Source organism: Patagioenas fasciata, chromosome 4 (assembly GCF_037038585.1).
Source record: "Patagioenas fasciata isolate bPatFas1 chromosome 4, bPatFas1.hap1, whole genome shotgun sequence".
In the NCBI taxonomy this organism is placed as follows: Eukaryota; Metazoa; Chordata; class Aves; order Columbiformes; family Columbidae; genus Patagioenas; species Patagioenas fasciata.
The window spans coordinates 54,484,732-54,628,910 of record NC_092523.1 but is presented as its reverse complement, the minus strand read 5'-3'; the positions used below and the strand labels follow the sequence as shown (position 1 = coordinate 54,628,910).

Sequence of the window (144,179 nt, the reverse complement as noted above, 5' to 3'; positions counted from 1 at the left end):
GCATATGAGGCCAAGCAACACACTCAAAACTGCAGCTGAAGACTAGTGCAGATGGAACAGCAGTAATAGATGAAAAGGCTGTTGCAATGAGCTGTGGGAAAAGTACAGGCTCAGAGGAGCTCTGGCAAAAATGCAGAAGGCACAAATATGGACAGAAAAAGCAGGTTTGTCTCAGGTTATATTGCTATTATTCTAAAATTGATCTTAAGGTCTAATCCTCTCCTAAAAGAGAGTTCCAGCAGAGAAGGCTACTATGTGTGCTGGAGTAAATAGCTTATTAGCATTTGCTAAGAGCTAGTATTGTCTGACATGGAGCAAGCCTTTTGAAAGTCATCAGGTGGAAAAAGTATGCCACCTACTGTTAATAAAACTCACACAGAGAAGCCGTGTACCTCAATGTTGAGAAAAATGTAATGTTCTTGTGGGCAAAAAAAGGGCTATTATTTCAGGTACTCAGCAACATAATTGTTACAGACTATTCCCATTTAAGGATAAACTATCCCAGAATAAGAAGCTTGGGAGCTGTTTCTCCATACTTTGTTGCACTGGTGAGAGATGCTAAAATATAAGAATGTCTCAGCAATACCTAAAAAAGTCAGTATATCAATTCTTTTTGCTAATTTGACAGGTACTGTGGCAGTCAGGTCATGCCATTACACCAGGATAAGAGTTTGCCTATGCCTGTGTTTTCTTAACTTAAGAACTTTGCAGAAGTGTTTGTTATTTTAAATAGTAATATTCAGCAAGCATCAGACGGTGATATTAGGGACATGACATGTCAATGAAATATAAAAAGATGGTGCATCTGTGCAATTTCCCTTTTCTTATTGGGCCCGAAGGGCCTTCAGCATTCTGCCTTGTGGCCATGGAGGGAGGACTACCACCACCTAGCAGTAGCCTGATGGAGTAAGGCTCCTTTAAGAAATGTCCATTCTTCAGCAGAAAATACCACTTCAGTATGTCACGATTTTACCCATTTTTGTTTCTTAGGGAAACACTTCAACAAAATGTAAATATTGTTACTCTGTCTGAACTACACTGTAGCTAGGAACCACTGATTTCACCTATATTGTTATACATAGGTTTGCAGAGCTGACCATTCACAAACCAGATGGCTCTTACCTGTCCTTTTTCGTGAATATGCATGACACACACAACATACACACATACATACACAGCTAATGTCCCTGCCATCACCACATCTGTTAAAAAAGTGGCCAGTATGGGATTAATGGATGTCTTAAATGAGAGAAGTAGAACAATATATACTGAAAATATCATTCATATCCACAGATCTCTTGCATTCGTTCTGGAAGCAAAAACATTTAACTTCTTGTTTGGCACTGAGCAATACACAAAACACAAGGTATTTGTCAAACAACAAGCAGAAACCACAGTATAGGGAAGCATCTGTTTGTTTTTTTTTTTTTCCTCAGCTGTAAATAGTTGTAGTTTCTTTTACAGCTAAGCTGCCTGAAAGTGAACTTAATTAAAAGCACTGTAGGGAATGATCATGTGTTGTGTAGAGAAGGAAAATTAATTCAATTTGAACTACAAAAATAGCTTATTTAGTTATGAAGGTCTTATAGGAAAAGTCTACTGGGATCCACTCACCCAGATCAGCATGCACCCCTAGTTTTGGTGAGTCAGTCAACTGCTCTATACCATTACTAAAAAAAACCAACCAACCAAAAAAAAGTTTCATAGTTCCATTGTTTCCAAAACTCCTAAATTTCTTCTCCTTCCAGCTGACATTGAATTCAACATAAATTTCTGCACAATTGGTCAGTCTAAAACTATTTTTCATACGATTTATTATTTGAAGAACACTGCTTGCTTTGAATCACTAATTGTACTCTAATAGTTTTATGGGTGCTTGGATTGAAACTCAAAAGTCTTATCTAGAGAAAAATTAAATTCTCAGATCTGCAACTGAAGTTAATACAAGGTGGGTTTTAGACATACATACAGTGTTCCAAAATTAACAAGATAAAATCTGGTCAGAAGTGTTTTACATTGGAGGGGGGGGAAAAAAAAAAAAAGAATGGAATAGCTTTATCTGAATTCTGCCATGTCGTGGATTTCATGTGTAAAATGGAGACAGACTCATCCCTTTATTTACATGAGCTATGTGTGGACCAGAAGTCTAAGTTAAGATAAGATTGACTGCTGAGTGCAAATTACTTGTTGAAACACTAAGATACTACACTGATAAAGTTAAAAACCAAACCAAACCAATCACAAAACCCCCCAGAGAATAATTAATAACATGTAGTAAATAATGCCAAGAATCATATACTGGAGACAGAGGGAAAAAAACCCCAAAATGCTGAACAGATATTTTTTGATAAAGCACAGACTATTCCTTACACTGTGTTGTATGGGGATATAGTGGAAGATTTGACAAGGAGGTTAGTTAAATGTAAATAGGCTCAAGTGACTTGCACCTGTCTGTGGAAAAAGCACACACATCACACTAATTGTCTTACTGACCTTGTGTGCTTGATGATTAGAACCTCTGTGCTAGACAACACAGGCCTGGGAGAAACTCTGGGTACCTTATCACTATGTCTGAGATTCCTGCTTTGCTCTGAGAAAGAGTGGGAGGCTGCGCCTGCCTGAAGCCTTGAAATACAGGCAAGCTCAGCAGGCCCAGTGATCTTCCAGCAGGGCTGAACTGACCAGCGCCTGCGTCCCCGCTGGTGTCACCTCTGCCTGGGAGCTCAGGTGTGGCTTCAGCGATCCCCCAGTAGAGAGATAACTAAAATAAAACTTGCTCTTTGCAAATGCATCCGTGGCCTCTGGCTCTTCTTGTGATGTGCCTGTGTATGTGTACACATTTGGCGTTAGTTGGCAGTCGCTAGAACCAGCAATGCTGTGGTTTGCAAAAAAAACGGGGACAAGGGAGGCCTCGAGGGTGACTCCCCAAATTCCGGGATGGCCCAGTACGGAGCACTGGGCTCCCGTGGCTGCTCTCCTGTCTGAATTTGCTCCGCTGGAGGCATGGCCTCAGATTGATGATAGGGCAGTGGTTACCCCCCAGGTAATTCAAGCAGCTATGCTAAAGTTTCCACGGAGAACGGCATCAACTTCTTCTCGCAAATTAGCAGGAAGATTGGGATGGTTATTTGTTACCGGTCTTAGAGCTCTTTATCATGATGTTGTTGCACTGCAGAGTAAAATAAGAGAATTGGAAAAGGAGGTTGAGATTTTACAGGATGCAAAGGTGATCGCACAAGAAGTAATTACTGTTCAAGCAGAGCGGTGCTATGAGCTGCAAGATAATGTAGACCGGTTGCTAGCATGTATTGCTAAGAAACAAAAGCAAAAATACGCCAAAAGTGAGGTTTTGTGTTCTCAGGTTTGTACTCTTACCACAAAACACTCTTGGAATCCCAAGGAATGGGATGGAAATATTTGGAGTGAATCCTCAGACCCCAATATTGAGTCTGAGTTTGATCCTGACTTAAATGGCAGGGAGGTGGTGGGAGCACAACCTCCCATACAAATGATGCTGCAGCAGGAACAAGCAGATAAGGGGGGACAGATCGCACATACTCACTCTCCAAAGGAGTTAACAGCATTTTCAGAGATCTCTCAGCAGATGAGTGGGGAAGGAATTCCAGCACAGATTTTGCCAGCCTGGGATAGTGGACCTGTGTCTATTCATTTATTAGCAGGTGAAAAAGATTTCTTAAGCCCTATGATGATCAGCTACAACAATAATATGCTCAGCTGCAAACTGTCAGAGGTCTGAACAGGCAAGATATTATTGTACCTATGCTGTATCAATGTTTGTGTTCAGCAGTTTTCACAGCATATGCTGAACCTGTTGAATCTTTGTTGTCCCGTGGAAATTGGTGCACATTGGAGAAAAGTATTGATTTAGTGTGGCAGATAGGGGTGGTGTATGCATTGATTATGGGATCTGATTCAGACTAGGTAGCAGTGACAAATGCTACAGGTAATACAGGCACTCTAGCAAATGCCTTGAGGGGAATTGGGGCTGTAATTTCAGGACCCTCTGTTTGGGTGGTGGATAATGGAAATCTGGCAAAACTGAAAAGAGTTACAGCACAGGTGATGAGAACACTAATGTGGAATGATTTAGTACAAGCTGGTATCCCATGATCAGAAATAAGCGGGATCATGCCACCACAAATTTTTTGCTGCTTGCAAAAGCTAATGCTTATGCAGAAAAGCCAACCAGCCCCAGCCCCCCCGCCAACACTGCACCCACCCTCCACCCCACCTGCCACCTCAATGCAAGACCAGTTTGCCTTTACCTGGCAACAAAAGCAATATACTTGCTGAGTATTTTCTCAGAGATACAAACACATTACCCCCGTTTGCCATCAAATGATAGTAGCTGATATAGCACTATGGTCGGGTACTGTTACTGATTGCCATGATATTGATAATCTGTTGATTATGGCAGTGTCACAATGAGAAACTGAAGCAGCTGCTGAATTTTTGAAGGTGCATTTGCAGGACCAAGGCTGGGCAATTACTCTGATGAAAACACGGGGCCCTTGTGCTCCTGTACTATTTTTAGAAATAGTTTGGCATAGGCAGCTTAGAGAAACACCAGATAAAGTACAGCACACAGTCCAGCAGTTTTCTGTACCAGCTGCAATAAAACAATTACATGCCTTTTTAGGATTTTTAGGGCATTGGAGAATTTCCATCCCTACATGTTCTGTGAAGGAGGATTCCCCTTGTGGAGGGTTAATAGCAGAGCACAATAAAGTTGATTCATTCGTGTCTCAAAACAGTAAGAAAGCAGATAATATGACCTCTGCTGGGCTGCACGCTCAAGCTCTAAATGTGCATATAGATTGTGGACATGTATCAGCTTATGCTACACACACATGGGACATTGGTCACAATCAAACCCCTTTGCTGTTATATACTTGCAAAACATGCTCACATCGTTGTGCTGCTTGTACACAGCTACATTTAAGAGCATGGGGAAAGGTAAAATGGGGTCAGTGGGCCTTGAACACCTGTCAGATTGATTATATTGGCGCCGTACCCCCATCTAGGGGTTGGCAATATGTATATACTTCTGTGCATACAGTGTCAGCACCAACTACAGAGGAAATTAAATTATTCACACCAATGGATTGTGAAGTGGGACTGCAGCCTATTGATCTAGATGTGAAAATTCATACGACTCCAGAGAATGCTGTATGGTTTTGTACCCTGACTTCTCCTCTTACATTACATCCTTTGCTAATATTGGATTCTCGAGTTCTTGTATTTCAGGTATCTTCAGTGAACACCTGTGTTTTATCTAGAGGAGACAGCACTGGAACAATGTTATTGGTGTCACAGACTCAACATCCAACTAAAGTCTGATCTGAAAAAGTGCAGGCCATGACTTTCCAGTCTGTGTAGGCAATTAACCCACAGTGGGTTGTTAAACCCAGAGTGATACCAGCTGAAGGAGCTGGAGCAGCAGCGTATGTATTACTGGAAGGTGACAACCCCCATAGCTGTGTTACAGAATTGTGCTATGCTACGAGATCTTAACACTAATGTTTCTTGTTGTTGTTTCTCTGAGTAGGTAGTAGCTGCAAATGCTGCTTTGATTTTGAAGTCATGTGTTTCTTCAACACAGATGATGAACTAGCCAGCATGGAAGACAACATTTCACATCTTTGGAACTAATGCCTGGCTGAATGACTCGTTTAATCCCCTGACAAGATGAATGGGACACCTGATTATTGTAGAAATATGTTTTTTCCTTTTTCTGCATGTGTTTACTGTGTGCCCCTGTAAATTGCTCTGTGCTACACCTCACAAGCCCAAATGAACAACTCAAGCTTTGTTGGCCCCAGCAGACGCAATTCACATGAGCGAGGGGGTGGAATGTGTGGGGATATAGCTGAAGATTTGGCAAGGAGGTTAGTTAAATGTAAATAGGCTCAAGTGACTTGCACCTGTCTGTAGAAAAAGCACACACATCACACTAATTGTCTTACTGACCTTGTGTGCTTGATGATTAGAACCTCTGTGTTAGATAACTCAGGCCTGGGAGAAACTCTGGGTACCTTATCACTATGTCTGAGATTTCCTGCTTTGCTCTGAGAAAGAGCGGGAGGCTGCACCTGCCTGAAGCCTTGAAATACAGGCAAGCTCAGCAGGCCCAGCGATCTTCCAGCAGGGCTGAACTTCCCTGTGCCAGCATCCCCGCTGGTGTCACCTCTGCCTGGGAGCTCAGGTGCGGCTTCGGAGATCCCCCAGTAGAGAGGTAACTAAAATAAAACTTGCTCTTTGCAAATGCATCCGTGGCCTCTGGCTCTTCTTGCGATGTGCTTGCGTATGTGTACACAGTGTGAAACAGCATTCTGTAGCAAAGCAAAAGACCACAACTAAGACTTCACATGCAATTTATTCTACCATTTCCGGACCACCGATTGTAAACTTCATCTTAATGCAATGTGGTATGCCTCTTTCTTATGTCTCTGGAGTGTATGTATGATTAAAATACATCAAAGATGCTCAACATCCAAAATTCTGTGGCTGAGTTACATTTTTTAATGCAGAGAGAAATCTTCTCTTGTGGAGGATCTCCTGTGGCTTGGTACATAAGCATGTAAATCTCATGTAAGTATTCCTACTTCTTATTTATCTTCTCTCTCTGGAGGTTGCTATTTACATGTTTATGTTCGGTGTCTACGAAGTAGTCATCCAGAATGCTCTGCTTCTTCTCCTCTTCTTAAACATAAAACTTCAATTTTCTCTCAGTCTCAAACTGCATTTTCCCTGATCCAAATATTCAAAGCAAGCTTTTCAAAACCTTGTGATATGCAGCTCAGAGAAAAGTCCTTCTCAAGGTGCAGCATGAAAATAAGAGGTACCATTCTCAGATGAGGAAATAAGAGACATCAATGCAAGGCAGTACTAGCATGGCAAGCAAAAACTTTTACTGCAGGAAGATTACTCTTTATGCTGTTTATTATGCTTAGAAATTCAAGCACAGCCATGTTCTTATGCAAATCAGAGATGATCGCAGGTAGAGATGTAGAGATATACCAAGGTAGTAAGATTTGTGTTTGAGGAGACTAAACCATACCTTTCATAGGGTCAGATTCTAATTTGGGGTACAAGATCTGCAGTGTAAGCTCCTGTTACAAGAGGGTGAAGAAGTCAAGGATTATTATTTAAATCTGAATTGGATTTCTCAGTGTCTTTCTTCCATTCAGAATGTGAGTTGTTTGCTTTTTTTTTTAAGAGCTTCAATTTTGGCTCAGACTGCTTGATCAAGCTGAGAGTTCCCTGAATGCATAGATGTCACAATAATTTCATTGGCAAAGTTGTTTGTAACTAAGTGTCATATTGAATACCTCTAAACTTATATGCTTTATTTGAGACAGCATATAAAACAGTTACCACAAGCACAGTAGTAATTTTTTTTTTATATAAAGTACTCATTCTGAATTCCACAGAATCACAGAATGTCAGGGATTGGACGGGACCTTGAAAGATCATCTAGTTCAATCTCCCTGCCAGAGCAGGAACACCTAGATGAGGTTACACAGGAAGGTGTCCAGGTGGGTTTTGAATGTCTCCAGAGTAGGAGACTCCACAACCCCCCTGGGCAGCCTGTTCCAGTGCTCTGTCACCCTCACTGAGAAGAAGTTTCTTCTCAAATTTACGTGGAACCTCTTGTGTTCCAGTTTGAACCCATTACCCCTTGTCCTGTCATTGGTTGTCACCAAGAAGAGTGTGGCTCCATCCTCGTGACACTCACCCTTTACATATCTATAAACATTAATGAGGTCACCCCTCAGTCTCCTCTTCTCCAAGCTAAAGTGACCCAGCTCCTTCAGCCCTTTCCTCATAAGGGTTGTTGCCCTGTGCTGGACTCTCTCCAGCAGTTCCCTGTCCTTCTTGAACTGAGGGGCACAGAACTGGACACAATATTCCAGATGTGGTCTCACCAGTGCAGAGTAGAGGGGAAGGAGAAGCTCTCTTGACTTACTAACCACCCCCCTTCTAATACACCCCAGGATGCCATTGGCCTTCCTGGCCACAAGGGCACAGTGCTGGCTCATGGTCATCCTGCTGTCCACCAGGAGCCCCAGGTCCCTTTCCCCTACGCTGCTCTCTAATAGGTCATTCCCCAACTTATACCGGAACCTAACACCACAGTTCATTCGTGTATCATCATGTACCTTTTTCACATTATGGATAAAAACTGTATCCTAAAAAGATACATTTCCCTAAATCAGCTCCTTGTAAGGATCTGATCTGTTGCAGTCAAACCTATTCTGGACAGCTAAGCACTGGGTGCAATCTACTGACCACACTTTGACAATACTACTGAATGCAGCCGAGGAAGAACGAGGCCTCTGGGAGGCTGAAACGGACTTTTCTCTCTGTCATTGCTAGAGGCTGCATTGCAGCATGCATTGTTTGGAAGAGGGTCTTCCCTAGCTTGTCAACAGCAAAATTAAGTTGCAACACATATAATGTAAAACCATTGCATAGATTAGCATGAGTATCTCATGCTAAAAAAGTACTATATTTGCAACAGTTACCTGCTAAAAGTGGATGCATATTTTTGGAATCCAAAAATATAATAAAAGCCGGAAGCTAACAGTACACAAATCTGTCTGCAACGCATTGAATTGGCAAATTCACTGACTAACACATGCAGATGTTGACAAGAAATGAGCAGAGCATCAGAAATAATTCAATGACAGATCAAAATTCAGAGTAGAGTAGCCACTAAGTAAGCAATTTCTTATGAATCATCTCTAATGTAATCTGTTTAAAAAAACTCAGGTGTATCCGCTTGGGAATGGCAGTGCACATAGGCAGCTATATAATATTTAGAATATAGAATATTTTAGTGCACAAAAACAGAAACCACATCTAACATTCAAGCGACAGTCTTAGCAAATTGCCATAATGAAGTGTATAACCAAGAGAACAGCTCTCACTGGAGTGTTGATTAATGGTGAATGGAAAACTCATCGATTAATAAGGACGTGCAATTTATTTGGTGCTCTTATTGCAAAGTATTTGTGCAATACTTCAAGAAGCACTCTTACTGGAAAATGTTTTCATTGTTCTTACACAGGTCTTTTTAAATTAAAGAAAGATATTTAAAATATAGAATGTGAAAAGCTCCTTAAGAAACTAGGCAACATGCAATCCAGAAATTATGAACAGCTCTTCTGGCTAGTAATAGTCACTAGCTAACAAAGAGGTGTGCAAGATTTGGAATTAGGGTACTTGAAAGTTATATGTAAGTGCTTTGCAGAATGCAAGTAGGCTCAAGCAGATGTCTTAAATTTCACTGAAGTTAAATGCATTTAAGAGCCTTGCTGAACATGGAGAGAAGCTTGTAAATTTGTGTTCAAACTGACAACTGGAATACAATGTTAAGTACTGAAAACTAATGTCTGGTGTACAATTGAAAACTAGATGTTTTAGGCTGAGCCTATGCATTTAAATTCATGAATGAAAATAAATGATCCAGATATACCTTTCAACACACTCATGAACTCACTTACCAGACTTCTATAGGTAAATGTGAGGGGGACTACGGCAGGTTGGTAGATCCCCTGACTGAGGGTATGGAGACAAAAGCAAAATTAACCAATGATATCTTGTTATAGTAGCCTGTAACCAATAGCAAAAAGACACATGTGCTGATAAAGAGTATATAAGAAAACGTCTGCTGTAATAAAGTTAGACTGCTGTTTGCACATAAGAAGAACTTTGTCTGTGTCATTCGTCCATCTCAACCATGACATTTCGCGACCCCAACGCGATATTGCATGAAAAAGAGGACAGCGAAAAAGAGCCGTGACAGAGTTGAGCTGTGGAGATGGAGCCCAGTGTAGCTGAAGAGCGGTGGGCAGAGCTGCCATTGATCCGGATCATGGAAAAGACACCTGGAAAGGCGAGCCACTGGGAACGTGGGAGGGAACCTCTCTAAAGAAAAGAGTGTTATGTTATTTACATGGAAGTTACTTTTGAAGAAAAGGGGTGTTGGTCTCCCTGGTCCTCCTGGACTAGATTTGGAGGGAAAAGCAAAATTATGTACTGTTCCAAACCCCCCTGTTACTAATGGTTCTCTTGTTGTTACTGTTGTTTCTTTGGGGTATTGTTTGTGTAAGTGCACTGTAAGCCTTCTCCCTCCTTCCCCCACTTGCTCTGCAAGCCGCTCTGTGCTTCCCCCTTCTCCCTTCCTCTTCTCATGGTTTTTATTTACGAGATGGGGTCAGAAATTACTATTTTCAGTCTTATTCCTAAGAAATCGGTATTGGGAGGCATTTTAGAACATAGGAAAGTCCTTGGCAATATGAGGAAAGAGGATCTTGTGAAATATCATAATCAGTGGTGGCTGCTGTGTAAGTTAGATGATTGGGAAAAGTGGCTGGAGAATAGAATCTTGAAGTATAACACTGCGTTGCAATTAATGTTGTTCTTAAAGTGAGAAGAGCAGGATAAAATAAATCTCTACGAGAGATCATTAAATCATTGCAGACAGTTTTACAGGTGGAACAGTTTGAGCTTTAAAAAGCTAAAAGAGAATTAAATGATAACACACAAGTCATAGAAAACTTGCAGAAGTCTGCAAGATGCTTTCCTTATTAACCTGTTTTCTTTGTAGGTATCTGTTTAAGCATATTACAGTTTCAATAAGTCTTTGCCTGTTATGTGGTACAGTAAGTTCACAGACTGTATCACGAGAATCCATGGATCCAAAATGTATATTTTGTGATAATACAGAAGACCATGAATAATTTAGCTCTTTGCTGTGTGAATGTGGTGGTAAGATTTTGTACATGATAGCCGTTACTTTTCTTCCTAGCATGCTAGCTTTATTCCAGCATCCAGACTTGCACAACTCTGTGATAGGCTATGTCTCATCTTGAGAAAGAATCCTGGTTTTGGGATAACAGTTGTAGCACGCCAGATGAGACACTAATAAAAGCCTTGCCCAGTCCAGCTTGCTAGGGCAGCGGAGGGGCAGGTGCCAACTGGGCTCCAGAGTGCACTGACCTATCTTGTCAGAGAGACTCAGCGGTACCTCTACCTGGCTAAGTGATAAGCAGTTCAAAGGTGCAATGCTAAAATTGAGATATTGTCTTGAATGAGTGTAACTGTGATCCATTTGCATATTTGAACTGGGTATTTGGTTTTCATATCTGAGCTTCACTATTTTAGTTTATATATTTATATTTGGTACCAAAATAATTTTGTTTGGGGAGATAATAACAAAATGGGAACCAGTTCTGCTACTAAAATACCACCTTGCTCCCCCTTAGGAAGCATCCTTACACATGTTAATTTGCTCTTATTGTTATCTAATAATTTTGAGACCAGAAAAGAATTTAAGTCATTAAACTCTGATTCACATTGAATTTATGTGCTAGTTGGAGATATGGGAAAGAAAACAAAATGCTATGATGGATGTGAACTTGCGAGAGGTTGTATTTAAAAGTTGCTAGAATGTGAACTGATTTGGATCTAGGAAAATGAAAATAATGTATTGATGGTTAATATGCTGATTATTGATATCTGTAAGAAATTTGGGCTGAGGAATCTAACTATTTCTCAGTTAATTAGAATTGCATATAGTGTATTATGGCTGGAATGAAATGGAAAAATAAAAAAGCAAAATATCCCGGGCGCGTGCTGTGAAACTTGAACATAAATTTCAGGCCTGTGTCAAACTGCAAGATAAACTCAGCTCATTGTAACTGAGGAGTCTGCCAGAGCCTGGCAGCTCCCACTTGGTATCAGCGATTACGCCACCTGCGTGGCCTTGTCTGTATATAAACTACAGCAAGAAGAGAAAAAAACAAACAAACCAAACCAAACCAAACCAAAACAACAACAAAAGAAAAACCTGTCTGCCTGCTGCTAAAGTGGCAAAAGGGGGGCTTTATTCCCTCCCACCCCCCCCCAGAAATGTTGCTGCTGGAGAACTGTAATACTGAATGAAGGAATCTGAGGGTGAAATTTAATAGACTTATTCTGTGGTAACTAGTTGTAAGAGACTTCTTAGTAAATGCACCATGCTAGTTTTTGAGGTCATGAAAGGAGGAGAGGAAGAGAGGAAGAGAGGAAGAGAGGAAGAGAGAAAGAGAGGAAGAGAGAAATAGAGAAATAGAGAAAGAGAGAAAGAGAGAAAGAGGGGAAGAGAGGAAGAGAGAGAGTGAGAAAGAGAGTGAGAAGGAAGGAAGGAAGGAAGGAAGGAAGGAAGGAAGGAAGGAAGGAAGGAAGGAAGGAAGGAAGGAAGGAAGGAAGGAAGGAAGGAAGGAAGGAAGGAAGGAAGGAAGGAAGGAAGGAAGGAAAGCAGGCCATTTTTTGAAACCAATGGAATGCCAAATTTGGAACAAAGTTTTACCAGATGAATTCTTGTATTTGCCAGAAAGCCCTATACCTTGCTTGGGTCAAGATTTGTTAAGCAGATTTAAAGATCAAATAAACTTTTCCGAGAATTCTGTTTAGTTGCATGTCCCACAAGAAGATGCTTGGAAGGTGCAGATCTGCTTGCTGCAAGCAAGAAATCTCCAAGCAAATTTTGGATGCTGTATTTCCACTAGTATGGGCAGCCAAAGTATCAGTAAAGCCAACACTACACTGATAGAATTCAAACAGGACTTTGATCTGGTAAGGAAAAACAATATCCAATAAACATGACAGTCAAATGGGGTTAGAGACTTTGATGAACAGCCCCACAATCTGCCAGCTTGTTGTAAGCACTGCTGTGCAGACTACACGTGAAGCATTCACAGAAGCTATAATACATCATTACATGGATGACATCTTAGTATGTGCTGAACAATCTGATTATATGCAGAGCGTGGTGACACACTTACTTCAAGCTTCGAAACCTTACAGTTTACAAGTTGCACAGGAAAAAGTGCAGACTGTGCCTCCTTGGAAATACTTAGGCTGGATTCTCAAGAACAATTAGACAATGTAACATATACTTTACACCTTTTGAATCATGCTCTGCCTCCCTCCTCTATCACAGCAGTGGAAAAACACTTCTGTGCTCTAGAATCACTCTCTCAGAAATCTAAGGTTTTGTATCAGGATCCCCTGCACAACAGTCACTAGCAAGGGCCTGTAGAGTTAATCACCTGGGGAAGGGTATTCTTGTGTTCTTCTTCCAGCGGGACCAAAGTGGCTTCCTGTGAAATATGTTGAACCTTTCTATGAGTTGGACAAACACAACGCAGGACCTAATGCCAGCAACGAAGAAACAGAAGAGACCAAAGGAAGAGGCCAGTGATGTTACCTGGGGCAGCTAAATAAGTTACAGCAAAACACACGTACTATGATGGCAGCAGCAGGCCACTCACTCCAATTGATACCTTCTTACCGTATTTGGCTATCATCTCCTGCAACAGTGCAGTAACAATGACACACACTGGGTAGGTAGGATACCACCAGAAGGTCAGTTACTGGAAAACGAGGACTGGATTAAATTTAATCAAATGCAACAGTATTTTGTTGAGACCCCTCCTGTATGTATTTCTAAGAAACCAATTAACAACTGTTTGTCAGAGAAGTTTCAGTTGTTTTATCAGTGATGAGGGATGGAGGGGTGGTTCAGAGCAACTTGGATTTTGTTTCCATTCTGGGTCTTAACATGCAAGGTATCTAAAGTAACCACAGAAGATGTTTTGAGTTTATACTGGGCCCCCTGTAAATTAGAGGCACCAGCATATCAGAATGGTACAGATTTACATTATCTGGACTGGGAATTAACTTCCATGCATTTGTTTTCCTTATCAGGATAACTAACCAGCCTTCTCCAATATTTGTTAATAACTGTAACTGTTGTAATTTGTATTACTCTATTCTGTTGTAGGTTGATTTGTAATAATAATGTATAACAAGAAAATGCCATGTAGAGTATGATGATCCACAGTGGGTATTCAAACTCACCAACGGAATGCCCCCTTTTGACTTTGGAGGCAAGAGGTGACCGCACTACCACTCCAAAGTAGCCTGTCAGATAACTGTGGTCACAGGACGGATTGTGTGGCAGCTGCACATTCCCCTGAGATCTGGAGCCTCCAGTGTGGCCATTGATGGCTCTTTAGCACCTTTTGTGCCCCACTGTGCCTGGAGGAATGGGACCCATGGTCAATTGTCAAGGTCCTCAACACAGGAGGTGCCTAGAGTAGATGTGAAGCTTCTGGACTATGTTGTAATGTCCACAGCCACATCTGACCAGACTATAACACAGGGTTTCCACGGAAGACCCGCTTTGAGTCGTCTGCTCGGAGATGAGGGTCTGTGAACTGGAGCCCTTTCTTTAGACTGGGACACTGTCTAAGTAGACTTCCTAGGATTGAGAGCGTCTCACCCTTTCATTTGGGTGAGTGATTATTTACTAGATATATCCTTGAATGAGCCCTCACCTAATCTAGGTGAGTGATTATTTATTGTGAGTACCCTGAAGTGAGAGGCCTCTAGTTTTGCTTCTTGTGAGTGACTACATGCACATTGTGGATCCTCATTATTCTTATGTTGTTGTACCCCAATAACCTCCTTGACTGATATCCAAACCTGTATTTTCTATTGTTGGAGTGCTGAATTATTGTATAAACACTGTTTCTAGTCAGTTTACTGACTACACTTTTCCAGCTAGAATTAAGTCTGTTTTGGAACTTTTTATCCACCTTAAACTGACTTTCAAGTGCCTCTGTGACACAGATAAAGAAGGAGTAAAACTTCTTTCTGTAAAGACAGTTTCTGCTGAGACTGGAGAGCAGTCGTCCAAGGGAAAGAATAAAACTCGACAACTCTTCACACCTCTGCAATAAATATATGTGAAGCAGCCCTGTTTTGAATAGGTGATGGACATAACACTTTGGCTACCAGAATAAAACTGCATGACGATTGGGAATATATTCAAAAGGATTTATGTGTAATGCCATTAAAATGGAATTATAGTGTTTATGAGTGGACTCAAGTGAAACAACATCTCCAGAGAGCATTTTCAGCTAATATGCAAGGCCTGGTTCAGGATTTAGCCAGTGCCCTGCAAAAACACTTGCATGATATGCAGTAATTAACACTGCAAGACACAACGGATGACATTTTCTAATAGCTTAAAGTGGTTAGACCCAAAAACATGGTTTTCAAGCCTCAATCTGCATATATGGATTTTTGTGGGAACTGGATGTGCTTGTGTAATATTTTTTCTTGTAGCCCCCTGAATCATCTGGAGAATGATACAGAATGTAAAGAAGAACAAAGCCAGGGTCCTTGCTGCACTTACTGTGAACCAGATGTTCAAAAACAAAAAAGGGGGAGTTGTGGAATAACTTACAGTCACCTTGAGTTACTTGAATGACCTTGAAAAAAATAGAATGAGATACCAGAATGTTTTTGTGCAAGAAAATATATTTACAATATGTTAGCCATTCTGCCAGAAAAGCATTAAAGCTGTAGTCGATAACGCAAGGCTGCAACCTCAAAAGCTCCCGTACAGTGTATTTTTGATTTGTGGAGATAGGGCCTGGCCAGGAATTCCTTCTAATGCCGTTGGAGGACTGTGCAGTTTAGAATGGTTGACCCTGCTAATTCCAAATACATCTATGATAAAAGATCACAGAAAAGCAAGGCAAGAAAAATGCTTTACACATGGAGTTGCAATGTGATGATATTGTAGAATTTTGAGGGCCAGGGTTGAAAGTCTTAGGATCTCTTATCCCCGGTACTGGCACAGCTAAAGCACTAACTACCTTGGAAAACATAGGATGCTGGCTAGCTAAGCAAACTAACAGAACTTCTAAAGCTTTAAGTGGGCTTTTGTTAGATGTGGATTCTATAAGACACGCTACTTTGCAAAACAGAGCAGCAATAGATATCTTGTTGTTAGTTCAAGGACATGGATGTGAAGATTTTGGTGGCATGTGTTGTATGAATTTATCAGATCACTCCGAGACAATTCATAAACATATACAGTTGCTGAAAGAGGGAGTACAGAAGTTGCAAGTTGATGATGGATGGTGTTGGTTAAATAAACTGTTCAGTGGTTAGGAGCTTTCAGGGTGGTTATTGTCAGTAGTGAAAACAAGACTGATTGTTTTAATGATTGTTGTAGTTGTGTTATTGATGTTGCCACGTATCATTCCTCTGCTGCAAAGGGCCCTGCAGTGGACAATGAAGGCAATTTTTTTAGCACAAATACAAAAAGGGGGAATTGTGGGGGACTATGGCGGGTCCGTAGATCCCCTGACTGAGGGTATGGAGAAAGAAGCAAAATTAACCAATGATATCTTGTTATTGCAGCCTGTAACCAATAGCAAAAAGACACATGTGCTGATAAAGAGTATATAAGAAAATGTCTGCTGTAATAAAGCTAGACTTCTGTTTGCACATAAGAAGAACTTGGTCTGTGTCATTTGTCCATCTCAACCACAACATAAATGTTCATTTTAACTTACTCTGCAGCCTTCAATTACCGTCTAGTGGTATGTCCTCCTTTAGAAGTATACATGAACTCATGTTCATGAATGAGAAAATAAGAGAATGACAGGTGACAAAATGAAAATTCACCTCATCAGCATTTTTCCTCCCATGAACATGAAATGCCTGTTGAAAAAGACTACTTCACGAACACAAAGCTATTCAAGTTAGCACCTAATTTTGTAATTAGCCTTCATTAAGGTCAATGGCATTGTAAATGTGTTTCATGCACTCAAGAAAAAAAAAACCAAACTGTTTAGCTAGCTGGAAAAAAATCAAAACAAAACAAAACAGTTAATACGTACTGTTGAAATTAAAAAAAAAAAATAGGAGATATATATATATTTAAGAATAAAATGCTTTAGTGACTTTTCACTTCCAGAATGCTGGGAAAAAAAAAGAATTTGTCATTCATGGCTTTCAGTTCTGACTAGTTTTAGATGAAGACAGATTGCCAGCTTCTAGCTCCACCTACTGTGTCTAACTGAAGTAACAGAAAGCTTTCTTCGTTTTAAAAAATTATCCTCAAATAGGAGGGGAGATCAGGAATCAGCAATATATAGTTGTTGAAAGCAAAAGAGCTGAAGCAAAGACAAAATGGAAAATAACATGAGCCAATAAGCAGAATAGCACAGAATAGACTAGGTTGAGAAGGTTCTGTTTTGAAAAACAGAGGCTTCACAAGATCCTGGAGAGGGTTGGATAATTTTAGACGATTTAGGGGTTTTAGACAATTTTTCCAGTTATCATTTGAACTCTGCAAATTATATTTTTCTTCCACTTTACATACCCTTTCGAGATATCAAATAATTTTTTCACATTGCCTTTACTGAAGCCAAGGTCTTACAAACTTTTACAGAGATTCTCACCCCTTCTTGTCCAGACATAAACTAGCCTGGTAGTATACATATTTTCTAGGGACACTCCATATGAAGATAAAAAAACAAGTTTGAACCTTGTTGTTCTACATGCCAGCAGAAGGCTGATTGCATTAAGATCTTCTGAGTTGCACAAAGAGAAGCAATATAAAAGACTAATTTGAGAACTAGTCAATTCTTTACTTAAAAAGTGATTACTATAGAAATTATCACTATGGACTGGCAGGAGTCCAGCAAAACATAAAATATAAGACATGTTTAACCTCCTAGCTGATTCTTGTGTAGTCCACAGTTGATGTTAACTTAAACATAGTAATTACAAACAAAAACCACCACCAACAAAACACTACTTCGACAAGTGAAGCTTGATATTCAAGTACAGGTTGTTGTGGCTTTAGAGGTCTTATTCACAGTTCTGGAATACAGATCCATAATATCTAAAACACATAAAAATGTCTCTTGGTTTTATTTTATTTTTATCTTCTACAGCACTAGAATCTCATCCAGATGCTATTTGCCCCAATTTGCCAGGGTATTTTTCAATTTTATACTCACAAAGGGTAAACATTTTGAAAACATGTGAAGCAAATTAGGAACCTGAAACCTACTTTCAAAAATCATTTATCCACGTAAAAATGTAAGTGTCAGGAGTACTAATAAGTTTATGAGTCCATGTACTTAAGCCATTTCTTAAATAAGATACAGACTCCCAAAGTACTAAACATATTACAAAATAAGTGTATTTTTAAAAATGCATGCCTCCAGCCAAACACTCCAGCTAGAACAGCAAGAAGGAAAAAACTGCACCTCAAAGCTGGGAGTGCTTTCCCTCAAAAACACACCAGAAGCAGCAGTTAGTCCCACTAAACGATCTGAATCAACTACAGGCATAGACATGGTCACATTCAGCCTCAAAACAGAACTGTTCCATGCCATTACAAGTCTCCAGCATTCGCACTGGCCTTCCAGCAAATGCTCTGGTACCAAACACCACTGGGGACTTCAATGTCTTGTGGGTGAATGAGTGTGACCAGCAACACTTTTTGAGATCTACTTGATCATTTCTAGTGATGACACCATGAAGCAACAAGGAGAAAGTTAGTCCTTGTTAGCAAAGACTTTTTATTTTTATTTTTTTTTCTAACAGAGGACTTGCATATTTATTCAGCAAATTAATCTCTAAAAGGTTTTGTATTTCAAACTGGCATTGATGTGGATAAGTGTAGCAAATGACACAACAAAGGTAGGCAGACGCCACTCCCAAACGGGCTTCATACTGGGTCTTTCTGAGTGCTAGCATTCATGTAAATGCTTTACCTTCTGCACATATTGCAGTGCTGTCCCTTGAAGAACAGGGCTACTGAAACTCTAAGCAGTTCTTCCAGGCTAGCACGGCTCATTACATTCTGAATTCTGGATTCTCTTTACTTTCTTTATTCACAAGGCCACACCAATTGAGATGCTCACAGGAAACTTGGTGTAATGGAGAAATACAGATATTAAATAAGCTTTAATTTAAAGTAAATGCCATGGCTGCATAAAAACTAGTTTTAATAATTCTTTTCCATGTGTAATTTTCAGTTGTTAAAACTGTTTTAAACAAATTGTAAAATATGTATCACAGAAAACAGTACTCTGAATGAAGAGACATTTGTGTTCATTTCCTTCTTTCTCCCTCTGACTTGACCAGCAATAAGAGCGTAATTGCTGAACAATTTTATTACTTCTATTGAAAATAATTAATGATGGTCTAATTTTAGTTTATCTTGTCTCCCATTTCAGAAGGGTCTTCCACTTTTTTTGAGATAATGCTTATGTATCGAGAGGTTCAGTGAGCCTGTCCTTTTGGTATGTATGTTGAAGGAATACAATAATTTGGGGTTCACAATTCCCAGAATGTTATGAATAAAAACATCACAGTACATAAGAGAATCTGCAACAACCACAAAACTGTATGCATCAAAGATATTAAATGAATTCGCTGATACTATAACTAGTGAGAATGGCATGATTTGGTTTATGGATTAACGTCATAGTTCATTTGGATAACCACTGCCTCTGGAGGTGTATACCTTCTGTGCTCCTCCTACATTCCTCCCACTGTGACAAATATCAAAACTAGATGTATTCGGTCTTGAGATGAAGAAACAAAAACGGGAGTGTGGATTTAGGTTGACAGCATTCACCCCTTTTATGAGGCAGTTCTCTTTACCACTTACAGGAGCTCAACTGAAATGCTTGTATTCACAAAAAGAGAAAAATCAGTACTGAAACTGGCTAAAGGGAGACAACGGGAAAAGGTAGCTTTGTGGCAGCTGTAGCAGTCCTGACTTAGGGTTAAAAATTCAAAACATTTTCACAAAAACAGAGAGAAAATACATTCATTACCTCCAAAAAAGAAAACTATTTCAGCGATTCAGGAGTGCCATTTCAGTGTATTTACAATAAAAGTTACTGAAGTAAAAAGCTAGATTATTTAATCTTTGCATATCAAGAATGAGACATCTTCTTCCACCCTTTTTTCTCTTGAGCCCTCAACTGATAATTTCAGAAGTTCTGATCATTGTTCAGGAGTCCCTAAGGTGAAAAAATACCTAAGAAATAAGAGTTGAGTGTGAACAGAGTGTGTTCTGGGCTGCTGGACGATATGAGATGGAGTACCAGTGGCCTCAGGAAAATTACCAAATATATAAAGAATGACATCAGGTGCTACAGATGACTCAGGGGAACAAAAGCAAAAATGAAACTTATTACCAGTTTGAAGAAGGAGTAAAACTTGGAATCAGAGCATGCAATTTGACACATGCAATTTGATCCTCCAACTTTTAAAATTTATTGGATTTAATTGGGCTGAATTAGCTGATGCATGTAGGAACCAAGAGGGAGAGGGTGCATATGTAAAATCAGGACAGATGGGTAGGTGGAGGCAAAAGTCAGACTTATACGGTGTGAAAATATGCATGGTGTGCATGTCTGTGTATGTGTTCAGGCGGGTTACTAAAACTTGAACCAATAATAACTTTTCTTCATTTCCTGTGTAACTGCAAACAAAATTCAATATCCCTGCTTCCTGATTTTGATGATGATACTGCGTTCAGTAGTTATAAACAAAACTGAAAGCAGAGCCATACAGATACTTAAACCACAGCATAGGTTTAAACATGTGAGTTGTCCTGTAAAACTTCTCAAAGAACCTAGCACACACAGGGCAGTTCTTGAAAGAGTTCACTGAAGTCAAACCTCAGGTTTTCCCACTATTCATACTGACTGTTTGGTGGAGTGATCAGTAACCTCTACTCAAGTAGAAGTCAGAGATCAAAGGGATAACAAAGGACTATTATTTTTCTCAAGATTTCCTGCAGCTTTGTGCTAGCAACAAAACCAAATGTGCGAAGTTAATCAACCTCACAGTTTCACAAAAGGAAACATATTTGTTCGGTATTACTTTCCTGATTAGAGCCTACATGGACATTCCCTTACTATTTAATCCATTACCCAAAAGCCCCATGAACAGGAAACACAGCTTTAGGTCATTCACCCACATGGAAACTGGCATACCAAAAAAAATCATCTTAATTATTTACTCTTTCATTATACGCCTGTCTTGCTGATTATCATGGTATCAACAACGTTTTATTTTGGGTTTCTAAAATACAAAGTGCTGTTACACAATCCAGGGAAGTTTCATGCCTTCCTAAAACATACTTTTCTTCAAACCATCACAAGATTCATAGCTGACTTTCGTTAGCAGCTTTTGCCCATGACAAAACTAAAGCTTACATGCTTGATGAACATAACACTAAGCTTCTCTAAAAACCACAAGTGCTTTTATTACTGTTGCACTCACAGAAGGCTCGAACTAGTAAGTGTGGTAGGGAAAGCAGGAATAAACTGCATATTATAAAAATGGAGGAAAATTATTTGATCTATGCTGCAAGATTAGAAGGAGCAACTCTTTGATCAGAACAGAGGTCACCATCATAAAAGTAACTGAACAAATTGTCTCAGATAGGCCACTCAACCTGTGCCAACTAAAGTGGTGGTTTATAACTACTCCATCTGATTCAGGGCTTGAGAATACAACAGAGTGATAAAATTATACAGTTGCTTTCATTAGCAAGAAACTGGACTGCATGACTCAAAAGACCTTTTCCAAGTCTACCAACTTAAATGGATACTTGAAGTAATTTGTGCTTGTATCTCACTGTAAGTGAGTAAAAATCAATGCATTTGACACAGAGGCCAAACCCATTATTCCCACTGATCTGTTGTCACATTTCGTTTTTGTGATTTTTGTGCAGTCATACCAGGAAGTAGTAGGTAGGTGGCTGGAACATTCAATGTATTCCTCCTGGATCACATCAAACTGTGATCTGCATAGGTATTTATGAATGTTTTGTTCAGTTTAGACCTCATTCCTGAAGATCAGAAGAACTACAGTTATAGCTGTATGACTTAGAAATAATGTAACTTAATAGTAGTGCTGTTACCAATAATGCAGTCTTTTATTAAGAACATACAGACATGCAACAGAAGTAGGTTTGGTGGGATGCAAGGAACATGGAGATTTGGAGAGAAACTGTGCAGACTTGCTTTCATAATGAGTAACAGTTCTTTGAGAAGTTTTTTTAAAAGCATTGTTTCATTTCCAAGGTGCTGTAGACACGACAGGTGTTTTCAGGCTTTACCCAAATAAGACAAAAGACGACACCTAACAAAATCAAGTAATAACAAGCTCTTTGCATCTCTGGAAAATAGAAGTGTAACAGAAAGAAGCACTATTGGCTTGAAACACAAATTCTAAGACAGCCATAGTATACCACTGCGTTAGAGTCATTACCAATCTTTACAGTCACGTTCCTGTGATTAAAAATCTTTTATTTGTTGATTAATCAGGCCTAAAAGGGGAAGAGAGGAAAAAAAAAAGCCCATTCCTTTAATGAGCAAGCATTAACTGCCTATATTTACCTTCCACAAGGCTTTTGCAGGACTCAACCTGCATCAACGGAGGGGATAGTGTTTTTCCAGACAGTTGAGTATTAATGTCAGGGATGAAAGTCTGGGATGGGGTGCCTGAGCTAAGAAACAGATATAGTGACACAATTAAAGGATGTAATTCAAGTGTATGGTCGAAGTGACACAAGCATATTTAAGTTTCCTACTTTTTTAGTGATAATCTACCAGCTTTCTATTAAAGCAGGGCTCAGGAGCTTGCCTTTGAATACAGTGTCCAGCAAGTCCACACTGCACAGAAGAACATCACTTTTAACTGGCAATATATGTATACTGCGGTTTCAGGATGGTGTGGAACTGAGGCCTTAGTAGTTGCGTTGGCGATTTCCTGAGGAGGTTTACTGCCTCTTGCACCCACTCCCGCGCGCAGGCTGTGGGGCTGGACAACGCCAAGTCTTACCACTCTGCCAGCATTTAGGCTGATCATGTTACTCAACAGCCCGCACACATGAGCGGCCTGGCCGCGCCTCTCTCCGACTGAAGCTGCCCCGCCAAACCAGCTTCTCTTCGCCGGGGGCAACCGCGCGGTGCCAGCGCCCACCAGGAAAGCAGGGCGCGGCAACACCCCCGCCCTTTCCCCTTGCTCTTTCCCTCGGCAGCAGCGGCAGCCCCGCGGGAAGCGCAGATCGCCACCGAACTGTTGACTGCCGCTCCGCCAACTGCCGCCGCGCCGCGCGCGCACGTGTCCTCACAGTCGTGCCCCTGACAGAACTGCCGAAACGCGCGCACGCGCGGGGGGGGATGGGGAGAGAGCGCGGCGCGAGACTGTCCGCGCTGGGGGCGGCGCGAAGGTGGTGGCGAGAAAAGAAACGGCCGCACGGTGCCGTTGCGGCGGGTGATGACGTCATTGGCACTTCCGGCGCGGTGACTGAGGCACGCACGGAAGGGGTCGCTGCCAGGAGGGAGCAGCGCTGGAGCGGGCGCGAGTCGGGGAAGGCGGGGTGGGAGACCGAGAGAGCGCTGGGCTGAAGCCGCGCGAGCCGGGTGGCGGCGCGGAGAGGGGCGGGCGCGAGGCAGAGGCGCCCGTTGCAGCACGAGAGGCGCCCGTCGCTGTTGAAGGCGTCGGCGACGACGACAAGTATCGCGAGAGGTGGCGCGGCCCCGGCGCTAGAGGTGACCGAGACAGCGGCGGCGGCCCCGAGTGCCTCATCCTGTTTCCCGACCGGACCGCCGACTCTGAGCGAGGCGGATCGGCGGTCATGGAGAAGGCGGCCGGCGCGGCAGCGGTGGCGGCGGAGGGAGGTGGTGACGGCGGCGACGCTGGGAGTGCCACGGCGGGGCCCGGTCCCCCTGAGGGGCTGAACGGTGGCGCAGGCATCTCGCCGCCGTCGTGCCCGCCTGGGGCGGCGGCGCCTCGGGGGCTAGTGAGGGTGTACGACCTGCTGCTGAGAAAGAAGGTGCCGACGAAGGCGAAGCGGAGTGGGCGGGCGGGCCGGCCGGCCAGCAGCAGCGAGAGCGGCGGCGGCGGCAGCGAGAGCAGCAACAACGGCAGCGAGGAGGAGGAGGAGGAGGAAGACGAGGAGGAAGAAGAAGAAGAGGAGGTCTCTGAGGTACCGCGGGGACGGGCGCCCCCGGGAATGGGGAGAACGGATCTCCCGGGGGCCGTGGGAAGGCTGCGGAGAGGGGGCTGCGCCGCCTGGCTGCTGGGTGGGAGTGTAAGGGCGGAGGGGAGGCCGTGCTGGCGAGGGGTGGCGGGGCGGCCCTGGGGGTTGCCCTACTGATCCGGTTTCATAATTCCTCCGTGCTCCCGCCTCCTCCACCCCCGCCTCCCGCGGGGATCTGCCGCAGAGGCAGGAAGGGGGCAGCACCGCGCCGCCCTGGGGCGGCCTCGTGGCGGGGCGGGACCAGCAAGCAGGCACCCGGGCACGGTGGGGTGCCGCTGCCCAACCGGGCCTGGTGGGAGGCTGTGACCCGCCCCCCGGCTCGGTAAAGGCGGCGGGAGCCGTTGCCAGTGCCCGCCTGCACCGCCTTCACCTTGTGTCCTGGGGGCGGGGGGTGAGCTGTGGAAGGGATTCGGGGTTGCCCCGGGGCTTGGAGGCTCCCTAGGAGCCTCTGTAGGCAATGGCCTTGTCTCTGGTTGTAGTCATGTGTAGTTTTTGCTGGGCTGTGCTGAAGGGTGCCCGTCAAAGTTGTATTTTGTATCTACACGTGCCATATTTTAATTGGGAGCAAAACTGGGAGCAGGAGGGCTTGACCATGGGGAATGAGCCTGGAACACCGGGACTGAGGCTTTGGAGATAGGCCTGAGCTCTGGGTGTGTTGCTAGAAAGCAGTTTGCTCTCTGAATCATGGGAATAGATCATCTTGAATAAAAGCAGGTGAATTTGCAGCTAAAGCCAATGCTGCCTTAGAGTCCTGGGCATTTTGCTGTCACCCAATGCATTCTCTGAACCTGATGGTACTGTTTCATTGCAATGTTGAAGGAAGCATTGTTCACTTGCTCTCATTTAATGTTAGGTTTTTCAGGTAGGGATTGCTGGAAAAGGCCTATAGAGACTTGAACCCTTTTTCTTATTTGCATATATAGTCACACAGTTGCTTTGCTGAAATAGTTTTAATTCTGTAACCTTCTAAGCTGAATATTCTGCCTTTTTTGAATAGTGTCCTTAAAAAAAGTATACTTCAAGCTTGTAAGCTTTTCTTTTAAGTTCATTTCTAAGCAGTTCAGCTTTTAAGTGGTGTATCTACTTTTGTATTAGAAATTAAAAAGAGCAGGAAGAAAGAGAAGGAAGAGTCTGATAGGTTTAGGAAAGGGCTGGGCTATGGTGGTGACAGGTTTTTCCACAGTTAAGAAGCACTCTGCATTTTATTTCTGCTGCAGTTGATGCAAGAAGTGTTTTATCTAACTTTGGTGAGAAGGATTGCACAAAGTGAGCATGTCTCAATTAACAAGTAGTTATGCCTGGTGTTTTGTTTCTGTAGTATTTATTTTTAGGGAAGAGAATACCATCATTTAGGTGGAAGTATTTGAAGTGTAGGACTTGTAAGATGGGCAGCCATGGTCATGTATGTCTTGGACTGTGCCATATAGCAGTCGTGCAGATACTTGAAGAGCTCTGTTACTCTCGAACAGAGTATGTTGAGTTTTGCTGTGGCAGTGTGTTGTGAAGGGATGAAGGCCCTCTTAATGATTTAGCAGATGCGTTAGTTGACAGTTAAGCATTGAGGTGAGTTGTATGTGACAGCAACCTTCAACAGAATTTGTGTAAAGTGCAACTTTTAGACAAAATCTTGTGCAGGTTAATTTTCTTGTCCATATCCACTCTTCCAAATGGTGCCTTATACTGGTAGCTTTCGAATGGTATTGTGTATGGCATGATGAGAAACATGGAGACAGCTGAGGAATGTGTGTAATTGTAGGCAATGTGAGCCTTGGCTTGTGTGCTGTGCCTTATGTAGCCGTAGGTACCTATTTAATATGCTTTAAGAAATCCAGAATGAAAAAAAGTTGATCATTAAAATGTCATGGGGCGGCAGAAGAACACTGAACTTGTTTTTGATGGAATGATGTGTGGTTTAGATACCGATAGTTGGGAAGGCAGTTTTGGCATCTGGAAGCTTCCCTGCAGTTTTTATCTTACTTATAGCAAGTGAATGCTTTCCTAGTCTGGATGGTCTGCAATTACATATTAAGCGGGGTTAACTAGTTGATAAAGAAGTTACTGTTAATTAAGTTCAGGATATGTGAAATGTATGCTATCTGCTTCATTTAATAATAATTCTTTTTCTTGATCATTCAGGTTGCTCATAAAAACTGTTCTAGTCTTCCACTGACTTCAGAATAAATTGATGCAGCTTAGTGGAATAGGCACAGCTGAAATCACAGTTTTCAGGAATGTGAACATGAGGATGGCCTGATTAATGGTGTGGAGGAGCTAACTTCAAAGTAGTTCCCAGTGGGTCCTGGGAAGGAAATGTGTTCTGAGTGTTCTCAGTGAAAGGGAGTTTTCCTTATCTGAAAGCAACCTGATGTTTAGTTTTGGCTTTTAAAAGCTTAAGAAAAAATTAGTTTGTGCTTCTGCTGTGGAATTCTTATTTGTTTGGATTTTTTTTTTTAATTCCAACTTGACATATGCATAGCCTGTGTAGCTTTCAGCAGTTGGATTGTGGTCTTCTGACCACTGGCAAGCTGGAAGGCACACAAAATTAAAAACACACAACATTTTTTTTGTTTTTCTGTAAATGGAAACTATTGTGGAAACACAGCATAAGATGATGTTGCCTCTGTCATGGTAACTAAACCTCAACAGAGCTGCTTGCTGACTCCCCCCCCATTGCAATGAGGGAGAGAATCAGAAGGGTAAAAGTGAAAAAAATTGTGGATTGAGATAAAGACAGTTTAATAGGTAAAACAAAAGCTGTGCATGCAAGCAAAGCAAGGAATTAATTCTCTACTTCACATGGACAGGCAGGTGTTCAGCCATCTACAGGAAAGCAGGGCTCCACAGTGAGTAACAGTCACTTGGTAAGACAGATGCCATAACTTTGAGTATCCTGCCCTTCCTCTTTCTTCCTCCAGCTTTTATTGCTGACCATCATGTCATCTCGTGTGGAATATCCCTTGGATCAGTTGAGGTCAGCTATACTGGTCATGTCCCCTTCCAACTTCTGGTGCACCTCCCGCCTTCTCACTGCTGGGGTGGTGTAAGAAGCAGAAGAGGTCTTGACTGTGTAAGCATTGCTCAGCAATAATAAAAACATCTCTGTATTATCCACAGTGTTTTTGCCCAAATCCAAAACATAGCCCCATAATAGCTACTCTGAAGAAAATTAGCTCTGTGCCAGCCACAATCAGCACGCCTCCCAGTTGCTCAGTTCATTATCTCTGTAAACTTAAGACAGTTTGTCTTAGGCTACTTTTTGCCGTTTATGTGCTTAACACATAAAGAGTTCTTTAGTGTCTCAAGTGAAGTACTTCTAGATTTGACTACTAATGAGACAGCTTTTAAAACTCGAGAGTATAGCAGCAGCAAGTCAAAGGAGTTAAAAACCTGGAAAGACCGTAAATCACAAAAAACCCATAAGTGTGGCTCAGTTGTTGCTGAGCTGATAGAATGGAATAAAAAGTTGTAATCAGATATTTTCATCTTGATCAGTTTCTAAACTCTACTAGGTCTCAGCGTGGAAGCATAAGCACTGAAACTAATTTCAGCTAAACTGAAATTTCATACCAACAACTTAATGAACTCCTGCTACAATATTCTTGACAACCTTCAAGGTTGCTTTTTGAAATTGCAGCAAATTACTGTTCGCCAAAAAACAACGCTCTAGGTAGCACAGTCCAGTATTGTCTGTAAATGGCAAATTGTCTTTTCATTGACTGCCCAATAATAAAAAGGATTGCAACTCTTTTCAGCACACAGGAAGAAGGATCTTAAGGTAAGAGAAAAATTACAGTAGAAGATCTATACCAGTTTGCATGCTTCCTGGCAGAATTCTGGCCTTAGTTTATCAGTGATTGTGTACAACAAGCAAAATTGTTTTGTTTTCCTAGAGGTAGTCTCATAAACTGTTTGAAGAGCTGTATTGTTAAATAGGACTGCACTGCCACTTTGATCAGGTGATAGCTCACAGAGTCTGTGCATTCAGGCAGTGACATCTTAGATGCTTAAGACTGAGATGAAAGTGCACCTCTGTTCTTAATCAGAATTGTGTGAAGAGTGTTGTTGAAGATGACTGTATTTTGGGCCTGTCTTTTCACTGCGTCCCTCATGGGAAGATGCTTTTACTTCTTAGTGAGGCTTTGTACAGTCTACCTTCCACGCCCAATTTATCATAACTATTACTACAAAAATATGTGAAACAAATACAAAGGAAACTGTGCCTTTGGTCAAGTCAAAGGTTGAGACTTCCAGGCCTCTTAAAAGAATGATTTTCAGGAGACAAATCAAAAAACCCACACAAACCCCACCCCAAAAAATTTGGGCTGGGAGGAGCATGTCAGATGAATGAAAGTTGAAATATAATATGGAGCTTGGTAACATTATTATTGTTTGAGAACTTTATTATTTGCTCTCTGTTGTGTGGGATTTTTTTGTTTGTGTTTTGTTGGTGGTGGTGTTTTTTGTTGTTTTGTGGTGGTTTTTGTGAAAACATGGTTTAGCAGTTCCTCTGAACAAGCTCCAATAAAAAACCATGCATATTGCAGGCTTCTTGATAGTGTTCTTGTAGGTACAGATTTTGTTCAACATTTGTATTCAATAAAGATCAAGTGCAAAAAAGAGCAAGCCCTAGTAGCAAGTTGATACTTAAAAATCTGATGTGTAGGGTGCATTAGGACTTCTCTTATTACACGTGGAAAGGTGTAATTGTATAATAATAATCTGTTTACAAGCTTATTTCAAGTAGTTAAATTTACAGAATGTTTGCTGCTGGCAGTGGAGTTTGTAATTGCCTTTCCTAATATATCCGTTTTAATAGTTTGTAGGTTCAGTTTTCTCCTTGAGCAAAGAGTTTTGTGATGATTAGATGTAGAGTAGTCTTGGATTTGTGTGTGTTTCCTTATGTTATTTCTGTCATTTTTTTCTGACTAGTGTATTTTGTTACTGGATTCTCATATGACATGCAAATGAGCTTTCCTAAACATAGTCCTCAATAATGTTAGCCATACCTGAAAGTGCTACCTTATGCAAAAGATGTTTTTGAGACTTCTTGGCTGTTTCTTAAGCCTTCTTGGTTTTACTTGGACCTCGTGGCTGCTGCAAATAAAAGTTCAGGGTTTTTTTCAGCTGCATTTGAAGTAGTAATTAAACTAAATTAGATGAAATGAATAAAACAATATACTACTGGTCCTTGAAAATTTCTTTGTGCAGAAGAAGGTACTCTTAACTATTTTAGCTTCACATATAAGGTGTTAATCTGAAAATATGGGCTTACTGGTGTGATTTCAAGAATGTCACAGGCAAATGGTTATAATACTTAAGCTGTTAAAGTCTTTTACAATTTAAGTGTTAATGTAAGATGTTATTTTATAAGTTGTTGGTTTTTTTAATCCCAACTGTCCTAATTATAATCCTGTAGTAAGACCTTTGGCTTCTGCTAAAGAGCCAGTAAGTTATGCTTGACCACTGTATGATACATGGTCTGTGCTACCATTACTTTTATCTCTTTGTGTCTTCAAATACAAGACAGAACACGCAACTAGTTGGGCTCTGGCCTTTTTAGTGCGTGACATCCTGCTACACACAGTCTCATATTCTGACTCGTTTATGCTGTAATTATTTTATTTTTGTCTGACAGTTTTTTTCCCCGTATCATTTTGTTTCTTCCCTTCAAAAGAAGAAATAATAGTAAAATCCTTTAGGGAAAAAAGCAAGCGTGTGTAAGACCTAAGATGATTTTGGAATTTTCCTCATCAATATAGTTAGTACAATGTTTAACATGGCATAGCAATATTTACCATACATCATTTGAACTGATATGACTGGAAAAACAGATAAGGCACAGCGGGGTTCACCTCTATGTTGTGTACTCCCAACACAAAGCCCACTCTTAGAGAAAATATTTTAACTAAGTAGGTCCTTCAAGTGAGTTTTTTTGTTTTACCTTGTGTGAGGAATATAGTAAGTATTATATAATGTAATATAAATGTTAGGAGTTTAGCTGTATCTGAAGATGAGTAGAATTAGAGATTGCCTGGAAACATGTAAAGGATATTTCTCAGAAATCCCTGACTTAACAGGGCTGAGAAGGCTGTTGGTCGGTGAATCCTGCAACCATATTTCAGAACAGTGAAATCTGCTGTAGCTGACCACAGGAGGCATTAGCTCAAAATATTTAATATCCCTTCCTTCTTTTTCACTAGAGTGAATTCCAGCAAAATCAGCTTGGAATACTGGAATAATGATTTGGCTGGCTTTGCCGTTCCTTGCTAACCATCTTTCAGTCATTATTGGCATCACCCTGTAGATGATATGACCTCTTATCTAAGGATGTACATTAATAGAATTCATATGCTAGTTAGGAGATTGAGTGTACTGTTACTGGCTGAGGTGCTAAACAAGATTTAGTGTCTACATGTGCATGACCAAGAGTCTAGGTATGTAGAGCTAGCGGATGATGTCTGGTTAGACCTAGCATGTTGTAGAATAAAAGTGTGTTTCGTGGTTTTGGGTTTTTTTTGTCTACTCTACTTAATTGAAGTTATTAGTGAATATATGGGTTTAAGAGATCCCCTGCATAAAATGACCATGTCAGAAGGTGGAGTTGGGTGTTGGTGGTACCGTGTGGATTTGTTTACTTCCTCAGATATTTCTTCAGGAAATGTCCGTATAAATCTAACTTCTGTGTGCAGGCAGGAGCCAAACACCCCGTATTCAAAGTTAAAAATTTAATTCTTTAAAGATAATTATATTTCTGGAAAAGATTTAGTGGAGATGAGGGAATTTCTGGAAAAGATTTAGTGGAGATGAGAGAATTTCCTCATCTGTCAGATTTGAAGGCAAATGGGATTGAGCATGTTTGTTTTTTCCTCTATCTGCATTTTAAAAACAAAGCTACTGTGCTTGTTTAGGATATGGCTGATTTGGAAATTGAATTTAAGAATTGAAAAAGTCAATGCTGCATATCCAGGATCAGTAAGAAGGCTTTGTTTTCAAAGTTAAATAAACAAGACCTTTTCACTTTGAGTTAAATAAAAAAAAAAATACAGCAATTTGATTATAGTCTATTAGACCATTTGAGGCAGCATTGGTAGCTGCCTTGGTAGGCTTTGTGATTTTTTTTTTTTTTTTTTTTTTTTTTCCCCTGAGATGATGTGATTGAAGTTTCTTAATGGTATGGCATTTTAGGTGACTAAGTTGAAATAGTGTCATAAACATGTGCTGTAACTGTAGAGCTTCTGTAGCTATGTGGGGTTTTTGTCATGTCAGTGACTTGATTTTTCAAGAAAGAATGCTAAGTGTATGGGTGGGGGAAGGACTTCATGCTAGCAAATAGTTTGGGTAAGGTCATTTGGGGGGGGGGGGGGGGGAAGTCTTCCGTAATATGTGGTTAGCTAATAGTTGTATACCAGGCTGAAAAAAAATCAGCAATGAAACAATGTCTTTAAAAAAACTAAACCAGTATGTCTTTATTATATCTTTCTTTGTGCTTGCAATATTTTCTTTTAGGCTGAATATTGTAATTATGATGATTTTGTTTGTCTTAGTCAAAACAGGTTTTGACAAATTCAAATTACTGGTCTTTGATGTACTGTATTTTAGCTGAATCCTCAAGCCTTAGGAGTATAATGGTGTATTCTAGGAAATAAACAAAACCTTGTTTGTTTGGTTTTTCCCTAGTTTTCCTGCCCTTCCACAATATCTTAGCTTGAATTAGGTCTCTGTGGTGTTAATCATCAAGAATGGATAATGTGTCCAAATATGCAGCTGTTCAGATGATAGAAGTGGAACTAGAAAGAAGTTTGGAGTATTAAGAAGTATAATGAAATGTTGCTATTTAGAGTATCAGTTTGGGGTTTTGGCTTCCATTCTCCTCTAGTTCAACTTGAAATAGTTAAGAAGTTGAACATCTGGATTCATTGTTTTAGGTTAAAATTAAAGGTATCTTTCACAAAGTAATGTGACTTCTTCTCGGTGACAACCAATGATAGGACAAGGGGTAATGGGTTCAAACTGGAGCAGAAGAGGTTCCACTTAAATTTGAGAAGAAACTTTTTCTCAGTGAGGGTGACAGAGCACTGGAACAGGCTGCCCAGGGGGGTTGTAGAGTCTCCTTCTCTGGAGACATTCAAAACCCACCTGGACGCCTTCCTGTGTAACCTCATCTAGGTGTTCCTGCTCTGGCAGGGGGATTGGGCTAGATGATCTTTCAAGGTTCCTTCCAATCCCTGACATTCTGTGATTCTTTCTACTGCTGGGGAGGCTACTTTGTGTTTGGGCTCAGATTTGTTTCCACTTAGTAAAAACACAGTGATTGTTTGTAAGCCTGTATATCTGTCCTTCTTTGCAGGAACTGTTTTGTGGAATATAGCCTCAGCAGGAGAACATCTGAAACCTCTCTTTAGGCAGGGAGTGGTTCAGAGATAAGAGAAGTCATTTTTATCCTCCCAGTTTTTTCCACACACAAGAATAGAACTAAATACTTTTTAAAATGAGAATTTGGAGGTCTTAAGTACATTTGTGTCTGGCAGGTATTGGGTGACTCACATGCTTTCTTGTGTCTGAGCTTTACAGTTTCAAAACTTTAGGTATTCCTCTGTGTTTGTTTCAGTCTTGTCCTGAAATTTTTTGCCAGTGGAATTTTCCTTTTTATGCTGTTCTGCAGGTGTGAATTGTTTTCCTCCACAGAACAGTGAACAATGCTTTAATGAAGTTTAATTTTTAAACTCATTATGTGACTTAGCTTTTTTTTTCCTGAAGTGCTTGTTGTTCAGCCTTTGTATCAGCGTGCATACTAATCTCACTGAAGTCGGAGGAATCATGCTTCTGGGTATGTTGCAGTCAACACACTGCTGCACTGCCCCTCCCTCCCCCCCAAAAAAACCCCACAACAAACAAAAACAAAACAACAACAACGAAAAAAAACCCAACCAACCAACAAAAAAACCCAAAACAACAACAAAAAAAACCCCTTTCATTGCTCCTCCCAGCCACTTGGGAAAAATTCTTGTTGGAAAAAGCTCAGCAACAGAAAAAACATGTTTACACTCAATCAGTTCCTTGATCCAGTTTGTCAGACAGTCACACAAGAGCTTGTGCTGACAGAGGGAAGAGCCAGGAGCTATTCATTTAAATGCTTGTCAAAGAAATACTTGTGTCATCTTTGAGGACCCAAATTTTTACAAATACTACGTATCTGTGAGAATTTTTGTGTGAAAGGGATAGCTGGTCCTCTTGATGGTTCCTTTGGATATTCTGTTTAAAAACACCTCGTACAGTCTTGGAAAGATAAATTGCGTAGAAATTTTTTACATGCAGTTTTAAAATTTGAAAGCTTCTTGACATCAAATCAGCCTTGACTCTTTTTTTTTGTCTCTGGTATTTGTTAAGGTTCTTGAAAGCAGTGTATTGAGGATAGGAGAAAGAGGAACAAAGCAGTATTTTCCTAAAATGTTGCCATACTTTTAAGTATCACCATCACTGCTTTTGTGTCACTTAGTGCAGTGCAGCAAAGGAGTCACATAGTATGCCGTCTAGCATGAAATTGTCACAAAACATGGTTGTCATTGGTATGGTAATTGTAATAGAAATAACCAAGCTAGTTGAAAGAAAAAGAGCTCTTCCCATATTAACAGACCACTAGACAGTTGAACATCTGCCTTCTGCCCATCTCAGTCACTAACAGAAGTGAAAGTTGGCATAACAGCATGCTGGTATTTTTGTGAAGCGTCAGCTTGATGAAGGATCTCCTTGGTGATAAATACAGTGGCAAACTACATGTGCTAAACTTTCAAAAGGGTTTTGCTGAAGCCCATGTGCATGGGAAATATTTGTGCTTCTACAAGAACTTCTGTGTAAAATCATTGTAAATTTATTTGCATCTTTGAATCGAGGTGGGTTTTCAGAGATGTGCTAGTAAGTGCCCTGAAGTTGGATTCTGCAAAGATATTCAGGATACAGGATGGCATAATTAGTTGATCTCTGAACCTAGCTCTGTTAAGAGAGGGGCATCTCTTCCTTTGAGCTATTCCCAGCTGTGCATTTACACTGCTTGTGTTTTGCCAGCTATCTTTGGAGTGGGTCACCGGCCTGTGATCTGTCTGGAAGGTAGGGAAGCGGGTACCAAGGGGTAAAGGAAAAGAGCTGTGTGGAGTTTTTTTGTTTGGTTAGTTTTTCAGTCTGGAACCGAGGTGTTATATCAGGTCAGGACATGCCTTGTTCACTTTTATGGGACAATCTATGGGTTGTCTTCAGCCAAGCATTGATGAAACAACTCTGCCAAGCACAACGTTTGTTATATGTCTTGATATAGATGCTAATTCCTTCTCTGGTTTGAAACTATTGTGTGCTGTTCTCTCCCAGCATTGCTTAGTTATGTCAGTGAATGACCAAAGCCTTGATTAACTTGCAGATTATCTTGATTAATTTCATGTACATTACTGGTATTGAAGAAGCTCTGAAGTAGTACTACCTAGTTATGACTTGCTGGTGTGAAATAGGCTTGAAATAAGCTTAGTAGTAGTTTTCTCAATGGACTTAATGTAAATAGCCCCTATTTTTATGTATTAAAAAATCACCAAAATGTTTTTAAGACAGGCAGATGTCTTTGGTGGTGGCTTTCATTGGTATTCTGAGATGGATATTACAAAGTATGCAGTCTTTCCAACTCATTGGAATACTTATTAATGGGAGTAACTTCAGCAATGTATGTGGTAACAAAATATTGTGTACACAGTCTGGGACATATTAAAATTATTTTTCTTAACTTTTTTTGAACTTCCAAAGCATATTTTTAAGATTTTGTCTTAGTAGAATACTGCCTTTATGCTCTGTGTGTATGCTAAAATTTAAATACAAGCAGTGGAGGAGAGGTTCTGCTATGGGAGGTGGTGTATGTGTGTTGGATTGAAAGGGGAACTCATCCTCAGCAGTCAGGGTGGTGAGTGTTGTCTAGCTGTGCTGCTGAAGACTGCCAAAGACTCTTTGGTTTTGGACTCTTGAAAACCTTTATGGTTAGTTTTCAGCTAAAATCAGGCTCTTACTACAAGTGTATCTTGAATTGAGGAGGGCAGATGTTTGTGATTTCTTAAATATTCTGATAATCTAAGATGAACTGAATCTCTGATTTTATTTCTGAAGACTCAGCAGAGATGGGGAACAGGAGGTATTGAACTCCAATGAACAAGCACTGTTGACCTAGAGGTATTTCAAGCTAGCAGCTGGTTAAGCTATGCTGTGCAGTCCTCTGTGTTTACTGTGTTCAGTAAATGCTGTGTATTCCACTGTGCAGTCTGCCGTCTGTGTTGATCTTCCAAGTAGCTTCAGATGAAACAAGAAGTGAACAATCATATTTAAATAATATAGTGAACACAGAAGTCTCTCATTGTTTTTATTCAGTTGATATATTTCTCCTTCAGACTTTTCTAACAACTGGTTATATTCTAGGTTTGGTATTACTGTCAATTAATGGAGTAGGTATTTTGGTGAATTTAGTCCATGAACTTGAAGATGCCAGCAAAGTAACTGATTATTGGGAGCTTTGTAAAAGAAAACTTGTTTCCATGACGTTAGCATAGTTCTCAATCTGATGTGAACCAAGTCCAAATTCATTATGAACAGCCCACCTGAAAGCAGAGCTGTTAAAACAACTGTCTGTTTTACAGCTGGGAGAATGGAGAGGAGCATCTTGATACAGCAGATTCTGGATTAAAATTTGACATAGAGTTACTTTATAGCAATGTTCTTTTGGTTAGGTTATTATGCATAGAAGAAAATGATGGTTTTAGCCACTTAAAAACGGGGAGGAGACTTTGATCTAGAAAGTGACTTATTCTGGTTCAAGGCTTTGTAACTCCATGTGGGGAATGTAGTTGCACTTGAACTACTCAGGAACTTCCAGTGGCTTACAGCTGTTGACTGTAGAAAGTGCTTAGATTTAAAACATCAGACAAGTTCCAATGTGTTTTCACAATTGAAGAACTGGAAATAAGGAACTGACTGCTTGCATGTTGCATTCAGTCCTTTTTATGGTTATGGAGTCTTACAGTATAATTTGTTCGATGTGTTCTGTGAGTGCCTAGCTAAGATTATAAAAATAGATCATGTTAGAGCAGGTATAAGAGAGAACCTCTATATTTTGGACCTTGCTTACCAATATTAACCAGGTGAAAATAAAGAACAACTTTGCCTGAAGTAGCTGTGTTCTCCTACTTGTATACCAAAGAGTGTCCAGATATATCATGTGTTCAAAGAGGATGGTTTTGACATTGTACACAAATTTTCACATGCTAATGTAAAGATTTCTTGCATTAGTACCTAGCTTAGAATTCAAGAAGTGCTAGTAGGGATGTTGTTGAACTGTACGTGACTGCCACATGTGAGAAATTTTTATTCTGTTTAGAGGCCATACAAATACTGCTTACATTATACATCACATTCCTGTCACCACTATTTCACATGTGAAGTGAGAAAGGAATATATTTTACTTGATTTGAAGAAAGATCCTCCCTGTCCCAAATGGCTGTCTTTGCTGAATGTGTTTGCTGTCTTACATGTGTTTAGCCCAAAGCCAGATTTCTTCAGTGCATTGGAAGTTCTTGGACTAAAGGCTTGGAACATTGTATTACCTACTGAAAAAATGGACTACTTGAAGTGAAGAACTGAAAGGAATTTCTTATAGGAAGCTCCTCTTAGATAAAAAATTGTGCCAATAATTTTACACTTCAAATGGAAAACACTTTTTAAATGCTTAGTTAATGCTGTGTAAGTTTGTCCCACTTCTGTAGCTTTGTGTCAGTTTTATTTGAATTTGCATGGGCAGTTCCCCCTTAAGGAAATTGTAGGGACTTCTCTAATAATTAGATAGAAAATGCACTGGATAAATAAGGAGATGAATCTGCAGGAATATTTCTTGCCCCACTTGTTTTTTAATGATATTCTAGTTTAGTCCATCTTAAGGGCAGTGCTATGTATGTATAAAGATATTTTCTTATCTCCTTCTTCCATGTTTAGGTTTGCCTTAGAGAATTGAAATCCAAAATAATAAGGCTGGGGGGGGAAGGCTCTTAGCTGATTAGAAGGGTTTCTGTTACTCTGCCAGCATGCTGCTTACTAGACTACAAAACTCTGTTTAGGTGTTGGTTTCATTTATGCATAGATGAAGACTCATTTCAGAAATATTTTTATGTTGTGCCATGGCCTTCTGTTTAGAGATGGATGGTGTGAGGACAAGAGGCTGCTAATAGAATTTAAGACTATTAACTTGTGAGTCTTGACTTGAGTGTTGCAATCTCACTTTAGATAAAGCTAGTTTTTGACATCCCTTTTTTGAGAGTTCCTGGAAAAAGTGTTGTAAGCTGAATGCTTTTGCTTTGAGCTTGCAGCTGGTTTTGGTGAATCTGTATAGTTTCCTGATCCTTCCTGGCATTATGTTGCCAACTTTTTTTCAGTTGTGCGAGTGACTGCCTTTTTTTTTACTGACCCTTGAATGAGAAATCTTTGAAATAGTACTGCAGTGTGAATGCCAAAATCGCTCGACTACTACTGGGAGGAGAAAATAGCTATTTGAAAAGGGTTCTCTCTGGATGTGGAGTCATCATCTTCCCTGATAGTACCAGAAACTGATTGTGCGTGCAGGTTGCCAAGTAGATTTCGCTAGAATAGTGCTTCTGTTAAGGAGGAGCAGATCTGAGGAGGAGTGTGTGAAGGAAGTCGGGCAGCTTTATCCCATCAGACAGGTTATGAACATCCAAGTCTGTCAACAGTCAGTCTTAATACCTTATGGTTTTTTTTGTAGTCTTCTAAATTGACGTACAAAGCTCCCGATGTGTTTATCTTGGTACCTTTATAGGCAGTATAGTACAGAGACCTTTCAAAGATACTAGTTTACTTGGGGCTGTGGGAAACCTAGGTCTCAGGAGTACCACATTAAGGCCTCTTGAAGAATACAATTTCATGCTGTCCAGCTCTATATGCTTAGCAAAATGAGTAAAATTTAATGAACAGGAAACAGGAGAGTCTCAAATGCCTTGGTAGGCAAGGTAAAGAATATGCTGGACAGAAATAAAAATATGTCTTGGGAGAAAGCTTATTTTTTCTGTGGGAGCCTTGGACAGTCAAGAAAGTTGTTACATAGTTGTTTCAGAAGAAAAACATCAAATTCTTTATAGAAAGGTTTGCTTATCTGGGAGGAGGCAACAGCTGAAACAAGGGTGATATGATAGTAAGGATAGGCAGAAAGAATAATCTTTTGATTGTAAAACTCAGTGCTTCACTGCAGTTTTTGGCAAAAAAGTTTGAAATGCTCACACACACACCACCCCCCTCACGCCCCCCCCCCCCCAAATTATAAATAAGAGAATAAAGATAAATTAAACTAATAGTGTGTATTAAAACCAGTAGGTTTTATCAGGTTAAATTTACCTCTCACAACAATAAAACATAAAGTAATAGAGTAGATCTCATTAGTTTTAAATTCACTGAAGCAACTACCTGAAGGATGTTGGAAATACAGTCTGCCTGACAACTGTGAAGATGTGATAACTGGAAGAAGTGAGGTAAAGGAAAACAAGATCCTATGTGAAATAGTAAAAGCACATGATGGTCATGACTTCCTGAGGTTCCTGAGGTTTGGCTTGAGACTGACTTGATTTTATGTAATCACTTACGACTGAGGATCAAGAGTAAGGAGTTTGATGAATCTGTCTGGAGAGACAAATGGCAACAATATGTTTAAAGCATTTTTTTAATATTGACATATAAATGAGGAACCTTAGAAAATGCACAAAAATATGACTATAAAATACTACTGAGTAGAGGTCATGCTTTTATAGTTTAAAATATTTTAAATTAAAAGTAAATTGATATCAGAAGTAGCAGAGTGAAGAACATGCTTAGTGTCTTAGTGGTTATCTGAACTAGCTATTAGAGTGGTGAAAGGTGTGTGCACAGACAAGGATATGGTTCCAAATGAAGGTGGATAAATATTAGTGGAATTTTGAGGCATTGAGCTTATCTGGGGGAGTATGTACCCTGTTTGGGGAAATATTCAATTCTGACTTAGCGGGTTTTGAAAAAACTTCTATTTTTACTCTCAGAGCAGATTGGAAGACCTTGGCTACGTCCAGCAAAATGAATGTGGGTAGGAGTCTCATCTCTAAAAAGTGAAGAAATGGACCAAACACAAGTCTTAAGGCTAGTATTAGCAGGAGGAGAAGGAGATCCACCAGTAGGTGGTGTATAATTGTGTGTTATTTTGAGTTGTTTACACGTTAGTTATGTCTCCAGATAAGTTAGGTTTCTTGCCTTTTTTTCCCCTCTTCTTGTGGTATTTTGAAGATGATTACAGTGACTGCATTGTATTATTTAATATAGAAAAGAATCATAGAATCATATCAGTTGGAAGAGACCCTCAGGATCGTTGAGTCCAACTATAACCTAACCTAACTAGCACTAAACCATGTCTCTAAGAACCCTGTCTAAATGCCTTTTAAACACCTCCAGTGATGGTGACTCCACCACTTCCCTGGGCAGCCCGTTCCAATGCCTGGCATGCCTTTCCGTTAAGAATTTTTTCCTATATCCAATCAAAACCTCCCCGGGTGCAACTTGAGGCCATTTCCTCTTCTCCTATCACTTGCTACTTGGGAGAAGAGACCAGCACCCTCCGTGCTACAGCCTCCTTTCAGGTAGTCATCGACAGCAATGAGGTCTCCCCTTTCAGCAGGCACCACTGTGATAGGTTTTTGGGAGGCACATGCTCCTAGATTTTGATAAGGTTGGTTGATCTTACATGCTACTTTGATCTACTTTTGCAGCCTCTAAGACAGAATAAAGTAAGTCCAGGCTACCAAAAAAAAAAAAAAAAATCATCCCTTTGGAGTGCAATGACTTGTGAAGACATTGGGTTCATTTTGTTGGTTACTCTGTAGGTGATTTCTTGTCCTACACAGGTGTTTTTTGCTCTCCCCTTAAGCAGTAATTGAAGTGCTCTTCGGCTACCAGTGATGAAGCTTGGGACAGAAGCTATAAAAGGTTGAGTTCTCTGTATTGTATCGCCATATTTACTGTTTTCCTGCTGTTGACTTGGATGTTCTTCTTGTCCACATAATCCTTCAAACACAAGTTTGAAGCAGCCTTGGAAGAGCTATCCGAATGATAGTTGTGCCATTGAATGCTTCTCTAGCATATAAACAACTGTGTATGTGTCTCACGTATTTTTGTTTTGTGTTAGAAGAGGAAACTCGCTCATTTGAGAAGTTTTAATAATGGGGTTTTCCCTTACGTAGACTGTTTCCTTATGTCATGGGGATTTCTAATCCATGTGAACTAAGTCTTCTTTCTGCAAGTGTATCATGTCATATTCAACATTTTCAAATGTATTTTGTTTGCAATAGGTGCTTCAGTTTACAAGGTATTTCATGTGACAATAGTGGGTTTTTTGCATCTTGGTGCTCTACACTTAGTGGAAAATGGGGATGTCACAAAATTTCTGTTGGAAACCCACCCTGCTTTTTGCTCTGAATGGTCTGGGCAACTTAACTGATTCTATCTGAGGTCATCTTTTTAGGACTGTCTACTTACTGCTGGAAAGAGAAATACTTGGGAAGGTCATGCTGAGGGCCATAACTGAATTATACTTTATACTGTATTTGAGGGCTATTTTAAACTCTGTTGCCTTCTCAAAATGATTTGGGGTTTTTTAGTAATTAATGCACCTCATGGTTCTGCTGAATAAGGTGTTAGCATCTGTGGTGGACACAGTTTAAACAACCCAACCTTGACACTGAGCTCTGTGACTCTGAAAGCACACAAAAAGTGTGTTTATATGCTTTGGGACAGTTGGTGACCAGTACTGCTTGATCAGCTGTAAATAGATAACAATGTGCTTTTGTGATATAAGTGTGGGAATAGTCTGATCAATTGTTTAAATGCTTACATTTCTGAGTGCCAGAATCTCTCTCGGATCAGTTTTCAAAATGCTGGTGATTCAGGGTGATATAATCTGAGTGATGCTATTTCAAGTTTAGTGCTGGCCTGTGAATATACTAGAAGATTGAACTAGGAATTAAAAAAAAGTCTGCTAGGTCTTGAGCATTTATGTACTTTATCCTGCATGAACAATTGTGTTCTAGTGGATGCTTTTATTCTTTGGTCAAATTGTACAGTTTTCACTAAGCTTTAGTTACAAGTGCTGTATCGGGATCATAGCATAGAGTAAACCAAACTTGATTAATACTTGTCCCTGGCTTTGTCTTTCAGTACTATTTCAGGATTCTCTTTGGTCTAACACACTTCAGTGTATTGTGAAATAGGGCTTTCCCCCCCCCCTGTTTTTAAGCAGTACTGTGCTAAGTTTGTCTCTTCAAGCTGTACCTCTCCTGCCTTATGTGTGTGGAACATAAGGGCTTTTCTGTGGTTCAGGCTTGCAGAATGTAAGGGACGATAGTAAAAAAACATGGATGTGCATGCCTTGGACACCTGCTTTGTTTCAAGGTACCACGTGTTCAGAAGAAAAGGCAGCTATTTAGTACTGGATAGTAATAGATGAGAATGCTGACTAGATCATGCCCTTCATAGTAATGCAAAATAAAGGTAATAAGCTTTCAAATAGAAGCTGAGATGTTTCTGCGAATAACTTTTTTTTTCCCTAAAAAAGGCTAATTAAAGCAATTCATAGAGCTGGGCTTGAAAGCAAGTTAAAAAAAAAAGATTTGTGGTCACTTTTTGCAAAACTTGAAAATATACTTACGTATCTGTGTTGAAGACCCAAAATAACACAGTAGAAATACAAGAGAAAGTAATTGTGGACATCTAAATAGGGTTTTTGTTGGTTTTGTGTTTAGTTGAGGGTTTATTGTTCATGTTTTGGGTGTTTGTTTTTCTCCCCCCCTGCTGATACTTTTCTTGCAGGAATGGAAGCCTGCATTAAAGTCTTTGTTTTACTGAACTTGGGAATGGGCTTTTTGGAATTTGGTATTCCATGCTACAAATAGTTTTTAATTACTAAGTGAAGCGGTGGATGCTATGTGGCAAATGAATGGTTCTTCCTTAGCCTGAACCAGGGGGCTGCAGATGAAGGTCAGCCAGGAGAGAGGAGGAGGTGAGGAAACAGGAACACAAACAGGATTTAAGTATCAGGATTTTTAGTGTGACTAAAACACAGATGTTGAGTGTGACTTGCTTTCAGTGGAATATTTAGCTGGTTTAGGTTTGCCCTCATTGCTCACATGTAGAACCTGACTACTTGTGGTGTTTCTGATGGTGTTAACACAACTTGAGAAGCTCTGAACTTTTGGTTATGGTTTTGTAAGTTAATTTATGTTGTTGCAGACAGAACTCTCTGCCATCTTCCAAGTGGAACTGGAAGTGGTTTAGCTTTTGAGGTGAGCTTGTCTCCTCATCTTTCATTTGTTCTGTAAAAATTGAGTTTGCCATGCAAACCTAGTATGCTGTGTTATGCTGTCATTACATTTGAAAATGTTTTCAGTGTTGTTGTATGTAAAGTGTCTTAGTGCTGAGTTATCTGTTTTCTGCATTTTCTGTGATAGAAGGTATTTGTTAATTCTTTCTGATACTTGAAAAACTGACATTTGTGTATAATTGCTAGGCTGTATGTACACAGGATCCATTGCAAGGGGCTGCTAAGGGTGTTACAAATGCTGACCTAAAAGCAGTTATTGAAAGGAACCATGGAATTTTGTCCTGTGATTCCTTGCATGGAAAACAGTTTCCTATGGAAAGTAGACTGTGATATGTAGTTGTATGATTCATTTCCCTCAAGGCAGCTAAGTCTTCTGTGAATCTTCTTGACTTTGTAATGCAAGATTGCTGAGCCTTCACTTTCATAGGTAGATGTGCCCCTTAAAGTTTGATGGGAAGTCAGGAAGGCACTACTGGAAGTGATCCTGCATAAAGTACCATTGTTAAAACAAACCTGAGTGAATTGATGTCTGCTGTAAAGGTTGGCAATTTTCTTCTCCTTGGAGGTAACCTCTGGCAAGGATAAGTCATTAGCTATTTTTGTATGTGTGTGTGTTTGTGTGTTTGTTTAGAATTTTTTTTTTTAAAGCCAACAGCTGGCTGAATAGCAGATAAAATAGTAATGGCTGGATTTATCAGTTAACTTGTCCAGTATAGTTCCTCTGAAAGAAAACCTGACCAGCTGGACAGGCAAAATGCAAGCAAGAGTTCAGTAAGGTATTTGATGAATGGCATAAAAATTATTCTGTGATGTTAATTATGTAGGACATAAGTTCTGAAAACAGGCTCAAGACAAGTTAATGTCAAAAACAAAGAACCCATAGAGGAGATGCTCCTTGAATTAATTCTAGTAAAACAGTGTAAAATCTGAGGTGTTTCCTAAAGTGGCAATGTTCACGGACCATGTGGGCAAGTGTAGATTTTGTGTAAAACTGGGGACTTTTTGGTAAGTGAGTAGGTTGTATTTCCCATTTTTTTAATTTCCTGTTAGAGAACAGAATTTTTTAGCAGTAGGACATAGCTATACCTGAAATCTAGGCTGATAAACTATAAATTCTCTTTGAGATGTTAGTAGTTGATCTGGTCAGCCAACAAAAACCTGCTAAGAACATTCTTGCTGTTGAGAAAGTATTCGTCCAATTAGAACACTTTTTTTTTCAAAAAAAAAAAATGATTAAAATAAAAATTACTACTAGCATTTCTTCAAGTCAAAATGTGAATTTAATTTCCTTGGCCACTAGACCCATTTATGCTCTGCTAAAATGAGCTCATGAGGGAGAAAAATTTTGCAGGGTTGACAAGATTTATTATGCTGTATTTTTTTAACTGAAAATTAAATATTTTGAGAGCTGCAGGTAAGATTGGTCAATGATTTTGACCTGCTATATGCAGAATGGCTATCACTCTCACCTAGTGTTTTAAGGAGCTACCACTTGATGTTTTGAGTGAAGCAGATGAGTGTGGAGATGATGATGGTTCTTGAAACCACCTCATGGAGATGTTATTTCATGTGGTCAATACCTTGGGATTAAAGCTGGTGATGCTTGGGAAGGACCACAGTTGTAGTGAAGCCTGAGGAACAAGGGAGTGGGGATCCTGGCTGACCTGTCTGCTGTCACTTTCCTGTCATACCTTCCATGAGGATGGTCTTTACTAGGGCGCAGGCCTGTTTCTGAAGCCCAGAGATGTCACTGTCTCTGAGGCTCTGCAATGAGGTGAGGCTTGGAGCTGTTGTTTGGAGTGGTGTGTGGGTAACCTTTCTTAACTGACTACCAGTTCACTTGGGTGGAGCTGGCTTGTTAGATCCTAGTAGTCCCCATGATGTAATGTTCATAATGTTACCTGAAAGGGATTCATTTTTCTGTTCAATGGTGACTTGACTGTTTATTATTGGAGTTGCAGGTTGTTTCTAGAATCCTTGGCCACCTTGCATTGCCCTCAAGCGGTAGAGGAGAATAGGATGGGGTGGTTGGAAATGCAGTAAAATAGTTGATAGTGCTGCACTGAGGATGGGTTAGTTGATTTAGGAGGTTTTGCTGTAGTGGTTAGCCAGATCATAGCACAGAAAAAATGTGAGCCATGCCATTGATCAGCTTAATCTAAGAGCTGGTATTCTTGAACAGGTTTGAGGGGTTTGTTTTGTTATCAAGAGTGGTTAGAATAGGATGGCAGTAAATAGACTCAAGGAACACCACCCAAAGTGGATTTGTGAACTTCATTGAGTCAGAATGAATATGTAAAGTGGCTCCAGCAATGCTGATGTGTACCCAAATGGTCTGTCAGACCCTCTCAGCGTAACAAGACTGGCATCAGGCCTGTGTACCAGGAGGAGACATTGTGGAGCTCCAGCTGGGAGATCTACCTCATGGAGGCAGCTGGGTGAGACTGCGCTCTCAGTTTTGGTGGCCACTTGGGTGAGTCGTTTGAGACCTCTGCAACACTTAAAAGCTGTTCCTTCTGTGTGTTTGTGAGTCAAGGGGCTTTGGGCAGGCCCGTTGTGCTGGACCTGTGGGTGGCAGAGGGGGTAGATCAGGAGAAGCATTAATCACTGAATTAATGACTAGGGAAGGGTGGTGAAATGCATTATTAAAAACCTACCGGGAAGCTGGTTTCATTAGGGTTTTTTCCTTATTCGTTCTTTTGGGTTTTATTTTTTTAAATACTCAGGTGCACTTTGGAAGACCCAAGCAGAAGGCGGAGGCGCTCCCTGGGGGCTGCCGGCGGGGCGCTCCCTGGGGCGGGGGGAGCGGAACGGCGCTGTACCGGGGCCGCCGCGGCACCCTCCGCGCTAGAGTGGTAGGTGCCGACTCTGCGCGGGGTGGAACAGTCCATTTCCTGTTCCCGTGCGGGCAGCGGGGGGGAGCGAGCGTGCTGCAGCCGGCAGCCGGTCCGCCCGTCCCAGCTACGGCGGGGGGCGGGAGGGAAGAAGGGGGTCATGGCCGGGCGGTGAGGCACGGCGGAGGTGGCGGCTTCCGCGATGGAGGCGTATGTGTTGGAGGACATCCTGGAGGTAGGGAAGGGCGACGGCTCCAGAACAAAGGGGTGTGCGGGGTCGGCTGGGTGAGGCGGCGGCCGAGCCCCCGGAAAGCACCCGGCCGCAGGGCTCCCGCCGGAGGCGAGGCTGGACCGCGGAGCGGGGGCGCGGGGACCCGGGGAGCCCGGCTGCCCACCCTCTCTCCCGCCGCAGGGCAGACGGGCCCCTGCGGCCCCGCAGCCAGCCGGGAGTTGGCTTTGGATGCAAATGCTCACTCGGGGCCTAGGTTGGAGCATGGTGCCGCCACGACAGCCGCCCACCCCTCGTCTCTCGGGGCTTTTCCCGGCACGGTGTCTGTGGTCGGTTTTTAGCTGGGTGGCTGACGGGGCTGAACACCGGTGCTCCACGTATTCACTGTGTGGGGGTTACATTTACTGGAGTGCCGCTGGGGGAGGAGAGAGGCCTGTGCCTTGTGGAGTGCTGCATGATCAGTGAGTGTTAACTGGAGTCCCTGTGTGTGTTGGAGCTGACATTGGAGTAAGATTGCTACAGCCTTTAGCCTTCTGCAAAACAACTCGTTGTCTCTTTTTTTTTTTTTTTTTTGCCAGTGCTTCTGCTTCTTGCACTGAATATGTGTTAGGACTATATAATTTCAATTACTGTGTTGACAATCTGCTTAAGTACAATCTGCATTTACTTCCTCTGCCGTAGATCCTGCATAATGAAATACATGGCATTTTTCCTTCTTGAAACTGAAATTTGAAAATTTTCAGCCAAATGATGGGAAACCTACCTAGGAATATTGAAGTGAAACTTCTGTTTAAAGTGAAAAAGATCTTGATTCCAGATTGTATTAGCAGGTAGTAGCTGTAATAGTTCAAGGAAGTCTTTGTTGCTGCTGTGTTTTTTCTGGTTTTGCAAGCAAAAACATGTTTTCATTGCCAGGTGACTTTTCAAAATATTTGCATGTAATCTTTATGGTGACAAGAAGCTGCTACCCTACTAGCTGCTGTCAAAATTTAGACAAAACAATGCTTTCAGCAATGCTTATCCTTAGTTTTTTAGTTTCCTTAATGATCATACTTCCATTGCTTTTATGTTGTTCTGAAGTATTAAAGCAGCAGAGGTACTTTAGTGTTAACTTCCTTGTGAACATTGGAACTGTTTAACATAATTACATCCAGAATGTTTATACAACTTCTCAGTTTGTGCTTAAGAAACTGATACAGATGGATGAACAAGACATTTTTACCAGTTTCTACCTGTGTCAATAGGTGTCTGGTGAGTTAGGAAGCCCAAAAACAAACTCGACTTTCTGCCATCAGACCAACATTTTGGTGTTTCACTTGTTGAATGTTGAAAGCTTTTTCTTCTTGCCTGCTTACTTATTCATCCCTCCAACTGTTACTGTCATGTGCAGCTCCATAGTATGTAAAAATAGTAAAATACATGGTGTTTAATGTTCTTGTTTGGAAAGGCAACTCACAATTGTGTCAGTATAGCAGTATTCTGGGTTTGTGTATGTGAACTAAGCAATTCTGTCTTGCTTCTTGAGGTAGGAGACAGTGATTTTGATAATTTCCTTGCACATTCTTTTCATGGTCATAAGACCGGTTGTATCCAGGTAAAACACACTTAAAAAATCAAGTTACCATATGGCTTGTGAACTGACAACACGACCTTTTTTTGTTGGTGTAACTTGTCAGTTTTTGGGTCATATGTGTTAGTGAAGGAGTGATTATATTATGGGAGATCTTAGTGTGGTATTCAAAGAAAGGTATAAACCTAGACTTGTTTTTTTTATTGCTTGAGTTAGTCAACATAAACATTTTCTCAGTTGGGAGAAAAGGAGGTGTGTTTTATCCTTACAGATGAGGATATGGTCTGTATTTTACTGAACTTAGAACTGACAGTGCAGAAAATGGTTTAGGAAACTTATGAATGTAGAGGGCTATATTTATATTCTGTGTGTTGATTTGAGACTTTTGAAGAGAAGCAGCCATGTATTCTGACCTTCAGGTTCTTTGAAAGCTTGTTTGTGCTTAAGAGAAATGGACTCGAATGTAATACAGGCCCCTCACATGTGGGAGTTTATTAATGTCCTTAACATGTGCATTTAAAAAAAATTCTGTTACCTTTCTAGCTCAAGATAAGTATCTTTCATCTATCTAGAACTGAAACTTAGAGTCATTGTGAGCAAACCTGTATTTCTTACTGTGATATTAGGAGTATTTCCTACCTGCAGAAGTGTGTTATTTGTTGTTGTGTTTTGTTGTTGTGTGTGTGTTTGGGTTTTTGTGGTTGGTGGTTGTTTAGTTTTGTTCTAGAGTAATGGGGAAATTTTAATAACCCCTGAGATATTACCTTGGTTGCTTTGTATGTAGCAGCCATTGTCGTCAGTAAGAGGTGAGGTGGTATGAAAGGATCATCTGTTATACTTTCAGTAGTCAAGTTGCAGAGGATCATCACTTATATGGCAGAGTCTACACAAGACTAATGTCTGTAGTGCATAATCAGGGAGACCTCTGCAATGCTGTTTATTTTTTTTTAACAGATCAAGGCTTTTAAATTTTTTTTTATTTTTATTTTATCCATGATGCAGCTTGTCTTATTGAGAAGCTGATACTGGAGCTATGTTCATATAAAAATGGAATAAATATGGTAAAATATCTTCATGGAACAGAAGTGCTGAGAAGCATTAAGGGGAGAGTAGAAATTGAAACTGGAGTAGTGATTTGAAGACACTTGGCACATAATTATTTTTTTTTTTAGTATTTATAAACTTTGCAAAACTCCTGGTCTGAAGATTAAAATCAGGTTTATTCTATAGTATTACTGTTTAAGGCATTAGTAAATTTCCCATGATCCAGCTCTTAAGCAGGCTAATTCTTTCCCTGTTTCTCATAGTTTCTGTTAGTAATCTTGTCTTTCATTTTTAACCTGTTTTCAGGTCTTTAAAGAGTTTGCCTATATGAAGACAGCACTGGCTACTAATGTGCTCTGGCATTTCCTAGTGATTCCTTACAGTTGTTCCCAAGTGGTTTGTCAGAGCAACTTCATGTGTTATTTTCAAGTGAGTTGGAGCACTGCTGTATAATAGCATTCCTTTTATTAAGGTATCATTATTAAGTTGGGTCCCTAGCCAGATGACGAATATTGGAAGCTTATGTTCCTGACTGGGTCCAAAGGAGTAGAATTTCTTAGTTTTGCTCATGTGAAATCTTGAACCAATGCTAAGAAGAGGACCCCCAATTAAATGCTGTGAGGATGCCCATCCCAATGATGCTGAAAAGTTGTATCGGGTGGCAAGGCAGCAAGAATGCAATACAGAGTGCCTTAAGTACATCAAGAGGTGGACTTAATGTGGTGTGGCTGTCAAGTTGTGCTGTTGTCTGAAGTAGAAATGAGCTTTACTGGGATGCGTGTTCAGCAGAAGAGTAGGTATGACCTTATGTTCAGTTAGTCAAATGCATCTGATCAGTGTTGATACACTTGTGTCAGACAATAGCTAGCTGATCACGCCATAGTTGCTGTTTCAAGGTGTGGGACTAAATTGTTCTGAGGTAAACACGTGTTCTAGGAGCTCTCTCTGGGTGAATGAGAACTCAATGTAGCTGAATGTGCTTTGTCTGAAATGTTGTTCGGGAAGGAAGACTGGCAGAAGGACAAGTGAGGTGAATATTGTAACTGAAGAAACTAAAATCCATCAGCTGTCTTGTATTCAGGAGGTGGCACTAATATCCTTAGCGATCTTCAGTGAAGATGAGTAGGAACAGTATTGGTGAGGTTTGTCCCATAAGGAAGATCAGGATGCTAGAACTTGTACGATATCAGTGTTTCACTGGTAGTATCACATAAGGTGTTTATTTTGGTTTTTGTATGTTGGTTTGTTTTCCCTCTTGAATCAGCTGGAGGAAAGAGGAGTCCATTTCTGAAGTCTTTCTGAGCTTACTGGCTGAGATATTTACGTAGCTTACAGATCTATGCAGCTATTTATGTAGCAAGAAACTTTTTGTGCTGCCACTTGCTTCTCCTGGCTGGGTGGAGTTGACAGAATGGTGTCAGTGTGACTGAAAAGTGTGACGGCAGTTACCTAGGCCCTATTAGCTTGCCTGTTTGCAGCTTCATGAAGGTGAGTGCAAAGCAGACTGACGCTTCCTGGCTGATTCTCTAACTGTCTGTATTGCTTTCAGACAAAATGTAAGGCAGTTCCCCTTCTTTTGAAAATGGTCTCCCTATAATGCTGCTTCGGCCCATTTGCCTCTTGTGTGAGGCAAAGAGATCAGAACAAGCGTGTATATTGAATCTTCTAGAAAAGCAAATACTAGCTTTGATTTCTGTTACACTCTCCCTGACAGTTTTTGGTAAGACTGTTCTGCAAGGCAAGGAGCCAAATTTTCAGCTGCTGGATCTGAGTTCTGTTATGCGACAAGCAAGAAGTAAAAGGTCTGCAAAGGTCTCTTCTAACCCAGACTATGCTGTCTTTTAAGCAGCTGGCTTAAATCAGGTACTTCATAAAAAAACTGAGACATGTTTTAGACAGGTTAATTTATTTTAGACTTTTCCCCCATATGTCCCCTCCTTACACTTATGTAGAAATACATAAAAAGGTTCTTTTTGTGGCTGAGGTATTCATACCTTTTTTTCCTACATTTGTATAAAATCTCTTCAAGTCTTTGCCTTGCTGGAATTTGCTGGCTGTGTTGTCTGATAGGAAATCATGCTCTAAAGCTGTAACCGACACTTAGAACAACCTCTTACACTGCCTCAGCATCAAAATAATGCAAGAAGGAAATCTGAATAACCTTATGAGCACCACCTCCTGCGCTGCACAGTTTGTGCATGGTTTCTTCAATTTTCCTGCACTTAAAATGGCAACATCTTTGCTGGTAGGTGATGGTCTTGAATATCTTATGTGGTTTTTTAGGAAGAAGTGTGTTGTTCCTGTCTCTCACTGTGGACAATTGTGTTCTAATAGGAAAAGGAACTTTGTACTAGCACTTTTGTTTGTGGTCTCAGTGTAGCTGAATGTAGTTTGTGCTCGGGGAAGGAAGGAGAGGAGATGATCCTGATACAGCTTGTCTTACTGAGAAGCTGATACTGGAGCTATGTTCATATAAACATGGAATAAATATGGTAAAATATCTTCATGGAACAGAAGTGCTGAGAAGCGTTAAGGGGAGAGTAGAAATTGAAACAGTGATTTGAAGACACTTGGCACATAATTTTTATAGCTAGCATTTGAAGCAAATAGTGAAAAGGAACGACTTCATTTAAAATTGCTTTGTTCTGCCATTAAACCTTGATTTTTATTTTTTTTTTAATAAGACCTCTTTTGATAAGAGGAAAAAAAGATATATTTGAATTTAGTCAAATACCTGTGCATTGCTTTTGCTAGCTTCACAAGTCTGATAATTTGCTGTATTTAAAAACTGCCCAAATCTCTTGGATATGCAGATGCTTTCAGTTGGGTGTGCCAACCAGAGGGGGGAAAAAAGGGGTAATTCATTTATTAAGTATATGTATCAGTAGTTTGTATTGAAGGAAAAACTCAGTGACTTTCAAGTTTTGTCTGAATTTTAACCAAATGATTTGAAATTGTTAGAAATAATTCCCTCTGTGATCAGTTCCCTAGGTGTTAACTATAGGAATTCTAATCAGATACTGAACTAGACTGTCTCCTCCTGTAACTTTATCCTCTCACTTCTCATCAGAAGAGAACGTTGGTAAACTAGACCATACCAGTTCCTTTTTTGAAAAAAATAATTCCGTTGTCAATGCCAAAAAAGGAAAGGAAATGAGTATAACATTTCATATTTTTATTTGGCTCAGTTTTTATGTTCATAAGCATGGCCAGTTGTTTTGGGACAGTTGCATAGCTGTTTCTCCATTTAACTTTATACAATGAGAATAAATACCAATAAACAAAACTGGAATGACGTGAGTAATTTCAAGTATCTTGACCTAACTACTCATATCTTGCCGAACTATTTTTGCTTACCTTCATAGATGTCCCTACGTAATACTTTGAATTGGTTATTCTTCATGATGAGCAACAATGAAGAGTGATTTCAGCAGAACAATTACATGTAGAAAAGCAGATGACCTCTAAGGACCTCTAGATTTTACTTTGCCTTTACTGATGAGTTAAATAGACTGCAGACGGCACAAATTGTGAAGGCAGTGTACGGGACAAGTTCTTCAATGTCATCTATGCAGGAACAAGAAAAAGTATTTCTACAGTTTGTTATGCAATTGAATGGCATATAGCATTTGATATGCTTGGGATGAACCGTTTTCTTGGTTCTGATTTGGACTTAAAGCATTTCCCTTAAGACACCATTATTCTGGCTCTCCTGTGCTCATGGATTTTAAGCAGTAGCAGTGTGTCTGGTCTTTTTACTCTTTTCTAGTTTTGGAAGCTAGGGTAGAAGGGAATGGCAGCAAAACCTGTCTTTACTAAACAATATAGCAATTTTACTTAAACATTGAGGAGGTTGGAAACAAAATGCAAGTGTCTGCTATATCTCAATCTCTTTTTATTAGTAGAGAAATGCTTGAAAACTGTCCTTCTAGTAAGTATATAGTTTTCACTGTATTGTATCCTTTTTCTTGTTTCTAAGGTGCATTAGTGTCATCATGTCTTATCTACTGATCACTTAAGGTAACATGGCTTGACTAAAGGAACTGTCACCTACCATCAAGACAGATTAATTTGGGGATGTGCATAAGAAGGCTTTTTGATTCTTTTAGTCCCTGGAAATGGGATATGGTGTTAATACCATGAAGAGAGGGATGGAGTTGTTATAGAGTTGTATAGTGAACTCTGATCCTCTAATCACTTTGACGATGGAAGGGGAAATCTGTGACTAAGCTAAGCTTCACATTGCATAGCTTGAAGAAAAAAAATTATTGTAGTGTTTCTACATTTTGTTTTACATTCCCTCACACAAGTTGTTATTGTATTGCTGTGAAGAAGCAGATGCATGTGAGTGTTTCATTCATGCTAAAGGGAATTCTGAGTTGGACTGAAACAGAATAACTGTTCTTGCATTCGTCCTGTCCCTCCTCCACATGTTCTTGTTCTCTTCTGCTCCTTCATCCTTCATTGCAGAACACTTGGTTGCTACTGTGAAGAATAGCTGATGAAAACTACTTACAGAAGGGAATGATTTCCTACCAAATTTCTGTGAGAAAACGCATGGGCAGCTTAAAACTATTTCTGTTTCAAAAGCAACCAGTGTTATGCAGTGCAGGTCACTTGCTCACTATATTTTGTGCTTGATAGCCACAGTGAATGACAGAATAAACTTGCATGTCCTTTTGGGGACTGTGGACCTGATGCCTGAAATGCCCATGTTGGAGGATGTGCAAGAATGATCAGAACTGATAGTCTTAGAGGGTTTGTGGTGTTGTTTTTGTTTTTGTTTTTTTTTTTTAGCAGGAGCAATGAGGAATAAATAGACTGTTTTAGTGAACAGGAGTGGTAGTGCTGCTGAGCTTCATTTGTTCATTGAAGGCAGTGGAAATGCTGTTTATCTGAAAGTGTTTGTTAGCTTTGATTTTTTTTCAGTATTTTTTTTCAAGGCTTTTATTCCCTTGTGTTTTCTTAGAAGAGAAAAATAGTTCTGGAGGGGAATATAGATTGTACATAAGGGATAGAACAGGCAGACTGGAGTGGGAGGCAAACAGCTTTTCTTTCTTGCTGTGCTGGCAGATATGAATGTCTGCCATTGTCTGTCTTTTCTCCTAAAGCAGATCTTCATTTTTGTGAGTGCAAGTAAAGAGACAGTCTGTCACCATGGAGGGCACAGATAGGGAGTGCTTAGAGTATATTGTGTGACAGTATCTTGTGTTGTGCACAACAGTGTTTTTTCAGTCCCTGGTGGTATTTTAGTCTCTTGGTTTTGGTGTGTACCCCTTTCTAGCATTGTGGCAGAGAGGGCAAGGAGAGAGCTGGTGGGTCCAGTGAGATACGTACCTTACCTGAGGCTGGGAAGGCCTCTGCCCTGCTTTCATTTCCTATGCTTCATCAACCCACTGTGCTACTGCCACAGAATGCTGATTTACTACCCTGAGGCTGGTATATCATCCTAAAAATGATGAATTTCAAGTTGGCCGTGGTTAGTGAACCTTTATATTAACTTACATATAGAGTTCTGTTGTTATAAAAAAGAGAAAATGGGATGCTTTGAGGAAAGCTTAAGTCATGTACCCTTCACTGCTCAGTATGTTCCACTCAGAAATGTACTTTTTTTGGTAGGCAACATCATTACTGTGTGATTTGGTAAAAAGTTTCTCAAGGTTATATACCGTGGTATCAGTATAACTGCCTCAAGCTTCTTTTATACCTTGCCACAGCTGATGTAATCAAGGTGTGCAGTTCATGATGTGTGTTCAGATAAACCCCAAGCACTCTAAACAGCGTGTTAAAGCAAATAACTGGATTTCTTGCAACACAATGCCACTACTGCTCGTTTGTGAAAAGCATCTCTGAAAAGCTGACCATTCATGTAAACCCTTGGTGCATAGAACTGTTCTGTACCTCTTTTGGACAGGTACTCTTGCTGTACTGCTTCTGGTTCTCCTTGAAGGGAAGTTGTTTTCATGCAGGATGCTATTGAAATACTAAGCTTTTGCTGTGATTTCTTTGGGAAGCAGTTCATGTAGAGGTGTGGTATATATTATTGATCCAGAGCAGGAAAAAAAATGTGGGAGACGAAACTGTGAGAGTCTTTACTTAAGTGATGCTAGCCTTATCTTGTGCTAGGGTTTTAAAAGCTTTGTGGTGCAGCATTTGGGTGACCCCCCTTCCTGCAAGCTGTTCTGACTGAGGAAAACTCACCTGGTGGTTTTTATACATGAGAAGAAGTCTAAGGTGCCACTAAGAAGAAAACTTCAGTTGTTCATGCAACTGGGAAACTGGTTTTCCTAAATTTTGCTAGTAACTGAACAACTTTCTCATGGAGAAAGTGAGGTCTCTTTAGCATTACTTTTGTGTGCACCGTGACCCAAATTCAGTAATAGAATTCTAAAGCAAATTGCTGTGATGTAGAGAGCCTTTTAAATGTGTGTTGGATTTGGCTGGTCAAAACCATAGCATTATGGGTTCCTTCTCTCGTGACAAGAATGTGTAGTGTTCATCATGGCTGTGGAACTGAGGACAGCTGGTCCTCCTGGGTGTGCAGCCATGGGTGCATGTGCATGTGGCCCTTGGTCTGGGTTTCTACCAATGCTGTCAGGGGAGGGCCTCCTTCCAGCAAAACAAAGCTATTACTTGTGATGTTTTGGGGAGGGGGCTAATTTTAGAGACGGGAGACATGGTGTTTGAGTTAGTGAAGTGCATTAGGGGTTCTGAGGTTTAGTCCTGAGGGTAATAGTAACTTGTGGCATAATGCAAGCTATTTAATCCCTTATTTCTGTTTCCATTATTTCTCTTGTCCTGTGATCTGATCAATCTGTATATTTCAGTATCTGTGTTTGGGATTGAAAATACATGGACAAACATGGATCACTTGCCCTCTGATGTTAAGTAAAATTCTGTCCTCTTAATAGCTTGTCCACATGTGAAAAATTTCCGAGAATGGAGGTTTTCCCATGCATGTATATTGCAGCAAGTGCAATGGAGTAGTCTGTCTTCTGTTTGGAGATACTGTGGTATAAATGAACATGTGAGCTGCCCTCTGTTTTGGGTTAAGTTAGGCTTTAAGATCAGAGTTGGGAAATGTGAAGAAATAAGTCCTTTGACAACAGTTAGGGAATAGGAGTAAACTCCTGGTGGGAATTGTAGCTGATTTACCACCACTGTAGTCACTTGCAGATAAAGGGAGGAATGAAACCAAGCTGACTAGGCTAATTGCTGAAAGTCGTAATGACCAAAAAATGATTTCTGGCAGACTTAGCGTAGCAAATTTGAAGCATCTCTTAGTGAAGACTGGCCAGGTCAGTGGTTTTCCTCTTAACCTTACAAATGGAGCATAGTCTGTCAGTGAAAATTTACCATGTGGAAGAATTAATGAAAGCTTTCTTTTTGGAAACTGATTTTGAAAGGATTTAGAATCGTGGTGTTTTTAAATGACAAATATTAAAAGATGAGAGGGTGGTCTTGCCTATGATTGGCCTCTTCCTCTAAGTCTGCATAGTTTGTTATATTCAGCAACTTCCTTGGCATGGACTATAGAGAACCTGCTTTGGGTTATTTGAGGCCTGGCCTCATTGCAAAAAACCAAACATGTTCAAATCCAAGAGAACTCCTCTTGTATTTACAGGTCTAAACTATGCTATTATGAAGTTTGGGTGAAGGCAAGGCCCTGCAGCATCTGTCTTTATTGCTGCTAGCTTTGTCTACATAGAACTATGATGTTGTGTTTCTGTTGTTGAACTGTGCTGATCTACAGTCCTTAGAATAGCAACTTTTTTCAGCTGCAAGTAGGTGGGTGTGCACAGTTCTGAACTGAAGCTTCAAAGAATATTGGGCCAATGAAATGGAAAAGGTGAAAAATACTCCAGGAAAAATGTGCTTGTGGGAAGTCTGGCCACCTTTAGTTGTGCTAAGCTGCTCTAAACTCCCTTCTCAAAGGATTACCGAAGGGTCTTGATCTGTTAGAACAAAGCCTGAGAGAGTGAGAGAAATGACTACTCATTGAGCTGTGAAAAGAAGGCTCAAGATACTTCTCCTTGAAGAATCTGCAGGCAACAAAGAAGCAGACAAGTCCCCTGAAGTTAACCGGTGATAAAGAGAATAAATTACTGTTGGGATTTCAAGCTTGTATCTTACAGAGATAGCAGAATTCAAACAATGCATTTGTGCTTTTGACAGTTCAGGATTTTATTTTTTGTAAGTTTTCACCTTTTACTTAAGTGTAGTTTTAAAGGAGGATACTTCAGGGTTCTACATGAGTTGACATGGATCCATCAGTGTAGCAAGGTGCTTCATTGTGGGCTTGGAAATGCTTGTCTTGAGAATGCATCCATAAAATTTATCCTTGTAGTATATAGTCAAGGCAAAAGGTGAGGCTGGTGGAAAAGTAACATGACCAACTGTTAGAGGAGTTCTTTCTTATGTGCTCACCTTCCTTGAATAAGGCTTAAGAGAATAATTTCTTCCTTGAAAGTAGGCCAGCAAGGAGTAGGATGTAGCAGTGCACAGTAGGTCTGCTTAGGCCTTTCTCAGTAGTGCAGATGATGTTCAAAGATGCAATTGTTATTGTGAATTGAGGTGCTATTCAGGTAGATGTCCAAAAATCTTTTTTTTTTTTTTTTTAAGGGCAGGGTCACACTTAATGTACTTCCTAATTTTTATGGACTCAAAGACAAAACTAAAATAACTTTCATATAGCTAAGCTGTTCTGTATTCCTTATGTTCTCTGTATTTCTTAGTTCTTACTATTAGATCCATCAGAGCTGGCTGTGTCAGTGTGGGTCTGTGGTGATGATGGTCCTCAGGATGTGTGTTAAGTGCAAGTTTACTCAGAGAGACTTGGAGTCCTTGAACTGTCCTTCAGGAGGAGGAGAGGTGGGAAAAGGTTAATACACCATTTATGTAGCCAGAAGGCTTGTCTTAACAGAGCCTGTAATACAGCCTGGTTGGAGAAATGCCTGGGTGGTCAGAGGCAGCATAACCCCTCTGAGTTTTTTACAGCAGCTGTAGAGAGTAGGCTCTGGTTTGTGTGGCCCTGTAAGTAACTTGTTAAGTAGCTTAAGTGATGCTTACCTCAGATACTTGAGAGAGAGTCTTAGGGGCTGCAGTTGTTGGAATGTGACATTAGGGTTTTAGCATGGAGGGTGTTGGTCTCTTCTCACAAGTAGGAAGTGATAGGATGAGACGAAATGGCCTCAAGTTGTGCAAGGGAAGGTTCAGATTGGATATTAGGAAAAACCCGGAAGGGTTTGTGAAGGATTAGGACAGGCTACCTAGGGAGGTGGTGCAGTCACCATCCCCGGTGATGTTTAAAAGATGTGGTGAGGCTCTCAGGGACATGGTTTAGTGCTAGATTTAGGTGATGGTTGGACTTGATGATCTTAAGGGTCTCTTCCAACCAAAATGATTCTATGATTTGGGCAATAAGGGGAGAAGGTGATTCCAGGAAGCTCAGTTGCATCCATTTTTCTCTTCATGGTTGTTACATGCCCCCTTGGCTGTGTGTTTCTGATAAACAAACATTTTATTGTTTGGGAAAATGTGCCAGTTACTTGCTAAGGGCAGCAAAATTTGCCTGTGCAGGGTCAGGCTGTCTGTTTACTATCCTTCAGTTGTCAGGGTTATTTCGCACAATGTGGTTTCCATTTTGATTTTTGTAATGTATGGGAAGAGCCTTTGTTACAGGTGTTATTTGTCAGTGGCTGTGATGGAGACAACCACATCTCAGGTTTGGTCCAGAGACAGCGGCAATCTGAATGAGTTATTCATAGGCTGTCATGAAAGTTTTTCTTGCTTATATGGTCAGTTGTTCCCAAGCGTGCTCCAAAAGAGGTCATTTATATCAGATGTTATTGTTCAGCTTTTCTGTTGGGAGTTGGTGGGGGATGAAAGAAGATGCATACCTGTATTCAAATGGTTGGACTGTCAGTGTGTCAGTTTTCTTACTGTTAATGTGGAAGTGTTGTTTGAAGCTGAATTATCAGAAGCATGATGGCAGGCAGTTTTAGACTGTTTTGCCGAATTTTTTTTTTTTTTTAATCTTGTTATTCATGTCACAGGACAAAATTTGTGGGTGTTTTTTTTCCCCCAGCATACATGTGAAACTGGAACAGGGAACTTGATAAGATAACGAGTTGAGCTGTTGTTATTTTTATGTTGGCATGAAATCTTTCTTGCACAAACAATTGCGGCTGAATACTGGTTAATGCATAAATTTGCTTAAAGTGGAAGTATGCCAAGTGTTTGGAATGAAGATCTGAAATGGAAAAAAAGTCTTTCCTTGTAGTTCCACAACCTTCTTGTAACTATATGTATCAGTCTGCCTGTTTCTCTCCTTTTATGGTTGTTTGTAATGCTGGGGATAGGGAGTACAGAGGAGAGAATTTTCATGTGAATACATCAGCACCTGTCTTGTATCCAGAAACACACTGCAGTTATAATGCAGGTGTCCCTGCAGCAGAAACTGATGGTGCCCGTCATGAGGATGGTGTTATGCCATTTCAGCAACATGGCCTGTTATTCTTCTTGCCGTTCCCTCTCCCTCCCCCTTTTAATTGTTTTTAGCAGCAGCAAGAGAAATGGGGTGTATGGAGTAAAATGAAAGACAACACTGTTGAGATGTTCCAGCTGCTGGACTTCAGGTTTCTGCTGAACAAGGCATTTAGGTTTGGGGAGGGCCATTGCATGTTAGACAGACAGAAAATGTGATTATTTATCCAAAATAACTGGAAGTAATCCTTGCTGTATGGGAAAGGAATGCTGCTGTAAGACCTTGTGTCTGCAGTGACAATGCTGCTGTAGTAGCTGGGTAGGCTAAGGGAGAATCATACAGCTTGTTCCTGGTTCAAGACAGATTTTAAGAAAAAAAAAAAAGCCACAGAATCTGTAAGGCTAAAATTGAATGGGCAAAATAGTCTGTTTCACTTGCTTTGGTGTCTGCTTTCCCTTTCAGTAACCAGGAAGCTGATCTTTAGATAAAGAACATGGTGTCTTGTGTAAAAAAAAATAGCCAGTAAATCATGAGTTCAGAGCTGTGTCATGCAAATTAAGTGGTTGTGCTGTTTGTCATGTTCTGTTTTGTTGTCACGGAAATGACAAGTAATTTCAGAGACTTGTCTGCATTAAAACTTAAAATGGAAATTTTTATTTCATATGTACTAATGCTATGAAGATTGACATCTTAAAGTGGCTTCAGACCTGTGTTAACTAAGTGTCAATTTCACCTGAAAACATGTAGCTGTAGCTGAACCATATACTTGACCTTAAATCCATTTCCAGTGTTTTATTTCAAGATGTGTTTAAGTTGATTACTTTGGCTCAATGTTTCAAATCAGTCTTTTTTCCAGTAAGATGACTTTCAACTGAGATGGGTTCATGTATGTTGAAAGTAGAAGAGGTATGCAGTGAAATCTTTAGTTATTAGTCAGAGTTGGACTTTGTTTTATTTCCTCTTGTGTGTTCCAGTTGCAAAGTAACAATATAAAAGCTGCTGTTCTGTGTAAAGCAGACTTGCAGAGTGTATTAATGAAGCGAGCAGTGGAAATTTTTTTATTTTAAAGAAATACTCATGAAATTTGAATGAAAGACAGTTGTTTTATTGTTTGTTCGGGGTGGTTTTGTTTGTGGTGTTGTTTGTTTGTTTTTTTGGTTTTGTGGTGTGGTGTTTTTTTTTTTTTTGGTCTTCTTTGTTTATTTGTTTTTTGGGGACTGGGTTTCTTTTTTGGTGCAGTGTCATGTAATAACTTGGAACAATTTCACAGTGATCCCCAAGGCTGTAGGAAGTGATCGGCAGATGCTTAGTGGAACTGTTTAGCAGCCAAAAATACTTGGGGACCTTTTTTCATACAAGCTCGGGCAGAAGAAAATCCTGAGGGGTCCTGATCCCAGACTCCGAGGATGTTTATCAGCTTGTCTGTGATCTTCAGGAAAAGGTTTGTGTGCTAATCAAGTGTTCCCTTCTTGCTTGTGCAGTCCTGCACATTCGGTTTGTGAGATGGAAGTACTGTAGATCCAGGTCTCAGTAAGTAAATGATATTGACTGTAAAAACAATCTGTCTTGAAGAGCAGGGACAGAAATAATGAGCTCTGCTGTTGAGGCAAAAACTGTGATTATCCTGGATCTGAGTTGCTAGGGTGCAGGGGGAAGGTAGTATAACTGAGTCAGGCTATGCTGTTGACATGAGGAGTTCCCCATGTATATCAGAATTAAAACTGTTCACTGTATAGGAGTTGTTTTAGCTGAGAAAGTGAAGAATCTGAAGCCTCCTTGTTGTTCAAGCTGGTAACTTGTCGATGTAGCAGGACTGAAGTTTGACTGACTTGGTAATGATTGCCATTTCATTCTGAAGATGGCTTTGTAACAGGTGGCAGGCTTGAAATCCTTTTGAAGTTTCCAGTTGTCTTCAGAAACCTTTTACTACTCTTTAAAAATTTTGTAGCTGGGAACAATCAATTATTACAGTTCTTGCAAATTGACAATAAGTCCTTTTGTATGTAAATAAGAAATACCCGAAAGAGGCTGGTTAAGGTCTGTTTGAGGTGGTCGGGTTTGCTATATGACAGTCACTAGCTGTTGCTCGTATGCCAGGTTCCTCAAAAAAGCTTTGTACCGAGTCTTGGTTCTTATAGGATCTATTTGGCAACCTCTGGGTATCAAATACCGAAGGCCCAACTGCCAAGATAAAAACGTAGGAAATTCTAAAATTATAATTGGTGCCTAATATGATGAGTAATTAATGAGAGTAATCTGGCAGAAGTTGAGAAAGAAATCTTCTGTTGCATCTTAATCCTAGAAGATACGAGGCCACCTCCGGCCTCAAGAAGAAGAAAAAACCTACAGAGAATTTTTTTTTTTTTTTTTCGTGAAAGGCATTTTGGGGCCTTTCAAAGTACTTGCCTTGGGATAGTTCATCCAAATCTGTTTTCAGATGCTGTTGCTTATGAAGCTTAAAAACACTGAAGCTTAAAATGTTCCATCCTATTATGTTAATGAGTACAACTTGCTGTTTCACAGCCTTCAAGATTTGTTGTTTGCAGCCTAACTGCTAGACACTTACACTGGATTTCACTGTTTGTTACTTTAAGAACCATTTACTACTTTTTTTTTTTTTTGAGCATGTCTTCATGTGAAGCTTCAAGGTTGTGAAATAGTATATACAATGAAACACAGATAGGAAGATGTTGTGGATGTTTGTCCAAGGGTGTTTGTCTGAGGATATTTGTCATGTTTTTTTGAGTGAGTGTTGTGGCTGGTTTTATCACACTGTGTGCTGAAACGTACCATAGAATTAAGCAACTGTTTGCTGCTGCCTTCTGTCTCCATACATCTGCTTTCAGATTGTCCATGTCAGAGTAATATGGTGTAAATTTTAATAATTTATATGGAATGTGGGGTTTTTAATGTTTACTCTTTGTTAATTTCTGACTAAATGCTGAAAAGCAGCAGCATATAAGTACTGTGTGGGTGCAGGATGCCCATAAAGAAGACTATGGAATGGAATGGGCAAAATTCACTCTTAGGCTCTTGAAATCAGGTGTGGAACCTGAGGCGAGAAGGAGAAAATGGCTTTTTGCAGCCTTTTGTTAAGGCTTCTGGGTTGTCATTACAACACAGCTGTCGCTGAGGACAAACTGTAAAACTGATAAACAAATGCTAGAGATGCTCTGTAGATTAATGACCAGAGTTATTCATGGCAGTTATATACTGATTAGATGGATAAATAAGTGGCTTTTGTCTTCCTGCATTAAGTTTCAGTAGGTGCTGGATGTTGGAAACATAACTGTTGTCTGTCATTGTTTGTTAAGTGAAGTTTTAAATAGCTGCTTTTATTTTTCTTTACTGTTGATAAAATTTAGCTCATCATAAAGCTCTCTGGTAATGCTTTGTGGGCAACTGTGTTGATACAAAGTGTAAATATTACAAAGTGTTACATGTACATGGGAAGGTGACCTTTTAATGGTACCAAAGCTATTTGTGTAACAAAAGGGCTTAGCTTTGCTCTTGGGTTCTTCTGTTACACTGCAACAAACAATACAGTATCGCTGGAGTTGAATTGTGTAGTGTAGTACTGGTTTTTTATGTTTTAATGTGTATGAAGAGCTTTCATACTAAATCACAATTATGCGGTAGTTAATTCTACTGAGACTAAGATTAGAGTTTGCTGTCCTTTCAGACTTGAGGTGCCCATTTAGGTATTGTGTTCAAATTTTGGTAGTAAAGTAACTTTACTAGTTGATGATGTGGTTCAAGAGGAGTTGTTTTGGTGTTGATTACTGGATTTCTATCTCATAAGTATGGAAGATGTGAAGAGACAGTTGTTTGTAGGTGAAATTGAGTATTTTCTTCTCCCCCCTTTCTGGTTTGATATAAGATTAGGAAGACACTGATCTGTCTGTAACCTTAAGTAGCAAAATGGAAATCTGTAGGTGACTGACTCCGTTTCTTTAAATCCTTAATTTTTTTTTGTGTGTGTGGTGTGTTGGCGTTTTTTTGTGTGTGTTTTGTTTTGTTTTTCCCTGAGGGAAGCTATGTGAGTTTGTTAGACCTTAGTTTGCATCTGTATGAGACCATATGGAGGCATATATATGGATTTAGAAGACACTGGTGTGGGGATATGGGAGGAGCTATGCTGATGGCAAGTATATTTCCATATGGTTTGCTGGTTAAGAGATTAAAATTTGAGTTGGCATCAGGAACTGAATTCTGTCTCCACATGATATAGCATCACACAGTGGCAAGAGGCATGCCAGTTAGAACAAAGTTAATTCTGTTATGTTGTGCTTTTTTTTCTATTTTTTTTTTTCCTGCTCTAACCTGGCATTTATTAAACTGCGTGCTTGGTATCTACTGTTTGGCAGTCAAAATGGAAAAAAAAAAAAAAAAACAAAAACCACAACACAGATCTTGCAGGACTGTCTTCAGGGTGCATAGACATGGGTTTTGGGGAATCAGCTTTTACCTGGTTGAGGTGTCCGTACCTCCACTTATAATATCAGATGGCAGAACAATACTAAAAAGACGAAAGTACCATTCTTTACAAAAGAAAAGATCCATCCCTGCTGATAAAATAGTTTGTGTAGTAAGTTATACCCCTGATTCTGGTGTGGTGAAGAAGAAATGCCTTTATGTTGTTTCCTAGTTGATGGAGCAAAGAAGAGAAGCAAGTAGCTTACCCCGAAGCTGGAAGGAGAAACAATGGGTGGAGTTTTGGGTCTGTACTACAGAAAACAGAGAAAACAAAACATATAGATTTGTGGGATGGCATGTACGCAAAAGTGAACCCTGTGGAAGCTTGAGAGCATGCATGGGGAAAATGACAACAGAGGCACTGGGGAACAGGACAAGTCTGCAGTACCCAATTTGATGTTGTTGCAAAGCTCTGCTAAGTAGGGAAGAACTCTTTCTAATAAGAAGTGATAACAACATATGATGTTAAAAATGTTAAGTGTAGTCTACTATCATAGTACTTGGAAAATTCAGAACAATATTTAGCCCAAAAAAGCAGTACTTGGAAGGTAGTTAAAGGTGCTTGTGGCAGGAAATTTCTGTGTGCTTTGGATTTACATACCTGTTAACACATTTCTTTTAAGCCCTCTTTAAATTTCTCTCCATGTTCTTATTCAATGTTCTCCATATTCTTATTGAAAACTGTAGGCTGTCATCTTTGAGAGCAGTCAGAACTTGATAGTTTTGTTCTCCTAGCTTTTTTGATTGGTAGAAGCCCCACATAAACTAGAAATGATTATGGGCAAAGTAAACTTAGGCAAGTACAGGACATTAGACTTTTATTGCAGAATGACAGCCCTTCTGTTGGGGACTCTTTAAACAATTGGATTATGTCAGAGTATTGTTTGGTGGGAGAAATACTGACTGAGAACCCAGATTAAATATTCTGATATGTAAGGTGGAGGGTTTGTGAACTATTCTACGTTGTTGTTGTGGTGGGGTTTGTTTTGTTTCGGGTTGTTTTTTGTGTGTGTGTGTTTTGTTTTGGGTTTTAGTTAGGGGAAATACATCTGAAGACTGTTAAAGGAAATGTCTGTTTACTTGGCCTGGTAAATGGAAATGCTTTGTCTTTCATTTGTAGTTTCTATAGAGAAGGGAGTATTTTCTGAGAAATGAAAATGGAATTTTCATTTCTACCAAAATACAACTGTATTCACCACTGTTAGGGTGATAGTATGACAGTCTGTTGTGTGTCACGTTGAACCAGCTGAAGAAGAGACTGTAGATGTAGTGAAACCCTTAAGGTAAAAGGCAGTTATTGGAGTATGGAGCAGTATAACTGGAGGCTTGATCAAAGGTTCTGCAAGCCACAATCTGAAGGTGGATTTCTTCTGTAATAGCTTAGGAAAGGAATACAGCGATGTTTAAGGTCATAAAATAGTCTACATTTGTTATTTAATAAGTTGATTTATTGAGACATTGCTCTGAAATGGTTTAAATGACAGAAGATGGAAATGCTTTTCAAAACTTTATTGCAAGAGAAGCTTTCTCCTGATAATTTGTAGTTGTCCTGGTTCTGTATTGTTCGTTGGTAGATTGCTTTTAATCTCAGATTTCCTTGGTTATAATTTTTTTTTTGTTTAATCTCACTGTGCTAGAAGGAAAAATACAAGGATTTTTCCATTGGAAACCTAGACTGCCTCAAAGACCTAATTTGAAGGGAGAGGATGCGAGTGGGGGAGAGATGTTTTCATATTTTGACTTTTTTCTTAACAAATGTTTCATAGTGTTAGGATGAACTGTAACCAGCTGTTAAAAATTTCACTCAGATGAGTGGTTTTTTGTTTTTTTGTTTTTTTTTTTTTTTTTAGTTAGTCTAAGTAGTAGGGATTTTGGTGAGTTGAGTGAGCCAAGAAGATACTTCCAACTACTCAATAGCTTGCATTTCCAGTGGTGAAATCTGTCGCTTGGCTCCTGAACAGCAGAGTGGTTCCTTTCTCTTGCTGCAGCAGGCTTAGGCCTTTGGAGGAAGACAAATGGCAAGTCCTCAGATGACCTTAATGTGGTGTCGTAAATGCCTGGCACAGAGCTGGCAGCAACCAGCCAAAGTCTGTGACAAGGCAGGAGTGAATTGTTCCTTAGGACTGGGGAGGAAACTAGGAGTTGCCTTCACCAGTTTGCTAAACTGGAAAACTCTGGCCTATATGAGCATCACTTGGAAAAAGTAGTGCTGAAGAGGAGTATCAAACACTTCAGGACTGTCCTGGTGTCAGCAGTTGTTGACTTGAGAGCCACTTTCGTCAGAAGTTAGAAGTCATCCACTTGAGTTTTCTGGGTTCCTAGATTTGAAGGAGGAGGGTCAAGAATCTTCAAAGATGCCCTTGAAATATATACTTGTGTATTACCAAAAGCTATCTGAAAGGAGATTTTCCACCCCACAAAATAGTATTGTTCAAGTGATAAACTTGAAGCAATCTTGAAAGTAGCCCTTGCCCTATCTTCCTCAACAAACAAGATGTTTAGGTTCAAGCTATGTGATAGTGCTATATCCTAGTAAGTTTTGAGCTGCAGGCAGACTGTAGAAGGGAAAGTTGTTGTGTAAGTTCTTCACTTTTGATGAGAATAGATGAGAGGATGGAGAGACACCTTTCAGGAGTCCTGAGATGAGTTGGTCACTCTTTGGGTTTGTCTGCCCATTTAGGTTCTTAGGGCATTTATATGCAGGAATCTGAACTTGTGATGCTCATGAGATAGCTTTTAAACTTTGGAGACACACATCAATCTTAAATAGTATTTCTGTCTTCATAAACTGTATTAATCTCTTTGTGGGGGTTTCTGGCATGTGGTGTGGTTTGTCTAGCAGTCTTGAATTTAGATTTATATTGCCATTTTGGATTTTTTTTATTTATTTGATTTTTGAAGATGTGGATCTTTGAGGATGTTAGAGCTTTATGAAGGGGGTGTTTAGACTTCATCTTTATAATCTAATAAATGGTTTGATGTTAGGTCATAGACTTAGGGGTGTGTTTATGGAACTCTCAAAGGAGTATTTTCTCTGAACTGCTTGACCCAGTCTTCCTTTGAGAGGCAGTAGAAAACAAATGTGTATTAACGGCTTTTCCCTCTCAAATATTGCTCTCTTCCTTAATTACTATGTGTTTCACAACCACAGAAAATGGAGAACACACGGCAATAGGAACTTGAAAAGAACTAAGACCACTTGGCATCTGTTTTCTGGAAAAAGCAGATCTAATGGGTTGCAAAATCTGTTGATAATGTTTTAAATAAGTGTTTTCTTGAGAAAGTTTCTGTGAAACCCTTGTATGTCGCATATGAGTTGATCATACCTGGAACATGTTGCTGGTCTTTTTTTCTTAACTTGGATTAGGAGACATCAGACCTGAAAGAAGCAAAACAGCAGAGAATTTGTCTACAAGGCAGAAGAAAACAATTGACGCAAAAGTAATGATGACTATAAGATTTTTTCTTTTTGTGGATTTTGTTAATAGAGTTGAATACCATTTGAGGTCAGGTTATTCCTTTGAAAGATGACTGGGTTGTGTGAAATAGAAAATTCTTTGTTATATATATATGTATTTTTTTTTATTCTTTTGGGAGGAAAAAAAATCCAAACTGAACAGCTTGCATAGAAACTCATAGCAGCTACTACCTTTAGGCCTTCTGGAGAGGTATCTGTTTCACTTTTCCCTCCTTGTGTTAACTTGGACTTGAAAATTGTAGAGTGCAGTGGGGAGATGTGAAATCTATCTTAAACTTTTCTAGTACAACATGTGGCTTCTACTCCCAGAGGAAATGGACAAGATGGTATGTGGTTTTGAAATGCCTCATTGGTTTCATTGGTGAAATAATACCACTTTGTGTCAACTGAAGGTAGTTAAGTTAATAAAGTACTATAAAGGCAAATGCAACTGTGGGATTTTTTTGTGTTTTAAGTGTATTTTGATCACTTATTCTTGAACCAGATCTGTTATTTTTCAGGTGGAATCATTTATCTTAGATCAAGATGATCTTGAAAACCCTATGTTGGAAACGGCTTCTAAATTGCTTTTGTCAAGTACCGATGGCACTGACCTGAGAACAGTAGATCCAGAAACTCAGGCAAGATTAGAAGCATTACTTGAAGCTGCAGGTAAGTCCTTGTGTCCTATACAGGTTTAATCCTGAAGCCCTTACATATAAGACCATACTGGAACTGCTTGCTTAAGTCTAATCCATAGGAGCATGATATAAATGCAGAATATAAAGTGGTGTGAACTTGTCAAGGTTGTGCAAGTCATTGAAGAGAAATAAATTAATTTAAAGCATTTTGAGTTTTGGAAAATCAGAGTTTCATGTGAAGGCTATGCTTCTAATCAGATTCCTCCTGCTAGATTTCTAAAAGCCTGAGTAAAAATTGGCACCTTGCCCTGGCTTGCAACCTTATGTGAAAGACTCGGCTGCTCAATGAGACTTTTTATATAGTAATTGTTATAAAACAAAGCTTTACTAGTTGCATATATGAAATAGCTGTCACTAGTTGAAAAACAATGCCTTCTGTGGGTTGGAGGGTTTCATTCATGTGTATCACATTTGAGTGCAGTTTTTAAGTTACTGTTGTAAGGAGTTAATCCCTTTGTTTTGGAAGCTGTAGTTTATTACTCTTGGAATCTTTCTGCCAACAGATCTCATAGGCTCAATTTCAACTTCTCTGTTTTCTCCTTTTCTGGCACGCATACTAATTTGTTGTAAATTGGAATGAAAGGAATAGGTAAGCTGTCTACAGCTGATGGTAAAGCATTCGCAGATCCTGAGGTGCTTCGCAGGCTGACTTCTTCGGTCAGTTGCGCGTTGGATGAAGCTGCTGCTGCACTTACCCGGATGAGAGCAGAAAGCACAGCAAATGCAGGGCAGACGGACAAGTAAGCAGAAATTTAAATTGAATTTTTTCCAGTCTTTTGCCACTTGTCAGGCAGCTTTTTATCACTTTTGTTTAGAGGACAGTGAAACTCTTACTCAAGTGGAATTAGCACCAAGTTGTCACCGGTGATTCTTCCTAAAACTTCCTGGACTGTTAGGTCTTGAAATGGGAAGTGAAGTAGTTAATATTGCTTAGTATTCAGAAATTGTGCTCGAAGTAATTTAACTTGACAAACTATAGAAACTTTCTAAACTCTATTAAATAGTGTGACTTGGAACTGTATGAAAAAATAGCAAATCCCAAAATGGGTCATTCAGTAGTAGCATGAAACTAGCTTTTGGACTGAAAAAAAAAAAAAGTTTCAGAGAACTTCAGAGTGACTCTTTTATTGAGGAAAGAAAACATTCTTGAGGAACTTGAGACCTCACGGTGGTGTGCAGCTTTCCTGGGTTAGGTGGGAGTTCGGACAGAGCCTCAGCCAGAGAGTTGTTACTTTTTAACTGGACTTTCTGGCTTTATTTTTACTTCTTTTCATCTTTCTTTTTTTGCTCCTGCAGACATAAGTAAGTTCACTTCGAGGTGGTTGTTCAGCTTCGATAAAACAGAAACACAGTGTTAGCAGAAACAACTTAAGTGCTGCTGTGCTAGTTTGCAGTTTGCTCCTTGAATACCAAGTAACTTGAAAGAAACATTTCTTAGTGTATTGATCAGGACATGTGAAGAAGAGCAGAATTGTTTGATATTGCCTCTGCTTGTGTGTGTGTTCCTCCTTGTGCCCAGCTACTTCTTTTCCTGTGAACATTAGCGGTTACCTAAGTTGTTACCAGGACAAGAGGATATGGGAAATAAAAATAAAGGTGGGAAATACAGTGAATAGATGTATTTGAGAAATATTTCTCCATATATTACAATGGTGTCTGGCAGCACAAATTAAATAGTGGGCACAATACACAAGGATGAGGTAGGCAGTCCTTACAAATATCCACTTTTAAATCTTGAGTATTGTAAGAATTGCTCTTCTTCATGTTGAGTAATACGGTTTGTAGAAGTGTTCAATCAACTACTGTATTTTTCATTCTGTTTTGAGAGAGTTCTGTGTTGATGGGGCTACTTAAATGAATAAGAGATCAAAGGACAGTGGGTGGGATGAGGCCAGCAGTTTATTATTATTGATCCAGTTATTTGGAGCAGAGTAGAGAAATATGTTAGACTTGAATTTGAGTTGTCACAAAGCAATAATTTTTTTTTTTTTTAGAATGAAAGCAATGTAGACAGAAGATAGTATCAGAGCAATTGAAAATGGGCTTCCAGTAGACCTTTTACCATTCAATTCTGTTCCTGTCAAAAAAAAAGTGAAGAAGTCATAAAGTGACACAAGAGCCACAAGTACTCTGACTTACGCTTAACAAACCAGAGAAAATTACCCTTTTCTGCTCAGTTGACTTAAGGTCACGAGTAAAATGTCAGACTGCACTAAATTCAGGATCTTGCAGGACAGATGGGAAGTGATGCATTTTGTTATAGGAAAACAGTGATGCAGGTCATTTGTTTTAGCTTAATTAACAGTTACAGTACTGAACAAAATTGATTTGGGAAGGTGAACAGGCTATTTCCTTGTCCTCTGGTCCTGGGTCAAAAGAGAACATGAATGTAAATCTGAGTAATGGTTGCTGATTTGGAAAGGAATACTCATGATGTTCTATTTACCTGTGATCTGAGTGTCTCCTTTACTTTGAACCTTAATTGAGAAAAAGAGCGGGACAAAAGCTGTGTTTTCAAACTGAACTATGAAACAGGAATAGACTGAGTCTGTATATTATGTAGAAATTAGTAACATAAACCAACAGTGAGTTGTTTACAGTGCTATATGATAAGCCTTTCAAAAGGGAAAGTTATTACTTCTCAGATTCTCAAATTATTACTAAAAAAGTCTTTGTATTTCTGTATGGCATAATGCCATGTTGCATGTATGGTGTTGAGCAGTAAATCATGGTGTCTTAACAAGTTTTCTGCTTCAGTTTTACATATTACATAATTTGGTAAAGCTAATGGTCATCCTGCAGATATTTATCTTTTAAACTTGCTTTAAAAATTGGTAACAGGAGTGGTTGAGTAGGCACATTACTCAATTTTTATAAAAGTGAAGTGAAACCTCAAGTGTAAAAATGGCACTTCTTTAATTAGCAGTTGGAAGTTTTTTAGATAGTGTACTCTATTTTGTTGATTGCATTCTCATGGTATGTTGTATTTTTGCTCTGCGTGTAGAGCAAGTATTTGAAGCATAGTCCATTTTCACTTTCAAATGCTTTCTATCTTATTAGCCGCAGCTTGGCAGAGGCTTGTTCTGAAGGAGATGTAAATGCTGTGCGGAAGTTGCTAATTGAAGGACGGAGTGTGAATGAGCACACAGAAGAAGGGGAAAGCCTCCTTTGTTTAGCCTGCTCAGCAGGATATTATGAGCTTGCACAGGTTGGTTTCCTAGCTGTTTTTACTATGTGAGTGTTGTATAAAAATAAGTGTTGAATTAATGTATTTCCAGTGTTAAGGTAGTGGAAAATGTCAGTTAATGGGCACATGAAGACTTAAACATAAGCTGAGTGTTCCTACTGCGTTTTTTGTGCTTACTTTCTTAAAGTGTATATAACACAAAACTGCGTGTATGTGAAGGTGGGGGCTTTGTGCAGCACTTCAACCATCTTGATATGCTGGTCTGTCACTTGCTTTGTTACTTGTTTTTGCTCACCCTTCTGTTCACAGGTTCTTCTGGCAATGCATGCTAATGTGGAGGACCGTGGTATTAAAGGAGATATAACACCTTTAATGGCTGCTGCTAACGGTGGACATGTCAAAATTGTCAAGTTGCTGCTAGCTCATGGTGCTGATGTGAATGCGCAGTCATCAACAGGTAAATGAGTGGTTTTGAACTTGTTGAAAAGGACTGAAAACCTGAGATATGCAGCGTGCAGGAAGCTGTGGAAATTTGGGAGGAAAGGCTTTCAGCCAAGCAATGCCGGATACTTGCTTGTGGTTTTAATATTTAGCTTCTGTATTTTATGAAGCTGTAAAATATTAGTTGGTTGCAGACATGTAAAAAGTGGGTAAGGTCAATCAGTATCTGAAAGGTACTTGCATACGTGGGGTTTGTTTGTCGTGTAGCATTTTAAGCGTAGTTTGTGAAGTTTCTGTGTATATAAAAAATTATTTAGTGTCAGGTCCAGGAAACCAAGGGAAGATGGTAAATGTGAGAAGATGCTGCCTCCTTCCCCCCACCCCGCTTTACTGTGACACTTTGGTAGGCATTTGGGTTGATGTGACCAAATGGTTTTGGGAAATTTTCTTAATTTATGTGACCTTGAAGTGGAGAGATGCTGTGTAGTCAACAATCACTGACAAATAAATTACTGACCGTGAATGACGAGGAAGGTTGGAATACATGTCATTTTTATTTTTTTCATTGGAGTAGCTCTGAATAGTAATACTGCTTTGACCTTTCACTCTTTTCAAGATATCTTTCATAAAGGCATAGTCTTTGACTTACATTGAGATGTTCTTGTAGTTTTTCCATGGAGCTTGTTTTTATCTCCTTGTAAAGACTGTGGGCATTTTTTTTAGAAGCAGCAGTTGCTTCTGCTCCTTATTTTGAGCTTTTATTTTTACAGCATACTATTTCCCTGCTGATTAACAGGAGAAGGGATGGGTTTTTGTGACAGAAACTGGGATTAGCTGGGAGAGAAATGGGAAGAGGAGTGCATCAGTACAGTCCTCATGTGCATGGAGATAGTCAGTCTGTTGACACTGAGCTACTTTGTACAGTTACTTGCATTTTTTCCTCTCCCTATAGTTCTTGGTCTGTAGCTTGAGAAAAAAAATTGTTTCATAAGGTAAAAGCGATGAAATGGAGCCTAAGTTGAAGTTCCCAATGTAGAAATGCTATCAAATTCTAAGTTATGTTTTCAAACCTTTTTCTTTTCTGACTTTAGGCAATACAGCCCTTACATATGCCTGTGCTGGTGGCTATGTAGATGTTGTGAAAGTACTGCTGGAATCGGGTGCTAGTATTGAGGACCATAATGAAAATGGTCACACTCCTCTGATGGAAGCTGGTAGTGCCGGCCATGTGGAAGTGGCCAGAGTGCTGTTAGAAAATGGAGCAGGCATAAATACACATTCCAATGAATTTAAGGAGAGCGCACTTACACTGGCTTGCTACAAAGGTATAGTACTGAATACCAAACTTGTTAACAAAGGTGTGAAAAGTGTGACAGGTATGGAAGGTCTTTTCAAACATGTATTGATTTGGCCTTGCTGTCTAGGACAAAATGAACTTAAAGGCTAGAAATAGACACTTTATACTACTTTTGTCCTGGCTGTGATAACACACAGCATTTGGGTACCATACGTGAAATGATGATCGGTGTGAAGAGTGCAGGTATCAGGATATAAAACTTGTGTTAGAGTCTTCACGATTCTTCACGAGATTTTTCTTTTCTCTATTAAATGAGCTTTGAGGTAAGGAAATAACACACTTCATCGTAAAGTAAGTATACTAAGTTTTCTGTAATGTTACTAGATTTTACGAGATGCATTTGCTAGGTTCAGAAATTACTTAAAGAACTTAGCGCCTGGAAAACATTGTAAGTTGTTTAGTTAATGTTTAATTAATAGGACAAATCTGTTCAAACAGCTGAGAAGTTGCTGTTACAGTCACTTAGGACTTGTTTTATTAGAGCTATTAGAATGGTTCTTGGCATCATAGAGTAATTGATGTCAGCAGCAAAGGTATTTCTTGTGGAACCTCAGAAGATGGCCTTAGTCTTCATGTATTTTCTTTTACCTACCTTGATATATTCAGTGCTGCCAAACGCTCTCAGAAGCCATCGTAATTTCCTTTTGTGGTGGCTATCGGAGCGAAGTCTGTGAACGAGAGAAGTGAGACACCAAAACATTCCCTCCCTGAAAAAGTGCTTGGACTTTGAATCCTGAAGTGAGGTTGGAAAGGAGAGATGAAAAATTACATGTCTGTGATTAGTTAGTTTTATATGGGACAGAACAGAAGCGAAGATGTTCAAGCTTTTGTGTTTTTCCCCTTATCTGCATATGTTTTGTCCATCCCTTTTGCATCTGTGTTGCTCCAGATCTCATGTTTAGGTCATAAAAATACACTCCTAACATCAGGCTGCTTGCCTCCTGTAGTAGAAAGACATGTAGCTTTTGGGACCAAGAGGGTCACTGACTTCTCCAAATCTAGTGGGAAGGGTGAAAAGGCAATGTAGCCTCATATTGGGCAATACCTGTACTAATCATGATGGTGTTAGGTGTATTTTTAGTGTTAAGGATTAGCCATGGTCATGCTGACTTACAATACAGCAAATTTTTTTCTTTGACTTGGATTTATATACTTGCATGTTTTATTGGTCTTGCCTGTATAGTGAAGTTGGCTGAACTTTTGGCACACATATGAGATGTGGTGAACTATAGTCATAAATAAACGGAGTGTTTGAGAGCAAATACTTTCAAAAAGCTGTTAGGTGTCCTTATCTTGGGAGGATTCTTACAGATGGTTGAATCATAAGAGTATGCTTGGAAGTGTGAAGGTCTGAGGGCTGATGTGAAGTCAGGGACCGGCTACAATGCCAATTATAGAAACAGTAACCCTAAATCCTTAATGTCAAGCAAGAAGAGGGGGAAAAAATATTTTCCCACACCTCTCTAAAAACAAAAAACCAAGATGCTGTAGATGGAAAAATCCCAATGTATCTGTACATAGTAAATCATCATGAAAAATATCTGGAGTGTGCACTACTCAGCTCTAATATCACCTCAAGGAATGCATGTAGCGCAGATGTGATTTTAGAAAATAAGTGAATTGGACTGTATTTATAGTGAATACACTATTAAGCTTCTGTGTATGTTGAATGCATAGATATGAACATGACTTTTGAGAGTGTTTCATGGGGTTTTTGAGTGTGTTGTAAAACGGCTGTTACCTTAATTATGTACTTGAGAAGTTTCCTCTGACTTGTGAAATACACTTGCTAAAGTAGTTTCTGTTAAAAATTTTCTCTGTCCAGGCCATCTGGAAATGGTGCGATTTCTGCTGGAAGCTGGTGCAGACCAGGAACACAAGACGGATGAAATGCATACTGCGCTCATGGAGGCTTGCATGGTAAGAGATGTATGGCTTTAGCAGCAAGGCATATGTACTCTCTTTGCTTCCTGAAGATGAACAAAGAAATCGCTTTTGGCCTCTTTTAGGTACACAACCTAACCACGTGATGTTTTGGTACTCTACTTGATGGCCCTTTGGTAGAAGAAATGAGGTGGGAGATGGGGACGAGTACGTGGCTGAAAAAGGGCACTTCCTAATTAAGCAAATTGAACTTGTCCCTCCTATTGCTAGCAATGTAGTTGAATTCTTAGGAGACATCAGCTAAAACTTTCATCATGTGAGCACTGGCAGGAGAGGTCTATTAACCTGTCCTTTAAATAACTAGGTTTCCTAATGTCCAGCTGCACTTGTATTTTTTTTCTTCAAGCGGCAGAAGTCAGTGAGCAAGGCTGTGCTCACTTGTTCCCAAAGCAGCTTCTGTAGACTGTGTCTTTCCTTTTGTTATATGAGACTTGATTTTTGCCCTTCAGTAGTCATGGAGGCCTGGTTTGAAACAAATATTTTTGTTATCGGAGTTCAGAGACATCAGTGACTTGAAGAGATATCAAGAAGTAAATAATAGTAAGTTATTTGAACAGAACCTTTTTTCTTTTGCTTTATGCTCTGGATGAACAACTTTCAGTTGGTAAAACGGTAAAATCCTTTATTAAGGGAATCTCTAAAAAAATAACTTGAAGCAGAAGATTCTCGGTGGCTCTTGAAATGCTTTTAACAGTTCTAATGTGTGCTAAACATAGTGAATATGGTCATAACTGGGGTATTAGAGGTATTTAACCTACCTATGTCACATTTAAGGGATTTGTAAGTGAAATTCTGCTCTGCCAGTGTAGGTGGTTGTGTTTAGATGTGGTTTTGCAATTTGTTTCTGTGTGGTTCACATGGCCACTTACTACTTGAAAGCACAGGTTCAGAAACTGTTTGGGAAGCAGCTAGGAAATGGTACAGGAAATAGTTAACTTTTTACTAATAAGAGGACTTCCATGTTACCGCTTTGGACATCTGAGGCAATTGTGAAATGACAGCATAAAGTAGATTACCTTTTTATAAAAGTGAGTGAGATTCTGACAAATCTGATTTTTGAATTACACTTTTCATCACAAAGGTTTCATTTGAGTACTTTTTAATACTGGAATGGTATAATTGATGCCAAACTTGGAATTCTTCCAGGCTTTCATTGTAAAGAAAACTAGCTAAATCAATGGCTTCAGATAGCTTTTTCTGTTTGAAGTACTGTTAGGCTTGAACAGCAGTGTAGGTGGACTTTGCAGCGTTGGTTAATGGTTCAACTCTATGGCCTTTTCCAACCACAGTGATTCTATGATTCTTTATCTGCATCATCTTGAATGCATGTATCTTACTTGAAATCTGTTTCCTACGTATACCTGAGGTAAGAGGATTCAATTGTTTTGGCCTTTCCCTTTGGAGATTTGTTTTGATGATGGAGTAAATGTACCCATTTATTCCCTTTATGTGTCCTCCAGGAATTTATTTAGACTTTGGTACCTCCTCTCAGCGAAGTTAATACACTGCCATGAGTTTATGAATGCTGCTCAAGATGAGAGGTTGGCAGAACTGAGAATGTTTTGAAACTTTTCCTGCTGGAGAAAAGAAAACAAAACAAAATGGAACAGGAATAGGCATCCCCCTATTTTCTTTGTTACCCTGAATTGCAGTAGGCTGTTGTGCAATACTTACTGTAGGTTTCCTCTGCTATTCAGGATGCAAAGCTGCAGCATGGATATGTAGGTCAGTAGTTTGTTTGTGCCTTATACCAACATATTCCAAATCCTCCTTCTGAACATACGCTTCAATGTAAAACTGAAAACTCGTGTTTTATGTTTCCTTCTTACCCACCACTCTAATTAGATTGATCATGGGTTGTTTTTTCACATCATAAGCCTTGTGTAGTGTCTCGTGGATCTGTGGTCTTAGGGGAGTGACGCAAATCCTTATTTAGTCTTCCGTTTCCTGAAATAACTCTAACAGTTCTAAAATCAGCCACTTACGTCCATTCAAGGAAGTTAATGGTTTCAGATAGGGAAATCATTAGCAGAAACCATTACACTTCTCAGAAAGACATTACAAAGAAAGGTATGTAGATAGACAGGACTTTAGCTTATGTTTATCTCAATCTGAAATCTTAATAGATTAGCCATATAAATATCAAGGGTGCTGTCCTTGCAGTGAGTTCCGTGGAAGGTGACAATATGATTAACTTGTTTGATGTTACAGTAGCCACCTCATTGGGATGGCTTCTTCGCAGATGAGAAATTTACGGAGAAAGCTGCTACTTCCTGGAGCCACGAAGCAAGCCTTTTTTTCCTTGCTACCTTCTTCTACCCTCTTCCCTCCACCAACAGACTAACAGAAGTCCGTCGGACTTGCAGAAATGTTGAGATCCTTTTCTTATTAAAGACTTACCGAGCAATGGGAAAAAATGTCTGCATCTCTTATTTCTGCAGGAAACTATTGTGATGTAGGAATTTCCACAGTGCTGTTCAAAACTGATATAGTTGAGAATTTCATTATCTTCAGCTCTGTTTAAGAGAAGGGAGCAACTTCTGTTGCCGTTTGATGTAAAGCAGGGCAGAGGTTTCTCATCTGCAGAAACATTTGTTGCCTTTCTGTAACAGAAGAGAATTGCTTTCTCTAAGGTAGTGTTGGACTTGAGTAGATGGTTACAGAACTGTTTGTGTGTCTTACCCTGCAAGCCTGTGGGACTGTTTAAATCTTGTCTTACAAGGCATTCAGGAAGACTTCTAACAGCTTTTTTCTAGAGGCAGCAGTAATACTGGTTTAATGCAAATGAGCTGCTGGGCAATATGACTTGCCTTGTGGGAGCTAAAAGTGGGCTTGTCTAGTTTGCACTTCTTCTTTCTGAAGTAACTTAATCTGCAATGAGGGCTGAGTACTGATTGCCCACAAATGATTGATCTTTAAAATGTGACTGGTGTACTTTTGCACTTTTTGTGATCAAATAGCATTTACAAAGCTTTTTAAGATGTTGAAGAGCTGAACAGTACCACCCCAGTGTGAGGTTTGTTCAAGCAGAGGTAGAAATTCCTCATGTGGCTAAGCAGTGGCAGTTATTCTCAAGACCACTTGGCTCATGTGAGAAACTTTGAAGCAGACCTTTATACTGCCATTTGCCATACTTGTCGTGACTCTGGGATGATTAGTGAGCTATCTTGCCAGAGCCTGATGGTTCAGACACCATCTCTGCATTTCCCTGAGGAAAATGGAGTCTTTCTCCGTGGAGTCTTAAGAGTTTTTTTTTCCCTAAAATAGTATTGTCATTTCATGTAATAGATGGATGTGTCCTAGTTAATATGTCCTAGATACTTTTCAGAGAGAAGATCATGTTTTGCTCCCTCAATATCAGGAGGAGGCATAAAACACTTAAGAGAATGAAGCCTAAAAGTGTCAGATGCTGTTTTGTATTTTGCCTGGAAAAGAGCTTTTGGGAATTGTAATTTCTACCTTGGCAAGGATGGCAATGACTACAATTTGCTGCCTCTTATTAGTTCACCTGAAATCAAGATGTATTTACCTTGTTCAATGACAAATTCTGATAGCCTCCCATTCCTGGTAAGCTGCTGCTTTTCCTTTGGAGCCCTCCTGTGTTTTGTGTGTCAGGCCTGTTCCCATTATGGTTACTCCAAGTTTGCATGATGACTACTTCCTTACAGAGAGAACCAGCTTGGAGAGTTTGTGCTGTTGTTGGACTGCAGTGACCAAGTTGGTCTCTGCCTCTGTCTAAACAAAAGCAGAACTGAATGGCAGTTGGATATGTCACTGTTAGGGCTCCAGTGTAAACATATAGCTGAAAAGCCACTTCAAATAGTTCATGAATTTCTAACATACTGAAAACATGGCAAAGACCATGTGCTCAGTTTTTTTTCTTTGTTTCCAAACTATGTTGTGGTAAAATGAATTTGACGGTGTGACAGTGGTACCTGGAAAAACCTGCCATGATCCTGACAAGGGAAGTCTGTTGAGAGGTGACTCCTGTGATGTATGAGGAATCCCAGACAAATGGCCTTGTTTTAGCTTTTCTCGAGGAGGGAGAAAGTGAAGACTTGACTCTGCTGTTTAGTGGAGCAGTAGGTGAAATGGTTTTGCAGGAGCGAAGAGGCAAGCAATGTAATCGTGCACAACTATTTTAAGAATGGAAGGAAGCAAAATTGTTAAACTTCTAAACCCTATCCTCTCTTCTGCTTCCTTCCTCAAAAGCTGGTAATATGTAACATACATACTGCATGGATGTCAGGGTGAACTGTATGCCTGACTTGTGGTGTTTTTAAAACTAATGATGAACTGCATTCTGAATGTTTCTTTTTTTTTTTTAAAAAAAAAAAAAAAGCAACACACACACAAAAAAAAAAAGCAACACACACAAAAAACATTGCCCTCTTTTTGACTGAGTGCATTGAGTGACTTAATGATAATGAAAGGTTTTGCGATTTTGGGAAGAATATCAAAACATCTTTGAATGTCCTAGAAAAAAGGGGGTTGCCTTTTTTTTTAATTGATTTAAGCTCTTTTAATACTCCTGTATCTTTTAGAGTACTTGTGTTGTTGTAAATTTGGAAGAACACAAGAAGAAAGATATTTGAGTGGTAGCTTGATTTTTAGAATTTTTCTTTGGCTAATGTGGTACTCTACTGTTCTGTGTCTACAGTCTTGAATGAAGAGGAGTTCTGGGTGTTAAAGGGTTTTGGTACCATTCTTGTGGAGGAGGCAAGCTTCTAAACTAGTGTTGAGCTCTTTCTTAACTACTATTTTTACTTTTTTTCCCCCATGACTGAGTTGGTCCCAAACACTTGAACTTGACCCTGATATGAAGAAGTTGACTAGCTTGTTACTTACACCATAGACAGGAAAGTTTGATTAGTGGTTCACAATATTTCAGTTTTAAATTGAGCATATTCTGTAAAACATGCTCAAAGTTTCTTCAGGTGTCTATTCAATACTAGATTTTTACACTTTATCAAAATACTTAGGAAGAAGATTAAGCAAGTTTCATTGTGTTTTTGGACTTGCTTACTCTTTGCTTCCTGTGATTTCTGATGGAATTTGGCTGGGTGACTACTTAAAGCTTTGGAGAATAATAGCAGTTTTTATGTTGACTGTCTTTGGATCTTATTTTTTTGAATTCCTAGGATGGCCATGTAGAAGTGGCAAGATTACTTCTGGACAGCGGAGCTCAGGTAAACATGCCTGCTGACTCTTTTGAGTCTCCGTTGACCTTGGCAGCATGTGGTGGGCATGTTGAACTGGCAGCTTTGTTAATTGAACGTGGAGCTAACTTGGAAGAGGTAAACGATGAAGGATACACACCACTAATGGAAGCAGCTAGAGAAGGCCATGAAGAGATGGTGGCGCTGTTACTTGGTCAAGGTAACTACAGGACTCCTTTCTGTGGACTGTAGTTCTTAGAATCTTAGAATACTTTGGGGCGGAAGGACCGTAAAGCTCATCTAGTTGAAACTCCCCTCCCATGGGCAGGGATACCTTCCACTAGACCAGGTTGCTCAAAGCTCTGTCCAGCCTGGCTTTGAACACTTCCAGGGATGGGGCATCCACAGCTTCTCTGGGCAGCCTGTTCCAGTGCCTCACCACCCTCAAGGTGAAGAATTTCTTCCTTAGATCTGGTCTAAATCTACCCTCTTTCAGTTTAAAGCTGTTAACCCCTTGTCCTATCACTGCATGCCCTTGTTAACAAGTTCCTCTCCACTCTCTTGTAGGCCCCCCTTAGGTATTGGAAGGCTGATACATGTGTGGTTTTGGTGCTTTGTGTTTTTTTTTTTTTTGAAGGAGCAAACATCAATGCTCAAACAGAGGAGACGCAAGAAACTGCATTAACTCTGGCTTGCTGTGGAGGTTTTCTGGAGGTTGCAGATTTTCTTATTAAAGCAGGAGCTGACATAGAACTTGGTTGTTCCACACCTTTGATGGAAGCTGCTCAAGAGGGTCATTTGGAGCTAGTTAAATATTTATTAGCTGCAGGTATGGAGTAATTTTGTTAACTGTTTTGTCAAGACTTAATGTAACCTTAAGAAAAAAAATATCTTTTTCCGTATTCGTTACGTGTTCATTAGCAGCTTCTTGAAGTTGACTGCAAAGGTTTGTGGAATCTTAAGTAGTTTACTAATCAGACCTTAATTAAGCTATTGAAGATAGAGCTGATGTAAGCTCCCTTGGAACTGAAGTTCTAGGCATCTTCTGTGTGGATTTTTTTTTCTTTTTTTTCTTTTTTTTTTTTTTGTTGTTGTTTTGTTTTAGTGTGTTGTGAGTTTTATTTATTTATTTGTTATTCCTTTAGATTTAATTTACCAGTTTCATAGAAGTTGGGTTGGAAGGGGGAAATTAAAAGTTTTTATCTGATCTGGTAAAGGTTATGAAGAAACTTGCATATTTTCTGTAATGAACTCCATAAACCTTACATGCTCATTACTACTGCTTCAGGGGCTAATGTGCATGCAACAACAGCAACAGGTGATACAGCACTGACATATGCCTGTGAAAATGGCCATACTGATGTAGCAGATGTCTTACTTCAGGCAGGTGCAGATCTGGTAAGCCATTACCTTCTTAAAAAATATAGTTAGGAAATAAAATGTTGCATGTGTTTTTTGGTTTGTGGGATTTTTTTGTCCCGTATTCATTGCTGTAAATTTACTGCATTGGCTGTTAATTGTTATAGTTGTATTCAAATTATCCTTTAACCTTTTCCTTTTAACTGAGCATTAGTGATGCTTTTCTAATGCATTTTAGACTGTTTAATTACCTGAATATGCTTAAGTGAGATGTAGTGGTTAGATATCTAAAGTATTCTCAAGCCATTGAAGATTTCTTGTACAGAAAAATGTTTGCGCGGGTTTTTTTTTTTTTTTTTTGTCATGTGCAGTCCTGAATGGTATTCAATTGGAAATGTTGGGCTGATTATGGGTTAATATTTGGACCTGCAAATTTTGGTTCCTTAAGCAGCAAACAGTTGATAGTTCTGATGTGATTTATATTGTATACTTTCATGGAAACAAGATAGAGGTAAATACATTTTTACATTTCAATAGGGTTATATGTCAATATGTTATCAAAAAGTGAAGTTAAGCATGGCAGAATGCGTTTTGCTTAACCGTAGTGCCCACCATATGCTTGAATGCTTCTCGTCTCATACCTGTACAAAGGCGGGTAGATACTCTCGTTTATCTGCAAGAGACACTCAGTTGAAACGTTATTGCAATTTTGGTGTCTGTAGATTGTAAAATACTGAAAAGGGATCTTCCGTGTCTGGTGTCTTTCCATTCAAAAAAAACCCAAAAAGGCAGAGTTGCGTTTTTACATGTGCTGCTTTTGAATTTTCAATTTTAAGCCTGTCTTTATCTGCTCTAGGAGCATGAATCAGAAGGTGGAAGAACTCCTCTCATGAAAGCAGCGAGGGCAGGTCATGTTTGCACTGTTCAGTTCTTGATTAGCAAAGGTAAGAGTGTGAAGAGGTTTTGGTTTTCCTCCTGTAAGAAATACATGAAGTTAAGTATGTGTCAGTACTAATAATGTGACTTCCTTGGATTTGTTTCAAATAATTTAACTTAAGTAGAATATTGCTTCCAACTAAGCATGTAATGATCACCTCTGGATTCTGGTGAGATTAGTGGGAACTGCAACTACTTCTAAAATAGCTCTGTTTCAGTCTATAAATTCCTAGTAAAAGCAGCAACAGTAGTAGTGGTTACTGGATGTTAAGGAAGCTTCTTTTCCCTAGGTTGCTTGCAGCAGAGACTCAGGCATGAATTCCATAAGTTCTTCCAAAATAAATAATTTACTTGTCTGGTTCTGCATAGAGCAGCTTCAGCAACGTGCCTGGGTCCCCATCAATAGAAGAAAAACAACTTGGACAATTATACCCCCACAATCCAAGCCCTTACCCCCCATGTGTCATTCTGGGCTAATTGCAAAATTAGTCTGGGGTCCCCCGTTCTTCATTGAACCTTTTCATTTTTGTCAGGTGGCCTGTCAGTTAAAGTTCTGACCTTCAGTTGCTGTTTTCAACCCACTGCTGAAGAAAAAAAATTCTTGGTAATAGCCAAAATGTGCTTCTGTTAGATGCTGCTCTGTTCCTTATGTCCAGGAACGCAACTTCCCTTATCTTCTAGCTTGAAGACTCTGAGACCTTTTTTACGTAACGAAACAGAAAGTTCAAAGGCTTACAACTTGCAGAGGTTATGCTAGGCAAACTTACTTATGCTAAGTGAATTCTGTATGAGCAGTTTCAAACCAAGTTCTGTAAGTGGTATACCAAATAATTCAATAAACTGAGGCAGTCTCTTCCCTAACACTCTGTGTCTCCATGCTCTTTGTGTAACTTTTGAGAACTGTGTTTGGCAAAGTTTAATTTCAAGTGCCTGTTTGCCTCAAAGTTTTGACTGTAAGTTGCTTTATGTGGTCAGAACTATCAGCTCCAGCCTGTGGCCCTATTGAGTGCATGGAGTTGATACAGAGCTCAGAATCACTGTTTTCTGATACAGAGCTCAGAATCACTGTTTTCTCTCTCTTGAGCTGATACTGAAGGGTTTTTCTTGTACCTTGTATGGAGTGGGACTGGCCTAAAGCTTCCAGTGTGATGTAATTTTCCCTATGTAGACTGTAGACTAAAGAAGCAGAGCTACAACTAGTCATCTTCTTGCTGGTACTAAGATGCATGGATCCACATGTTGGATCTTAGCACTTCTTTTAAAGAGTCATGGTTCTGGCACAATTGCTGGCAAATTTCAAGGCAGTAGGTTCACCTACTATGTGACGTCGCATACTTACCACCATAGCCATATGAACAGTGGGTTTGGAGTGCTTGTCCAGGTAAGGGTTGCCCTTCGTTCTGGAGCCATATGTGCCAGGAGTTGAGTTACCTTTAAACTATTAGGCAGCTGGCAAGACCTTGGGTTCAGTGACTGTGACATGTTAAATGTTCCAATGCTACTAACAATTGACTGTTCAATTTAATTAATTTATCAGTTTTAAGACGTCAGCCGTAGAGAACTAGGTTTTCATATTTAAGAAAAAAGTTAACTTTCTGACATTTATGGTAGAGGAGATCAGGTTGAAGTTTTCTTTTTCTACATCATCTTTCCCCCTCTGTTTTTGAAGGAGCAAATGTGAATAGGACCACAGCTAACAATGATCACACAGTATTGTCGCTGGCCTGTGCAGGAGGTCATTTGGCAGTTGTGGAGTTACTGCTAGCTCATGGTGCTGATCCTACACACAGATTGAAGGTTTGTCACTCAGCTACCTTACTTTGCTCTGAGATGATCTTAAAATTAATTATATCCAAGCCAATTTGCTCCCTTTATGTTCTGTGCAACTAACCCAACATGTCATGATTTAAGTAGGATTAAGATCGAAACCCTAGTATTGCCATGAGCAGGCATTTTGCTCATGAACATATTCATTGAAGTTTGAGTTAGGAGTTCTGGTCTGTTGATTACTGTGAATGTAAGGGTTGCACTCCAGTTACAAGGCTGTAATTATGGAGGAGGGAGGAAAATTTTAAGTAGTACTAGGTTTTTTTGAAATATTTAATACAGAGTCCTTAAACTGACATGTGGACTTAATGCAGATTGAATGAATAGTTATTAAAGTAGTCTTATTCTGTATTGTGTTGTGTCTTCTATACTGCTTCAGTGTTACGTTTTGATGATACTGTTTTCTAAATCTGTCATCTTTCCCTCTTTAGGATGGATCAACTATGTTGATAGAGGCAGCAAAAGGGGGTCATACCAGTGTGGTTTGTTACCTTCTAGATTACCCAAACAACTTGCTTTCTGCTCCTCCACCTGATGCTACTCAGCTGACCCCACCATCCCATGATTTAAATAGGGTAAGACTTAAGGGCTGTGGATCCGTTGCTCTCTTTTGCATTTCTTCTTGTGGCTTACTCAAGAGCTTACAGATGAGGAGAGTCAATCATGTCATTTCATGGACTGCTGAACTGTAGGTGACTACAATGAAAATTACTTTGAGCTGTCATGAAAATGGTGAAGGCTTTTTGAGCATCACTGTAGAGTGCTTTTGTTGTTCTTCTTATTGCTCTATAACTATTATTGGAAAAGATGAGGAAAAAAGTCCCAGCAAGTGAAAAAGTCTGCTTTAATGAGGCTGTTAAGAACTATATTTGTATCCGATTGTGGCTTGTCTTTGCTTAACTTAAGTGTAGCAGTGTACCATACCAAGATGAGTGTTGTTTGGCAATTAATTTCCTAGGTTAAAAATGCAAAGTATATGCAAGTCAGATGATAATATGATTAAGTATTGAACTCTGTATTAAAAGACTGTGTAAAATGTTATTAGTTACTATGAAAGGTTGTTTTTCAAAGAGGTTTCGCTTACCTTCTGTTGAATTATAACTAGATTGGTGTATGAGAAAAGTAATCTGTTAGTATCCAACATTTTAGGCTCCTCGTGTACCAGTGCAGGCGCTGCCTATGGTCGTCCCACCCCAGGAGCCTGACAAACCCCCTGCTAATGTCGCTACAACCCTCCCCATCAGAAATAAAGGTCAGTCTTAGTTCTGGAGCTTATTTTCTAAATATCCTTCCTTAGTAGAAGATAGAGGGTTACACGTCCAGCAGAGTAGTTCCTGTGAAGAGTGTTTATGGATTCAGTCAAACAAACTGTAATACTTTTTTAAGGATTGCTTATCCACCAAATATAAAGTATCAGTCATTTAACCCTGTAAACATAAAGTGTCAAGAAATCTGCCTAAGTAATGTTTAATATATGTATTAGTCTGACATACTGGACTAATGCAAAGTGTCACCCAGAAGCCTATAGAAATTTGATCACTGAAGTTGTAAAAACAGAATTAATCACCCTTTTGTAGTTGATTTGGAACTTGTGTTTACTTAGGATAGCAGTTTTGGAGTGGGTTTGACTGATTTGGTTGAAGGTGGAATTTCTTGTACTATAAAATACTCAGTCTGATGTGGCTCAGTTCCTCCTAGGACTAAATTTGCATCCCTTTTGATATCAACTTTTTGACATGTAACACTTTCTGTACTTAAGAATTCTCTTCCAAAATGTTTTTTATCAAGGATCAGCAATAGTGCAAATACAGGCGTGCATGTCATAAAATTAATACTGTGTGTGCACTTGTATTGTTCTGGAAATACAGCGAGAATGACTGGAAGAAACTGGGCACCTCCACTGACTCAAATCCTTGGTTTTGATTTGCCTTTCTCCTTTCAAAATTAACCAATTGTTCCTTCTCCAACTGGTATGGCAGACTATGTCAGCTGTGTTACTGTGGACTTCTTCATAAAAGATGAAATGGATTAGTCCATCGCTCATTCTTAAAGGAAGGCTGAAATATTTGCCTTGCCTGGGCAGAGAGCCGAGTTTTGACACAGGCAAAATCATGTCTACTAAGGATAAAATGTGGTGGCTAAACGTACCCTGTTAGATCATGTTAAATATAAATGAGTCTCCTGGTTTCTAGCGTTGTCAACTGAGCAAAGCTGAATACTTGTAGTGAAAGGATTCAATAGTCCTAGAAAGTATAGTTCTTCCAAAAATGTACCAAGTTATTCACAAAACTGGTGGCCTAGAACAAGTCACCTGTCCCTCAAGATGCTTTTGCATCGCTTTTGCTGTGCTTCAGGGCTGTAACCATATGGTTGTTTTAACATGATACCAGATGCAAAACATCAAGTAAAGAGACAGCACTTCCTTTCTTTTTTTCCCACTTATCTTGTAGCACCACTTTTTAACAGCGGCTCTTATCACTTCATTTGACAAAAGGGTAACAATTATTGGAGTAAATATGTCAGCATAGCATAGGGTTATTTGGAATGTATGTGCAGTAATCTGTAGCGTTAAATTGCAATCTGGCTGCTGTATTAAAATTGATAGTGACAGATACGGCTTTCTTTGAGGGCCTTACAGTGCACACTGACCTTCTGTGGGTGCTGTGTCTTGGTGCACAACTGGCCATTTAGCATCCCAATAGTAGGTCTATAATGAGGATGCCATTCATATGCACTTCCATTGGTTCTGAGGGGGTTTCTTTTTCACACAGCTGCTTCTAAACAAAAGTCCAGCAGTCATTTGCCAGCAAACAACCAGGATGTACAGGGTTACATCACCAATCAGTCTCCAGAGAGCATTGTAGAAGAGGCTCAGGGCAAGTTGACAGAGCTGGAACAGAGGATAAAAGAAGCCATAGAGAAGAACGCTCAACTGCAGTCCTTGGAATTGGCACATGCCGATCAGCTCACCAAAGAGAAGATTGAGGAGCTGAACAAAACGAGAGAGGAGCAAATTCAGAAGAAACAAAAGATTTTGGAAGAACTACAGAAGGTGGAGCGAGAGTTACAGCTGAAAACTCAGCAGCAGCTAAAAAAACAATATCTAGAGGTAAAAGCGCAAAGAATTCAGCTCCAGCAGCAGCAACAGTCTTGCCAGCATCTGGGACTACTGACTCCTGTTGGGGTAGGAGAACAACTCTCAGAGGGAGACTATGCACGATTACAGCAAGTCGACCCCATCTTACTTAAAGATGATCCTCAGCAAGCTGCTGCACAGACGGGTTTTGCACCAATTCAGCCTCTGGCCATGCCACAAGCTTTGCCTCTGGCAGCAGGTTCCTTACCTCCAGGGTCCATCGCAAATCTTACAGAACTGCAAGGTGTTATAGTTGGACAGCCAGTGTTGGGCCAAGCACAACTAGCAGGGCTGGGGCAAGGAATACTGACAGAAACACAGCAAGGGTTAATGGTAGCCAGCCCTGCTCAGACGCTCAATGACACGCTGGATGACATCATGGCAGGTGGGTTTATATTGTTATGAGCAGGTATAATATTTGCTTGAACAGTTGAGGTTATGTCCACTTCTTTATGTGTGTGTGTTTGTGTATTTCTGCTAGCTCTACAGCAAGTACCACTAGCCTTCTGATCCTTGTCTTTAGGAGTTAAGAAAACTAGTTTGAACTTTTTGATTTGCAGGGTTGCCTTTGCTTTTGTTTTATTAACTGGTGCATGTTGGTCAGGCTGTTATAACAGAAGGGGCATTTTAAACTCTTTGTAGTTTGGGGGGATGTGCTAGAGTCTTAACAGTTCTTCTTTTTGTCCTGTGTGTAGCTCAGGAGCAATGTCTTGACAATAGTAGTTGTTAATATTTTGGACAAGCTAACCTGAGAACTGAGTTGGAGCAGTTGAAGTGGGCTTTGAGCAGCTATAGCACTGCATCAAGCCTACAGTGTGTAAGGAACCTTGTAGGCTTGTCTTTTAAATGAGAGCTGCTCTGCTTGGACTTGAATAGCCTACCCATTGTAAGCTTTTACTTCTATTTGGGAAAAAAAGATGGTAATACTATGACTTTTTAAAATATCTACTCATAAAAATGTCTACCTTGCCAACGAAAAACAAATTTTGCCTTACCAAATTCTTTAATGCTTTGGAGATTTCTTTACCCAGTTACATCAGTGCTTTGCAGCCTTCAAAAGTAGTAGAGGAAAATAATTGAACGGGTTTTAAATACCATAGGACATGCGAGATGTTAGTGTTCCGTTCTTTTACATTTGCTTTTGTTGCACGTAATCCTTTGTCCATGTTAAAGTAGTTGCTGAAATAATCATCGTGACTGCTTAGTTGAATACAGATTAACTTAGGAAATATTAACAATCTCATCCCTAAATCAGAATTTGCTGAGATGCTCTTGGTTAAGCTGATGAACTTTCATTTTTAAAAGTGCTATTTTGACAAGTCTGCTTTGTAAGGCATGTTAAGATGAGTGTGTGTTGGAGGAAAGGCAGGTCTCTGCATTTCTAGGCGAGAATGTTTGCTGAGGTGTGGAGCTGTGTACTGCAAGAGTTATTGGAGTACAAGAATGTTGCAGAGCAAATAGAAGATATGGTAATAGTTAAAAACACCAGGTGGTGTTTGTTTAAAATACATGGAACAACACTTTTAAAGCTGTGCGATTGAAATTAGGCACACAGTGAAGTAACCTGATGTTCAGGAAAGCCTACAGAGATTCTCCTCTGAAAATCTGGTGTTAGAGTTGAAGTCTAGACATACAACTTGAAAGCTCTTGGTGGATAAAGAACAAAGTGGATACATTAGAAAGTATGTAACAGTACATCCATCATGCCTTGATAGTTCTCTCACATGGAGCTGCTGAGGTACATATCAATACTAGCCACTTGGTTCAAGAAATGGAACAAATATGTTTCTTGGTTACTTAGGAATCTGTGCGGTGCACTTCAATTGTGCGTAAATATAAGTTTGAGTTAAGGTATTTGTAATGTGTTCAGCTTCATATAACAGTGTGAGAATCTCTGATTCTAGGTCATCTGATGAGTACCCAAGTGCTCAGGTACATCTTTTTGGAAAAGGTCAGGTATTTCCAATGTACATTTGAGTGAATGTTTTTGTACTCCTTTGTCTCAGTTCTTACTGTGTGCATGCACATGTACAATTGGGAATGAGATCAAAATTGTCTTCTGGAAGGCATTTGTGGCAAGTCTGTTAAAAACTGTACAGATGCGATTTCATATCTGCTTTTCTGTCAATTTTATGGTTATTTTAAGTGAGAGCAGACAGGCCTGAGTATACAGTTTAAGTGCCAGCTCAAATCCACATATCAGAATTTAGTGTGGAGGTGTGGTAGGCTCAATGTAACACAAAACATTTAAGCAGCAGGTATGTATTTTATTGGTAGCTTTGTGTATTGCATTAATTGGTGTAGAGTATCTCCATTGACTTAAATCTCTGTTCCTGAGATGAGTTTAGTTCTATCACAGGGCTGTGGCTTGAAGCACTGGTTACAAAAAGAAAGCTTTGCCTTGTGTGCAGTTTTAATCTCATGTTCATCTCTGGGCTTGATTAGTTGTAAACAATTAGTTTGATTTTTGCCATTTTAAGTTCTGGTTTAGAACAAAGCCAGGTGTGCACATGCTGATATTTGTGAGAAGCTAGTGTTAAGACATCAGTACTGCTCTAGAGGTCAAGTGCTGTTGGTAGGTCAGCTCTGGGACTTGAGTGGATTTCTTGGAATTAGAGAAGCTAATTAGTGTTTCCAGAGCTCTGCACAATTTACCTGGAAACACAGTGAGAGAACGTACTAGAGTTAAGAGGTTTAGACATTATTTTTAAGAAATAAATAGAGTTGAAAAAGTAGCAAATAATATCTTGGTTATAACTTTGGGCTCTTTTCTGATCCTGGTGAAATTCATGGCAAGGAAATGGTTTGCTTGTCAGCTTCAAATGTTAGACAAGTTCTTTGCTTGCTTGGAGGCTAGTGAATAGAAGTATTTTTTAGGTTACTTATTTAACTCGTGAACTAAAACATGGCATATATTAAATGATGTGTTAAGGATATTTTTAAAAGAATCATCATTTTTAGTAGCAAAGTTCTCTTAAAATAACTGCTAAAAGGAGTGTGTCCAGTAACAAAGCCTCACAAAGAATTTCAGGATTTTTGAAGCACTTGATAAGATCCATTCCTGGAAGCTACCCGTGGGAGGAGTCAGTTATAAGTGTAACTGTCTGAATTAATACATAAGAAAGAATATGCTTTGACTGCAAGTTCTTCACAGAAACTCCAGTACTGAGAAAATAAGGACAAAACACCAGCATCACAGAAAAATCAGTTTTGTTCCACTTGTGACCTGTGCAGGAGCTGCAGAAAGCCAAGAATGCAAGCTTTTATGCATTGGTATAACTACAATTGGTTGTTGGCAGTTGTTATGCTGTTCTTGGAAATTTAGGGTAAATGCATGTAGACTTTTGTCCATGGCATTCTAAGAGACTTTCATCTTCTGTTAGGCCGATGGTTTTGTGTGGGACTGAGCCTGTGATAATCTACCTTTCATACTGTAATGATCTTCAAGATGACAGGCATGTGCTTTTCAGGCTCTGCTCAAGGTGCTGTAAGTGCACAGAAGTAATGCTGTGTCTGTATTTGAACTCAGAACATGACTTTGACTCTTACAATTCAAGGCATGTTAAGCATCTGAAGGGTTCTGTATTGGTTTTAAGCATATGTGGCACCAACATAGTTTATAATAACTTAAGATACTGGAAGAAATTGGGAGCAAAGGAGAAGCAGCCAATGTGGAACAAGCCTTTTGAGCTGGCTTGAAACAAGTTGGAAAAATCTGAGGTATCTGATATGCTTCTTGTAATGTTTGTTGGTTGGTTGGTTTGTTTGTTTTTCTGGTTCCTCATCTTGGCTTACTCCAATGTAATGTGAAACAGTGGTTTTATACATCTGCTGTTGACATTACAGGAGATAAGGAAAAAATATGTCAGAACAATGCTGTGCCCACAGTAAGACAATACTAGTAAGAAACTTAGTGGTCAACATAAAGATGAAATGGGATTATAAAGATGCTTGTTTTCTGTAATGTTGGACTTATTGAAAACACAAAAATATTCAAGGAAGCAAGAAACTTGGAACAGTGTGACCAACCCCTTTCAAAATGTCAGGGTTTTTTTCAGACACACCTTATGACATGTAGATCAGTGAGGAAAAAAAAAATCCTGTTGGCTCAGATGTTAAGTATCTTGTGTTTGTTTTCAGGTGTTTTTTTTTTTTTTTTTCTGTTGGTTTGGTTTTGGTGTTTTTGTTTGGTTGGTTTGTTTGTTTTATTTGTCAGCTTGACTGTTTTAGTTCATTCCCTGATATGGGGGCTTCATTTGTAAGCCAAGTGCTGGTCTGGATGGTGGAGCTGCTGGCTTTGTGGAAGAAGGTAGCAGCTGTGAGATTGTCCTTTTTTAATTTAAGCCAAGAAAAGGTTGAGGTGTCCAGAAAGAAATCAGTATGAAGAGCAGGTATGCCTCTATCAGTAAGCACTAAGCTGGTTTCCTGACATCCAAACAAGTGCAAAAGACTTGTGACTGGAGTAGTCAAACAATGCTAAGAATAATACATTCCAACAAAGAAGCTTGACCTTCTCTTATAATGTGATTAAGATCAGTTACCTCATCCCATACTGAGGCATGTATATATTAAAATATTCTAATAGTGAACTGGCTTTGAAGACTGCATAAAGTCATGATGGTTTAATGTCGAAATACAGACTTCTAGTTAAATTTGCCACTGGTCTATTAGAGTAGGTGGAAGAGTGGCAGAGGGGAAGATGGAGCTGTGACTGTCAGTGCTTTTAGATTTGATGACCAAGCTAGTTGGTTACTCTTTTCACTGCTCAAGACTGTTGTGAAAACCTTTTGGCTTATTGAACTTCTACTGTTTTGGTTTGGACACCATAAAGATTCTGTTCATTGCCCTTGGCATGTTCATTAAGAATTTGGTCTCTGTGTAGGTGATGTTGAAATAAATATAATCAGTCATTACCTGTAAAAATTAATGTCTTGTGTTAGTGAAACGTACTGTAGGGATATGAACTATACTTGTCCATGAATTATTGCTGACGCCCGCTTGAAATATACTTCATGTGAGAACTGTAAGTCAACATGCATATTCTCCTCTACTGTCATGCATAAAACCATCTTTGTATGGGTTGTACAATAAGGCTTTGCTTTCTTAGACAAAGAGGGGTGTTGGTTTTTAAACATCTCGTTTTTTCACCTCTCTGTAACAACATAGTTATAAAAAAAATAGACTGCATCTGAATTGAGACCTTCCAAACTAAATTGTTTTTGTTGCTTTGTTGGGTGAGGGGGGGGTTGTGTGGGGTTTTTGTGTTGTGGGGTTTGTGGTGTTCGTGGGTTTTGGTGTGTGGTTTTTTTTTTTTTTTTTTTAGTCTAACAACTTTAATAGTGCCTCCTGTACCAGAGATGTTCTCCAGCCCCCGTATTGAGGCTACAGCAGTAATTCTTAACAGCTCTTAAAAATACATGTGCTACTGTAGCAGGGTTAGTTTTTTTCTTGTGTGGATGATTTGATGATTGTGATTTTTATATCATCCAAGTTAAGCGTATATATGGTTAGTGTACAGTCTATTTTACCATCTTTATCAAGTGAAGCATCTTGATCCTTTGCCGTTCCATTACTGTTTTATGCTGTGTGAACTTTGTCTTGGAACTTGTAGAAAGAAGACAAATACGCTAGTTTTTCAAAATGACTTGTCAATGACCATATGTGTTAAGAGGGAAGCAGGAGTTGAAACAGTCAGCTTTTTATCCTTGTGTACAAGGCTAATTCTAAGTTGTGTTTTTAGGTTATATTTCTAATTTACAGTCAGAATATGGAATAAGACAGATTTAAATACTCCACTTAGTATTTCATTATGATCTTCAGTTACTTAGTTTCTGTACAGAACTCCCTTAGGCCATAGTTTTTGACCTCATGTAGGAATATTTTTGGCTCAAGTTTTATATGTTTTTTTTAATCCATACCTAGCATGATTTGTCTTGTGAGATGAGAACAGATTTCAAAAGGTACTCTGATACAAAGATCAAAGGAGTTTGAATCTTGATTTATTTTTAAATCATACTTTCCATGTTAATCATAGTTTCTATGTCATAAGTTGGGGATTCTTTGTTCTCCTTTCAGTGGCATTTAGTAGCTTCTTTTTTGGCATTTGGGATAGGAAGTCCAGAAATTAGATTAGTAATGGACTAAAAACATAGCAGCCTTGCAGAGGAAAGAATATACAAATTGTCGTGGTAGGATAACATTTTTTGTGGCATCTGCTAAAACCTTAGAGCTTCAGATTAGGTAGAGGAACTGATTATCAGTGGCTGGTAATTGGGACATGGCTAATAATTAAACCTATTTGAAAAATAAACGGGACTTGAAAAGTTTGGGATACGTGGGCATTGTTTCAGTGTTCTATAAAGTGGCATGTATTAGATGAATGCTGACAATATGTGGAAACTGCAGTTCTTAATTTTGCAGTTAAAGATGCTTTTGTCAACTTGACAGGAGAAGGGTATGGTACTTAAATTTCTCCTTTTCTGATCACACATGATAAAGACCTGTAGAGATACTGGGGAAAAGCCAGGGGGAAAAACATTTATTTCTTTCAAGGGCAAACAAGAAGTAGGAAAACCCAAAGACTGTTCTAGTTAAATTTATACTTTTAAACATTATATATATGAAGCAAGTGTCAGGGAAGTATGACAGTCAGTGCTATCTTGGGTCATGTCAATATACTGTCATCAGCTGCAAAGTGGTATTGCCTTTTGCTTATGCTAACAACCTTGACCAATGGCTGTTAAGAAGCTTCCACTTCTCTGGTGTCAACAATTTCTGCCACATGAGCATCCTGACACTAGCACTACTGCTTTTTTGTCATGTTTATGGGGGCAGGGGCAAGGGGTGAAGGCCAGATGGGCTTTTAGATGAGAATCTTCCAAGTGTTTTAAGAAAAATTGCATAGATTGCCCATTGATTTGACTTGGTCTGCAATCTTGCTACTAAAGGTATGGAACTCCTGGTCCAAATAATGACTTGTTGCAGGAAAGATCTTTGGTTTTCTTTAAAAAAAAAAAAAAGTGGTGGGCTTCTAGAAAACACACCAATCTGATAGTGTTTCGGGTTTTTTTTATCTAATGCAGTTAACCTTTTTCATAGTTGTTAAATTCAAAGAGTTAAAGATTGGATTACATGTGTGGAAAACATGTATTCATGGAAAATAAAGTATTTAGGGTGTTCTGTCCCAGTATCCATATATTGTCTTGTTAAACATCTGAAGTAAAGTGGTTTACTTTTACTAAGTGTAGTTCTTCTGTTCAACAGCAGTGAGCGGAAGAGCATCTGCAATGTCAAACACTCCTACCCACAGCATTGCAACTTCTGTCTCCCAACCTCAGACACCAACTCCAAGTCCTATCATTTCTCCTTCAGCCATGCTACCAATCTACCCTGCTATAGATATTGATGCTCAGGTAAGCCTGCACTTGTCGCTGCAGCACAGATTGCCTCTACACTCTGAATAATTCATCAGGAGTAAACAACTCTGTATAATGAATTGGGTTCTGGAGGCTTGATTTGTGGCTTTTAGAAAGTCTGTACAACTCCTTGGAGAGCTGCAGCCTACTTTCCTCTGTGCTCTAGCTGAATTAAAGAGAAGGTCTTTGAATGACTTGTGTTTCTCATTTCTTCATTGTCAGAGAGATTATGAGAAACAGCAAAGTTGCCTTCTAACAGAAACTGAAATTTTTTTCTGGCCTGGTTTCTTAAGACAAATAAGCTTTAAAGTGTTGCAGTTTTTTCTGGTGTTTTTTGTGGTGATTTTTTTTTTGTTTGTTTGTTTTTTGTTTTTCTGCAGTGTTTCTGTTTTTTCCAGTTGTGCTTTAAGTTGTTGGTCAGTAATCACCCACCTTGACAGACACATGAAAGTACTGAAACTAATATTTTTTTTGTAAACTTTTTAACAAGAGGAAATAATACAAGCCAGTCATTTCTCTTTCAGATAGCCTAGTGACCATTTAAATGGGCCATGGCAACACTAAAAAATTAAATGCACATTTTTTCATTGCAAGGGCTTAATAGGCAGAGTCAAGGTTGATAAGGGCTCTGTGCTATTGCTAAGAGCTATTTACCACTAGAAGTGACCAGTTGGAGACAGTGTATCAGTGCCACAAAGAGCAAAAATTTAAAAGCAGAGTGTAAGCTCCAGCATTTGTGTATTTTCAGTTGTTCTGTTGGGTTTGATTATCATGATTTGTGGATGCACTGTAGCTAATTTCTACTGTTCAGAGGCTTCAGCAACAGTAGTGGTGAGATTAAGAATTTTTCCTCCTTGGGTTTAACTGGAGGGTTAAGAATTCAAGATAGAATTCTTAACTTCCTTATACCATACAGTCAAGCACCGGTAAAGAAGTTGATCTAATTAAGAAAACATACATGGAATCTCAGTTCTTGTCAGAAATTGTTCTCAAATCTCCCAACAGAGCTGACTTCTGAAGTAGAATCCAGTTATCAACTTGAACACAGAAGATAACTGTGAGGTATCCAGTAGACATGTCTTAAACTTATAGAAGCTTTTTTTATCTTGACACAAGTATAGTTGTACTTAGGCTAACAGGCAATGTAACAGGGGTTGCAATTGAAAAAGGAAATACTTATCTTGCTGCTATGTATCTCTTTCTTTTAGACTGAGAGTAATCATGACACAGCATTGACACTTGCTTGTGCTGGTGGCCATGAAGAGCTAGTGCAAACGCTGCTAGAGAGGGGAGCGAATATTGAACACCGGGACAAGAAAGGTAAGTACTTCACTGTGGCAATACAGACCCTCTCTGGTCTTTTGGTGCATCACAGTAAATAAATAGACAATAAGCATAGTCTTTCTGTGAAGCTTTAAGGTTTGTTTTCTTGGTGGTTTAGCTTAAGTCATTTAAGTTATGAATGTGCACTTTTCAAACATCCTTTTTAATTTCAGGGTTTACTCCGCTTATTCTGGCTGCTACAGCTGGCCACGTGGGTGTTGTTGAAATATTACTGGATAATGGAGCTGATATTGAAGCCCAGTCTGAGAGAACCAAGGACACTCCCTTGTCTTTGGCTTGTTCAGGAGGGAGACAAGAGGTGAAGTACAACTTAAGTCTTCAGAAGCAGTTTGTAGATTACATATTGTGTCAGTATACCAAAACAATCTTCCAGAAAAGTTATAGTAACTTAATTGACTACTCTGTTTCATGATGATGGTCTATAAAAAATATGCAAAGAGCTTCAGATTTCCTAAGTTATATATGGCATCATGTCTGATATAAATTGCCTTTTTGTTTTTTATAAGCTGGACCAATGCTGTGCACGTGCCCTCACAATTGTAATCACTAGTGGATCGTTATGGGGCTTTTACCAGCATAATTAGATGTACACATGAAGGCAAATGCAATAAGTGTTCTTGTTGAGAAGCTGGAGTTAGACATGAATCAGCTCCATATATGAGCCAAAAGGGTTTTCTAGTAGATTTTGTATAGCCCATAGGATATTGGAGTACTGCAGATGACTCCATTGTCTCTGACTGAAAACATGAAGAACTTTTTCCAAATGAGTGATAAAAAGTAAATGTGAGGGAAGGGGTTTTTTTTAATGTTAGGTGAAATACTGTATTCTGTGACTTAAAAAAACTGTCTTTATTTTGTGGCTTTTTTTCCTAATGGTTATTAGAAATTGGGAGTGTATGATTCTGTTAATGCTTCTGCTATTTGGATTGCGAAAGCTACAGTGGAAGCTATAAAATCTGGTGCGGGATCACCTTCTCCTGTCTGTGACTGTCTGGGAATTAATGAGGTTGGAGACATCTCTCCCACTTCTGCAGGTTGTCTTAACAGTGGTACTATGGCATTTTAAAGGTGATTGCTTCCCTAGACAAAAACTTACTGAAAAATTGTCGCTCTTTTGGCCTGATTTTAGTGTCATTGGGAAGATTTCAAACGTTGGGACTTCAGTGTGATGACCTTTACATGCTCTCAAGTGAAGGGAAAGGCCTATTTTTAATAAGCCTTTTAATAACCTTTGTGACCAGCAACCTCATGCTGCAAATGTGAATTTATGCTCATCTTTTTAGAGCATTTTTTGAGGAATCCATCATTGTATCATTCATGTTTTTTGTGGAAGAAGATTAGAAGACACTGGCCTTTGAGCAGCACAGATGATGTTGGGTGCCCTCTTGCCCTAGTTTCTATATTTAGCAGTATATTTGTCCTGTGATTTCAAGGCAAAGTATTGTGATTGAAAAGCCCTTGACTTTAGCTGTGTGGGTCAAATTTAAACATGTCTTAACACTTTAAAGCTGAAAGTGGGATATATTAAATGTTGCACTGGAGATCAGATGGGTTCTCACCTCAGTGTTAATTTTATGTTGCTACAAAGTATTTTATTGTCCAGTCTTCTACAGAAACTTCATTGCAGAATCTAAGCTTTATGTAGAACATGGGAAGCTGCGAATTGTTTGGGTTGTGAATCTGTCTGAAAGGAAAGAATAATATAAGTACTTCTGTTGCTTTTGTTCACATACAGAGAAATCCAGCAAGTCATGCAAATGTTAATTTTTCTAGTGGCTCCTGCATGCAATTTCTGCGTATAATCCACACACGGTTTGTCGTGATGTAAACAGAGAATGTAAGATAAAAGTATGCAACTGCTTTCTTGTTTGCTCCGCAGCTTTAGTTTGGGGATGAGTCTTGAACGTGACAGTGAACTGAGCTTTCCAGTAGGACAGGACAAACATCAAGACTACTTTGTTTACCAGCTTCAAACTGAATCTCTGGTTTTGGCTGTCTTAAAAATGACTGAAATAATCATTAAAAGTTCTCAATATTTTCTAGTTATGTGAGACAACTTGGTATGAATGCTTTAAGCATATTAATAAGTGATCATGATTGATTTCCTTTTTTAAAAAAAAATATTTTTCAAGTAATTTATACAGTGGCTTTGGGAACATAGTTGCAGCCTCATCTGTTCATGGAGGTGTGTAGAGAATCAACTTAGAAAAATATCTTTTTTTTTTTTACTGTTGGAAAATATCAGTGATATATTTAGGCTTCAAAAACATTTGCACTGAATAGATTTGCAAGTTTGGGAGAAAACTTAATGTTATTTCTTAAAACACTGCAGGTGGTGGAGTTGCTGCTAGCTCGAGGGGCAAACAAAGAGCATAGGAATGTTTCTGATTACACACCTTTAAGCCTCGCTGCTTCTGGTGGCTATGTGAACATTATCAAGATTCTGCTAAATGCTGGGGCAGAAATAAATTCCAGGCAAGTTCCCTTTTCACCCTTCTTATGGGTCTTTACCCTTTCCAAAAGGATTTCTTGACAAATATGTGGAGCAAAATTTTCTCTTATTTACCTGGTTGCAATGTCTTGTTTAGTTTGTATTAGGCTTCTTTGCCATTAAGTTAGAATCTAAAGGTTTTGCCTCTGGTTTTTGAATACTCTTAACTTTCCATCTCCCTTAATGTGTTAACTTCTTTCCTGCATCATGCTATTGATCTTCTTTGTTCAAAGATAGAAATCTTTCTTTTTGCTCTGATTGGCATGCTGGTTTGAAATTAGTTCTGGGTTGCATGAATAAAGTGTGTTACTCCTTTGTAGTTTAAGGAAAGCTTTTTTTGTGTCTGTATGCATGTATATAACGCTTTTGCATCCTTGGGGAGGTAGAAAATAGCTCAGCCATGCATTGCATAAGTCAAAGGCCAAGCAAAAGTCATCATAAGATATACCTTTAAATTTGCAGGAGTTAAAAGGTAATGTGCACAGTATCTGTAAATAGAATCATTTGTCCTTAATAGTGCCACTATGAAGAACCTTTTATAGTTTCAGTAATAGTTGCTGTGTAGCTGTTCTTCTGGTCTCAGATATGTACTCTGTCTTCACTATTTTGTTAAAGTCATTTCAGAAATGTGATTATGATTGAAAATTTTTTTTTCCTCTTTCAGAACTGGTAGCAAATTGGGTATTTCTCCCTTAATGTTGGCAGCCATGAATGGGCATACTGCTGCTGTCAAGCTATTACTGGACATGGGATCTGATATAAATGCCCAGATAGAGACCAACAGAAATACAGCACTGACTCTGGCTTGTTTCCAAGGGAGAACTGAAGTGGTTAGCCTTCTGCTTGATAGAAAAGCAAATGTGGAACATAGAGCAAAGGTAGGGAGCAAATAGCTGAATAAGTCTCTGAAAAGAGATGTTTGGAAGTCATGACTTCTCTGTGGTCTTTCTTGTCTTTTGTGCAACTTAAGTGAGCTAGAGAATTTCATGTCTGCCATGGATCCGTTATGTATTTCTGAAGCCATCTAGAAAAAGACTATTGTAGGGAAAAATTATGGCTTCACTCAGAGGTAGTATTTTGGAGGTCACACAGTTCATCAAAATATGTGTTTTTTCTGAACCCTTAATTAAGCTTCAGGTGCTTACAAGCATAAGAACATAGTAATTCATCAAGTGGAAAAAAAAATAGAAGTATCTAATGTATTAAAAAAAAAAAAGCCAGTGTCTTTGCCTAGATATAGAATCATTTTGGTTGGAAAAGACCTTTAAGATCATAGAATCCAACCCTTCCCCATGGTCTAATCTCTTTTGTCTGGCATCTGCTTATATTGACAGTGGTGATGCAGAATTGAAAGTGAATATGCATGTTTTAAAGTCGTTCAGTTGACATTGACTCTTTAAGTTGAAGGAAAGACTGTCCACTAGAAAAATGGCTAGAATATTGAGGGGGGAGAAGAAAGAGGCCTGCCACAGATGTGGAATTCTCTTCTTCTTTCCCATTGTACTTAGTCATTGCCACAGCACAGCTCAAAAAGGACCTACATAGTACTGATCGCTGCTAGGTATTCTTCTGCTAAAGTTACATGTCCCATTGACCTGGCCAGGTGGTTTCCAGATTTTACTGTGTAGGATCTCTTAATGAAGGCCAGGGATGTGATTTGTGTTATGTGGATAACAACACGGGCGATTTATGGGACTTGCACAGATAAGGATCCATCAGCACTAAGGGTTGGTTGGGTTAGTTTTGAGAAACTGTGGGCAGTGGGCTTGGACTCATTCAGCTCTGGGCAGCAGCAGAGGGATCCTGTGCACCATGCTGCTCAGTGGAAGCTCTTCATCTGCCTGAAGATGATTTCTCCTTCATAATGTCACTGAACTGTTACAAAATTGACCAGGTAACAACTGAAATCCATACAACAGAACTAGAAATATGTTGCTGGAAGTTGAAATTAATCCTGGCTCTCAAGTGAAAAATACTCTTTCCCCAAATAACTGCTAGTTTTTCCTGCTTGCTTGTTGGGTTTTTTTTTCAGACTGGTCTCACACCATTAATGGAAGCAGCATCTGGTGGGTATGCAGAAGTGGGACGAGTTTTGCTAGACAAAGGTGCAGATGTAAATGCTCCTCCAGTACCTTCCTCAAGAGACACAGCTTTAACCATTGCAGCAGACAAAGGGCACTACAAATTCTGTGAACTTCTCATAAGCAGGTACTGTATTTGCAAGTGTGCTGCTTGAAGAAAAACATTTTGAATATGACCTTACTTAGACTGATCTTTCCCAATATGCAATAATATTCTCCAGTTGGGGTAGGGAATAGAAAAGATTATGTGCCTGTTGACCATTGCTATGTATTTTTATTTATCAGAAGTTATTAAAGTTTTCTTTGGTGTTAGAATACTTGCTTTTGCCTGAATGGGCTGATTCAGTTTTTCCTGTCTCACTGAATTGGGAATGTTAGAAATAAAACAATTTATTGTGAAGTTCACGTATATAGTACCTGTAATCATGACACGTTGCCGTTTTAGATGGTAGTGTTAAGTCCTTAAAGAACAGAAGATGTGCACAAAAGATATGTCTTATATGATTTCAGTTTTAGATGGGTCACACTGCACATTCAGTGTAATTATGTTTCCTGAGCAATGTTTGCGTATTTCATTTTCCAAATAGCAGCACTGCTTGTAGGCTTGCATTTGAAAGTTTCAAGCTTTTCTGAGTAAGCTAATAAAGAACACAGTGTCCTGGTAGATGGGAGTTAACGAAGTAATTAGGGGAGCTTCAGAAACATCTGACACTGTGACTTACAGTATTAAAAATGTTTTTAGACTGAGTTGAGTCTTTCTGACACTGTCAAAAAGCTAAAAATATAGTTTTGGAAATTGAAGCACTCTGTAAATGCATATGTTACATGTAAGAATGAGCATTGAGTTTCACCTTGTTGTTCTTATGTTGCATGTCCAGTTGAAACATCAAATGAAAATTGGTCCAGTGTTTTGAACATGTTTATTTTTGTAGAGGAGCTCACATTGATGTACGTAACAAGAAGGGGAATACTCCACTGTGGCTAGCAGCAAATGGAGGGCATCTGGATGTTGTCCAGCTGTTAGTTCAAGCTGGAGCCGATGTGGATGCTGCTGACAACAGGAAAATAACTCCTTTGATGGCAGCCTTTCGAAAGGTAGAATGTGAAGTTCAGCTTTGGTCTTAGTATTGTCTTGATCATCCCTATACAGCTATAATAAATAGAATAATAAATAATAAATAAATAATAATAAATAGAACGTAGCTGACAGAAATGATGTATTTAAAAATATGTGAACAAATTTTAATATTTGGCATTGAATCTCCAAAAATAGTTGTATGTGTCACCTCTATAATATCTGGGTTAAGTTCTAGTAGAGATTCGCTTTATAGGCACTTCACTGTGGCTGGTTCTCATAGGTCTTTTGAGAGGTGAAAATTGCAGTGTATTTGTGCAGAGAGGGGGCAATATGCTGGGTGGGAGATTGGATTGGTTTCTGATGCAAGGAGAGGATGAGGATTTTTGAAAAAATAGTGTATTTTAGCTCATTTTGACTCCAGACATAATTGTTGCTTGCAAGGGAGTGTAGTTCTAGTACTGCAGTACTCGAAGAATTGCAGATGACTGTACGAACCTGCAACTGTAAGTTACCAGAGCCAGACACATAAAAACTACTGAAATAAGACACAAGCATATGAAAGTATGACTAGAGTAAGGGCAACCTTGACAACAGGTATTCTAATTGCTTGTGTTTTCTTTCCTCATAAATGTGAAGAATCACGTTGCACTAGAGAGGAGGTGACAGTTATTTAAAAAAAAAAAAGGCATTGAAAAATCAGTAGAGTTTATTAGCAAACCAGAACCAACTGACCTGATATAAAATGACTTCCTTGAAATTTCTCTTTCAGGGTCATGTAAAAGTGGTGCGCTATCTAGTGAAAGAAGTAAACCAGTTTCCATCAGACTCTGAATGCATGAGATACATAGCAACAATTACTGATAAGGTGAGATTGTTAAAAAATATTTGAGAAGGAATAATGCTGTGTTTCAGCTTTAGAGTAGGTGGTATTGAATGGTCTTTTAATTTCTGGCACACCAGATTTCAGCCAAATGATGAGTCCCCTTGGAATTTTTTTGAAAAAAAAAAAAAAGGCAAAAAATGGGAGCATGCAGCCACAGTAACTTGTATACCTCTGTGCTGTGAGAACAGTAGGAAAGGTGATGTTATTATGCATACTTATTTTCAGGTGTTGTCCCAGTCATTATCTCAGCTTTGCATTCCTCCCTGTTGAGTACATTTGTACTGCATTTATGATGGCTTTGGCAGTGAGGTACAGGTAACAGAATGAACTGCTAAGAACGCATGTAAGCTTAAGTGTGAAGATTCACAGTCTAATAAAAAAAGTTTGTACTAGGATGAAGACAGAAAACAAACTTGATGGCAAACTAATTTATTGTAGCTTATTAAGTGGAGTGCTGCTTTTCCCTGTGGAAATTCTCCTGTATTTTTTCACCTTCAGTTCAGATGAACAGGGCAAAAACTCTTGTAGTGGGAGAAATGGGAAGAGCAGCTGGTGCAGAAATATGGGTGTGATGCCTCTATCTTTTTCCCAGTTCTCTGGGCTGCAACTGACTTTTCTTCTTTCTGGGGGTCAACTTCTGATGGGCATGTTGAGACTGAAGGAGTGCTAGTATTTAAATTAGCATGTGTTTTATTGCCAGTGACTGGAACCACTGCCTGCTTCCATGATGCTAGGCAACCTATGCATTTGAACATTTTTACTGCTATGCAACCAGTATAGGTTTGTGAGTAGTACTAAAATACTAAAGTATTTCCAAAGTGTTTTAAAAAAAAAAGTAAACTTTATGATATTTTTATTTCTGCCATTGCTTTACCTTTCAGACTTTTCCCCTTTTATTTCATAAAATATGTTTGTCTTTATAAAAGGCATTGGTTATAAACAGCCTTTGTACTGTTTGTAGCACACTGTGACATAGATTATTGATTGCATGTCATACCTGTGACCATTTTGCAAGGTTGTGTTTAAAGAGAAACTTACTGGAAGGAATTTTAAATTATCCCTTAAACTCTCCCATGCAAGTAGTGCAACAGTCATGACACTACAAGTGTAAGCTTCAGAGCATATATTCAAACACATGCAGTCTTACTTTTTCAAACAGTAGGTTGTCATACTTTATAATTTTAGGAGATGCTGAAGAAGTGCCACCTCTGTATGGAATCCATTGTTCAAGCCAAAGATAGACAGGCTGCTGAAGCCAACAAAAATGCAAGCATTCTTTTAGAGGAATTGGACTTGGAGAAGGCAAGTTGAAAGAGCTTGGATTTTTGAATGTTTATTTGATAAAATTCCGATTTCATGTTCCTTCAAGATAAGATCTGTGAAAGTGCCTAATAAAGTATAGGAATATGTGTAATTATCAGTATTTGGGTGTCTAGAACTGAACATCTGGTTGTTCAGGTAATCTTTGAACTTTGCTTTTGGACTGTTACTCAGATAAATTGGATCAAGAAACTCCAATGTAACTATTTCCTTTTTGGAGTAATATTGTACCAAAAAAAAAGGAATTCTGAGTAGAATTTTTTTAGTCAAGTGTATTATAGACAGGCATTTTCTAGTCCTGTAGGTATGGATTTCATGTCTAAACCATGTTTTGTGTCTTAAATATAAAAAAAGTACTAATAATTTTAATAGAAACCATAGTACTGTAGTAGAAGTGTAATGGAAAAATCAAAGGGCGACTATAGTGTCAAACAAGCACGTACCTTTTATTAAAGATAGCTGAAATTCTTTCATGTTCTGATCTTCGAAAGGGAGATTGGTGGTGTTTGGAGTGTACTGCTGAGACATACAACATTACATGAAGAATCCTGAAAATACATCTTGGAAAATTCTGACTTAATTTTGTATGGTATCTGCCCTATGATTCTACACTAACCTTCTCTTAACATGAGTGAACAATCTGAAGTCATGGGGGATGGGAGAAGTGCCTGAGGACTGGAGGAAAGCAAATGTCACTTCAGTCTTCAAAAAGGGCAAGAAGGAGGATCCGGGTAACTATAGATCTGTCACCCTCACCTCCATCCCTGGAAAGATTATGGAACAACTTAACCTTGGAGCCATGTCAAGGTGTATCAAGGATAAGAGGGTCACTAGGGGCAGTCAGAATGACTTCACCAAGGGGAAGTCATGCTTGACCAACTTCATAGCCTTTTATGAGGACATAACCAGGTGGATAGATGATGGTAAAGCAGTGGATAAGGTCTATCTTGATTTCAGTAAAGCATTTGACACAGTCTCCCACAGCATCCTCACAGCTAAACTGAGCAAGTGCGGTCTGGATGATTGGGTAGTGAGGTGGACTGTGAACTGGCTGAAGGAAAGAAGCCAGAGAGTTGTGGTCAATGGAACAGTGTCTAGTTGGAGGCCTGTATCTAGTGGAGTACCTCAAGGGTCAGTACTGGGACCAGTGTTATTCAATATATTCATCAGTTACTTCGATGAGGGACTAGAGTGCTCTGTCAGCAAGTTTGCTGATGACACCAAGCTGGGAGCAGTGGTTGACATGCCATAAGGCTGTGCTGCCATCCAGCGAGACCTGGACAGGCTGGAGAGTTGGGCGGGGAAAAATGTAATTAAATATAACAAGGGCACGTATAGAGTCTTGCATCTGGGCAAGAACAACTCCGGGTTCCAGTATAAGCTGGGGAATGACCTATTAGAGAGCAGTGTAGGGGAGAGGGACCTGGGGGTCTTGGTGGACAGCAGGATGGCCATGAGCCAACACTTGTGCCCTTGTGGCCAAGAAAGCCAATGGCATCCTGGGATGTATTAGAAGGGGGGTGGTTAGTAGGTCGAGAGAGGTTCTCCTTCCCCTCTACTCTCCCCTGGTGAGACCACATCTGGAATATCATGTCCAGTTCTGGGCCCCTCAGTTCAAGAAGGAGAGGGTCCAGCGCAGAGCCACAAAGATGGTGAAGGGAGTGGAGTATCTCACTTAGGAGGAAAAGCTGAGGGAGCTGGGTCTCTTTAGCTTGGAGGAGAGACTGAGGGGTGACCTCATTAATGTTTATAAATATATAAAGGGTGAGTATCACGAGGATGAAACCAGGCTCTTCTCGGTGACAACCCATGATAGGACAAGGGGCAGTGGGTGCGAACTGGAACATAGGATGTTCCACTTAAATATGAGAAGAAACTTCTTCTCAGTGAGGGTAGCAGAGCACTGGAACAGGCTGCCCAGGGAGGTTGTGGAGTCTCCTTCTCTGGAGTCATTCAAAACCCACCTGGACACCTTCCTGTGTAACCTCATCTAGGTGTTCCTGCTCTGGCAGGGGGATTGAACTAGATGATCTTTTGAGGTCCCTTCCAATTCCTGACATTCCGTGAAATACATAAAAATACGGATCATAGAGAATTTAGCTGAATTTCTTGAAATGCATGGGACATATTGTAATCCTATTCTGTGTGCCTGACTTTGTAGCTAAGGGAAGAAAGCAGGAGACTGGCTTTGGCTGCCAAAAGAGAGAAAAGAAAAGAGAAGAGGAGGAAGAAAAAAGAAGAGCAAAGACGAAAACTGGAAGAAATAGAAGCAAAAAATAAAGAGAATTTTGAACTTCAAGCTGCTCAGGAGAAAGAGAAGCTAAAAGCAGAAGGTACTTGAAAATATTTGCCTTATTTTTGCAACATGGCCTTGATTTTACTCCTAGTATTAAAAATGTCTTTTCTTATCAAAACTGGAATGCAGCCTTTCTTATGGTCTGCTGAGCATTCCTTTTATTTATGTTTTCTATTAAGCCTGTAGATCAGAGTGGTGACTTTTTTGGTGTCTTGCTGTGACTTGGAGCTGCTAACATCAGCTCCAGTGAGAGGTTCAGGTTAACTTTACAATGGGGGTAGTATCAGCTTGTTTTGCTTCCAGGTCCCAATACTTAAAACCAGATGAAAAAAATGGCAACATGGAAGTTGCAAATATCTATCATTGTCTTATCCATTGAAACCTGGCTCTTTTGTATCTTGTGGCAATGAGTTTCATATGTGTACTGTGAAATGGTTTTCACTGTGTTGCCTCTGCCATTCTGAAAGACAGGGAAGAAGTGGGCTTTTTTGTTGTTGGTTTGTGTGCTTGTTAATTGTTTGCGTCTCTGTCTTTCCCTGAATTCAGTTTCACATTTGTTAAATTGCTGCTGCATTTGTTCCATGTTAGGGAAATTTTATGAGCTAGCATAAACAAGGGGGAGAGGCTCTATGGGATATGATGTGTGTAATAGTTTTACAGCTAAATTAGTACTACTTTTTTTTTTTTTTTTTTTACTCTTCCATCAGATGATCCTGAGGTCCCAACAGAGCCTCCGAGTGCTACCACTACAACCACCATTGGTATATCTGCAACTTGGACAACTTTAGCAGGTTCCCATGGGAAGAGGAATAATACCATCACCACAACAAGTTCCAAAAGGAAAAACAGGAAAAACAAAGTAACCCCTGATAATGTTCAGATTATATTTGATGATCAACTTCCAATTTCCTATAGCCAACCAGAAAAAGTGAATGGTGAATCCAAGAGCAGCAGTACTAGTGAAAGTGGTGATAGTGACAATATGAGGATTTCCAGCTGTAGTGATGAAAGCAGCAATAGCAACAGCAGCCACAAAAGTGACAATCATTCTTCCACAGCTGTTCCTAACACACAGAGCAACAAAAAGCAACCATCAGTTCTTGTCACTTGTCCAAAGGATGAGAGAAAAGCAGTTACTGGCAAATCATCTGTAAAGTAAGTTCCTGTGACCATGCATACAATTTCAAGATGGTCGTTGCCCTTTGTTTGAAAATTGCACCCTTGTCGTCATGGACATGTGTTCTTAAATCAGTTATTAGGAAGTGGATGAGGCAACGTGTCCCTGCTGTAGTTTGTATAAATATTGTTGCAGTATGAATTTGAACTTAGTAGGTTCTGAAGCAAGAACCTTCATTACAAATATGGAATTGGAGAATTGTTGGGGTGTTTTGAGATGTAAGCGTTTAAATTCAAGTAGCTTCTTAATAATACTGCTTTTGTACTAAAAGAGAAAATGGGTAGGTGGGCAATGAATAATGAGCAAAATGCAAGTCAGCCTTCTTGATGATATTTTTTTTTTTTTTGGTGACTGCATATTAACAGCACTTGGTTTCTTTTAAAGGTTGTCTGAAGTTATTAGTGAAGTGACGAGTAATTCCTTGTCTACTTCCACAAAATCTGGTCCTTCTCCCCTTTCTTCTCCAAATGGAAAACTCACCATTGCCAGTCCTAAACGTGGTCAGAAAAGGGAAGAAGGATGGAAGGAAGTTGTGAGAAGGTGAGCAAGACATTCCTCTGACTCCCTTTGGTTCATGTCATTTTTCAAAATGTTTTGTCTAGTGTAGCCCTCTGTGAGATTACTGAATGTGTTTATTTCTAGTAGACTTAATGTGTTTCATAAAACTGCTGCTACATGGGTTGAGTCTTTATATAGTTGTTTTGACTAACCAGCTTCATGCCATTGTTCATGTTGTTTGCTTTTTGTATAGATCCAAGAAGGTTTCTGTTCCATCAACCGTAATTTCCAGAGTCATTGGCAGAGGAGGATGTAACATCAATGCAATACGTGAGTGCACCGGAGCGCACATAGACATTGACAAACAGAAGGACAAAACTGGTGATAGAATAATAACTATAAGGTAAGCAGGCCTCTTGATTTGCATATTCTGCGAGGATTTTTTCATTGTAGCACATGCTTCTGTGTAGAAAAATGAAAAGGCTTGACCTCCTTATCTTTTGCAATATGGCTTTGAGACAGTCAGTTCTTTGAGGCAGGGGACACAAATGGGATGGGGAAACAGAGAACAGCTGCCAGTTGGTACCATCGTGTTTCTACAAAAGACGACTTGTGAGATAAAGTGGAGGAGGCATAAACGTGGGACTCCTTTTAAACTTGTCTAGATTGGTCTAAATATATAGGTGTATATAGGGAAGCAGACTTCGTAACCACTTGGGTTTCGGGGGGGTTAGGCTCCTCGACTTGATCTTAAATCATCTGTAAGAACATGCCCAGTGCAGTTTTCAGATAGGATCTAACCTTCCTTCTGTCATGTTAACACAGTGGATGTTTGAGATACTTTGCTGTAATGTAAATTCTTTAGATGCGCTTTTGTTTTTCCCTTCCATTTGTAGGGGTGGCACGGAATCAACAAGACAGGCCACGCAGTTGATCAATGCTCTGATAAAAGATCCAGATAAGGAAATCGATGAACTTATTCCAAAGAACCGCTTGAAAAGTTCAGCTGCAAACTCCAAAATAGGGTTGTCAACACCTGCTGCCTCTACAGCTGCTAACAGTTCTCTCGTGGGCCTCAAAGTGACCACTGTAGCTGCTTCGTCAACATCTCAGACTGCCTCTGCACTCACTGTGCCTACAATTTCTTCTGCATCCACTCACAAAACCATTAAGAACCCAGTGAATAATGTGCGGCCTGGCTTCCAAGTTTCTCTTCCATTAGCATATCCTCCTCCGCAGTTTGCACATGCTTTACTTGCTGCTCAGACTTTCCAGCAAATCCGTCCACCTCGGTTGCCCATGACACACTTTGGAGGTACTTTCCCACCAGCTCAGTCCACATGGGGTCCGTTTCCTGTTCGGCCATTGAGCCCTGCAAGAGCTGCCAACTCACCTAAACCTCATGTGATGCCTCGCCATAACAGTCAGAACAGCAGCGGTTCTCAGGTGAATTCAGCAAGTTCTTTGACAACTAGTCCAACAGCTACAACGAGTACAAGTTCAGTAGCTTCTACTGTGCCTGGTTCTTCTGCAAATGGCAGTCCAAGTTCACCTTCAGTCAAAAGACAGCTTTTTGTCACAGTTGTGAAGACATCAAATGCCACAACGACCATGGTGACAACAACACCGAGTAACACAAGTACAGCACCTACGAATGCCACGTATCCAGTTCCTACTGCCAAAGAACACTACCCTGCATCTTCCCCATCGTCTCCTTCTCCTCCTGCACAGCCGACAGGTGTTTCCAGAAACAGTCCTTCTGACTGCACAGCAACCTCTCCAAATAAAGGTGCACCTTCGTCTGATCCAGAAGTGGGTAGTCCACCAGCAGTGGAAATGAGCAGCTCAACCAGCAGTAGGCAGCCCAGTTCTGGTACCAGCAGCTCATCTGTGCACCCTGTTCAGCAGCAGCCTCCTGGAGCTCCTCTGCAAGAGGCAAGAGCCCCTCTTCAGCAACCTCAGGTTCCTACACCAGATCCTCGAATGGTTGTGCCTCCAAATTTAGCAGTGACAAGCTCATCTGCTCCTGTGGCAGGTCCAACAAATGCCCCGATGACCTATCCCATGTCTCAGACATCAGTAGGGTCTTCTCAGCCTGCAGCTAAGATGGAAACCCCAGCCATCAAACCACCTGTCCACGGAACCAGCAGTGTCCATAAGACTCCAGCTCATGTGCAAAATGCTTCTGTCGCAGTCCTCAATGTTAATCACATCAAAAGGCCCCACAGTGTTCCTTCTTCAGTGCAGCTTCCTTCTACCTTAAGTACACAAAGTGCTTCTCATAATTCAGCCCATCCAGCAAACAAGTCTGTGGGTAACAATTTCAGTGCTACTTTACCATTTGGGCCCTTCAGTACATTGTTTGAAAACAGTCCTTCATCTGCTCATGCCTTCTGGGGTGGTTCTGTAGTTTCATCTCAGACAACACCAGAGTCTATGCTATCAGGAAAGTCTTCATTTTTGCCAAATTCAGATCCTTTACATCAGTCTGATACTTCCAAAGCCCCAGGTTTTAGGCCGCCATTACAGAGGCCACCTCCAGGTCCCTCAGGTAAGTCTGTGTTTTGTGTTCATACTTTAATAAACGTTTAACTAAACTGCTATGTGTTTTCGTTTTGAATGCATAACAGTTTCTGTCAGCTGTTGTGGTAGTTTGTAGTAAATTGCTGCCTCACCTGCAAAGAAAGGGTGCTGTTGCATAGCTTATTGTTGTTTCTGTAAGCAAAGTTAGTTCATCTTTGTTTTAAAGTTCCACCTGTTGAATCTAATTGCTATTTTGCAGCTGATAAATTTGATGAAAGTTGAGCTGAGACATTCTTTTATGCCATGCCACTCTATTATTCTGTCACAGCTGAATAATAAAACATTTCAGTGTTGTTTCCACCTCCCTTCCCCACCACCAGCTAGTAACTACTCTAGTTGGTGATAACATGCTTTTTGTCCTTAGACTGCAGAAAAATACACAACCTCTTCCAAACGTTAGGTTTAGACAAAACTTTGTGTTTTGATGTGTATTCATTGAGAGACATGTGTGTTCTCTTAAATACTAAATTAAATAAGGTTAATTTGACTTGGTGAAATTTGTAGTGAGATGTTTAGCCTGCTGTGCAAGCTGAGGCCAAGGAGTTGTCACAGAACTTTTCTGTAGCCTCCGGAAAGGACACACAATTTGTACTATCTCTGCCTGTTTCAGTAGGACCTGTGAGTTGTTTATGAAGTTGCTTATGAATGTGGAGATGTAACAGATTTTGTAAATGTAAAATTTTCTATATTTTGTGAACAACATGGTGTTGAGGCATTAGAGGCAACCTCCATGAGTTTTGCCAACTTAATATACTTGTTAGCATTTTGACATTTGCACACTTGGACACTGTGTATCACTTGCATATACTTGTTGGTTCCCGAGTAAAAGCAGTGCTCTACCGTGGTCCTGCTGTTGTATCAGCAATTTTTCTTTTGGAAAGCTGCAAATACAATAAATTAAGTTCGATATGTCCATAGCATCAGGAAGAGTTACATAAGTCCATAGGAAAGTAGCCCGAGAGCCCAAAAAACTTCACAAAAAAAAAAAAGGTTGTGTCTTGATAAAGAACAATGCAGAGGAGGCAGGTGCTGTTTGATTCTTCTGTCTGTCACTGGTTAAGGGTTGGTTGTAAATCTTCTGTCTTTAGCTTTATGAATAGGAGAAAGATGCAAATGCCGCAGCAGTTGGGTGGTAGCAAGCTTCTGTAACAGTTTTGGAACTTAATATTTTAAGATTTTATTTTTTCACTTATTCACTGAGGAGAATATTAAGGGGGTATTTTATTAAGCCAGTTGGTCTTAATGAAATATAATTTTCTAAAGCAAATGGGTCCATCGTTGGAAAAAAAACACTTAACTGTGGATTGTGTATATAGAGATTATTCTCCTGTAAAATAAATAACAAATGGAGAAAGTATTCAAATCTTTAATATTATTTCCACTGTTCTTGGTACAAAAATCGTACTTACTATACCTGCAAAATTTAAATAACAGGTTAATAAAATGTTACTCATTAATTCTGTTACTTTCCAATGTCCAGTTACATCAGAAAATGTACTGAATTCCCTTAATTGATTTCCATTCAAGGTACCTGCATGATACATAGATCAAGAATGTTGCTTATGTCATTTTTAAAAAAAAAAAAAAGCAACAAGAAAAAACACAAAGCTAAAAAATGAAAAAACCCAACCTAACAAAAATTGATTTGATTAGTTTTCCTTCTTTATGGGACACCTCTTTACAGAGAAGTCACTTATTCCAATTTCTCTCACAGGTATTGTCAGTATGGATTCACCCTATGCTTCTGTAACACCTTCTTCTACACACTTGGGTAATTTTGCTTCAAACCTTTCAGGAGGTCAGATATATGCACCTGGGACACCTCTTGGTGGAGCACCTGCAGCTGCTAATTTTAGCAGACAGCATTTTTCCCCACTTAGTTTATTGCCTCCATGTTCATCAGCATCAAATGGTGAGTTCTAGTCAGTGGGAAACTAGTTGAGAACAGTTGTACAACTCAAGTGGACTCATGTACTGCCTGTTTTAGATGGGCTTTACTAGTTAGGCTATTTTTTAACTTCAGAGGTTTAGATATGTGTTAAACCTTTATGCAGTCACAGTTTTTTGACATAAAATTTTGCTGTGGAAGTTCTGATCTCTAGTGTGCTTTTTTTCTTTTTTTAAACAGTTATGGTTTTGTTGTGCTACTTGGGAGATCCTTATTCTTGTTGTAATTAACTTTGGACTGTTAAAGTACATGATATTCTTTTAGTCACCTTACAAGGTGACTGAAATGTTGGATTTTGGTTTGTGAAGGTAATACTCCAAGTGTGAGTTGTGTAAACTATGTAATGATCTTTTACTACAATTAGCTTTGTTGTGGCGATTGGTTAGTGTTTCTGACATTCTTAAAACAGAACTGTGTAATGTATTCCAGCAGAAGATACTTAAGGCAAGTTCTTGTACCGTCCTCCATGGTTGGCCCCTGCAGTTTCATCTACATGGTTCTTTGGACAGAAAAAAAATAAGCTGTTGAGTGGTGGCTTATTCAGGGAACAAGTTAGTTGGTTTTCCTGGCAAGGATAATACTAAACAAGTGAAAAAAGCCCACAGAGAATGAAACAAGATTTTTAAAAAATATGTATATAATAAAGTAAATTAAAAAGATAAACAAACAACCCCAAACAAAATCAAAACAACAAACAAACAAACAAACACCAGCCAAACAACAACATGGGACTGTTGCAGTGATGCTTTTGGATATACTTCTTAAACCCTCTGTTGCTAATATGAAGTAACAGTTAATATTTTGAATTTTCTGTTGTGATCAGCTGCAGTGTATGTCAAGTAGCTGAGCTGGCAGGGCATGGTAATAATTATCTGAGAGACTAAATTGATGGTGAATGTCTCTGATATGAAAGTAAAACTGCTAAATTATCTTGAAATGTTTTCTGTAGCAATCTGGCACTAACAAACCCCCCATTTTGACTTGTTTGATGCATGTCTTGATACTAAAGGATAGGTTTATGGTGACTTGAGATGATCTGGCTGTTATTACTAAGTGTTCTCACTGCTTTTCTTGCAGAATCTCCTGCTCAGTCGGTGTCTTCTGGAGTAAGAGCAACATCTCCCACCCCTTCAGCAGTGTCCTTGGGATCAGAAAAATCTAGTAATGTTTCACAGGACAGAAAAGTTCCTGTTCCTATTGGGACTGAACGGTCTGCACGTATTAGACAAACTGGAAGTTCTACTCCATCTGTTATTGGGAGCAACTTAGCTGCTCCAGTGGGACATAGTGGTATCTGGTCCTTCGAAGGTATAGGTGGCAGTCAAGGTATGTAGTGCTAATAGGTGTCTCTGTGCTTGCAGATAACCAATAATATTGTGTTTTCATAACTTGCCTTTGGAGCCGAAGGATGATGTAGAAGTGAGTGCCTTAAAATAAAGGAGTGCTTTTTCTGAAGGAGTTGTAGCACTCACTTGTGTTTGCCCTCCAGTCCACTTAATTGTGTTTGAACAAGGTCTCAGAAAACCTCAGAGGTCCTGGCTGTGAACATTTGTTACTCAAAGCAAGAAATAACAGGGAAAATGAAACCATAGGGTTTACATGGAAGAACTGAGTGAGGATCATGTGATGTGTATTTTCTTTTTGTTGATAAACAGATGCTATTGTACGAAAGTATTTAATCTTTTAGTTCATAGCCAAAATGCAACCTTTTGTCATGAGAATAATAATATTTGTTTTCCTGAATTGGTGGTATTCAATATGTGAGTCTTGTTCTTTCAAGTTATGCCATGTGCATTTTACTAATGCAAGACTCTCGGCTCTCCTGTAGAATTCAATATTTAAGAACTCATGGAAAACTTTCGTTATTTGATGGGACAGCACTTCTCAGCAAACACTTCGGAAGTTTTGGATGCACTTTATAGGAGATTGCTGAATTTGTTTCAAGTTGGTTTTTGGGGGTTGTTTTTTATGTGGTATTTTGTTTGCTTGAGATGAGGAGGGGAGGGAATCCTGAGATGATGCTGGATCGTACCTCTGGAGGTTATCTCAATCTCCTGCACAAAGTAAAATTTGCTATGAGGTCAGATGGGCTTGCTGAGGGTCTGAACCTATCTGCTATTGAAAGCTTTCGAGGATTAAAACTGCTAAACTTCTTTGAACAACCTGTTCCACTGCTTCTCTGAGGAGTCCAAACAGCTTAGGGGTTTAGTAGACTGTGCACATGCTTTGCGTGCAATGAGTATATTGTCTTGGTTTTGCTTCCCTAAATACAAAATAGATAACATGTATCCAAAGCTGGTTTTAATTCCTCTAACAGTTGTTTTTTCTTTCTCCTCCCTCTTCCCCCTTCGTCCTCCCCCCATCTTCCTCCCTCTTCTTCATCTTCTTCCATCTGTGTAGTGAGCAGCCATTCATCTTGAAGGCTTTAGAAATTCAGTATTTTTATGTGCATGGTCTAGGTATAAAAGTTGTGCTTTGTCTTTGCTTTGCTTTTGTAATGCTGCTTTCTTTTTACTTCAAGGTTTTGTTGTTTTGCGGTTCGGAATGGATTGGCTCTTGTTGAGTATTGGGATGGCTTAATAAATGTTTCTGTATTCCTTCTCTGATTGTCATCCCCATACTAATTTGCTTACATACCAAGCTGCCTTTAATGAATTCCTGTGATTAGAACGTGAACACATGGCTCTAGCTGATCATTTTCTGATTTTGCTTTTCAAAAGTACTTCTGTCTCTTAGCTCATTCATGAAAGAATTCTAATGAATTAGAGCAAATAGCCTTCATAGCATACATACCTCTTTCACAGCACCAAAAGGGCAAGGAATTGAGGTTTTTGGAGGAGGAAGAAGTTAGCACAAATGCCATCTTTCCCTTTCAAATGAAGGAAAATTGTAGAGGTGGTGCTTTGGTTGCATGTAACTGTTCATAACTCCTTGCTCAGGTGTTACTCTTAAGTACAGGTGCCATTTCTGATGGCTCTCCAATCTACATGCACCTCTGTTTTTAATGCAGGTGGATGCACAAGAGCTGTAAGCTGAGCAAATATCACTTTTAGAAATGGTACAATGTAAACATTTATCCTGGAAAAGGGGTGGTTTAATGCTATTCCTGTGTTGTCTGTGGTGTTAGATAAAGTGGACTGGTGTCACAGCGGAATGGGGAGCCACATGATCCACAGGCCCATGTCTGATCCAGGGGTGTTCTCGCACCAAGCCATGGAGAGAGACAGCACAGGAATTGTAACGCCTTCTGGTACATTCCATCAACCAGTTCCTGCAGGATACATGGACTTCCCAAAAGTCGGGGTAATGACGTTCTTGGACTTGATATGTACGATACTGCTCAATTTCCCTGTCAGTGTCAGGGGCTAATGGACAACATGGAGGTATCGTTCCCTGTGTGGTTGAGTGTGTGTAAGCTAAGCACTAACTGGCCCTCAGAGTATTGTTCAAGCCTAGATCTAATAAAAAATAACTTGTCCTTGATGTAATAAATACATGCATAGAAAGGTTTTTCTTAGTGTTTCATTACTGCTTTGAGACTGATAATTTCTTTAACATTAATCCCTTTTTATATGTACAATAGTAGCAGTGTTTATGAATACATACTAATTCTTGCTTTTTTTTTTTTTTCTTTCTCCTCAGGGTATGCCTTTTTCTGTGTATGGGAATGCAATGATTCCTCCTGTAGCCCCCATCACAGATGGTACTGGAGGCCCTATGTTTAATGGGCCTCATGCTGCTGACCCATCTTGGAACTCGCTGATAAAGATGGTTTCAAATTCCACAGAAAATAATGGGCCTCAGACGGTAATATTTCCATTTTTATATTCACAATTTTGTTTTAACTTAAGAAACTATGTGGTGAAGATAAGATCCTAGCTGTTAGTAAGTAGGAAAATACCAGGTAGTGTTGCTCCTTTTGGTCATGTCTCTAAGGAGCTAATACAGCCCACATACTCATTACAGCACAAAGTCCTTTGTGCACTTACTGGCAACTTCTAAACGTGAGTCGTCTCCAAAAATAAGTGTGAATTGACCCAATAAAAATCAGCATCACTGAGTTAATATAGTTTAAAGGAGTGTGCTATATGTACTGCTGTGAACATATTTGGCCTTGGGAACTAGGAAGCTTTCTTCCCAGCTGAGCTCAGAGAAGCTGCCTATTTAATCAGAATAGAGACCAGGTTAATTAATGTAGATCAGCTTGTTTGATTGTGTTGCAGGCAAGTCTAGATACAAAAGATTGGTTTACATAGTCTATTATACTCTAAATGGTTGTGATTTCTGTCTGTGCATTTCTGTACGTGGGAAAACACAATTGATTTGCTTCTGTGTGAAAAAGCCCATTTATCTGACCTTAAGGTACGCTTTCCCATCCCAAAAAGGGAAAAGAGTAGCCATCTGTTTAAAAGACAAATAGATGAGGTTCTTAGGAACTAGAATTAGGTTATGGTTATGTGCTAGAATTAGGTTATGGTTGGACTCAGTGATCCTGAGGGTCTCTTCCAACTGAAATGATTCTGTGATTAGGTCTGAAGGGTTGTTGCTAGGCCCTGGAAGGTCTGAGGTCTTCACATTGGGAGTTAATATAGGAAGGGAGTAAGCAGCTTTTCTGTCCACTGCTCTGATCTTGCCTGGGTTATAGGCTTGTCCATGAAATATAATTTAGGTACAGCGGTTATGTTCCCCTAAACCTCTTGTTCATATTCAGGCCAGCCACCAATATTATAATGGGTCATCCATAGCTGCTGTTATGTTATAACCCGTGTTTATGTTGAATTACACTGCGAGCTTTTGTTATACTGTTATTTAATAAGATATTTCTGGACTTAATTTGCTTCAGAATCATCCAGGCTGCAAGCAGGGGCTCCCAGCTCTGGCAGACCAGAAGTGTGCAGAAGCAGCAGTCTGTTTTTTGGCCAGAGTTCATGTACTGCTCTAAAGTGGCTGGTGACCATTGTGATGTGACTTCTGATTTAGTGAGAGAACTTTGTCCACCAGAAAAGACTTTACTTATCCTTGGGTTTTCCTGGAGCTGAAGGCGGTGTTATGCATTGGAGGAAAATAATTCAAGATGCTGGAAATCAGAGTTGTGTGAGCTTCCTAAGGTAGAGGGGAAAGTCAGTCTCTTGGTCTGACAGCTGGAGGTCTTGAGGCACTGTCCTTGCAAACAATTTTGTGCATATGCAGAGTCCTGTTAAGTCTGCTTGAAGTCAGAGCTGACATGTTAGGAGGCTGTACTTTTTCCCTGTGTCTAAAAGGAAGCATTTTTCCAGTAAGACACTATAAAATATATTAGATCAGTGTTGCTGTGGTGGAGGAACCGGTGGGTGTAAATAGCACTGATTGCTTTTGTTTCACTGTTGAAGGAAAACAGTTGGGCCAGGTGAAAGGTTTTTTTTCACTAAGTAGAAAGGAAGAGTAAGGTGGAACATTTGGCCGAGGTGAACAACAAGTATAGGCAGAAGGATGAAAACCCAATTTCCCTCTTTTCTCACCTGAATTATAGCAGGATAAAACACAAATGATGAAAGTAAATCACTGTAGTTTGATTGCAGTGTTGTCTGATGCTGGGCTTTACTTCAGTGCAGTGAAAACTGTCAGCGCTGCAGTTTGACTTCTGAACTGTTTTGAGCACACGGAGAACAGTGTTAAATGAAGCTCTCTCTTTCAGGTGTGGACTGGAACCTGGACACCTCACATGAACAGTGTGCATATGAACCAGCTTGGCTGAGTGGGATCAACTTGCTAGCCTTGAGATTCCTTTTTTGCAGAGGAAACCACAAATGGCCGAAACAGTTTATGTGCTCCCAGATCATTCTACTGATGTGCTTGACTGAAGTGTGTAGGCTTTTTGCAGAAGAACTTACTAACTGACCTTTTTCTGTGAACATTGTGACTGCCCATTCCCCACCATCATACGTTTCAACTTAGTTAGCCTTTATTCTTTCCTTTCCTTTTTTTTTTTTTCCCTGACATAACTTTCTGTTGAAGCTGTTCTTTGGCTGGTTGGTTTTAGTACTGTAAACTGCTTCTGAGCAAACACAGAAATTTAGCAAAATTATGTAAACATGATCCTGAAGTTTTAGAATGGCAAATAAATGTACAATTGTTTACATAACAAATGGCTAAGCAGAAAGTAAATTTCAATATGTCAGTATAGAGGCTCTACTTTATGTAGACTTAAATTAATGTGAGATATGTACCTTCATATTCAGAAATCTGGATGTTTCCTTCATACATTAAACTATTAATAAGCATAACTTTTCTACTTGTGTAATTTAAGTACAGTACAAGAAATGGGCATTATTAGAGGGCTTTTTCCAAATAGCTGTTGGATTGTTTTCAGAAGGCATACATCAGTTGTAACCACATCCAAGGAGTTTACATTTTTCTTCTGTGGAAGGCTTTTCAGCAAAAAGCGCTTGAGAAAATAGCCTTTTGGCACATTGAGAGTCGTCTCCACATGGAACTCCCCTACTTGCCTGGTAAATGTGGTAAATGTATCACACTGCAGCGTCTATTAAAAATTATTCTTACACTTGGGTTGATGCAGCAAGGTCTGTTCTGTTCCATGAATGCTCCCAGAGCTTCTGTTTGCTGGTTCCTTTTTTTGCCTTACAGTGACCTTTCTACATATACATACTTGGTGTTAGTTCAAGACTACTTGCAGGTTTAGCAGAGTGTGTCTTGCTTTGAACTGGGTCACTGTCCTGTGAAGATTTAATTTGCAAAGTCCAAGTGAGAATTTGCTTTGAGTCACCTTCAGTAGGTGTCACCTTCTTCACTTGCAGTTGCTTGGGGTGAACAGCGGTCACAGGAAGTCACCTCAGGAATCCTGTGAGGCCAGACTTGGTCAGCAGTAACACAAAGCTCTGCTCAGGATCCCCATACAGTTTGTCTAAAAGTTTAATGTATTTTTGTGGAGGACAGTGTGGGCCAGTGTGAACTGTTGCTGCTTTTTTTGTGTGGAGGAAAGCTTGGTTTTTTTTCCTTGCTGTGTTGCTTGGAGTTGACCTTTCTGTTGTATATTCTGAGGGAAACAATCTGGGGAAGAAACAATCCCATGTAAGTTCAACAGTCTGCTTTTAAGGCTGGAATTGAGGAAGTGCTATTTTGTATTTATTGTTGCACTCCTTTGAAAGGCAGAAGAAAACAAAACAAAACCACTCGTCCAAAGAAACCTCCTTCCTTATTAATAATGTGACATTTCTAAGGTGTCCAGAAGGTTTGTGCATACTGATGTCCATATACAGGTGATGCTCTAAATGAAAGCAAGCTCTTTTTTCCAGCTCTCTGATCATCTGAAATACATTGTGTAAAGATCTATATAGTTGCAAAATGGATACCAGACTGAAGAACTGCTAAGAAAAATGGTTGAAACTCTGTTTTAGCACCTTGCTCTGAGTGTCCTTTAAGGCTTCTGTATGACCTTTTAGCCCTCTAGTAGGATTTTTTGTTTAACCCTTCAGTTCAATTTAGGATGACCTGCATTCTTACTCGGAAATAAATACTGAGCAATAGTTCTCAGTAGGATCATGACAACACTCTACTCTGTGGGCCAGAAGAACAGAATCTGGGAATGGGGTTTCTTACCCCTGTTTTGTTGACTTGAAAAATCAAGCTGCAGCCAGGGGCCATCCTTCAGGATGCTATGTTCGTGGCATTGCGCATGTTAAAAATGATCCTGGGGATTTTTGGCAGGCTGCATGAGGATCAATTTTTTCCCTCCTTAACAACTTTTTGGTGTTTCACATGTAATGCTTTTTGACCAATAAATTAATAAAAGAACACACTCTGCTGAGACCTTACAGGTCTTTAAGACAAACTTTTTTAAGAGAGAGGGACTGTGCATATGGAGGATCACTCAGGCTGAAAAGCCAGCAGCACCGTGCAGCAACCAGCAGTTGCGTGTGTGCTCCAAGCAGTTTCTCTACTGTTATGAGCTGTGGAAAAGAGGTAAGTAGACATAGGCACGGCACAACCTCCGACTCAATTTGCAGCTCTTCGCAGTGACCCCGTTGTTGATGAGGCATTGGTAATTGCTAATAGCCGCTGGGTCCTTCCTGCCCTCACTTATCATGGCCGGCACGGGGCGGACCGTCTCCGCCTGCGCAGTCGGCGCATGTGCGGGAAGGGGGTGAGACCGTGAGGCTACCGCCCCTTGACTAGGGGAGGTGTGCGCGCTGCGGCCGTTAGGTATGTGGCGTCTCACGCCGCCGCTGTGGCGGGTGGCTTGCGGCGCGGCCGTTGCTCGCGCGCAGAGCCAGCGGTTAACGGTCACCGCGTTGTTCTCAGCGCCGAGCGGGAGCCCCGGCAGTGGGTACGAGTGGCTGGCGCGGTCGGCGCCCGTGCACTGGGCGGAAGATGGACTGGTGGCGCTGCAGGCGGCCACGGGGCTGCCTTGGTGGGCCGCCATCGTGTGCGGCGCCGCCCTGCTCCGCACAGCCGTCACCTTGCCGCTCGCCGCGCACCAGGGCCGGCTCCTGGCCAAGGTGGGTTCCCTGTGTCTTGAGAGTGGTGGTGGTGGTGGTGCACCCCCTCGCTCGGAGTGCTCTTGCTGTGTTGTGTGAGGGACCGACGGTCACCGCCAGCAACATTCAGGGTGCTCTGGGCGGAGTTGCAGGTGGCCTGCTGTGGCAGACAGGACAGTAGTTCCTGGTGAGGGTGGCATTCTGTAACAAACGGGGGGTGGTTTCTCTTGTGTGATGCGAGTGTCTTTTTACAAAACCGCTGTTGTGTGGTCATGGCTGTAGTGTCCCCTTTTACCGGTATCTGCTTGTGCTGCCTGTTGGCCTCTTATGGTGGAGGACACCGCAACTCATGAGAGGTCTTTCTGTGCTTATAAATGTGTATTGTTTTTTCCTTGGACACATTTAAGTCTAAATAAAACCAAAAAATGGGGATGTGTTTCTTTACAGTAGCTATATGTAAATCAAGGTGCTTTAGCGGGAGAGTCAAATGGTGTATGCTAGGGACTTTCTGTGACTTGCTGTGTTAACTTAAAACTCTTGCTAAAGCTGCTCCAGTAAAAATTTGAAGTGAACTAGCAGTTTCAAAATACCTGTCTTTCTTCAAAAGTAAGTAAAACAGTTGAAGTTACTAAAGAAGTTATATGCTGTGCCTACAGTGGTAAAGGAACTAGTGGTATGAAGTAGGGCAACATGAACTTTTTGTGTTATTTTTTAATTGACCAATGGGGACTTCAGGGTAGTACATGACAGCTGCTAGAACTTGAGTGTGATTTGGAATCAGTTGGATCTTTGTTCTTCACGGGTGCACTGTCTGTGGGTAATAGTGGCAACAATCAAGCTGGTAAATGCAGCTTGTTCCTTGGACAGTGGATGTTCTTCAGTGACTATCGTTCAAGAAGTATTGCTGTAGAAGAGTCATATTTTAATTCTTTTCTTGCAGAGTGTTTGAGGCTCTGTGTGGTGTGTTTTGTTGTTTGTTTTTTTCTCTGGTTGTAGGGGGTTTTTGTAGTTTGTTTTTGGTGGTTTTGTTTGTTTGGGTTTTGTTGTTTTTGTGGGGATTTTTTTTTTGTATGTGTGGCTGGTGTTTTTTGTTTTTCCTCCTCGGTAATACTTGTTCATTTTTTCTTTTTGTTGCAAAAGCTAATATTGTACTACACTCTTGTATAGTGGGATCTTTTCTTATTCCTCAGGATAGTGACTTTGGTGATTGCAAAGTCTTGCTGGGCTTCAAATCTTTTGAGGTGGCATTAAATGTTTGGGGTTTTTTTATTAAATAGCTGGTCACAGTTCCTGAATGAAGATAGAAGTTTATTAAGAATTAAATATAAAATCTAATTCTGTGTTTATTTCATTTAGTAAGATTATTGTTGCAAGATCAGTAAGATTGTTATTGCAAGTACTTTTTACTAGTATCTTCATATGTTAATTCTGTTTAAAGATTAAAGGTGTTCAGCTTTGCACTTTATCCTTCATAGTTGTTTTTCATGTCTGTACAGTGTTGGGTGGGGAGAGGAAGCGGTTGTTACATGGAACTATGCATAAACATTTTTCCCTTTTCTTTAGCTAGTTGGAAAATTTGCAGCCTGAGATTAAAAAGCTAGCTGAGCACCTTCGCTATGAAGTTTCTGTTCATGGAAGGCAATTGGGTTGGTCTGAAAAGGTTGCCAGGTAAGACAACCGATTGGATATCCCATATATATCCATTCCAGATTTGGCAGGGAATGAAAGGGAGAGAAAGTCCTGCAGACACCAAACTTTATAGATAGATTATGTTCTTGACCAAAGCTTAGGTTTTCCTACCACTTCCCTGACTTGTTTGTATATGTTTGTATTGCCGGTCAGGGTGTATCTGTTTTAAAGTCCTGAATCTGTGATGGGCTTATGCCTATAGGGCCAAATACAGGATTCCTTTGTGGTCTTTACTTGTGACTAAAGTTTCCACAGCTATTGGAGTATCTAAATGTTGTTAGCAACTTGACGCTTGCATGGTTATAAAGGAACAGGACTGGGAGTTGGTAAAGGAGAGAGGCATGTTTAAAGAGGAAAGAACTTCAGTTTTTCTAGTTACACCTAAATAAGCCAATTTGATATGCCTGTAGAACACTTATTTCAGATTTTGAGAAGTTACTCTATTACAGGTATTGTAAGATGGTTTTTGGTTTTATTTGGTTTTGGTTTTTTTTCTGAAAGGTTCCATTTTAAGAGAAACCTACGAAAGATTATTACAGAACTCTACATTCGAGACAACTGTCATCCCTTCAAAGCTACTTTATTGGTGTGGGTACAGATTCCTATGTGGGTTAGCGTGTCCCTCGCTTTGCGCAACTGCAGTGTTGGTGCCATGGACTCAGAAGGTAATTAATCTGAAAAGACATACTTTTAAGAGCCATTTTTCCTTCAGTTACTGTTTTTATAGACACTTAACTGGTTAAACAACACAATCTCCTGAGCCTGATAAATAAGCTGATCTAAATACTACTTCAGTACTAGATTTTTAAGCTTAACGTAGTTTAAGCATAGATAAATATCTGATTAAAATGTTTTTCAAGTATTTTTATTAGATACATTGTATATGTACTAGATTAAACCACAGTTCGTTAATCAAAGAACTTGTGTGTGGACCACAACTCTACTTTTCTTTGGTTGGAACTATTTTAGCAGGTAATCGCAGCATGCAAAGTGTCACTGATCTCTACATACATGCTCTCTGTGTTCGTAAGAGTGTGTGAGCTTTGTAAGATGTATCTTTAAAAGCTGTATTTGGGTCTTAGCTCTGGGAAACAATGAAATGTTTCCTTGGGCCATGCTGGCACTCAGTTGTTCAGTGGTCTTCTGAAGATGGTTACTAGGAAAAGAAAAATCTGTCTTGAGATTTTTCAGGTTCATAAGGTGAACATATGTAGCAAATAATGTTACCCATGCTACAGTACGTTCTCTGTTGATTTGTATTTTTTCATTTCATGTGAAGTACTATAGACAAGTTGAACGTGTGGGTTATTTTTAAATAAAAGTACAGATATTTTAATCTTTTTAAAAGATTTTGTAGTTTGTTCTTCTGAACAAAAATGTGAGAAATTGGTTTGTTATTAAGAAAAATAAAATTTTAAAAACATAAAATATGTAGTCACTGTAGGTTACTGCACTACGTATTTTTCTCGTTGACATGTAAAAAGGTGCTTCAGATCAAACTAGCTTTTCTCACTGGTTCACATGAATTGCTGGTTGTCATGAGCTAACCGGGACCTTGGCCTGCATCACCCATCATTTTTCACTTGCATTGATAGCACGCTGCCTTGACATGTGATCTGTTAAACCAAATACTTTAGTAGTATTTTTCCTGTAGATAAAATGTGCCTAGAAACTTGGATGATTTGACTGTAATATATGCTACAAGTGTGACTAACTTGAGGTAGCAAATCGTACTTAATTCTGTTTTTTCTTTAACCTCTTCTTGTAGTTCAAGAACAGTTTTCAGCAGGTGGAGTGTTGTGGTTTACAGATCTCACGGCACCAGAGTCCACATGGATCTTGCCGGTTGCCCTCGGGCTTGTGAATTTGCTGATAGTGGAGGTATAGTGGGATGATTGTAAAGGGATAGTTTTTTTTATAGCATTGAAAGACAACATTACCTGGTTATAAAACATGCTAACATAGTAATAACTTTGGATTATGAGTGCTTTAAATTCATTGGGCAGAACCGAAAAGTAGCTTAATTGTTCTGTGCATTTGAATGTGTGGGTGTCTTGTTTAGAGATGACAAATCCTGATGTGACATTTCTCAGATGCTTTATTTCCTTTACTTGGGCCTCAGTAAAATGTAGTCTTGGAATATGAAGCTTCTAATGATATTCTAATGAGCTTCCTGGGGTTTAAGCATCCAGAAGCATTTGTGGGTTTTATTGGTTTGTTCCTCCCAAGTAATTTGTTACTGCTTTGTGGTCAAAACTAACAATATAATGTATTCTTAATAAATTTAAAAATTCAGAACTTTTAAGATTGTCAGGGAGATGAATCAACAGAAACAGAAGGAAAAAACATCTTCGTTTCCTATATTTTTGGGTAATTTATTGGAAATACTTTTCTTCTTGTTTTTTCTGTTAGATGTTCTCATCAAGCTGTAATCATCTGGATTTCATTCTTTCTTCTTTTTCTTCTATGTTGACTGAGACTGTCTTAGAGGGGGAAAAAGTCACTGTGTAGACCAGATTCTGCTTTCATTCAATTATCTATTGACTGGGTTTGATCTGTTTCCTGTTCCTGTCCTTTCTCAGAGGGCTGTGCTTCAGGCTGAGGCATGGAAACTTTTAGATGTGTGAAAGTGACTATGTAAAATTATGTTGCCTTCTCATGATTTAGTTGAGCAGTCTGCTAAGTTGGTACAATATTTTCTACTAAGGACTGAACATATGAAACATCGAAGATGTTAAATGAAAGATTGTAGCAGTACATTAATTAAAATGAGGGTGAGAAAGTGAAAATACATGAACTAGAGTGCTGAGTTACAAGAAACCCCGCTGTTGCCTTTTTTCTCCTTTTACTTGTTTCAAAAACAATTTGTTTGTAACTGTGGGTCTCTCTTCCCTTTCTTTCAGATCTTTGCTTTGCGAAAGCGGGAAGTTTCCAGGTTCCAGAAGCTTGCTACTAATTTCTTTCGGGTGTTGTCAATAGTGATGATCCCTGTTGCTGCAACAGTCCCTTCTGTGAGTACGGTGTTTGCACGGTGCATCCCGTATCCTGGGACTCTGTTATGTTCGTAGTGCTTAAAGAGCAGCCCAAATGCCTTATGTATTTAACAGACTATACTGTCTATCATAGTGTGCCCTAAATCAGATGTTTTCTCTGTGCATACATTTAAATTCTTAACACATATGAAGCATTTTTGTCCAAGAGGAAAGAATCTGCAAACTTTCTGTTTCTAAACATGATTTTCACAAAGTAGGGCTTGGAATGAAATCCAGAGTGGATTAACATCCTTCTTGTGATCTCAAAAACTGAAAGGAAAACTTGATACAAGGACATAAAAATAAAACTTTGCTAAGTGTTTGCTTACTCTCAGAGGAAAACAACATTGTTTTTAGATAAGGAAATTTTCCACAATCTTCTTAAACCACTTTCATTGTTGTATCAGGTGTTCTATTTCTGATTATATTTGCAGTGGTTAGCAAAAACACAGCATCTAGCTGCTTGGCTCATTAACTTGTGGCCTGAAATATAAATGTTTAAACAATTTTAATATTAATTCATGAACTGTTGTCAAACTTCAGTGTAGATGACTTTTTTCACCCAGAACTGTTGAGAAAGAGTGAAAAATTCATTGGAATGGAAGTTGTTATTGTTATTAAGTGGAGTGTCTTTAGGTGAGTTACTTTTCTTGGTAACTGGCAGTAACCAGTGGTTGTGGTTCATGAAGAGCTGCCCAAAATTGTAGTATTTTCGTTGCATCTGAGGAGGGCTGAACTCATTATCTGTCTTTGCAGTCCATGGCGTTGTACTGGTTTTCCTCGAGCTTCGTGGGACTCTCACACAACCTGTTGCTGTGTTCTCCAACCTTTCGTCGACTGTGTTTCATACCAAGGACCAAATCTGACTCGGAGACTCCTTACAGGGATATTGTGTCTGCCTTCACTACCAAATACAGTTTCAGGAAATGATGTCATTTGAAATGTTGGAAGAGCTGTCCCACGAAAGTTGCATGGGTAATTAAGTAGTGATATTTTATTGAGATGTACTTATCTACTGTAAAATTGAATTATATTTATTTTCCAAATAAAGCATTGACTATCTGGTTGTAAAGAAGGATTGTTCAGCACAAATCCGTCTTTATTGGGAAGTTTCAAGGCTGGTGGTTCTGCAGTTAAAATGTTCAGTAATATGAGATTGTCCCTTGAATTATCCTAAGCTTAAGTTATCAGTTGATTTAATTTAGACATCAGTGCAGATTGATTTGTAAACAGGTATAATAATTTGATATTACAGTAGTTCATGTGATAGCCTTCATAACTGTTCTGATAGCTGATTTCCTGTGACTGCAAAATAAACTGATGTTTCATCTTTTGTGCATTAGTTTTGGAGTTAGGTGGACAGACTGCTTTTATAATTTCTGGTGATCATCTGTTGAGTGACAGCATTATGTTTCTTCCTGATCTCTTTTTCTGTGAATAAAATAGAGTGGCAGATGCTTATTGAGGAAAGTAGCAGCATTTTGAAAAAGAAAGAATTATTATAAGAAACCAAATATTTAATTCAACTGTATATCAATTTTTTTTTTTTTTTATTTAAGTCCTAAAGCTAAATTGCAAATATTTTATCCCTTAAAAGATCTGTGTTCAATATAGGCACTTCCTGTAAGGGTATTCAGTTCACATTTTGCCTTGCTTTGCGTACATCTCAAGACAGCAGACTGCATTGTTGTGAAACTGCTGCATGCACAGAAGTCTCTGCAAGTCTGATCTCATTAAGAAGTCATCTTTTTTCCCTTATAGAAGCAGAAATATGATAGAGGGCAAAGCATTGTGTGAATTCTTTGCTGTTGAATGGTTGTCATAGTGCAGAGTCAGGATGATTCATGCTGTAACTCTTAAAAGTTGGTGCTCATTGATCTTTGATAATAGGAAGTGATTTTTAAATGATGTGGTTTTTTGTCACTAGAGAAAATGATTTAGCACTGGGAGAGAGAAGCAGATAGAAGACGAGACAGATGTAGACAATGGTAACAAGTCAACTGTCACATGTCTACATGGTGGAAAGAAGTAGTCCTTTGTTTTATTTATTTGGTTAGGTTGTTCCCTGTCATCCTGACTCTGAGCAAAAGATAGGGGTTTATCAAAGTTTGGCATGTTATGAACTTTCAGTTGTCATACTGCACTTCCATTTTTTCTTAATCACAAATCCTTAAACAAACAACCTTTTTAAAACATAAAACTGGGAGCATATTCAGTATTATGGATGGTGTATTGCCAGTTACTAATAGGTCAAGATGAGAATTTGAATTTGTGGTCCTACACAGGTGATGCTGAATTTCAAGCAGCATCCCATCCTAAGAAGCAACAGACTGATTGTAGCCTGGTCTGTCATATCAGGGGCTCAGTGATCCTTTTATTTATCTGTTTCTTCTTATAAATCCCTGACTTGCATGGTTTTTTTTTCCCACCTGTATGCATAGTTTGTTTAATAACATACTGCATTAATAGCTATAATTTTTAGAGAAGAGCAGCAACTGAAGTTAAAAGTTACACTGTTCTAGAATATGTAGGCCTGAATTCTGTTGTTTGCTATTGATTACTGTTTCCGTAAGGCTAATGGCAAACTTGCTGCTCTGTTTATTTCCTCAAAAGATATTTCCTTTCTTTTTTGACATTTCAGTCAGACGTTGTAGTCTCATTTGCAAACATGTATGCAATTTTTTAATACAAGAAGATAGTTTGATCTTTTAGTAAGTAGGTGCATGTGCAAGATTTTGAAGGCTGGTATTTGAACTTACTATGTTTTGTCCTTTTAAGTGTTGGGGAATGACTTGCTTCACAATGTTGATACCAGGTCTGACTGCATGGAGGAAGGAGGTAGTGAAGCTCAGTGAGATACAGTGCTCTTGATTTTGCTCACAGAATTATAGAAAGAGTGACTTTGTATGCTTTTTGACCTGAAATAGTATAGCATGATTTTATTAATCCTCCTATTGAAGCCAAAGGCAGGTTTTTCCTTTTCTAAAAATGGCAGCAGGGTAAGACCTCAAGTGCACAGTTGATAATTTTCTTATGCTTGGAGACATTGGTCTCATGTAACTAAACATGTCAGGAGAGGGCCCTTCGTATTTCCAATAGATTCATACTTATTTTATAATAAATTTCACTGAGGTAGATTGTGTGATATATGTTTTGTTTGTTTTTTATTTTGGTTTGTTTTGTTTTTGTTGTTTTGTTTTTCTTCTGAGTAGAACATTCAGGTATAGCATTTGCTAAATACACACCAAAATACTCAAAATTAATAAAATCTCAAAAGTGTATATAGAAGCACACTAAGGTATTAGATTTAATAGGAACTGGCCCCACAGGTAAGCATTTTTAGAGTTAAGCATAAGAAGGGTCTGGAATGTTTTCAAATCTGACAAAAATCTGCAAGACTAAACGCAGACTCAGACTTTTAGGACTAATAAGGAAATGCTCAGGAGGTGACTTACTCCACATGTGTGTTGTTCTACTTGTTTGCTGCACTTTCTTCTGAAGTACCTGTTGCTGGGTGCTGCTAGAGGCACAGGGGAGGATGACAGACACAATTTGGGTACAACTGGGGCAATTTGTGGCATGGAAACCTTGTAATTTGTGCCATGCATGTGGCTTTGCAAGTTGGAATTCTCTGTGCTGATTCTGACCAACTCCAGTGCTCTCTGTGACAGGGCAGTTGCTTTTGTGTCATTTACTCACTCAGATAAAATGGCCAAGAAGACTTAGTCATGTATAGAAGATGTTTGCAGTTGTCAGGCTGATCTTTTGAGTTTGGAAGATATTAATGGTCTATTTTTTGTCCTTTCTCCTTACTTTGATGAGTAGTCAGAGTCTGAGATATTAGGCTGGTGTGGAGATCTATTTTGTCTCATTTATGCATCCTTGATCCCCCATCTACATGGTAGAAGTCCAGGAAGGCTGAAGCTGTTTTATGTTGGTGATGATATTATTATTATTCCTCTCTGGAAGGGCATTCAGACCTTGCTCTGCTGTTTACTATTGTTTCTGTGTTGTAAAAGAAATGCGTATGGAACTAAGGCTGGGAGGTCTTTAAATCCAAATGGTTCAGACTGAAACAAGAAAGAGAGAAAGAAAGAGAGAGAGAGACTCATTAGTTTACATGTGATTTTTTTTTTTTTTTTTTTTTTTTTTTTTGAGTAAATATGAGGCACAACTATTTAACTGGTCACCACCTGGCTTTTGGAAAGACATCATTCTGGACTACTTTGGCCAAGGAATTTCAAATTGGCTAACACCTGGTAAAATAAGTGCAAGGCACACAATGGTTTATTATCTTTTTCGTGGAACAGATACTGTCACAAATGAAACTGCTATTCCTCAGAAACACATAATGTAATAGAGGAACTATGATACACCACTGTGGAGAGCATAGCACAGATCATGGTTCATACAACTGACTTAACATAGAGAGTTTTATGAAGAGAATTATGTTCCTTTGAAGGATCAGGTAGGAGTGCTTAGTTTTAACATATCTGTTGTGAAGGTAAGAATTTGGGGGTTTTTGGCAATACAGTACCTCTGATGTAAGAGTTATTATGAGAGGGATTCTACTTCTTTTGATACATGTATGGGAATTGTGGAAGATTGGGCGAGGAGAAGAAAGGTAAACACGCTCAAGTGACCCACAGCTGGGGTATAAAGAAAGCACATACATCACACTAATTGTTTTACTGACCTTGTGTGCTTGAGAAGTAGAACCTCTGTGTGAGATAACATAGGCCTGAGAGAAACCCTACAGTACCTTATCAGGTCTGAGATCCTGCTTTGTTTTGAGAAAGAGCAGAGCACAGCAAGAGGCTGCATCTGCTCTAAACCTTTAAATATAGGTGAGCGTAGCTGCCCTAAGGATCTTCCAGCAGGGCTAAACTTATCAGCACCTGAGTCCCTGCTTACATCGCCTCTGCCAGGGAGCTTAGGTGCGGCTACGGAGATCCCCCAGTAGAGAGATAACTAAAATAAAACTTGCTCTTTCAATTGCATTCATGGCCTCTGGCTCTTCTTGCAACATGCCTGTGCTTGTGCACATAAGATGTGTCCCAGAGAAGGCGCTAGTTTAACAGAGGTGAATCCTAGAGAGAAATTTTTACAACCCTCTGAGTTTTGGTTATCTGCAGGTTCACAAGTTTCCTGGGAACAAATAAACTGTACTATGTATCTTGTTCCGGCTGTGCCAGGTACCAAAGTGATAGAATTCTGTTTTATAAGATGTAGCTGCATTCACAGTAAAGTTTCTAGCTTTTGTTGCAGTTTAATTTTCTGAATATGCAAAATAAGAGGTGCACCTAGATATTTGAGGGGGAAGAAAAAGCAGAAATTGTGTTTTTCAGAACACTGGTTAAATGGAAAATTTGATGTGGTTCCAAGTTGTCAATTCATAGAGTTATTTCCTGAAATACCCTGACTCTAAAAATAAGGAAGACTAGATGTTTCAGTTTTTTGTTTGTTTGCAGGTTTTGGTTTCATTTTAGTTTTGTTTGGTTTTAATTTCTGAAACATGTAGCCATTGTTGAGGCATAATGCATGTTGATATCATGCTTTAGCTGTAAATCCAGACTGTAGTTCTTCATGTCTAGCCACATCCTTGCATTACAGTAGCTACTGTACTTCATTTCATGTCATGTCAGTGGAAGAAGTGTCTTAGTCTTTCCATTTGTTGCTGGAGCAGACAGTGAGTCAGATCTCAAAAATTTCTACATTTGATTAAATTAATGGTGTCTGTCACCATACTCCCTAACAATCAGTTTTCTGTAAAATAAAAACAAGCTTCTAATTTATATTTAGTTTCTGAATTTCAGCCAGTAGACCCTGTTCCACAAATACTTTAGATACTTTTAAGTATAATCAGAAGCACTGGAATTTCTAAACTGTTTTTTCTGGGGGGGGGGGGGCAGAAACACAACACCTCCCAAATAAAGTAGAAGTTCCATAAATGCCAGGAATTTCTTAAGAACATTAAGCTGATCTTCAGTAGCAGAAATAAGGGAAATTCAGTAACTATTTCTACTTCACCATATTGGATGAAAAATCCGGAAAACGGGACTATTAAATAACGTTAGACATGAAATATACATGGATTTCAACCTGAAAGCTGTTGAAGAAAATAGGCCAAATTGTAAAATAAGCTGTAAAACAGGAAGTAAATGTTCCACCCTGGGTTGAAGAAATCCATGTGCCTCATACATGCTTCAGTCTTGTCTGAGAACAGATACCGCAACCCCTTCATAAGCATGAGGCAAGGCTGGAAAGAGGGAAAAGTATTTTGTTAAGAAAACAGTATATATATTTCTGTAAGGAATGTTTAACGAAGAACTGTTGTTTTTACATAACTGAGGACCTGATGCCTGACCCCAGCAGGGGGGAAGGACCAAGAGACAGAGGACTATGAATCCTTAATGTAAAACACAGTCTTTTTCCAGAATGTATACTGATACCTCTATAAATACCGATACTTGTATTTACAAGTTAATTTAGGGGGAAGTGTAGTTGAAGTACCAGGAATCCATATTGATAAGCGAACGGTATTGTATGCGTTGGGGTAGTCTGCAAACCCTGAAGTACCCAACCAATGGTGAACAGGGGAGGGAAACTGTGGCCGGGATTTTGAAGGGATATAGAACGGGGCTTTTTCACCTGTTAGGTGTGCCTACTTTTAGGTAGAACACTCGGTCTTGCAAAATCGTTATTAAAATATGCTTTGCCGAGAGATCCTGCCTGGGCCTATTATATTTGCAGAATAATTGTTTCCTACGCTTTCCTACATACATTTATACACACACACACCCTCCTATCTTTCTTTTAGCCTTTCCCACCACTTCCATGATTTTAAGAAAAAATGTTAGCTGATAGTTTTAAAAGTGGCGGCACTTCAGTGACTTGACCACAATTAAGAAATTTTTCCCGCTGTCAGTGAACTTTTTTTGGATTCCTTTTGAGTTAAAAGTAACACTAATACTGAGTGCTGAATAATCGTGCTATGATTCCTGTTTCAACCTCATGAGACGAAGGAAAATAATGTTGAGATCACGTTCCATGTAGTTTGAGTCTAGTTCTGTATTGATTGGTAGTTTAATTGGTACACGCTGTAGTGGTAAGGCCTACACACTGACAGATCTAAAACAAAACCCGAGCTGCTTGTGTAGGTAAGTCACAAGTAGACAGCCTTACTTTGCAGACACCAGTTGCTTAAATAGATAACAGGCTGTCACGTCCTGCTCTCGGGTATGAGTGAGGGGAGAAGTGACTCAGGTTAGTGGGTCGCCCCCTTCTCCCACCCCAGCTGGAAAACAGTACACACAGTACTTCAGGTCCGCAAACAAAAGGCTTTTATTTTGCAGCTTGGCCCAAATGGTATATGATTCAGTGGCAGGAGGATTTATGTTATTACAGGTTCGATCGGTAAACATTAAAAGTTTGCGGCATATGTGGGGCTGTAAATCTTATATTACTATGTTATGTATAAAAAGGAAAGCAAAAATGTAGAAGTATGGGAAAGAAAAAAAAGAGAGAAAAAGATTTCACCATCCTTATGGCTCCGCTTTGTGTGTGATGGAGTTGTAGTCTTGGGTCCAGTGATGTACAGTGTCCTGTGGTGTCTTGTTCAGTTCATGTGGTGGGAAGAGTGGTCCTCAGGATGGTGGGTGGGCACCACCAGTGCTTGTGCAGGGTGGGCCTTAATAGCCTTCTGGGTTACCTGCTTGCATAACTTTTGCTCTTTTGTGGAGGTGTTATTGTGAAAGAGAGAAAAGTCTGGGGGGAAGGGGTGATTGCAAAAGATGGACAAGTCTCGGGCCATGTTGAAGGGTCTCAGCTTTTCCCTTTGTGCCATGCTGGGCTTATCAGAAGGTGGAGCTAGGTGCCCTCCAGCACATCCCCCACCTCCTGTATCAGCCAGCCGGCCTGATCTGTGGCTCATTGGCTTGTCGTATGTCAATTGCAATTCACCCTATACTGAATGTATCATCTCCTGTGGCTGGATGAACTGTTTTTGCCACAATGTTTCAGCCATTATCCTTATCAGTACATGACACAGGCCAAGAGTAGAAATGAACTCATAGCACTCATTGATTGATTAATGTCAGGCATGACACATTCAATGTGAGGAATATCCATGTGAAATTGCAAGACTGAACATAACATTTTATTCTGTAGCTTGCTTGCTCTGTAATTTTTGTCCCTTTCTCCCTGAAGCCTGTTAACTGTGCTTACTAAAAGTATCTTGAAGCATATCTGAAAATCATGATGAGCTTCTATGTGTGTCTGGATATTATTCTTTAACTGGTAAGAGAAATGATATCCAATACCAGTAATTGCCTTTTACATAAATTCCATAGACTTGATCTCTGTTTAAGCAGAAGGAACAGGAGAATGTTCCATTTTATAGGAAGACTTTTCCTAACCTGCTTTGCTAAGCCTTTAAATTAGCATTAATTAATTATACATTATCCACGTCTTTGCTCCTTTTTTCTTCTTTGATCTACGAATGCCTGTTTTGTCTGCTTTTTTTCTTGATCAGAAACACTATAATAATTGTGTAGATTAATATGTGTATATGGATTTTTTTAAGATATTTTATGAGTATGTGCCCTCCTTAACCCCGAAAACTGACATGTTTAATTTCAATTACTTGATTTTAAAATATGATAATGATTTTAAAATAATTATAGAGTTGTGTGTTTTGTGTAAATACTGGCTTTGACTTAGAGCTTCTCCTTTGATAAAATGAAGGGTAAGGAGTTAAGTATTTATTTTAGGTTTTTAAATGATTCCAAGTTTCTAGTTTGATGTAAACTAAATGAACAAAAAATTTGGACCAAAATTTTTAATACAGAATATGAAGCATTTATTCGAATTGTGGTAGTGGCTTAGCAAACTCAAGGGTAAGTAATTGCTCCATGTCCCCACCAGTTCTGTTACTTGCATGTCATAATCTTGCTGCTCTTTTCCTGGGTCAGCCACTTCACCATTTGTTGTGTGATGGAGATGTAGAATCCTTTTTCTCCTACAGATGTATTTTGGCAACCTTGGCAAACAAATCTAGCCTTTCAAAAGGGTATCAAAAGTTAAGTTTCCATATGAGGACATTGATCTAATTGGTACCACTAACAATATGTTGCAACACTCTGCAGTTTATATGTATATCTATGCTCACACAATTGTAACTTTACAGGTAGGGAGAAGTATGGTTTCTGACTGATTAAAACAACTCTGGAGAAAAAGCAAACTGCAGATACTGTACCAATAATTGTACAGATTTGGCTGTTTTACCTGTGGACATATTTTTACTGTCTGGTTGTGAATCTCAGAACATCAATGATATAGCTGATAAATCTGTCTGCTGCCAGAATAATTCTTAGACCAGAAAAACCTCATGTGTGTGAAACCATAAGTTAAATGAGGCAGCAAAAAGCATCTTATCTAACGATATCTAAGAACTCAAAAGTGCAGGTAAGGAGCTCACGGTGCAGGGTCAGAACTGATAGCTAAAGCCCTTTCTAGGGTTCTGTCAGATGCAGGAAATAGTTTCTAGATTTTTTGAAGGTGTTACAGATCTTTTGGAATGTCATATTGTCATTCTTACTGTGCTGAAGGTGTTAGAAGAAAAGGTTTTGCAAAGGTGGAGCGAGGTTTTGGCTGGTAAGCAAGGCAGTAGGTGGAGCCGGTTCTCCGTGCAGCTCAAGAAGCAAAGTTCCCTTCCACTTCTTCAGCACAGTTAATATGAAATGGGTTCAGATTTCCATCTTGGGAACAGGGCATGCTGAAGCTTCTGGGCAGGGTGTTAAACCAGATATGTCTGTTTGATAGTAAAAAAAATTACATGGCACTTCTTGGGAAGCTTAAAGAGAGTCTTGAAACTGATAGCTGAAAAAACACCTCTCACAGATCAACAAATTTGTCAGGAGACCAAGTGTTTAGTACATGAAATTGGCTTTTTTTGATTTGCCATTCTTCTCAGTGTATTTGAAAGTGTTCTGCTTTCTAAGATTTGAGTCACCCTAAGGTTCGGAAGGAGCATCATCTTTGTTTTCTTTGGGATTATGTCTGTGCTGGAGCAAGCACTATGTGGCATATATGTGTAGAGAGAAACAGCATGTTTAGTAGAGTTACATACAGATCTATAGATAAATGTGCACCATATATTTTCTTAAATGTATTTTCCTGTATGTGTATAATCATGTATCTGCTGAAGAACTAGCAGATCCTTGGTTGACCCAGCAGATATTTGTCAGGTACCGGTTTAAATGTGGGACTTTGTTGTCAGCAGTGATAAACATTTAGATTATATGCTTTGTGACAATTAATTTGATATATTGGGTACTATTTGACTGTCCTTGTTTATTTCTGAAATCCCTGAGCATCCATTTACGGCAGAAAGATTGCTGTGCTGAACTCAAGCCAGCTTATACCTAGCTTTTGTCTGTGACTTTTGTGAACTATTTTTTCTATCACAAATAGTCACTTTCAGGTCTGAGCAAACTGTACACTGTAGATAAATGTGAAAAGCTGTGTACAAATGAAAATTTTCACTCACATAAAACTTTAGCATTAACTTTGATGATCAGTTTGATGGCTTCTACCATATGAGCAAATCTTCAGTGCTATTTTAGCAATATATGGGTGCCATATTCCGTTAACCTAAATGATCTTCACTTATTTTTTTTTGCAACCTTTTAATTCTGTTTGGCTCATGAAATCACACCCAAGGTCTGCCACAGCAAGTGAGAATAAGGTTCCTCTGAATGTATTTGGAGGTGAATTTCTTGGAGCATTATTTTAGGTGAAACCTGAATTTGGATGAGGGTTGTTGAAATCATGCAGCTACCTAGGGGGTAGTTTTAGTTAGTTAGCTTTAGGGGTTTTTTAGTTGTGTGTTGTTTTGGTTGTTTTTTTATTTTTGGGGGGCAGAGAGGGAGATGGTTGGTTTGGTTTGGTGGGGTTTGTTGGTGGTGGTTGGTTGTTGTTGTTGTGGGTTTTTTTAGTTTTAGTTCCTTCCTAAACTTGAGGAACTTAAATCAGTCAGATCATATTCAACTAAGTACAAGTTCCCTGGATGTGTTCTGTTCTAATAGAGTTCGAAATTTCTGAGAAATCCTGTAGCCTTCATTGTCTATATTGCTTTTCTGTTCCCAACCCATAAGGCAGAGCATGCATGAAAACTTTCTAAGCCATTATGAAGCATTCATTAACACTAATGCAACACAGAAGATAATTCTGCAAGCGTAAGTCAAGAGGACATAAGGCAAAAATGAGAGAGAGGTAATAGAAAATAGTTTTTATGGTTGGTAATACTTTCAATCTACAATGAAAAGAAAAAAGGCCCCATTTTAAATGCACCTTGGCTGCCCCTGCTTAGCGCATGTAGGTGGGTTTCCTGTATATGCATATAACCAGGAGAGCCTACTTATGCACGTGCTGCATACTCCCTTCTTAGCTTAAGGTTAATGAAATTTAAAAGTGTAAGTTTTTACACGTCATAAATGTTTCATTCTCTATCTTGAAAATACAGCCTAAATGCTGAAATAGTGCTGTGCTGCTTGTTAGTTTAAATAATTTTGACCTCAAAAAAAGGCTGTGTGCTCAAAAGATTACCTCCTTTTTCAGCCATGGTAATGACTCTGTCTGTACTAAAATCCTCATCTTGTTGTCTGATGCTGTGTCTAGTGAAAAGGATCAGAGCTTTATTGTTTTCCTTCCTATGATGGTAAGGTAATTCCTTCACTTTCAGTCTACATTAATGAGACAAGGTTGGAGAAAAGACAGATCTAACAATCTGTCTCAGGCCCAACAAGCTTCCCATCTGTGGAAAGGAAGTAGTCCCTGTGAGAGACAATATCCTTTATGCCACCTTCTGAGTGAGTGACCTTGCAAGTCGTGTCATGCTAGAGGGTGTGCTTTTGCAAATAAGCAGAGGTGCAATTCTGGAGGAGGAATCAGAAAAAAACTGTTGCTGTGTTTTCCGAGAAACAGAATTTAAGTGTCTTGAAAAAGTCTGTATAATATTCTTTCTGAATGATAACAAATTATGTAAGTGATGTGATACATAGCTGTGTTTGGCTTAACTGTTTCTTCACCTATTCTGCATGCTTCCCATTCTGGCTTTACTAAAAAACATGAAATAGTAAGTAAATTACCAAAACCCACTAGAAATAAAAGGTTTGGTATTTGAGAAAGGAGGAGAGAGTTTCCTTCTTACCTTCCCTCTGCTTATTAGCTTAAAATACTGTAACGAAGATGAGTTGGTCAGTGTCACATTCGAGGTGCAAATATCAGTGTAATCTAGCACCGTTTACAGAGTGCTACAGGGGAATGCTGCTGTCTGCTACAGAATTTGAGACTTGGTCAGTCCACCTGGTTGTTGTTTGTGGTTGTTTTACTGGGGAATCCAAATTCTCAATTCAAAGCTGACTTACTAGTCAGTGGATTTCTTGAAGTGCAAGAATATTTTCAAGGGCAAAGTGTCACTTTTGACAGTTCAGTTCCACAGTTTCTGGAAATACAGTGCTTAAGTATTTTTTAATATACTGCTGTACACATGGGGGTGCTCAAGCTATAGTTCATGTTGTAACTTTTAGACTGTCAGGGTTCTGAAATCTAGGGCAAGCAGGCAGGCCTCAGATAAAAACATTTTTCTTCCTGTGACTTTCATCTTGATGCTGTTTTAGAACTTAATCAACCCATCCCTTTGCAGTGTACACTGCTTTTCCAGCTCGTTGCTGTGTCCCTTTGAAGTAACCCAGTGTTTAGCACTGCTGATCTTGAAAATAATGAAATGAACTTGCTGGCTGCTTCCTCTTTGAGGTCTGAGAATGCCAAAGGGAAATTAGCAGGTGTCAGGACAATCCCTCTTGCTGCCTAGTTGTCTTTGCAGAGCCATCTGTGTATGCAGCCATGTCGCCAGCTGGGAGGAGAAGTCCTCTTTCTTTTTTCACTTGTTGGACTACCTGTATTTCCTTGACTGGACTTATATCTAATGTTAAAAAAAATACTACTCTTTCCTTCGAAGCTCAGCATAGAACAGACTACCAGCAGCTACTGTACTCCTAAGTGAGAGTTGTTGTTCCTCAAGTTAGTATTTTCTCAAAAGAAAGAGGAACAGGCCAATGGGGAATTAACACCACATAAAAACTGGCTGAGAGAATGTCCTTAATCCCTTTTTTTTTCTTTTTCTTTTCCCCACTGCTTCGTAGTTTTAGGACTACTTTTGGGCATGATTTCGTAATATCAGAACTAGGCATTGCTGGATCTCTGAGCAGCGCAAGTGTGGTCTAGATCAACCTGGACTATACAACTGCATTGGTGTCACGTCAGAGAACACAAATATGGACTTCATGCTAACATTGGGGCTTTTTCTTGCCAGCATCATGTCAGCTATGGGAGGACAGGTGATACTAGATCTAGCAAAAAGTTAGTCACAGAATGTCAATGCATACTGCAAGCCTGAAGCTACAAAGTTAACCTGCTAAAAAAGTTGGAACACGTGTATTGACAAAGTGAGTTCATAATAAGGGATTGGTGCTTTTCATTGATGTTGCTGTGATATCTTTGATCTATTACGAAGAGCCTTGAAGCTTTATATATTAATAGGTGTACTGTTTTGTGAAACAGGGGTCCTCTAGGGGTTTCTAAAAGCAAGCGATTTTGCTGTATTGGGTTTTTACTTCCCTGCCATACCTTTCTCCTGGTTTCCATCCCAGTAGCTTTTTATTCCTTGTTTGCAGTGCCGAGAGTACTGTGACATGATTACACAGTGAAGAGAGGTCGTGTGCTTTAGTGTGAAAATGCCTGTGAAGGTCTCTGTCGCTTGAGATTTTCTGTAAAGTATTAATGGGTTTGGTGCACACCATTATGCTATGGTGCTATGGGTTTTGGTTTGGGTAGGGATTTTTAAAGAAACCTGAATGTATTAGGTTGTTAACTGTAGTGCACATTAAGGTGAGTGCACACATCCATATGTTCCTTATATTGAAAGAGTTGAGCTTTATAGACTCATTTACCTAATTGCCAGTTCATAATTTGAATGCCTTAATTAACTTTGCAATTGAAGTAACAGTTAATGTTTTTTAACTTGCTTGATTTTAATATGTTCCTCTACTTCTGTGGCAAAGAAAAAAGATAAGGCTTCTTTCAGGAGAAGCTGCCACTGCTTTATTTATGGGGACTGGACTTGTAGGTGAGGGTAATAGCCATCTGGGTCCTGTGGCTAGCTTTCTTTTGCCCACTGCTTCCTTTATTTGGGAAGTGAGTGTTCCACTGGAAGAGGAGATGGGTCCCCTCTGGCAGTGAGGAGGTTGCCTGTCTGAGTCTCCTTGCAAGGAGATATGAATTTGCTGCCTTGTGTAAAGTCATATGTATAAACTTGGTAAGCGTGCTCTCCCTAGCTACCCCTCCCAACTAGAGTTCCTTTAGCAGATTCTTCATTGAGCAAATTATTCAGTGTTCTGTGTTTTTTATCAAGAGTAGATAATAAAAAAGATGTCTGTACTTATTTCCCTGGTAGAAAATAGTAAAAACTCTTCAGTATTATCAACTACGATGAATGAGAACTGGAATTGGAGCCTATGATTTTCATCTGATTTCATGTTAGACTAAAGAATTAAGACTATCATCATCTCTCTGGAGTAGTTAAATTCTGTTCCACATAGTACTGATAGGGAGAAGCTAGAGACCATGTATACTAGTGTAAATCTAAAGAAACTACTAGAACTCACCAAACCTTTTCCTCTGAATTCAACACATTGTAGTTTGAGCTTTTTTTTTTTTTCCCTTCAAACTCTAATGCCCAATATTTGTTCTCTGATGATTATTTTTTCCTGTGTAGCATGATAAAATACACTAAAGTACATTATCTTATTATTTGCTATATATACTTGTGTGCAGGGTCTGTGATGAATCGCTTGGACAAAAAATAGTTTGTCCTGGATTAATTAAAATAATGTGTTTTGAAGCCCCTGGAAAATGGGAGACAAATAATGTTCATTCCAAATTTTCAGATGGATAATTAATCTTTTTAGAAAACACCAACATGCTTCTGGGGATTGGCAAACATTTTCACATAAACAAGTAACGAATGCAATACTATACTCCTGAAGCAAACAGTATAAATATTTGCTCCATTTCAGTTTCATCGTAGATTTATCCTGCCTGAGAAAAAACAAACCTGTTAGCCAGGAAACACTTATAGTTCTGTTAGTAGGAGTTTACAGCCGTGAAGTGGAGGGAAGCTACAATTCTGCTGTTTGACTAGATCCACACAGAGCATTTGTATCAGTATAAATATTGCTGGTAAGAAGCTAATGATTTTTTTTTTTTTTCTCACTGAAATAACTATTTCTACAGCTATTCACTTGGATTCCGTTGTCAGTGTTTTTAAACATGCATACATGTTTAACTGTGGGAAGGTCTGAGCACTCTGTTTTGCTTTAACTGTATCCACATGCACAGATAATCAAGGTGGGCATGCACCATTTTTCTTCCACCAGGATCATGTAATCAATATTTTTGTGAAAGGCCTTTGACACTATACAGTTGTGTTTTCCCAAGAGAAGACTATAATCCACTGGTAGCAATTGTCTTGGATGTCAGGGTCTAGTTCATACTGATATCTATGCTGCAGCCCATATCGCTGCTGCATTGATCTTCTATATCTGTAAGGCACCACATGGGATGGCATATTCTTGTAGCAGTGTTTCTGAAAATGTGTCATTTGTAAAATGTTTTTCATCCTAAGTTCCAGGAGAAATGAGAAGACAAGGTAGTCTGAGATCGCACTATATTTCAACTGGAATGAGAGAAAAGCAACCCCTGCCTACTTCCACTCAGAAAGTGATGATCCCAGGCTAGAATGTACATTAACTTACTTGGGTATTGCTGAGGATGTTTGAAGACAAGGAATGCCATTTGCTTTATAAACTAAGGAAAACCAGATTGTTATGCAGCTACCACAGTTCAGCTCCTAAATCTCACCTTTCCTTATTGTGTGTCTTGCCAAGTCTATTGTGGCTGCTTTCTCAGAGTCTGATGAGCTCCACACAGAGACTCAGCAGAGAAGTGTTTCTGTAGCCCAATAACTGATCTTTAATAGAAAGAGCCATTGCTGTTGCGGATTTGTATCAAGCTGTCTGTCAGTAGATGGTAGGCAACCCTGGACTTTGGCAGGGCTAATTTCGGCCTTTTCAAGCAATTGCTGGGGGAAATCCCATGGGCAAGACTGCTTGAAGGAAAAGGGGCCCAAGAGAGCTGGATTGCATTCAGAGATTGCTTCTTCCATGCTCAGGATCAGAGCATCCCCACACGTAGGAAGTCGAGGAAGGGAGCCAGGAGGCCTGCGTGGTTGAATAGGGATCTGTTGGGTATGCTCAAGCAGAAGAGGCGAGTTTACAGGTCATGGAAGCAGGGACTGGCCACTTGGGAGGAATATAAGGCTGCTGTTAGAGGATGCAGGAAGGCAGCTAGGGTAGCCAAGGCCTCCTTAGAATTACAGCTGGCGAGAGGGGTCAAGGACAGCAAGAAGAACTTTTTCAAATACATAGCAGATAAAACTAATACCAGAGGCAATGTAGGCCCACTGATGAATGAGGTGGGTGCCCTGGTGGCAGAAGACACAGAGAAGGCAGAATTGCTGAATGCCTTCTTTGTCTCTGTCTACTCCGCTGGAGGCTGTCCTGGGGAGCCCTGTACCCCTGAGACCCCGGATGAAGCCAGGTCAATGGAGGAGTTTGCTTTAGTCGATGAGGACTGAGTTAGGGAGCAATTAAGTAGTCTGGATGTCCATAAATCCATGGGTCCAGATGGGATGCACCTGCGGGTGCTGAGGGAGCTGGCTGAAGTCATTGCTAGACCGCTATCCATCATTTTTGCCGAGTCTTGGGAAACGGGAGAGGTGCCCGAGGATTGGAGGAAAGCAAATGTCACTCCAGTCTTTAAAAAGGGCAAGAAGGAGGACCCGGGTAATTATAGACCGGTCAGCCTCATCTCTGTCCCTGGGAAAGTAATGGAACAGCTTATCCTTGGTGTCATCTCAAGGCACATCAGGGATAAGAGGGTCATTAGGGGCAGTCAGCATGGCTTTACCAAGGGTAAGTCATGCTTGACCAACCTCATAGCCTTTTATGAGAATGTAACAAGGTGGATGGATGATGGCAGAGCGGTGGATGTGGTCTACCTTGACTTCAGTAAAGCCTTTGACACAGTCCCTCACAGCATCCTCACAGCTAAATTGAGGAGGTGTGGTCTAGACAATAGAGTAGTGAGGTGGGTTGCAAACTGGCTTAAAGAGAGAAGCCAGAAAGTGGTGGTCAATGGTGCGGAGTCCAGTTGGAGGCCAGTATCTAGTGGAGTGCCTCAGGGGTCAGTACTGGGGCCAATATTATTCAATATATTCATTAATGATTTAGACGAGGGAATTGAGTGTACTATCGGCAAGTTTGCTGATGACACCAAGCTGGGAGGAGTGGCTGACACGCCAGAAGGCTGTGCTGCCATCCAGCGGGACCTGGACAGGCTGGAGAGTTGGGCGGGGGATAACCTGATGGAATTTAACAAGGGAAAGCGTAGAGTCCTGCATCTGGGCAGGAACAATCCCAAGTTCCAGTATAGGTTGGGGCATGACCTATTAGAGAGCAGTGTAGGGGAAAGGGACCTGGGGGTCCTGGTGGACAGCAGGATGACCATGAGCCAGCACTGTGCCCTTGTGGCCAGGAAGGCTAATGGCATCCTCGGGTGTATTAGAAGGGGGGTGGTCAGTAGATAGAGAGAGGTCCTCCTTCCCCTCTACTCCGCCCTGGTGAGACCCCATCTGGAATATTGTGTCCAGTTCTGGGCCCCTCAGTTCAAGAAGGACAGGGAACTGCTGGAGAGGGTCCAGCGTAGGGCAACAAAGATGATGAAGGGAGTGGAGCATCTCCCTTATGAAGAAAGGCTGAGGGAGCTGGGGCTCTTTAGTTTGGAGAAGAGGAGACTGAGGGGTGACCTTATTAATGTTTATAAATATATAAAGGGTGAGTGCCACGAGGATGGAGTCAGGCTCTTCTCAGTGGCAAACAATGATAGGACAAGGGGCAATGGGATCAAGCTGGAACACAAGAGGTTCCACTTAAATTTGAGAAAGAACTTCTTCTCAGTGAGGGTAACAGAGCACTGGAACAGGCTGCCCAGGGAGGTTGTGGAGTCTCCTTCCCTGGAGACATTCAAAGCCCGCCTGGACACCTTCCTGTGCGACCTCACCTAGGCGTTCCTGCTCCAGCAGGGGGATTGGACTAGATGATCTTTTGAGGTCCCTTCCAATCCCAAACATACTGTGATACTGTGATACTGTGAGGCAGGAGTAACCCAGACTGCCTTTCCTAACATATTTTTCATGTGTACTACAGGGACTTTATCTCCTTCCACAGTACGAAGAATTTGTGATTGGGCAGACCTGGCTCGATTGGTTGATCCCCTAGTGTTGACCAACCAAGTGGCTTTTGCTAAATGTGAATCCCAGTTTTTAAAGGTTCCGCCACCAAGTGCCTTTAGTGTAGTTTTTAACAAACCATTGTACCTTTCAGTTTTCCCAGAGGTTGGTGCATGATATGGAATATGATAGACCCACTCAACACCATGTTCTTTGGCCAAAGTGTCTATAAGACTGTTTTTGAAATGAGTACCACTGTCTGATTGAATTCCTTTTGGCGTACCATGTCGCCAAAGGACTTGATTTTCAAGGCCCAAGATAGTATTTCGGGCTGTAGCATGAGGTACGGCATATGTTTCCAAACATCCAGTGGTTGCTTCCACCATTGTAAGTACATAACGCTTACCTTGACGTGTTTGTGGAAGTGTAATATAATCAATCTGCCAAGCTTCTCCATACTTATACTTTAACCATCGCCCCCCATACCATACAGGTTTTAACCGCTTTGCTTGTTTGATTTCGGCGCAAGTTTCACATTCATGAATAACCTGTGAAATAGTGTCCATAGTTAAATCCACCCCTCGATCACGAGCCCATTTGTATGTTGCATCTCTACGTTGATGCCCTGAAGCATCATGGGCCCACCGAGCTAGGAAAAGTTCACCTTTATGTTGCCAGTCCAAGTCCACCTCAGCTACTTTAATCTTAGCAGCTTGATCTGCTTGTTGGTTGTTTAGATGTTCCTCGGTGGCTCGACTTTTAGGCACATGAGGATCCACATGACGTACTTTTACAGACAGGCTTTCTGGCCGAGCAGCAATGTCTTGCCACAGTGTGGCAGCCCAAATGGGTTTACCTCTGTGTTGCCAGTTGCTTCTCTCCCATTGCTGTAACCACCCCCACAAGGCATTGGCTACCATCCATGAGTCAGTAAAGAG

General features: G+C 39.7%; 2 protein-coding genes across 6 annotated transcripts; both read left to right on the top strand.

Moving 5' to 3' along the window:
- Positions 1-23,245: 23,245 nt before the first annotated feature.
- On the top strand, positions 23,246-117,900 carry ANKRD17 (ankyrin repeat domain 17). 5 transcript variants are annotated; one of them, XM_071807900.1, is made up of 34 exons: positions 23,246-23,899; positions 66,998-67,148; positions 67,761-67,917; positions 70,238-70,385; positions 70,674-70,821; positions 71,897-72,130; positions 73,988-74,082; positions 79,248-79,485; positions 79,903-80,094; positions 80,554-80,663; positions 81,481-81,568; positions 83,230-83,357; positions 83,819-83,962; positions 84,537-84,639; positions 86,159-86,908; positions 93,787-93,935; positions 95,147-95,258; positions 95,435-95,580; positions 97,615-97,757; positions 98,438-98,651; positions 99,806-99,981; positions 100,787-100,949; positions 101,702-101,797; positions 103,001-103,117; positions 105,297-105,468; positions 106,139-106,586; positions 106,993-107,148; positions 107,360-107,509; positions 108,003-109,657; positions 111,404-111,601; positions 112,715-112,963; positions 114,765-114,940; positions 115,280-115,444; positions 117,312-117,900. In XM_071807900.1, exons 1-34 carry the CDS (start codon positions 23,558-23,560, stop codon positions 117,369-117,371), a joined length of 7,773 nt encoding a protein of 2,590 aa, XP_071664001.1. In that variant the 5' UTR covers positions 23,246-23,557; the 3' UTR covers positions 117,372-117,900. The 5 variants fall into 5 exon arrangements, with proteins under 5 accessions (XP_071664001.1, XP_065693437.2, XP_065693438.2 ...); XM_065837365.2 differs by having other exon boundaries at positions 23,246-23,908; positions 93,790-93,935; XM_065837366.2 differs by having other exon boundaries at positions 23,246-23,908; positions 111,485-111,601.
- A 1,884-nt stretch (positions 117,901-119,784) lies between these two features.
- COX18 (cytochrome c oxidase assembly factor COX18) lies at positions 119,785-126,174 on the top strand. The gene is made up of 6 exons (XM_065837058.2): positions 119,785-120,132; positions 121,679-121,779; positions 122,302-122,465; positions 123,569-123,681; positions 124,704-124,811; positions 125,589-126,174. Exons 1-6 carry the CDS (start codon positions 119,839-119,841, stop codon positions 125,760-125,762), a joined length of 954 nt encoding a protein of 317 aa, XP_065693130.2. The 5' UTR covers positions 119,785-119,838; the 3' UTR covers positions 125,763-126,174.
- Positions 126,175-144,179: the final 18,005 nt, after the last annotated feature.

Bases quoted from the DNA above. Each gene is read 5' to 3' on its own strand.
- ANKRD17 (XM_065837364.2), top strand. From the start codon at position 23,558: ATGGAGAAGGCGGCCGGCGCGGCAGCGGTGGCGGCGGAGGGAGGTGGT. The intron at 95,259-95,434 runs GTAAGTACTTCA...TTTTAATTTCAG, and splicing joins TGAACACCGGGACAAGAAAG to GGTTTACTCCGCTTATTCTG. The intron at 101,798-103,000 runs GTGAGATTGTTA...TTATAATTTTAG, and splicing joins TAGCAACAATTACTGATAAG to GAGATGCTGAAGAAGTGCCA.
- COX18 (XM_065837058.2), top strand. From the start codon at position 119,839: ATGTGGCGTCTCACGCCGCCGCTGTGGCGGGTGGCTTGCGGCGCGGCC. The intron at 121,780-122,301 runs GTAAGACAACCG...TTTTTCTGAAAG, and splicing joins TGGTCTGAAAAGGTTGCCAG to GTTCCATTTTAAGAGAAACC. The intron at 122,466-123,568 runs GTAATTAATCTG...CTCTTCTTGTAG, and splicing joins TGGTGCCATGGACTCAGAAG to TTCAAGAACAGTTTTCAGCA.